At 39.0% G+C, this 142,688-nt stretch overlaps 7 protein-coding genes across 10 annotated transcripts; 3 read left to right on the forward strand and 4 right to left on the reverse strand.

Annotated features, from left to right (window-relative positions):
• Window positions 1-349: 349 nt before the first annotated feature.
• SLC25A24 (solute carrier family 25 member 24) lies at window positions 350-22,672 on the reverse strand. 4 transcript variants are annotated; one of them, XR_012831073.1, is made up of 13 exons: window positions 22,479-22,672; window positions 15,632-15,844; window positions 11,733-11,859; window positions 11,136-11,223; window positions 10,548-10,659; window positions 7,711-7,869; window positions 7,221-7,373; window positions 5,974-6,081; window positions 4,109-4,276; window positions 2,443-2,593; window positions 1,693-1,885; window positions 1,021-1,080; window positions 350-596 (listed from the first exon to the last, which is right to left on the reverse strand). XR_012831073.1 is itself a non-coding variant. In XM_075711138.1 (12 exons), exons 1-11 carry the CDS (start codon window positions 22,662-22,664, stop codon window positions 1,707-1,709), a joined length of 1,644 nt encoding a protein of 547 aa, XP_075567253.1. In that variant the 5' UTR covers window positions 22,665-22,672; the 3' UTR covers window positions 350-1,080; window positions 1,693-1,706. The 4 variants fall into 4 exon arrangements, 3 of the variants coding, with proteins under 3 accessions (XP_075567253.1, XP_075567254.1, XP_075567256.1); XM_075711138.1 differs by having other exon boundaries at window positions 350-1,080; XM_075711139.1 differs by lacking the exon at window positions 15,632-15,844 and having other exon boundaries at window positions 350-1,080.
• Window positions 22,673-31,473: 8,801 nt separating this feature from the next.
• Window positions 31,474-61,975, forward strand: EEIG2 (EEIG family member 2). Its single transcript, XM_075710181.1, has 11 exons — window positions 31,474-31,641; window positions 47,408-47,528; window positions 48,155-48,184; window positions 48,698-48,814; window positions 50,047-50,093; window positions 54,684-54,790; window positions 55,727-55,822; window positions 56,391-56,577; window positions 57,238-57,365; window positions 57,745-57,814; window positions 59,437-61,975. The coding sequence occupies exons 1-11, from the start codon at window positions 31,493-31,495 to the stop codon at window positions 59,477-59,479; spliced, it is 1,095 nt and encodes a 364-aa protein (XP_075566296.1). The 5' UTR covers window positions 31,474-31,492; the 3' UTR covers window positions 59,480-61,975.
• A 2,435-nt stretch (window positions 61,976-64,410) lies between these two features.
• On the reverse strand, window positions 64,411-71,593 carry HENMT1 (HEN methyltransferase 1). Its single transcript, XM_009487223.2, has 6 exons — window positions 71,480-71,593; window positions 69,784-69,896; window positions 68,552-68,686; window positions 67,962-68,144; window positions 66,883-67,060; window positions 64,411-64,821 (listed from the first exon to the last, which is right to left on the reverse strand). Exons 1-6 carry the CDS (start codon window positions 71,591-71,593, stop codon window positions 64,411-64,413), a joined length of 1,134 nt encoding a protein of 377 aa, XP_009485498.1.
• A 6,744-nt stretch (window positions 71,594-78,337) lies between these two features.
• PRPF38B (pre-mRNA processing factor 38B) lies at window positions 78,338-87,820 on the forward strand. The gene is made up of 6 exons (XM_009477715.2): window positions 78,338-78,622; window positions 82,086-82,154; window positions 82,451-82,602; window positions 82,686-82,746; window positions 85,253-85,476; window positions 85,743-87,820. Exons 1-6 carry the CDS (start codon window positions 78,338-78,340, stop codon window positions 86,593-86,595), a joined length of 1,644 nt encoding a protein of 547 aa, XP_009475990.2. The 3' UTR covers window positions 86,596-87,820.
• Window positions 87,821-93,261: 5,441 nt separating this feature from the next.
• Window positions 93,262-101,804, reverse strand: FNDC7 (fibronectin type III domain containing 7). The gene is given in 13 exon segments (XM_009477716.2): window positions 93,262-93,302; window positions 93,847-93,876; window positions 94,482-94,707; window positions 94,709-94,740; window positions 95,314-95,568; window positions 96,492-96,698; window positions 96,701-96,751; window positions 97,164-97,378; window positions 98,513-98,579; window positions 99,118-99,211; window positions 99,213-99,376; window positions 101,265-101,283; window positions 101,742-101,804. Coding segments are annotated over 13 exon segments (1,464 nt in total).
• A 1,100-nt stretch (window positions 101,805-102,904) lies between these two features.
• Window positions 102,905-128,148, forward strand: STXBP3 (syntaxin binding protein 3). Its single transcript, XM_075710355.1, has 19 exons — window positions 102,905-102,947; window positions 106,678-106,727; window positions 107,477-107,558; window positions 111,664-111,740; window positions 112,386-112,464; window positions 113,841-113,941; window positions 115,942-116,096; window positions 116,946-117,036; window positions 118,016-118,140; window positions 119,618-119,722; window positions 120,275-120,332; window positions 120,546-120,611; window positions 121,027-121,107; window positions 121,740-121,878; window positions 122,466-122,572; window positions 123,009-123,107; window positions 123,998-124,083; window positions 125,694-125,842; window positions 128,057-128,148. The coding sequence occupies exons 1-19, from the start codon at window positions 102,905-102,907 to the stop codon at window positions 128,146-128,148; spliced, it is 1,785 nt and encodes a 594-aa protein (XP_075566470.1).
• A 2,817-nt stretch (window positions 128,149-130,965) lies between these two features.
• Window positions 130,966-142,561, reverse strand: AKNAD1 (AKNA domain containing 1). The gene is made up of 13 exons (XM_075711522.1): window positions 141,479-142,561; window positions 140,297-140,426; window positions 140,047-140,198; window positions 139,877-139,936; window positions 139,261-139,394; window positions 138,778-138,913; window positions 137,954-138,117; window positions 135,170-135,255; window positions 133,512-133,634; window positions 133,321-133,431; window positions 132,363-132,444; window positions 131,744-131,888; window positions 130,966-131,107 (listed from the first exon to the last, which is right to left on the reverse strand). Exons 1-13 carry the CDS (start codon window positions 142,559-142,561, stop codon window positions 130,988-130,990), a joined length of 2,526 nt encoding a protein of 841 aa, XP_075567637.1. The 3' UTR covers window positions 130,966-130,987.
• Window positions 142,562-142,688: the final 127 nt, after the last annotated feature.

Below are 142,688 nucleotides of genomic sequence, written 5' to 3' on the forward strand. Positions count from 1 at the left end.
CTTCGATATGCAGAACAAGGGAGGTTCAGGCAGTTATTCATGTTTGCTTGCTTATTGGAGGGGGCGGAGGAGAAGAGAGAGAAAGGGGAAAGAGACACCCTTAATGACTTTACAGGAACACAGTTCTTCCTTCAGTAATCCAATTTCAGGAAGTGGTCTAAGAGCAGTTCCTTTTAGAAGGTCAAGATAAGTATAAAGATAATCCCGAATTTACAAAGATTAAGACACCACACATTGCAGAGAGCAGAAACAGAGTAACAAATGAGTTTGGCAGTAATTGTTACTCTATTTCAGTGTTCAGGCCTGAAGGCAGCTGAAATGGAGCACCATCACCATGCCCCCCCCCAAAAGGAAGTCAGTTTGGAAGTACTTGTACATGGAAATACCTACTTTCTACATTGAGGAAGTGCTACTTTGTTTTTTGAGGAGAAGCTGTTTCTCAAGCACTAACAAGTTCTTGTGTGCATGCTTTGCTTGCTTCATTAACATCAATCTGATGGGCACCTGAGATCAGCAGTCCCATTTGGTCATGTGGACAAAATGCTGCAGGATTTTACCGTCTGAATTTCACACATGCAGCCAGCATGCACAGAAGACTGTGAGGGAGAGAGGATTTATCTCGCATGACAAGCCTGTAAAATCTTTACATAATAATGCAATTCTCTATTGGCTAAAAGCACATAGTGGACTGTAGCCCTCTGAGTAAAGGGAAAGAATGGAGAGTCCAAAATGAGAAGCATTTCTCTCCCCGAGGCAGCTATGATGAGCTCTGCTATTGGCTGTATTACAGCTATCAGCTTAATACTGGATCCTCCACCCCATTTTTAAGCAGTAACTTGCACTTGTATGGAACGGATCGAGTAACCAAGCTTTTTCTGTTCCTGTATATTATCATTCTATAAACCGTGCAGCTGTAACCCAAAGCTTGTCATGGTTAATGGTGCTAGCATTTACAAGTGCAATGAAAAGCAGGTCCAGTGAAACAAATTATGAAAATCACCAATTGTATTACAAAAATACCGTGTAAATCCATTTGAGGTATTCTGATACCATGGAACAGCAGTTTCTCAGGCTCTTATTCTTCAAGTTAAAAAAAAAAAAAAAAAAAAAAAGGTTAGCCTGAAGATAAAGGTGATGGGCTACATTTTAATGTGTTACTCCATCCTTGTGTGTACTTAAGATCCTATTTTTTTATTAACTTAGCATTAAGTCTTCAAAAATAACAATAGTAAGTGCTTACTTCTAGGTGTGCAAAATGTTGCCTGTGAATTGCTTGAGTATAGGCAGCGTGACAAAACAAAAAGTCACTTTCATATATTCAGTATCAAGGCAGTATAAACTTCTCCTACCTTTGGTTTGATCTAAGCCAAATACATTTTTAGAGAAGACAAATTAAAAATAAAAAAGCCAATGACTAAAATATGCACGATTTCCTGAAAATATAAACATATTGTTGATTTAAAGATAGTTTCTTGATTTTTATTTTTTTTTTAAACTCAGTGACATTTTAAAGTGCAATATAGGTATCTGTTTAGAAATGGTGAACTAGAATTTAAGAAAGTTTCTTCCCACTTCAGGGCAAAAGTAAAGTTGACGCATCTCTCCACAAAGATCTGTCTCTAATTGTGAGAGCAGATTACTTGAGAAATCATTTTTGTTCTGGTGTTTCCAACAACATTAGAAGCATCTCACCTTTTTCCTTCATTTCATGCTATTCCCAAATTCTGCTTCATTTTTTCATATACAACATAGCTGATGCTGACAGCTGGAAGCACTTTCATAAAATTAGGGGCTATGCCCCTATAAAGTCCTCTGATTCCCTCTGTAGCAATAATTCTTTGAAACAGACCGACCATGTTTAGCTGTGGAGCTCCTTCCACTGAGGCTAAAACAAAAAGATAATGTGTTATACAACATTTCTAGCAATGTTAAAATTCTTAAGCAAGTACTAAACACCTGGGTGGTGAGCCTACTAGCACCTCTAGGGCCACTGATTAAAACTTGAGTCCTCACAGAGAGGAGATTTCTCTAATCCCAGACATTTGAGAGATATCCATGTGTCTAAGTCCCACTGAAAAGCATTATCCACCTACACTCCTTTGGAAACCTAGGCTCTTATCCTTAGTCTGTGCACAAACCTATCAGGCAAGAAAAGTGCTCCCAGACTATGACAGGAGCTGTATGTCTGGTAGTCTTGTACGGAACATGGCTCTCAGAGCGCAGAGAGCACGGGTGTCTGAAATGCTACATTTGAATTAAGTATGATGAAGAACAATGTTGGGGGTAATAGGGAGAAGGGATCAACATTCAGAAAAACTTTCCAGATAAGTCCTTCGTTTTCCAAGTTGGGCTTTTTTATTCCCATGTCTCTGCTACAGCTATCCCAAACAATATGATTTTGATGTGACCACACAGAAACATTTTCAGTACAACAGGACTCACCTTGAGCCTGCATGCGTGTTCTGATAAGAGCAAGAGGGTAACTGGCTAACTGCCCACACGTGCTGGAAATGGTACCACATCCCAATAATACAAAAACACCTGGGTTAGCAGAGCTTGAGGCATAGTGTTCTAGCCACGTACTCTTTAAGAGCTGCCAAGATATAAAATTAAATAATAAGACAGGAGATCTCCATTCAAGAAAGTAAACAAATACATCTTTATTCATAAGAAATCTTATGGGCTCAATCCTGAAAAGCACCAATCTCACTACACCAGTCCTACATGCTTACTTTTAAAGTGCACAGGTAAACACCTTAGCACATGGGTAAGGACTTTAACCAGACTACAGTAGTTAGTGCCTAGAAGAGAAATCCTTAAAAGATCCAGCAGCAGCAACAGTGCCCATGTTCTAGACCTGTTAATACTTTGGGGGAGGAGGAGGGGAACACAACTCATCATTCTATAGCGTGCAACAAAATCTCGCACAGCTCTGCACGTCACCCCATGCAGAAGCAAGGGGGCAAACTGTGGAAAAGAACTTCCATACTGCTTTAGAATCATAGAATCGTTTAGGTTGGAAAAGACTTTTAAGATCATCCAGTCCAACCATTAACCTACACTACCAAGTCTGCTCTAAACCAATCAAGGGTAGACCAGACTGAACCATGTCCCGAAGTGCCACATCTACCCGTTTTTTGAACACTTCCAGGGATGGCGACTCCACCACCTCTCTGGGCAGCCTGTTCCAATTCTTGACCACCCTTTCCGTAAAGAAATTTTTCCTAATTTCCAACCTAAACCTCCCCTGGCGCAGCTTAAGCCCATTTCCTCTCGTGCTAAAAACGTTTGAAAACGTTTGCTCAAGCAATTCTGCTGAATACTACTGCAGTGTCACAAAAAGATTTGTCTAGACTAGAAAAAAGACTAGTCTGTGCGCCTGAGTTAAGTAACACACTTTGAAGCAACATCTAGCATCTGAAGTAGATAAAACATTGTAATTGTTACTGATGGGTATAAGAGGTGCCAGTTCCTCTTGAAAGGAAAGAGTGTTTCAAACTCCTCACAGCAACTGTATGCCAGCCACAAAGAAGTCCAGTGACAGGCACAAACACATAAGAAATTCAGATTACTAAAATCCAATTATAAATCAGAGAAAATGGCAAAAAAACGTATTAAGTATCATAAATGCAGGATAGGTAACATAATATGAATATTATGTCAGGTTTTTAAGGCCCATATTTGCTATAGAACAGGTACGTTCCAGTCCAACAAGGTTATTTAAGTACGCAAGCATGTCGCAGGTTTTTAAGGCTCATATTTGCTATAGAACAGGTACGTTCCAGTCCAACAAGGTTATTTAAGTACACAAGCATGTTGTATTGCCAAGGTCTGTGTAATCCTGCCTTATGAGTAGATTTCTTGTTCAGTACTGTTGCATGTAGGGGCCCATTGGCACAGGCACTCCTCCAGGAGGAATGAACAAAGAAAAACATTAAAGTCTAGCAAGATTAGTGGAAATTCTCATTTATCCATTTTAAATTGAAGGCAACTGTAATACTACAAGCATATTACAAATCTAACTAATGATACAGGTATGCTAAAGAATAATTACCCTTTTTGTAAATTAATTCATGAAAGCTATATGCATTCAGTGATCTAAACTCACCTCATAAACAGCAAGGTCAATGCCAGCATAAGGAATTATACCCAGAATATTAGGAATATAGCCTTTGTAGAAGGCCTTTACACCTTCTCTTTTTAAGATCTTCTTAGCACAGTCAAACATCCCAGAATATTGTCCTGTTTTACCCACAGCCAATCTGGTCTTTAAAACCTAAAGCGGAAAAAATAGTAGCCTTAATTACATACCTATTTATTAATGTATTTTATAAACACAGGAAAACACAGTATCCCTTCTGCTTATTCAATTCTGTGGAACTGCTTTGCATTTTAGTACTTCAAATCTCCTTTGTGATGACTACTGTTAAGGCTTTGTTAGCAGTAGGCTTCTTTAGGCTTTATCATTAGTGCAGACAGGCGTGCATACTACCATACACTAGCTTACAAATTATTAGGCTTTTTAAATTGCATTTTAGCTTTCTTTTCTTGATTAAAACAGGCAGATTTTTGATCAACTTCAAGGCAACAGTGTGGGCAATATTTAATAGAAGCATTAGCTAAAGAACAAGCGAGAGCATTAACATACTAGCAGATCAAACTTCTGATCTGGGAACAGCAAAGCACATTAAGAAAATAATCTTTCAAAAAGCACAACCCTTTGAGAGGTAGCTAAGGGATATAGAGATTGTGTCTCACTACTGAAACCCAGCATCTGATTAATAATGCAAATAAGTCTATACAGCATCTTAGGACAAAGAAATTAATAACAGTACCCAAAGGAAACCACAGAGGTAATTTCCTGAGCAAGAATTTGGCCTACTTTAAAGCCTCATAAGACTGCAGATTCCTCAGGAGTTTCCTGACACTTTGCTTTTCTCTTTTACTTAGAAACACCCTAAAAAACACTTCTAGGGCAGTATTATATCTTTGTTAGGAAGATCAGAGCATCTTATGTAGAATAGCTCACCTGTCTCCATTGATCAGTATAATCCAGACGATCTACATAACATTTCAGTTATTCTATAATTTAACCCATCTCTGTACTCAGACTAGTTCTGACTCAGCAGCCCTAACAACAAGGATGCTTTTTAAAAAGAGACCATTACCACTGTCAGCAATGAAAACAGCTAAGTTCTATTCCTATTGACACCCCTCCTTATGAACAAGGTATTTAGGTTACATTTTTCATTACTTCCAAATCTTGATGTTGGTATTGGTTTAATCCCAGACCCAACATATATTCCATTTTTTTGCACAACAAGATAAACTTTCCGGGGAACCAGCAGTAAAGGAAGTACATCCCACTTCTATTTAACAAAAAAAGCAGGATGTGAAATAGCCACCCTAGAGCAGTTAATATATTAATACTAGTTAAATTGCAACATATGTAGTACCACATACAAATACGTCCTACAGCGGAAAGAGTAGTTAATCCACCCAGTCTCAACGGTAGCTGTTATATTCTCCCTTCACACTCATCTCCTAATCAGATCCAGCTCCAATCATAATGCAACAGAATTTCATCAGTTCTGCTACAGGCAAGACCATTCCTTGCTTACGTATAGTAGGAAAAAGATTTATGCCCAATTTAGAAAATAGCTTGAATATGTACTTAATTTTAAATGTGTTATTGGATTTTTTTTTCCCCCTGAACTAGGTTTTATTTAAACATTGCTTTAGACAATACTATACAGCCATATATATAGAAAAATGACAAGTATCAATTAGAACATAGTATATTCTAAAATGCCTAGTACTGAAATTCTGAAAGAAAGTCCAAAGTAAAAATAAATTATGACACAGGAACACAGAGGAATTCCCATAATACTTTCACGAGCAAAATGGGGCTTACTTTGGAAATTAATTAGACATTTGGTAGAGCCTCCAATGGAAGCAGATGCTGTTACTTACCTCCATGGGATAAATAGAAGTTTGTGCTGTTGCCCCAGCCAAAGAACCGGATACAAATCTTTCCACGGTGCCTAACTTTCCGTCATCCTTAGTGAGTATCTTCTTATACTGTATAGTTAACACACATAAAATAAACATCACATGCTTTTTAGGACTGGCAAGAGTTACTATGAGGGGACTACAGTACAAAACGTCTTTTCAAGCTGTACTTACTTTTTCCATGTAGTTACAGTTACATCTACTAACCCAACAAATTTAGCACGATACTCACTGCAAAGATTCTCAAGAATACAATAAATATTCCAGCCTGCAAGAATCCTTTACATTAAATATCTCAGCTACCCACAGTACTGTCAGATATTCTACAAAAAGCCAACACAAAGGTACCTACACTATGGCCCCTAGATAACAAAGAGCAACCCAACTCCCTTGCAGATCCAGTCTCCAATTAAAGAATGAAAGATCAACTAGCCCATTCACAGAGACACTTAGAGAGCTGTTCATACTGTTTCATTCCAGACAGAGACACCATCATGCAAGAATGCACCAGAGCTCCCGAAAGGCAGAGCAAGAGTAAGGAACAATGTGCTCAAAGTTACTCTACGGCATCAAAACCTGTCATTCAGTCTTGCAATATCCCAAAGTTTACTTGACTTTTTGTTGCTTTTATTTCATAGTTGTACAGAGATGTACAATATGTTCATTTAGTCTTACTTGAGGCACTAGCAAGATCATTTAACTACACCAGAACGGCAGTTCATTTTCCAGAGGAGGATTAGGCCTTAACATGATGCTTAAAGCTGATTCAGAGGTAAATATAACTCTAAAATCCAGGCTGAGGGCATCTTGCATAGCACCGTGATACTTGACTTAAAAAGAATCCTGTATAAGTTCAGCTGGCATAAAGCACTAAGTTTTTGGTTGTTGTCACTTCAAAGCAACGAACTATATATAAATGCAGTACTCCATACTTCATATGTATGCGGACTGGAGGACAGTTTAAAGCGTATGACAGATTTAGTTTATTTACCCTGCTTATAATACAGTAGCAAAATCTGCCTAATACCAAGTATTCTATTAACAAAATAAATAGACTATTTTAAATCTGAAAGTCACTCTAAATTACTATGACAAAATCCCCAACCATGACAAGAACTCCTCCATAATACAACAGTGCAAATAATGAACAGTGAGAGTGATACAGTATTTTGTTTACCATTATTTTCATTCCTGATTTATCATTTTACCTGTTCATAAGCCCAGAACTTAATAGCTGTTTCAGGAGCTATTTTCACAACATTTACACCGTTTCCCCTCCAGAGGGATCGGACACCACCTTCTTTCAACATTTGCTTAAAACCACCGGCTATATTCATTTTGTTTGATTTTGAACCATGAACCTAAAAAAACAAAGTCACAGTAAAGAACACTGCTCTGATTAGAGTGCAAAACTCATCACCCAAGTATTGCTTAAATATATCAACTAGCAAAAACACATGCACTATTGAAAAGAATCTTATTTTAGTGGCACAAGTACTATAATATTTTGTTTACATTTTTGCCAATATGATTATGGAAAGGACGATTTTTATGAATGCAAAATATGGGATTTGTCAAAACATAAGTGGACCTGCAGAATTTAGATATTGTATTTTGGCCATCAGTTTTCCATAACAGCTCTCTAAAAACCTGAGGTGATACACTGGAAACTAAAATGTTCTTGAACATTGCACCTACCTGCATCATCACTTTAAGGCGATCTAACGGTGCTGTACCTGTTCGAGAGACAGCACCAGCCACTCCTCCTGCCAACAGCTGTTTCCACCACTGTCCCGTCTTTTTCTCTTCCTCCGTGAACTCATCTGGAACAGTCAAACTATCTCCTATATCCAACACCTATTAGAATCCAAAGCAAAGATGTGCAAATAACTATCTCGTTCCATCATCTCCATTTTATCAACAGTTCGAATTCCAAATTAACCTACCACCTGAGACTATGTAAGTAAAATGCTAGCTAAAAATAAAAAATATCTCTAATTTACATGCTATAAATTAACTTGCTATGGATTGCTATTGCTATTCAATAAATAGCAATTTTTAATGACTTCTACATAGATACTGAGTAATAACACCACAGACCCACCATTTCAAAGACTGCACCATCATCATTAAAAATTATGACAAATTTCCGCCTTGAGTATGGCCCAAACAAAGACATTCTGTCATGATCAGTAGACCTTCACAGACAGCACTAAAGCTCAAATGCTTGTATGTTGCAGCTAACCTTTCACCAGACAGCCTTCTGGGATTAGTTTGGTAATCTCCTAAAGATGCTAACAAGAGATTTTTCTCTCATGGTAATTTATTCACACATATGTGGGATTTCCCCTTCCCCCCACATCCCCTAACATTTTAAAGTAGAATTTTTATAGCTGATATATCAGAATATTCTGTTTCTGGTAACTGCTGTGTATTATCTTACAACATGACAAGTTTGCCTAATGCTTTATAAATTTTCTTATCATCAGTTACACTGAAATGACACATTCATGACTTTTTTCAGCTATAAAAGTTTGAAATTTCATTAAGAGGTGCATGTTTGTATTACCACTCAATTTGATCAAAGAACAACATCACTATAGGCTTTAGCGATAAAACTGTCCAAGACATAAGACTATGGAATCTCACGTATCACTTAAACATGGTCTCTGCTCTTCATGTAATTTATAACCATGATATATGAGAAAAAATACATGTAGATAATGCAAAGACAATATTATGCATAAATTAAACCTATAAAGAAGCAAGAATGTTTTAATAACTGATAAGTACTGACCAGAAAGCATGTTAACTGATAAACTCTTTTTTTAACTACTGTTGATTTTAATTGTAGACACTACATCCCTGATTTATGCTGCATTCCCTATCTGTTAAGTAGACAGAATACTGTCTTGGTCATTTGGAACACAAGAACTGCAGGATGCAGATTATAGATATAGCTACTGGGCAAACAGGACAAGCATTTTGTCCTGTTGAATCGATACTGAACATAGAACAGATTAATTGAAAAATCCTTTCATCTTTCTGACATTCGTGGTTTCCAAGTAAGGTGTCATCAGTTGCTCAACTACATGGAGTCATCAAAAGATCAATCAGAACTCTCAAAACATAAATTCAATGTTCTTAGAGATATTATGCATATCTACCAGGGTTTAAACCTTGTGTCTACCGAGCCCTAAACACAACTAAGAAAAAAAGCTAAATTTGAGGGCGCTTAACAGAAAAGCCACAGCTACCAACTCATAGTAATTCTATGCCAAAGCAGCTATCTGCTTGGAAGAGTCTGACGGCAATTAAAATTTTACAACAAAAACAGAATTGGAAGAGTTGTCAATGCCAGCCAGGCGTGTGAGGTCTCACGTCTAATCTTATCTGAAACACCAGCTGTGTTGCCATATAGCTGGATTTTGCTTGCTGTGATAACTGGGTCATCAGCTGACTGCAACACTGGAAGATCGCAAGAGACTTCTAAAATTGTTTCTTAGGGGTAACTAACGACATTCCATAATGAAAAAAAAAAATAGATCTTATGTTTAATAATAGTAATACAAAGCATTTTATTAAAGCAAAGGGGTTTTTTCCACTAAGTAAGCTGGGACCAGGACTATCTGACCTCATAGCAGTGCCTCAAGTGTTTTCTTCAGCAAACAGGGACCTAACTCCCTTTTTGGCAAGCATTTCTGAATTGAGATTGTACAGTGTGAACACTCAAAGCTTTCAGATCTCATAAACTGTTTTTTTTATTACGGAAATGCTGACTAATCCCTGAAGATATAAATAGTCTTACTATATTCAAAGAAATCTGTCTTTACCTAACTTTATGGATTACTCCAATAATCTACAGGAAGGACATTTAGCAAACAGGATTACTATTGGTTTACTTACCTTATTATTTGTTCTTAAAAATCAGTCACTGAGGTGGCAAGACCTCCATTCAATAGTAACTTAAAAAATTATCTGCACAGTGGATAGCTTATTGCTGTATATTCTGTCATTCTTAAATTAAATTCTATAGCACAAAAGAATGTGAAAACATATGCACAGAAAATCATCACTAATGACACTGGTAATTTTATGATAATGATATTACTATATAAATGCAAATACTGGACTAATTTCAACATACAAAATAGTTAAAATGTTTCTATAGTTTGTTTCAACACATCAAAAGCAGTGAACATAGGAATGTACTGTAACGTGAAAAGAAAGACATTTAATATTGTAGTTGTTATCTTTCTGTGGAATATCTCCAAAGGAAGAAAAGGATTCCTTCCTAAGAATTACTGATAATTATTGGCAAAGTTTAGATTAAATTCTTTGTTCAGAAGAAACTCACATCACACTATCCTGCTTGTAAATGGGAGAGCACAAAGTGAAAAGGAAAACCGAACAATCTTAAATACAGGTATGCTTGAAGCATAACAACTGTGAAGCTGTTATACTCAATATTGCAAATTAACCCAGCAGAGATGAACTTAAAAGCTGCACCAAGTTAAAAGAAAAGTTGAACTTACCGTGGAATGTTTCCAATATCGAATTATTTCCTCAATGTCTGTAGCCGGGTTAAACATGAAATGATCTCGCCACTCATTCCAGTCTACTGTCATTGTCCCATCAGCATCAATACTGAAAAGAAATTGAACAAAACTAGATAAGGAAATAGTAGCAGGGATTTTTTTTGTTTGTTCTGTTTTGTTGCCTTTTTTTTTTTTTTTTAAATATTGGCCATCACATCAGTGACAACCAACTGTAAATTCCATATGGAGACTTCCAGGCTGAATCTGCCATGGCCTTTCAATACTATGGTTTTCTTATCCAAGTGCATCTGACATATTCCATTTAAAAATGCTTCATTCTATCAACAACATTTACAGGGAAATGAGATAACATTCTCCTCCCAGAACTAGATGCTCAAATAGTAATTAGATTTACTATCACCCAAGAACAGATGGAATATGTGAGAATTCCTATAGCGGCACCACTGAAGGTACCAACACCTTTCAAAGTTATAATCCCAATTATCCTGTTCTCTGAATTATAAAAATATAATAATTAACAATACAAAGAAGCTTAAAATACTTTAAGAAATAATAATTCCTGACCTTTGCAGGATCTTTTCTGCCTGTTTTTCTGAAATGCTTATACCCAGTATCTTGAGGGACTGGACAACTTCTGATGCTTCAATTTTTCCTTGAAACATTAAAAGAAAGATGATACGTATTTAAAACATGGAGCTTAATACACTTAGCACTTCGGAGCTCACTAAGTTCCATTATAACACCTACATAAGAGCAAAGATAATTTAAAATCAATTTAAACACAGATGATGTATTTTACTGCAAGGACTGAGCGAAGTACATTAAAATCATGCAACCAAATGCAATGCAAACATTCAATGAGTTAAAAACTATTTTATCTTTAAGAGATACTTAGAAACTTCCCTACAGTTTCTCCATGTGGGGAACAAAGAGCCCCAGATCAATGGACCCGGAAAATAATAAAAAGACAAAAAGACTATAACAATTTATTATTTCAATCTATAGTAAACTATAATTATGATCCTATCAAGGAAAAGAAGTAGGGGCTCCATATTCACAACTTTTTGTCTCCAGTTTAGACAAAGAATATAAATGAAGATAACTTTTAATGCATAGTTTCTTCAAACAACGTTTGAACAAATACAATAAATGAAGGCATACCGTCATTGTTTTTGTCCAGGCTCTTAAATGCCAGTTTCATCTTTTTCTCATGATCTTTAAGATACTGCATAAATTCTTCAAAATCCAGCTGTCCATCCTGGTTAGTATCTCCAGCTTTAAAAATTTTCTGTTAAGAGAAAATTCAACATTTGACTTTTCCAAATTATAGCAGGTCACAAAGCAAGAGCAGCATGGCAGCCCTGGCTTTAAGAAAAGCATCACATTGGTCACTTAGGGAGTAAAATCAGGAAAACACCTAAGCATACACTTCAGAGCTACATTTTGTTTTCAGAATTTAACAGACACTCAGTATTTTCATAAACAGAGAAAACACTCAGCAGCAAAGATAGATTTAAAAAAGCATTATTTATTATTTACATAACTTTACTATTCAAAGATTGTAAGTTTTCTCACCAGCACTGGCAAGTTACACCTACAGGTATCCAATAATTTGTGGAGGAGAAGGTGGGAGACAGGACAGAATCATGAAAGAGAACAACTTTGAGCCTGTGAGTTTCCTGGTTATACATTAAATTTGTCAATATGTCAGTAAAATGAAACAAACACAGTCTTAACTATCCTCTTTAATCCAGTGGTCTAGTAATTATAAAGATAAGAATACAAACAGCGATTAACTGTTTAACTGCTGACAAAAAAAAATACAAAGGTCTTGCCTGACTAGCACTTCCACCCCCTCAGGTTTGAGAAGACAGGGCTTTCTGCTTCAAACTGAAGCCCTGACAAAAAATTAAACCAAACAAACAACAGACTTGTAACAAATAGAAGCACAGTTATCTTCCATTTTTGCATGTGTTTCTAGTAACTGTCCTGCAGATAAGAAACATCTACATGTAAAATTAACTACGAGCTGAATGCATGGTATACAATTGCCAGCACTGCAGAACACAAGCCTGAAATACAGCCTAGGCATACACTTCTCCATCAGCAAAGGGCCAGAATACTCTACCATTTTTGAGTGTGAAGACATACTTTTTAAAAAAGGGAAATTACAGCAGCCCCCCCAAGCATCAGCTGTAACTGCTGAGACACGTCTTCAAAGGCAAAGCCCCACGAAGGGCGAAGCCTAAGCTAAGGAGCTCTGCAGGATTTATTAGCGTGGGCTTTACGCCACAGCAAGGGCCGCCCCGCACACAGCGGGCTGCAGAGCGAGCAGCGGGGCCGAGGAGAGGCAAGGCCCGCTGCACACCACCGCGTTCCATCCACTCTCGCACTTCCACAGTGCTGCTGGCAATTCCGGCAGCACACACAGGAAGCGGGCAGAGAAATCCACCCCAAAACCCTGCTCCAGAACACAAGATTTAAGGGGAAATTATGCCTCATCTCTTCCTTTGGCATCAGTCCCTGTGGTCTCCTTCAATGTGTGAAATCCTACAGGAGCAGCACTCCGTACAAGGCGGACAGGAGACCAACCTGACAGCACAACCTCTTGGTTAATGTGCAGTAAGTTTCAGAGCACTTCAGGGTACACATAAAGCGTATGCCAAAAATTCTTCCAAATATCTTCCATTTCGCAGACTACCTTGCGCAACTGTAGTTTCTGAATAAAGTAACTCTCAACAAGATTTGCATGGCTGTTCTAATCTGCAAAATCTCTTTTTAATCATTTTGTTTACTCCACTATAATTAGTAGAAGTCCTCAAAAGACCAAAGTCCAACAAGTTCTAGCCTACAGAAACTAAACATAAAGGAAGTTGAAAACTCTGGTGGTATTTGTTGCAGGTGTCTGAAAAAAATTGAAGACATCCAAATACATTTATGTTGCCTCCTTTATCTCTCCTATCCCTCTACTAAAAGAAATGTACTTTAATACTTAATTTCAAAAAAACAAAATTCATAATATTATCATAGATTTCTCAATGGAAGGGAGGAAGACAATGTGGTACTCCACAGTGAAATAAGAAGCAAATTATTTACCTCCCGTAATACAGCAAGTTATGCACCATAAAATCAACTCAAGTTACTGCATACTCAGATAAAGGTGTTTGGTATCAGCTTAGAAAAATAGTGGGTTTGGTATACTCATAAGTCCAGCTTGATTGTCATTTCTGTTAATAACCTATCAACAAAAATATACTCATCAATTCAGTTTCATGCCCTTGCCAATATGGTTAGGGCTGTTCAGAATTTCCCATTACGAAAAAAATAGTTCACATTTATTGAAGTTTATGGATGCATTCCTGACCATGACCTTCTAACAAGACCATTCAAATAAACCCAATCATACATATAAAAAAACCCAAACCAAAACCCACCATTAAAAATTACTCTAGCCAGAAGAGAGTCTCCCCCTCAAAGACACCGCAATCTCAACCCGTCCTGTACTCCACGCACGGCACCTCATACCGCAGGATCAGGGTGCCCTGCTAGACTCCCACAAGCTACTGGGGAGACGTAATCTATGTGGCATATACACACTTTGAGCGAATTCTAATCAATGCAAATTGTTACTATTCCCTACTGCTATCTGAACTACACAAAGAAAAACGTAGAACAAGGAGAAAGTGTTGTTCGGGCTCACAGATATGACAAAACTTTAACTGCATTCCAAGTACAAAACCTCCACTGCTGAGGATGACGTGAGCCAAAGAAAACGGAAATTCCTAGGAGGTTTAGAGAGCTGGCAATTAGCCAGTGTGAAGGGGGCACCTTTCATTTCATCTGCCTAATGAGCGGATTTTATATTGGAACAACTAGAAAAGGATAAGCACAAACATACTCTCCATTCCCTACTTTTGTTTTTACAGTTATTTTCCAGACTTCAAGCCAGTCCCAGCCTCTCTCAGTGCAGCAGAACAGAAGCGACAGGAAACAAAAACGTATGCTTTCCCTCAGCAGGCACATGCATTTTTCTCACATTACAGATCTAAAAGTTCATACAAACAAAAGCCTCTTGCTGTCTCTGAAATGTACTAATTATGTGGGTGTTAAAGTTTCAGATGAAAACCAGTAATTTGCAAGTTTGTGGAACAAACAGGAACACTAAAGGAGCTTGCCTTCCACTTGGAGGGCAGAAACTCCCTCGTGGGGGGTTATATACTCCGTGGACATAGCCAGCAGGAAGACGCTTACTTGATTTTGTGGCACACTAACTCCCAGGTACAAACTGCCCATTCACAGCATTAAATAATAATTCAGGTTGAAAGGGACTTCTGGAGGCCATCGAGCACAACCCCGGCTCAAAGCACATCTAATTAGATATAATTAGATCAGGTTGCGCAGGACCACATCCAGTTGAGTCTTGGACATCGCCAAGGATGGAGATTCCACAGCCTCCCCAGGCAAGCAGCTCCAACGTTCAGTCACCCGCACTTCAGTTCAACACTGAATCCCACTCTGCTGTTCTGCATTTAATATACTCCCAGATTTTGCATAGTTACAACCACTTGTCACTGTGCCACTTCCTGGTTCACCAACTGCTCTGATGGAGGAGAACTGGATGCATTTTAAAATAGGCAGGCTTACAACAATAGAACAGGAACCAAACTATATGCCAGTCCTCGCTTGGAAGTCCTGGGAAACAATGCTCAGTGTGCTTGCCACGTAAAACCTGCCATTTCTTGTCACAGACTTACTGTGGGATCACCTCACCTTTAGGTAGGCCCAGCCCCAAGAGGAAAATGTTTATTTTTTCAAGGTGTGCCATTCCTTTTCTCATTGTCTAAAAACTTTGACCCCAAGCAATAAAGATAATTCACTAGATAAAATGAAACGGTGACCACACAAAGAATTGCTAAGTACCGATAGATACAGGAAGACAGTTTAGATGATCTTTCCTTTCAATGCTACGGGCCTTCACCATACTGACTACAATGTTCCTGTGCTGACCTATTTGGTCATGACACTGCTTCCTTTTTCTTTTTTTTTTTTAATTCTGCTACCTTTTTTCTTTTTCTGCTGTGTATTTTGTTAATACAGCTGCTTTCAAAAATCCTGCACAGTGAGGCAACACCAGTGTGAAAGGCCACAAGTACAATGAAACACTGAAGAATTTTATTTTTAAACTTCTGAATCATATAAAGCATGTCGCAGTGTTGAATTCCTACTCCTCCAGAAGACCTCTGTATTTGGTGTGGAAACATAAGCCAGCAGGTCTGTTGAAAAAAAAAAATCAGAAAAGTTACAGACATGTTTTATATATACCTAAAAATCCTGACACTCTATAAGTGGCCTGATGAATCATTAGATTACTCTGTGCCGAAGTTATGAACTTTAACACAGTCACGGCTACAATGTAAAGACAGAGAATGCAAGACACTAGAAATCTTAATGCTTTTATGTAGACTTTTCTTTTAAATTCAGAGTTCAATTTTTATATTACTTAGTATTATTATTTGTGTATTGTGCGTAAGCCTTCACATTCTGATTACAAAACTGAATTGTGCCTGAAAGGTGGGGCTGCTCAGTACAAATGATTACCAATCATCTCTTCATTAGCTTGTTATTTCAGCTAATTAATATAACATAAAGAATATTTAAAAGGAAGTGACCCATCAAGAAGTTACTGGGTGTTTCTAGCTTCCTATCCTGCTAAGTAAAAAACCAACACTTAAAGATATGTAATTGATGCAATTCATTGTTCTGCAACCTCTGCCTAGAGTTCCAAAGGGCACAGGTACAAATACTGCATAGAAAAGCCACCAGCACAACAGTACAAACAGCATCATGACTTTGGACATTCTCAAATTTCACATTTTCTTTTAAAACCAGAGGTAATATATGTAAGACCAATCATGATATTCCCTTCTCCTCCTCTTCCCTTTTTCTATACTTTCCCCCCTCACCTCCAAAATAATTAGTGCCAGTCATTCACATAGCTCTGCATTCTACAGTTTTAAGTTATTAGACTGTCACAGCTCAAGTATATGCAACTCTCCTCTCTTTACTGGATATGTACCCTACAATACTAATGTTGTCCTTTTCCTATCTATTCCACCAAGACTACACAAATTCATGACACACAATGATAACCCAAAAATCAATAGTAAAGATTATTAAAGTCAGTCTAGTCAAACTGCATCAGTTGGGAGATAAATCCAGCACAAAGGGAAAGAGCCTGCGGATGCGTCCGCACAGCATTATACCCCAACCAGTGAGTTCACATCACACACTAACGAACCAGACTGCCACTTAACCTCCAGAAATCAACACAACACTGCATTTTGAGCAAAACAGTCATTCGTACTGCCTCCAAAGACTTGTTCAAATGCTACATTCATATTTATTTGCTTCCCTCCCAAAGGATACTACCAACATGTAAACAGTACCCAAGCAGGCTCTTTAGACCTGTCAGAGACAGACTTTAACAGCCTCCCACTCCAGTACAGCAGACTTCCACCCTTGGCAGTAGCAGAGGTGTTGCTATCAGCTGCAGAGCTTCCCCTTCCTGTTCTTTGTCCTGAGCACCACTCTTCCCTGAAACAGGAAAGCACTAGCAGCAGTCTTCTCCATGGTCCATTTCAGGTAACAGAATCTCTATAAAATGAGCCTAAAAAGGAAGAGATGCAAGTCATGAGTATGCTCTCCAATATGCCCTGCAGAAGCTGCTCCCTCAGGACCTGGATAAACTCTCTCAACTCATAGCTGTGAATTAGATTCCAAGAATCTGAAACAGCATAAACGGGAGACACAAACTATCTCTTGTACCTTCATTCATCATTCCTTGCAAGTTACACTGGTATTTTTGACTTTGAACATACTTGGTAGACTGACTTTTTCCATTAAATAAGACTACTCTGCTACAGAGGCATCTCCACCTTACAGTCATGTTAAAAGATTTACCAGTTTACCTTGTTTGTTTACCTGGGACACACTGCTGTCTCAAGACAGGAATTTAGCAAAGCATTTCAGCGTGTGATTAAGAGATCTTCAAGAGGTGGGGGTTCTCATATTTGGTGCCTGGCATTCTTGCACTTTGCAGCAAGTGGAAGAACTAAGCATTCATTGTACCCTGTCACTGTTCAGGAAAAAACCTATCAAGTTAGTATTTAAAAAATTCATTATATCTCCTTGGATATTTAAAGTGTTATGAAAACAAACTTATATTCTTGGTCTTTCGTATGGAGACTTGGAGACCACAGCACGTATCAGTTAAAAGCTTCTGAAGCTGTGCACGTTGAAATGAAATAATGACTTACATGATTGCTTACAACTGAAGTCAGATGTAGTACTGAAGATGGTTGTGGTATTTCACAGTTAAGTCCCCATAATCAGACATAATCGTAACACCTGTTATGACCTGAAAAGCAACTAAGTCGTTCCAGTTTTCTACCATCACATCACATGACATTTCTTCTGGTATAAAGTTGAAGATGCCTGCCTACTCTAAATCTGCAGTACCAGTTTTGGCATACTGGTGAGAGAAAGGTTCATTTGACATAAAGAATGACACACAGACATGAAAGTGCTGAAGCTTGTAAGACTGCAAATTTGCATATCATGTATAATAATAATTTCTAAGAGTAGATATTGTGTGATCGAAAATGCCCATGTTTCTTCTAAGAAGTTGCCAAAGTAACTAGTGCTTTTTGTATGTTTCTAGCCAAGCTACAACATAATGAAGAAGCTTCAGTTAACTGGGTCTACTAGCCTTCTAATTTTGCCACGTAAGGGAAGTTACCAAAACTAAGAAAAGCGCAAAATCTTAATAAAACAGTGGAGAAACATCCAAGGACATATTTAGCTCAGTCACTAAACAAGTATGTGCTTTCTGGACTAAGAACAGCTATGTAAGTCCAAGCTGTGAAGCACTATCTAGCTGCAGTGTTCCAAGGCCGGAGAAAAGCACAGAAGGAAGCCACACACACCTGGCCCTGCTCTCACCTGTCCTCTCACACTGAGACACAGCACAGCGGCCTGCCTCACCTGACAGGATTCTGTATTTTCTTTGGTTTAAATGCAGCAACACACTTCAAGTGTTCTGTGTATTTTTAGACTTTGTTGGACTAAAATTTTCATAAACACAGTCAATTACTCTAAACAGACCATATTCTGATTGCTGAGAATGTAGTCTCATTTGTTTCCACCACACAGAGGTGTCTCATCACGCTGTTTCTTCATCTAAAGGAGCCTTAACGCAGGCAAAGACTTATGTCAAAACCTGACAGAAAGATGGTCCAAATAAGATCATTATACTGTTTCCAGAATGTAGTTACTCATTTCAGTAACATCTTTCTACTCCTAGCTCCAGGACTAGATGTATAAATAGTACCTGCATTTGTATGCTTGGCTGTTCCTACCCCAAACTGAAGCTTGAAATATGGAGTTCGCCTCCTACAGGTTTACTGTAAGGATTGATTGCAACAGAAGGAAAGGGTGAACAAAAATAGTACTTCATATAACCACTCACACCATTTATGGCACTCCTGCCTAAAAGACTCATCGCATTCTGAAGACACAGGATGAGATCATTTGAGATCTGATCCCAGTGTCTATTTTATGTCTTTACTGGACAGCTCCGCTAACCAAAGTGACCGTACAATAGCTGTTAATGTTGCTTGTAGAGCACCATTTGATACTGTCACCACACTGAATTCCTTCTCTGTATGTGTTGACGTATCATGTCAGGAATCTTTGGTAAAGCTTTGCAAAGTTACCCACTCCTGGCAGGTAATATTACTACAACATAAAACAGGAGTCATCCTGGCAGCCTCTAAGCAGCACACATTTCGGATTTTCCAGTGGTTTACTTTTGTCTGTCAGATACCAACAGGAGGCAGGTCAAGTAGAACACAAAGTCAGGAGCTTCTGTCATGTAGGGCTAATGATGTCTTGCTATGGGAAAAAATGATTCTTCCTTAGAGGGACATACAACGTATCTCCAAAGCTTACCACATGGTTTCACATCAATCCTCGTATCTACAATGTTACTTCACCTAAAAGAGTGTCTCATCATATAGTAAACATTAATAAAACTGCTAAGACAACTGATGAAAGGTGAAATAAACAGAGCATACCAGTAGTCTATTACTCAAATGGACAGCAGCTTTGTATCTTTTAAAGACATGCATATTCCTTCTAGAGAGGAATTACATTTCAAGAGAAGAGAGGAAAGTAATACTAGTAGCTCAAACACTAATTTATACGTGAAGACGACGACTTAAGATGAACCAACTGACTTTGCAGTGACACACAGTAACACTCACGTGGTCCCCTACCAGGAGTTATCTATGAAGCTGCTGTGCCCCCCAGAAGTATGGTGACCAACACTCCCGTGTACATAGATTTTGTCCCATACAAGAGAAGCCAGCCCTGCAAGAGCGTTTTTGGAAGCCTAACCCAGACCTGCATCTAGAACACAACAATAGTGCAAGGCCTGAGACCCCGACCCAGCCATGAGGGACCAAAGCCTACTCTGCTTTAGGATATCCCAAGGTCTCCCCACCCCACAGTGCCACTACCATTGGCAGGGCTGAGCAGTTCAGCAGCTAACACTTTGCAACACTGTGTAATATTTCTACATCTCATTTCCTTACTCATTAGTTATTAGTAATTATAAGACTACTTCTGCCTCTCCAAACATAAATATCATTCAATATCTGACTTCATTAATAAAATACCTTTTTACCAAGTAATAAAAAGACATTTTACAGAGTCCAACATCGCTTCAGAGCTTGAAGTTAATTAAGTGGAGAAGGCAGCTTCAAGCTGCAGGAAAGTACAGGAAGTAGATTAGCTACATAAAGACAAGAAAGAAGCTGGAGGCAAGTCTTACTGAGGCTCTCTTACAACAATTCTAGTTATTAATAGTTATATATAACCAGTCTAGTTTCTAGTTCAAACCGTGCCCACCATTAAGGTTAAAATAGTGAGCATATAGAAGTTTCAGCACACTCCAACAACTCTTCCACCCCTTTCAAACGTGCAATATGACTCATGGCTTATTTTGTTTACTCTCTGTTTCTTAAGCAACTAAAGGCAGCCAGTTCCTGCTCTCCATTACATCCAGGTAAGTCTAGCTTATCTCTGTTGATTTCATGGGTTTCACTTCCAGTTTATTCTGTAGCAACTGAGAAGAATTTGACAGATACTCAGATGTGCACTATTAATGAAAGGCATCACACTGATCTTGAGAAAGAACTTGGAACTTCAATTCTAAGTTGTTCCAAACGTAAGGAACATGCCGCTTGTGTCTCAGGGCTTTCAGTGAATTATGTGGGAAGACCACCCTTGTTAAATGCCAGAAAATTAACTGGTCACCTGTTCCCCTGTTGTTCAATGTAAGTAAAAACCCCAAATTGTTACAGTCAAACTGGTACAACAGGTTTTCAACAATGTGTATATAACGTGTGATTGAAGTTTGCAACTAGCATACTCTTAATACTGACAACTCTTATGGATAAGCAAACAGGACAAACTGTCCCTTCCTTTATACACCAAAAACCGAGAACGCACAATGTACTTACTGTAAAGATGATTTTGACCAGAAGCAATACCGAAGTGAAAGCATGCTTTCACTTATACTCTCACACAAGCATCATTCAACTCAAGAGGCCTGCTGGATACTTTTCCCTTAAGTATATGAGACAGAGAATTAAATACACCAAAAAGAGGTAAAATAGAGACCAAATAATGAGACCATGGAAAAGAATTGGCAGTGTCCCACAACTAGTATAAGGTCACTGAAAATGAATTATTGACCCAATATATCTCTTAACACCGCAGTCAAAATTTAAGTTCACTTTCCTGAACCTCTTTCAGAAAGTATGCAATGGTTAATGCAGGCACAGCAGTGGAATGCCATCCAACCATTCTTTATACTCAAACAAAGAACAGGACTGTTACAGTAATAGCTGCAGCACAGATCTCAGCTGTACCTGTTCAGGCTAACTGAACCTACGCGTACCTTTTCAGTGCAAACTCATCTTACAGAATTGTGTATTAAATGATTTTATATTCTGATCCCTGGGGATTACCGAAAACAACCAGGAAAGAGGAGTTTCTCTTCCAGGTACAGATCAGATTTGCTAGTGTAACTCCATGTTGCACTGGAATGCTCTATGACTCAAGTTTTACTGACTTGTGAGGTCACAACATTGATAAGAGGGGACAAAGGAATTTAATAGTCCAACCCAATCACTGCAGAATCCATAGCCCAAAGACTGTGTGCCGTCTGTTTTGTGGTTTCGTGGTCCCTGTTACAAGTGTGCATTCTTAAATAGAAGGGCCTTGGCATCAGACACAGCCCATGCCAAGAAGAATGGTGTCCATGTATTCATGGAGACCTAGCTTCAACAACTAGATCAGATACCACAACTACGGTTACACAAATTTACTTACCAGCTGCCCAAAGCGAGCCTTAATTTACTCTGACCTACATCGCGCAACAAGCGTAGTGACAGACAAGAGCTGTAAATTACCATCCTTTACCGTGCTGGAGGAGGAATATGCTATCAAATACCACGCAACAAAGAGTTAAAGGAAGCGAAGAGCCGACACACGATGAGTAAACCCGGCCGTGCCATAGCAGAGCGACAGCCGCGCTAACAGCCCCTGCGCTCGGGACCCCCCCTTGCCAACGCCGAGGCGCGCCCGCACCACGCAGCCCCCGAGCAGGCTGGGCGCCGCCGGTCAGGAAGAAGGCAGGCCCCAGGCCGGCTTCGCCCCGCAGCGCTCCGAAGCCCCCGCGTCCGGCTCCCGGGTCTGGAGCAGCCCCCGCCGCGCCGCCTCGGCTCCGCGGCCATCGCGGCGCGCCCCAGCCGGCCAGCGCCCCACCGCCGCCGCTCGCACCTCCTCCGCCTCTTTTCCCAGCGGGATGCCCATGGCCCGGAGGCCCGTCTGGAGCTCGGCGATATCCACCCTCCCGTCTTCGTTGAGGTCCAGCTTCCTGAAAAGGTTGGCGTACCGGGAGTCGCCATCCCTGCTCCCGTCGCAGGCGGCCGCCGGCAACACGAAGCGCCGCAGGAGCGGGAACATGGCGGGGCCCTGCGCTGCGGGCTGCGGGCAGCGGGACGCTCGCCCCTCGGCTCCCGCGGGCTGGGCGCGGACGGGAGGCACCGCCTGCGCTGCCGCCAGCGCCGGCCCCGCCTCAGGGCGAGGGGGAGGACGGAGGGCGGGGGCCCCCGCCCTCTGTCCTCCGTCCTCCCCCTCGCCCTGAGGCGGGAGGCGGGAAAGGAGCGGAGGCGGGAAAGGAGCCGCTGAGGGGAGAGCGCGGGCGGCAGCCCCAGCCCCAGCCCCTCGGGCTCCCCTCAGCTCGCCCTCCGCCTTTACACGGTTGTATCCGGCCAAAGGTTTCCAGCACAAGCAGCGAAACACCAACGACGCTGCAAAAGGCCTCCTTTGGATACTTGGGCCCATTCCAGTCGCCAGCGGCTGAGGCCTGGGTTGAAGCTGTGTGAGGAGCCCTCAGCCTAGAGACCCGACGGGCGCTCTTTAGAACAGCGTGGCTTCTTTAGCCTTGCTTAGCCTAACAGAACAAAAACTAGAATAGGTTTTTTTGCTTCATAAACGTGGAGTAAATGCAAAAGGAACTACTACAGTGATACAAGTGGTGTAAGAACAAATGGATACAAAATGTCGGCAAGCAGGCTCTCCATGAGAGCTGCAGTGAAAACGAGCCGCTGACTTGAGTCCTGCTCTCTTGGTGCATAGTCAATACGCAACCATGGAAAGTGCTTTTCAGCCTTACAGCAGAAACTTAGCAGCCTTGCTCAGAGAGTAGTTAATAAAGCTAATGTGCTACACTGTCTGACCGTAGACTAACAGGTGTTTGAAAAAGGGATAGACGCTACTATGACTTCCATATGTAAATACTATCTGGTTGCTGCATTATAGGTTCATAGAATCACAGAGCAAGTGGGGTGGGAAGAGACCTCAGGGACTCTGTAGCCCAACCTCCTCCTCAAAGCAAGCTCAGCCATGAACTCAGACCAGGTTGCTCAGGTCTTTATTCAGTCTTGAAGACCTCCAAGGACAGAGACTGGACGACATCCTCAGGCAGCCTGCTCTACAGCCTGACTGTCCTCACAGGGAGGAAGCTTTTCCCTTTTGATCCACTCCGAGCCATTCTCATTTCAATTTGTGCCTGGTGTCTCTTATCCTCCCACCGTGCCCCATTACAAGAAGCCTGTACCCTATTTTCTTTGTAAACTCTCTGTAGGCACCAGGAAGGTGGAGGCCTCCTTTTAGGTCCCCATAAAGCCTTCTGTTCTCCCAGTTGAGCAAGCTCTGTTTCCTCAGCCTCTCCTCACAGAGCCAGTGCTCCTGCCCCCAGACACCTTGGTGGCCCTCTGCTGAACTCTCCGGTTTATCCATGTCTTGGGGAGCCCAGAACTGGACTAGAGTGTCTAAATACAGTCTAGCTTGTGCAGAGTAGAAGGGGATAACCACTTCTCTCCATCTGCTGGCCATGCTCCTGTTAAGACGCCCAGGATGCTGCTGGCCTTGTTCACTACTAGGACACACTGCTGGCCCGTGCTCGGCTTGCTCTCTGCCAAGATCCCCAGGTCCTGCTCAGCAGAGCTGCTCTCTGGCCTGTATCATTGCAAGGGACTATTCCGTCCTACAAGCAGTGCTTCACGTTCGTCCTTGTTGAATTTCATAAGGTGCCTGTCACCCCATTCCTCCAGCCCTCTGAATGGCAGCCCTGCACGCGAGCACACCAGGTAGTCCCCCGCAGTTTGGGGTCATCTGGAAACTTAATGAAAGCATACTCTGCTGCCTCCGCCTGACTGATAAATATCTTAAACAAGACAGGTCCGAACATAAACATGTTACTTTGGTAGTACAGCTAACTTTGTATATGGGAATAGGCAGAGTCTGAACACACTTTACTCCTTTCTGGAATAAGGAAAGTGAATGTTGCTGAGGTCACTGCATCCCAGCAATGGAATATGCTAATTAGTATGGCCTTTGATTCTGTTTTTCTACTCATACCATCATCCTTACATCTTTATGTAATAAAGCAACATTCTCTTTTATCACTAATCAGAACAGACAAGTAGTAACTATCTGTACTAGTTACTGAATGTAATACATAGAAATATAACATAAGTGGGAATGAAACAGTGCTACCTTAAGCTCCCATTGCATATCACTCGGTTTCTAATATCCAGCATTGTCATTGTCTGAGGTCTTGATGAAGTACAGTTATTTCCTTGTTATGATGAATATCATACTAAATATTGTACTTGTATATTAACACCATGTATGAGCTAGAACCACTCAAAAAATTAACACCAAATACCTGAAGCATACACTTAAGTTGACCTCAGGCAGTTTTACCCTATATTGTGTATCATTAGATGTTCAACATCAGCTAATCATTTCCACACAATCAATAAAGCTATATGCAAGCACTCACAGGAACCTGCGGGCATTGAGTGTTAATATTTTCCTAGCAGCATAATGACAGACATTTTGGTAATCACTTCAGAGTGAATATGAATATATTATACATACACACACACACTCTTAAAATAGTTATTTACCAATTAAATGTAACTATTACTTTAGTGGCAATACATACAAGTTTGTGGACTGATTATCTGCCATAATTTACCTGCAGTGTGGGTTGAAAGTAGCGTCTGATGGGAGACGACTGACTAAAGTAAGAAGTGGCATAAATAAAAGATCAAGACAAGAAGAGAACCTCAACAGAATATTGACTTTTTTTCTAAAAACTTTTTAATTGTCATTAACACTTGAGAAATGTTAGCATCACTAGTCCAAAATTCAAGGCAAATGTGGAAAAGATGCACTTGTTCTTCCTGAAGCAAGAAGGAAAAGCTAGTTTTGGCAGGTTCGGCTTTCATAAGTGCATCATGCAGTTATCATTTCTATAGTGTGTGTCAGTGTTAGGAGTTGTGTAGGAAAAGTAGGCCACAGAAAACAGACAGGCAGAGCTTGATGGCTCGACAATTCATATTTGCAAACAGATTCTGCTTTGATTTGCCCGCATGGCAGAAGGTTGGAAGTACAGATTGTATTTCACTGGTCCAACTGTTTATCCAAGATGGAAAGCAACAGTGAAACTCATTTTTCATCGAGTGATTCCAGATTTGCCCTAGTCTCCCTGAAAATGGAGTAAGTAGCATAGGGCTGTGCAGAAGGTTTAAATGCTTTGACTTTAGTATGACTGGCTGATACCAGTAAGAAAAGTAGGTAGGAGTCTCAGACATTGTGCATATGTTGATAGATAAACTGTTAGATACAGATCTGTGAGGTAGCCATTGCCCTTGTTGAAAGACATAGATGCTAGTGAGGCCTAAGTGACCTACTGCCGTGACATCTGAGACAGTGACCACAAATGCAATTCCAGAGCTCTGCCTCATTTATCTTTCTAACAAGAAAATAAGTCTTTCCTATTATTTGGAAGCTAGCACTACCAAAACTAAAATTTCTTCTACAAATGGTCTTATATGACAGGTTTTGGGGATGTATCGTTTATAGAGTCCTTGTTTGTTAAAAAGGAGTTTTGAATAGTCCATCATCTTGCACTCCAATTTTTACCTTGCTTGAAGGAACCACATAGCCACAAAGGACATGCAAGTCAAGAAGTATCTTTGCCCAAGATCTGAGTCTAAAATAAGATTTTTTTTTTTTTTAAATTCTGTAACATTTATATTATTTGTATTGAGTATAAGGCTTTGGTATCAACACTGATTAGTATTAGTAGCCACTTCAAAAATGTATCAGAAAAATAAATGCATTTAACTTACTAAAACTACAGCTTTTCATTTGTGTATGTATCAATACATGTACAATAAATGTTTAAATTACATCAATACTATCCACTTAGAGGAAGAGCTATTAATATCACAAAACCTTAGAGGCTAGAAGAAGACTTGACATATTTTATTAATAGACTAAAAGATAACTCAGCTGAATCGCATGATTCAGGGTGTGCTCTGGATGCTGTAGCTCTTTTTCTGTGAGCAAGGAAACACTTCATAATGACCTTAAAATTATGAAAATAGTCTACCGCATGAGCCAAAAGTAATTTCTGGCTTAACTCCAGGGACTGCAGTGAAATTGAGTAGTTTTTAAATTAGGAGATCAAATCCAGTTCTGCTACACAGTTAAAAAATTGTCTGTTAAGTATGTCCAGAAATTTTATGTCACCTGAAGGAGTAATCTTCAGGATGCACACAGGAGGATATAATTAAACAACACAAAGGCAATAAATATTTAGTAGGCAACAAACAAAGTTCAGTGTTTTTTTTTTTGTTTTGTTTTGTTTTAGTGTAAAATGAATACTTGCTCCATTATATAGATGTAATTAGCTCAGTTTTAAACTATCATTATAAAATAATTCTTCAAAACAAACATATTTTGGAATCTTACTATCATGTAACAACAAGCTACAGTAAATTCAGATTATTTTTATTTTTCACATTTTTCTTTACTGGTACTTGTCTTTTCTAGCACATGTCATTGGGCTGGTTTAATGTGAAAAAGGTATTATGTCTTAATTCAAAGAGATTGGTGCTGTAATACAGATATGTTGTTTACAAATTAAGAGATCGTGATTTAACATTGTCAGTGGAGGTTAAGCTGGGTATGCTTCAGCTGCGTTCTGTCTTTTCCTGTGACACATCACCATTTCGGAATGCACAGAACACCTCATAGGATTGGGGCTGTTACCTGAGCTTTATTTACAGCACCGCTTTAAATAGCCATGCCACATGAAGACAGCGATCATGCAGAGGGTAATCAGAGAGACTGCTCTTGTGGGTTTGTAGTAAACATGTACAGACATATTTGGAGGACTGAGACTTTACCATGTATTTCTTAAAGCAGCACGAGAAGTGTCGTGATTATAGAGTTTACTTACCCCCACTGCATTTAGCTCCCACAGAGCTCACCTTTCAGTTTAATTTAGTTTCAGACATCCAAATTAATCTCTCTCATGACCAAGATAGAGTGCTTACAATTGACTGTTGCTGGAAGTGCTGATCTGGGTACAGGTTGTAGCCCAGACCTTATGTCAGATCAAGAGCAGTGACGCATCTAAAGCCAAACCCAGGAAACGTTTCAAAGTGTTTCTGATGCCACAACTCTCAGGAAAGAGAGCTACAGCAGGGAAATGATGCAGCAGAAAACAAATAGATTGGGTGGATGAACACAGGTCACATCAGTACTGTCTCCAACAATGATACATACACCAGCGCCCTGGAGGAGTTAAAAATCCCAGAGACCTGGGCTTCATCTGTCCATAAAGGAAGTTCCCTATTAACTCCTGCAATTTTGTGACTGAAATCTTATATTCTTCAGGAGAGCAAATGGCTTTTGAATTATTTGTTTCATCCTGGTGTAACTGTGGTATTTTGAAAAACACTGATTTTTTTTCTTGAATCTTTCAGTCCTTGTACCTGCTTGAGTAACAACCAACTTCTTTAAAGATTCATTAATTTCTCCTAAAATAAAACTCCAGTGCTTTAAACTTGGAGAAGCTTTACATCAATGACAACACAGGATTGTTACATTACCCACAGTGTTTATCCTTTTTCAAAAAGCTCCTCTGTTATTTTGAGCATCTTTTGATTAAAGATTCTAAATATATTTTAAAATCTATACTTCTGACACCTTTGACTTTGTCTCTCATCCAGAAGGTTACACTCAATATAGAAGACTTTTTCAAGTCACCAGGTTCAGAATGTAAACATAGCCCCTGAATAGAGTTGGGCTTTTTTTGGACAAGAATTGCATTTGAATCAAACCTCCTAAAGTCACCAGGTAACCACGCCTTTCTTTGGTTTAGCAGCTCTCATCTTAGGATGGCAGGGCACAGCAAGGGCCATCTCCCTCCTCGAGAGCAGGAAGGCAAGCACGGTAACACAGAGAGCGGGGCAGGGGTCCCACCGGCCAGGGCCCATCCTACGGTACCTGGGCAAGGAGAGCAGGCACCCACTGCAGCAAGGCAGGTCTGGGTCCTGCCAGGAATGCAACTCGGGCTCCAGTCAGGCAGCAGCAACCAGACACATCTGCAACAAAAAGACAGGCCTGAGACCTGCAGGTCAGGGCCCACAACAAGGCACAGGCAGGACTACAACGCAACAACCACCCAACAAACAGGCAGAGTTGCAACAGGGCTCAAACAAGGGCTGCAGGCTCAGAGCTGAGCTGAAATGGGTCCCCTGGGCAGGGTGCAGGTGAGGACCCAGGTGAGGCTGGTCAGGGCCAGTACAGCACGTTGGTGCACTCAGCACATGAACTCCTGCAACTTCTGAGAAGCTGCTGGATGGAGGAACCGGCTTGTGCTGGAGGCTGCCCAAAGGACATGTCCTAATCTATAGGCTTTAATAATGTATGGAGGTTGTTAGTATACTTTTCCTCTGACTGTGAGTGAGTAAGTAAGTAAGTTTAGATTTTCTTAGAAGTAGCGTGTAATAGCTGGACCAATTGTATTTACAAAACTTCTAACAGATAATTCATTGTGTATGCAACCCTATTTTTCTTCCCAGATCTTAATACATAGGACTTTCCAGATAATTATGGTAATTTCTTCCATCAGCCTGAGACATCTGTTTTTAACAAAACTCTGGAATTGGTTCTTTAGCCTTGAAAGAAAGAAGCGTTATACCTTGATATAACTTGTTACCAATCAAATATTAACTTGCACCCTTTAGGTGCTGAAAACCTTTCACCTTTCATTTCTTTTAACAAAGAGAGCGCTAATGAATATAGTACCCAGAGAATTGCCTTTTATGATATTTTGTAGGCTGTTGCAGTCCATTAAAGAGAGAAGACTGTCAGAATTATTTTAGAGCATGCTGAAAAAGTGTTCTCAAGGGGGAAATGCCTAGGCCTCCTCCCAAAGATGTCTTCATATTAGTTTTACTCTGATTAAACAGCTTCTTTTAGAGCCAGTGATTACTTGACACCTGGGAGTTTTGGGGGGAAGTTTTTGTTAGGAATGTGAGACTTGTAACAGAGTCAGAACTACCCTTGTAGTTCTTCTTACTGGAAAGCTCTGCATATAAATACTTTTTATGCCCTGGGTGTTATAAGACAGAAAAAGTAAGAGCATTTCTCTTCTAAGCACTCCATTTTTATGCTTTCTACTCTTCACTACTTTTTTTTCTAGGATTGCGCTCCAGGACAGTTGTTGACATTTTGGTATACTCAGCCATGCACATCACTTCTGATGTCTGTATTTGTCAGGCATGTATTCCATGAAAAACTTTTTTTTTAACATATTTATCCTGAATGAGGGGCAGCAGTACTTTCACAAGCTGCAACAAGGTTTCAGGAGTTTAGCATCATGCTACGTGCGTTATCATACAATTCTTTTCCTCATCACATGAATAAATGCTTGGTTGCAGGAAGACACGCTGCGTGTTGAGGTTTTCTTATGCAACACTGTGAAGAGGAAACTGTTCTGCTGATGGAGGTTGCTTGGAGCTTGCTTATGTTTTGGTCTCCTGGGGAGGGTTTTTGAGACAATGCCGAGCCCTAGAGAGCAGCGCTGGTGTTGAACTGTACGCTGTACGGAAGCGTTGCTTGTGTGCTGCTGTGATCATCTGTGCCACAGGGCTGTTCTTAAATGTAAACACAGGTGTGTGCATTCCTCTACAAGGCTATGAGCATCTGTTGCTCGTGTCAGAAGCGGAGCTAGGAGTAAATGACGAGCTGAACTGCTGTAAAAGCCCGTCGTGGTTCAGCCCCAGGCAGCAGCTCAGCACCACGCAGCCGCTCCCTCACTGCCCTACCCCGGTGGGATGGAGGAGAGAATTGGAGGAGTGAGAGTGAGAAACACTCCTGGGCTGAGAGAAGAACAGTTTAATAATTGAAATAAAGTAAAATAGTAATGATAATAATAACAATATAATAATGATAATAATATACAAAGCAAGTGATGCCCAATGCAATTGCTCACCACCTGCCGACTGATGCCCAGCCAGTTCCCAAGCAGCAATCGCTGCTCCCCGGCCAACCCCCCCAGTTTCCATACTGCCCATGACGCCGGATGGTATGGAATGGCCCTTGGGGCAGTTGGGATCAACTGTTCTGGCTGTGCCCCCTCCCAGCTTCTTGTGCCCCTGGCAGAGCATGGGAAGCTGAAAAGTCCTTGACTGGCATGAGCAGTACTGAGCAACAACTGAAAACATCAGCATGTTATCAGCATTCTTCTCCTACTAAATCCAAACCATCAGCCTGTTATCAGCGTTCTTCTCATCCTAAATCCAAAACACAGCGCTATGCCTGCTACTAGGAAGAAAACTAATGCTATCCCAGCCGACACCAGGACAAAGAGCCTGATAAGGTTGGAATTACAGTAGGAGGAAGCTAAGTTCAGAGTGGCATTTCGACGTCTGACCCGTGTTTTGTTAACGTTCCGTAGACCAGCCGGTTTAACCGAGGTAACGTTAGCCGAACAGCCGGCTGCCACTGCCGGGTCCCCGTGGGGCGGGGGAGCTGCCGGGGGCGGGCGGCCCAAGCTGTCCCCCCCCGGGGCAGCGGCAGGCCGAGCTCCCGCGGCTGACCGGCCCCGACCCCCGACCCCCGCCCCAGCCCCGGCCCCGATCCCCAGCCCCTGCTCCGCGGCCGAAGGGCCCTGGCGCGGCCGGGCCGGGCGCTCCGCCTCCAGCCGTGGGCGGGGGCGGGCGGGTTTGAAAGGGAGGCGCCGGCTGCCATGTCAGCGCTGCCCGGGAGGCGCTGGCGGCTGGGCGGGGGGCGGCCGGCGCTGCGCTCCGGGCCGTCCCGGCGCTGCCGCCCTCAGCCCGGGCATGGGCGCGGAGCGGGGCGGCCGGGAGCTGCCGCGCGGCGCTGAGCGGGGGCGGCCCCCGGGGGGCCCCCGGCCCATGGCCTTCATCATGATGAAGAGGAAGAAGTTCAAGTTCCGCGTGGAGCTGGAGCTGGACGAGCTCTCCTCCGTGCCCTTCGTCAACGGCATCCTCTTCTGCAAGGTGCGGCTGCTGGACGGCGGCAGCTTCAGCGCAGAGTCCTCCCGGTAGGTGCCTCCCGGCCGCCGCTTTCCGACGGGCTCCCCTCGGCGCCTCCGCAGAGCCGCGTCCCCGCGCCGAGGGCCAGGGCGGGCGGCCGCCCCTGCACCCCCCGGCCGCTGCCCGGGCCCCTCGGCGCGCCCCGCCCGGGGTGCGGGGCTCGGCCGGCTCCCGCCGTGCGGCGGGCGGGGGTCCCGGTCGGGCTGCTCGCCCCCCCCTCGGCAGGGGAGGCGGGCGCGGCGTTCCGAGCCGCCGTGCTCGGCGTGCCGGCGGGCGGGCTGCCGGCTCCTCGTCCCGCCGCGTTACCGGAGCGCTTGCGGGCTCCTGCTCTGCGCGGCTGCTGGAAGTCGTGGCACTTCAGAATAAATACTGAGGCTCTCGAACGCTGACAGGGGAAATGAATCCACGAGTGGGTGGGGGTTGTCCTAGAGAAACCGGTCGCTTGTGCCGTAGCACCCCGAGCTGTGAAGCCCGCTGACTGCATGGGTAACGGGAGGGGAAGAGATTTCCTGCCACCCAGTCTGAAGTCAGAGCTGTCCCCTGTGAACGTGGCTTGTGCGACCTGAATGCTTTATTCTGTTGGGCACTGGCTCACTGTGTTTAGTTCTGTGGATATTTACGTGGAGAGTTAACACACAGTTTCATGGAAAAGCACGCTCTCGTCTCCTGTACGTATTCGGGCCATACGCGTTACTGACTTTGTTCGTGCTTAATTCTGCAGTGCAAGTGCAGTAGTAGACAGCTGTCTCTTTTCTTTTCCTTTTTTTTTCTTCTTCTGTGCCTCAGCAATAGAGCCATCATCTGCCGTGACAGTGGCTTCCCGATCTGCTGGTGGCCATGGGTAAACAGAGTGCAAGCGGGTTAATTTTTTCCAGGTACCAGGCAGAGGCAGAACCTTGTCAATAGGAAGGGTGTGCTGTGGCTTCAGGTTGGGGAGGAGGACACTACCTTCCCATTACACTTGTTCATGTTGTGTGGGTTACTATACTACTTTAATGTTATTATGGAAAGGATTTACTGAAAAATATCTCAGAAGTCTGGGACCTGACAGAAATCAGTAACAAATCTATGAATATTCAGTTATTTTCTTATTAAAATACTGCTGTTACAGAGCTTGCTGAATTATCTGCTTTTGATTCTGTAAACAGAATCAATCAAGGAGAATAAAGAGCGTAAAAATGAAACTTTGGCCTAAAACTTCCTTATTTAACTATTCCATTATACTAGCATGTATAATTGAAGACTAATGTTTCTTCTGTACGGTTGGAGGGTCTTCAGCTCATCAGTGTTCTGTTCTCATTGCATGTCTCTCTTTTTCTTCAACGTTTTTCTTGCAAGCGACTTCTTCATGAGTAATAGATGATGATGATAATCATGATTTCAGGCACTAATGTGCCACTGCTGTCTTAATGCAGCCCTTACTGCCTTGAAGTCACTTTCCCAGGCTGACATACATCTTCTGGACAGTATCTCTATTTTAAAGGAGTTGGTTTTAGCTGAGCTGATGTTTTTGATACATTATTGTGATCTTAGCCTTTTTTGCCTTGTCTGTTTATGATGCTAAAATTAAAAGCTTGAAAGCATACATGTATATCTTTATGAATGTGGACAGTGTATTAGAGTAAAATATGCACGACAGGAGGTAGCATGTGTACGTAGGAAGTGTCAGTGGAAGTGTGACGATGTAAAAAATTGTGTTGAAGTATTGTGTTGGAGTCAAAGAAGCTTTGAAATTCTTCCATTTTCTTTTTTGGGGGCATGGCTTAAAAATAAGAACAGCAGTGAAAGACACTCACAGGGACTTTGATATACCAGTGTATAACTGGCCCATTCCTGCTGGACTGAGAAGTGTTGAGGTATGCTGGTAGGAAGGTAAAGAATTCCTCTGCAGTGATCCTTCAGTGCCAATTTAGGGAGTGCCTGTGGTCTTGGCTTAAGAATTAACAGATGGATTTTCACAGTGGTGATTCAGAAAATGTCTGAATAAATAAGGAAGAAATTAAGTTAACATCACAGTGGCAGCATTTCAAAACTTGTCAGTTGCAAACTTTTTTTAATAGCCATCATTTTCTAGCTGCACACATTTATTAGTTTCAGTGTGAGCTGGCAGTTGTATCCTTAAAGTAGTGATCTTTGTAGCGTTATAAAAGAAGTTTGAAGAACTCCATTGTGTTTCAGAAAGTAATATAAAAACTCATCTGAAATATTGTATAATACATGGAAATTATTAACTGACCATGTCTTCTTAATAGCTTTTATTTTTGTTACAGACTGAGGTCTAGTAAATTATAATTTTGGGGGGAGAAGTTATCGAGAATTAAGTTTTCAAGTTGATACAAAACAATACCCTGCTGCCTCTTGCCTTAAAAAACAAAACAAAACCCCAAACACCACCCAAAAAAACCCACCACACCCAACAAAATAAGAAAAAGGCAGTCATATCAACAAGCTATAAATCAGCCTAACATTGTTAGCATTTTCTTTCCAAAGTTTACTCATTGAGAAAGAAATGTCATAAAAACACAGGCGGGCACATTGGAATAAAGGGCCATATGTAGTGAGTTGTAATGAAAACGGATTCAAGTGGTCTTCAGCCCTGTGTGGATCGTGCTGTATGAATGATCAAAGGCCTGATCCTGCAAGCAGTGTGGTACCTAGATCATCCCTCTGAATGGTGAAGTGGGACAAAAAGAAGATGGATGAAAGTTCAAGCTAATGAAAAATATTTTTTTCACTTCTCAGGTCTTCACTGAGAGATATTTAAGAAATGTATTATGAACACCTGGTCCATGTTACTGGAGACTTGTTGTCAGAGTCCAACTACTTTTCCGGCTGAGAGAGATGTGTGCCTGAAGTGTATAGAAGTTCTGTGACCAGATAAAACCAACTTGTATAGTGTAGTACATAGCAATCTGGTTTGTGTATAAATAGCAACCATATTGATTGTTCACACATCACTGTTTTTTGTGTTTGTATGTAGGTTTTTTTTCGAACTCCAATTTGAAAACTTCTATTTGGAACTTCCCTATGCATATTTGTGAATATATTTACTGTAGCAAAAGAAAATTCTGTATTATAATGCTAAATGCCTAATTAGCTGACAAAATGTTAAACTTTTTAAAGTAGTCTGGTACTGTCAATATTTTGATCAAAGGATGTTGAACAGCCAAGTAGTAGCAGTGTTTAAACCGGGGGTGGGGGGATGTCTGAGTGTGCGTGCGAGAACAGGACCCTGGAATTCTAGCAAGAATGAATGGGTTACAAGCTTTGGCTCTACCACATGGAAAACCCTGAAGGGAGCTGTGGGAGGGGGCAGGTTTTGTTGGTTGTTGTAGTAAACTGCCAGTCAGCCACACAGTGTCATTCCTGCCCTCCCCTTTTGGAAATGCTTTCTAATATGACTTAGAATCCTAGAATCGTTTAGGTTGGAAAAGCCCTTTAAGATCATCCAGTCCAACCATTAACCTACACTACCAAGTCTACTCTAAGCCAATCAAGGGTACACTAGACTGAACCATGTCCCAAAGTGCCACGTCTGCCCATTTTTTGAACGCTTCCAGGGATGGTGACTTCTGGATCTTTACAATAGTATTTTTAGATTTTTCTAACAAAGGGTGGATTTTCAGCAAATAGGCTGTGGATGTATGCAAGGTTATGCTAACAAACCTCATTTTCATTTAGAAAACTTTCTATCTTAAGCCTAGCTTCCTATGTGGAAAGGCATCTCTCTACATTTCTGTTTTTCCCTGGGCCAATGATAATAGATGTCTCTGTTTGAAACTGGATACATTAATGCAGGATACTTGTGCAGATTCCAGGATATCTATACACTGTCTGGTCATAAAATACTGTGCACATAATGTCTATTGCACCATGAAAGGACAGACGATTATTCCAGGGCAGAAATTACACCTATGAATATCTTGAACAGAAAAATACTATTTTAAGGTATAGACTTGACTAAATACTAAGCATATTTATTCAAGGCCAGTCTAAAGCAGACATAAATATGTTGAAAGTATAGGCTGTCTGCAACTGCCCTCATTTTAATAGGCTGAAGAGATAACTGATGGGCCCCTAGAGTACATAACTGCTCACAGGCTGCTCAACCAGCAGCAAAAGAACAGATGGGATCTGAGGAAATCAAAGAAGTCTTGGAACGTAAAGGATCTTATTTCTTGAGGGTGTACTTTCAACACTGCTGTATAGATTGAGGCTACAGGAGCTGTAAGCCTGGTAGTTACTTTTTAGCTCGATTTCTACCCGCACCCCGCTCAAGGAAAGGACTTCTTCATTGGTGTGTTCTTATGACTGCAATCTTCAGTTTGGTCATATTCCCCTGATTTCTGGCACTTTGGACTGCTGATGTTTCTCTCTCCCTTCTTTTACAAAACAACATTCAAAACTAAGAAGCTGATTATGGTCGGTATCTATGTGACAGAGAGAGATTAGGGGCGGCTGAGAACTATAACTTTTTCATCAAAACATTTTCTTCCCCAACAGGTTCTAGGGAAGTGGGTTGTTGTTTGTTTTCTTTTTTTTTTTTTATAAGTACAGCACACTCTTGAGTACTGAGAGGCAGTCTCAGACACCTTGCATTACTTCCATTAATATATTCTTATTCCGAATAGATACAGGCTAGAGGATGTAATAGTCTTCTGTAGAAATTGATTTCTTATCTTCTAGATAATAAGTACTTCTTACTTCTAGTGATGCGTGGCTACCTCCTTCTCAACTGCGTAAAACTGCATCTGGTTTTTGTGACTCCAGCAAGTACATTTTCTGCCTCACTGGACTCTTCAAATTGCTTTTTAACCATTGTTTTCCCTGCTGCTTCTATTGCATTTGAAAAGGGAAATTTCTCCTGATAGTAACACAGTTTAACCAGCTTTCTGTTTTTAAACAAAAGTACTTGTTAGAAAAACATACCTGTCACATGGAATTACTGTCCCTCTCGCTCTCATCTTCCTGCATGATGTATGAATCCTGTTGACAGTCTTCAGAGCTGGTAATGGATAATGCTACTTCTAATAGCTTTTCAGCTGTAACTGGATTTGCAGTTGGATAAACTGAAACAAAATAAATTTTCAAGTGCTGTGAGGCAAATTGGTGGTGGGATAAAAATCCTGGCTTGCAATTTTGTAGCTGTTCTTTTCAGATTCCCGAACGTCCACTTAGCCTTTCCTCAGTTGTGAAGAGACTGTTGGTTGAGCTGCCGGGCCCTGTCCATCTCTAGAGAGGAAGAGGTAAGAAGGGGAAGTTCTCTACAGGAATTATAATTTTTTTTTTTTTTTTAAATGTAGTTTCTTTGTACCTCTTCAGCCTTTCATTAATAGTTACAATGAAATGGGTTTAGACAACAGATTTAGAGAATATGCTTGAGGAATGTGGTGTACAAGGATTGGTATGGATATTCTGGACAGGGCTGAAGGGGAAGAAATGAAGGCTAAAATATTAACAGGAGAGTTCATGTATAAAGGTGGAAGAGTAACAGTGTGGAAATAAGAGTGACGAAGAAATCAAATCTCTGAAATAGATTGGAGGGAAATCAAAGAATTAATTGACGGACTAAAGAAAATAAAATCAGATCTGAAGAGTCATCTTTGGGCTACAGTATGAGATTAAGAAAATGTTTCTCCAGATGGCATTTTGCATGGGATGTAACTGCTTATTGCAATTATGAAAAGGGTTCATTCTTGTGAGACTTGTCTTACTCTAAGTACTGGTAAGAGGTAGAGCAACAGCTAGCTTTTCAGGAAAAAGTTCCTGAAAAGAGATAGATGATGTGCATCTCTTAAAGAGGAGGTTATGCTTACTATGTCTGCCTTGTGCAGGAGAATAGGCACTTTGGTTTAAAAGAGCCGGTGATGTTGTTGTGGTGTTGTTTTGGGTTTGTGGGTCGTCCATCCGTTCCCCCCAACCCCAGCACAGTACGTGGAGCACAGTATTTTGCTGTCATAAACTTGCCATTTGCAAGCACCTGATTGCCTTCATATTTTAAGGACTATCTGTATTCATGGAGTAATTTAGGGTGGAGGGGATTGCTAGAGATCATGTAGTCCAACTTCCTGCTCAAAGCAAGACTAACTTCAATTACATCAGGAAGCTCAGAGCTTTGTCCTGTCAGCTTTAGAAAATCTGTAAGAATGGGGATTCCAGCCTTTGTAGACAACCTGTCCCTCTGCTTCACCACTCTTATTGTGAAAGCTTTTGCCCTTATTTTGTTGGAATTTCTCTTGTTATTGCTTTTCCTTCCTCTGCTCCCCACTAAGAAACCTCTGGCTCTATCTTCTCTAACTCAATAGAGATGGCTGAAGACAGCAATTAGATCTTCCTTCACCTCTTCTTCAGATTGTAAAAACCCCATGTTCCCAACTTCTGCATCAGGTGCTTCATCTTCCTCATCCCCGACTCCAGACCTTCATCTCACACCCCCTGGACTTGCTTCAGTTTATTATTGTCTTCTACTGAGCAGGCCCCAAAAACAGACGCAGTGCCGCAGATGCAGCCTCTCAAATGTTCAACAGAGGGGAGCAATCACTTCCTCAAGCTGCTGGCTACAGTCTTGCTACTGCAGTTTGCCCTTCACAGTGCTAATTCCCTTTTAGGTCCCTGCATTTGCCTGTAACCAGCAGTTTTTCGTAAGTAAAAGTATTCCAAAGCAGCTTTATTTCTATGTGATGATCAGTTTATACATATAAGAAATACATGACATAAAATGTTGCTAGTTAAAGATTTAACCTGTTTATTGTAAGTAAAAACACATGGAATAGAAAATTATTGCTCTGTTAAAGTTTTGTATGTACTAACAGCAAATTAACTGGGGAATTGTGCACTGTAAACAAGTGGAGCTCTTCCTGCAGAGCCAGCTGTTTGCTGGTTTGCTTAGTGCCGAAATCTGTGAAACATTGAAGCTCTGTTTATAAATGACTAGTTTTGTCCAGTTTATTTGCAATGCTTAGGAAAGAAATGTTTTTGTTGGAGAGAATGTGTCGTCTTATATGACTCAGGCATGGAGGAAACACAGAATATTAAAGGAAAAGTAAACTGTATTTCTTCCTGAGTATAAGAAATAAATTGAAGCTTTGCATAAGTTTATTACTACAGTGTATACTTTGGACATCATGCTCTGAGCTCTAACTTTGAGATGCATCTTTCTATATGAAGGCTAAATTCAGCATTTTGGTTATCAAATAACAATTTCAAGTAGAGCTTCATATTTGAAAAGTTATATTGAATATTTTTTTGCTCCTTTGTAGCTCAACATTCTTTAAAGATGGTGAGGTTGGAATTGGTACATGCATGGGCAGCATGTGTGTTACGTGTATTAGGTTATGTGTATTAGATGCATAGAATACATTTGAACAAAATTGGTACTGGTGTTGGTGCTAGATGTCTTTATTTGCTTTGAAATACCTGTGTTAATTTCATATTTGTCTATTTGTGTTTGTTTCTACTCCCATTATCAACTTAGCAGTAAGGTTTTCAGTTTAATTTGAAAGTGAAGGATCTCTTTGGGTGATCTTGTTTATATTTTTGCTTGTGACAATGAGTAAACCATATTGTTTGACACTTCAGCTCTGTGGATTTAAACCAAACAAGACGACTGCATTTCTGTGTAGTAAGAGTAATTTTCTTCTGAGGATTTTAGCTTTACAAATACCAAGCTACTTGACAGATCTCAGGAGCCTGAACAGTAGCGCACAATGCTTTAAGACAGTGGCTCAGTTGCTCTGGGAGCCTGCTGCGCAGGTACCTGTATCTTTCCCTCAACTGTGAGACTGCACAAGTTTGAGATGGAAGTAGATTTTGGGTAAGAGGGGTGCAAGAGGGTATTCTTCTCTTGCATGCCAAACCAGTATGTGTTCCCTAGTATAAATGAGAACTCTATATCCAACAATACCTTCCTAATGCTAAAGATAGCCTAGCAAAGGTCAAATCTTACTGTAAAGTACCTGAACTGCTGAGAGCACTGAAAGTGTGGTTGATAAACTGCTAGATTATAGGCTAATGTCTTAATTCCTGTCTCTGTAGCGTGGGATCATGACATTGGCGTTCTTCGTTAGGTGCTCTGGCATTTTGCAGAAGAAAGATGTTTGGTTTTATATGTATGTACAAAAAAGTGTGTGTGTATATATATTATATATATGAATGGGATATTGTTCCCTTTTTAAAAGACTTTCCTAAACTAAAAATAACTCTGTGTTACTCCAATCTGCTGAACACTGTGTTTGTATCAGAAGGACAGAGCTAACTGTATTAAGTTTATTCAGCCAAGGGTTGATCAAAGGAAGCTGTTAGGTTAGGTCATGAAAGTTCATATGCACACCCACAAATGAGTGTGGGAAACAAAGGCAGGGGAGGGTGGGGAGCTAAAATATACCCTGCCCCAGCTCCTCCCAGGCCTGTCGCAGGAGCCATCAGCCCATCCAAGGCCCATCTACGCAAGACCAGGGACACGGAGGCAGGTGGGGAACTGAAATTGCGGACTCGGACAAGGGGAGACCCTGCCTGGGCCCCTCAGCCCCATCGTCCAGGCAGGAAGCCCATCGTGTTGAGCTAACACTAAAGCACCTTTTGGGCTGAGGGGGGTCGCTGCACAGTGCTATGAGACGCATTACGGGATGCAGGGCAAGAGGCTTATTATGGGATGTTTAGGGGAGGAACTCAAGTGGGGGAAAGGATTAATTTAGGTGATTTGGGGAGGAACAATAGAGAGGTAAGGAAACAAAAAGGCCCGTTAGGTGTAAATAGTTTGCTGGTTGGTACATTTGTCTGGCCATGCCCTGTTTCTAATCAGTGCAGTCTATGGTACCTTCGTATTAAACCACTTCCTAACTCTTTCCTGTGCAAAGGGCCCTCTGTTTGCGGGTGGGGGGCTGAGTGCCAGCAGCTGGAGTCAAGACTGTGCATCAGAGGGCCTGGGTGTCCGCGGTGCCAGCAGTGGGAGAGACCTGAGTGAGTGGACTTGTGCCAACCGTGGGAGTGGGACTGTGGGTCATAGGGGCCTGTGTGTCCCTTGTGCCAGCAGCTGGAGTGAGAGAGTGTGTTGGTGCCAGCAACCGGCCCGGAATCATGTGCCAGAGCACCCATGTGCCTGCCTGCCAGCAACTGGAGAGACCAGAGGAGCAGAACCAAGCAGCAGGCACCCGGCTGGGACCAGGAGTCAGAGACCTGTGTGCCAGTGGTGCCAGCACCTGGAGCGAGTGCAGGTGTGCAAGTGTGTAAATGCTGTCAGGGATCAAGCTGGACTGGCTGTCAAGCAGGTGGTGTAGCCTGGGAGCCATATGTATATATGGTCTTGCTAGCAGATCTCTGTCCTGTTCAGCCAGAGAGGGTGTGAGGTGAGGCTGTTGGTGCAGGCTGTCTCTGCCAGTGCTGCATGTCTGCCGTCTGTGTGGCCAGCTCTGTGTGTGCTGAGGATGCTTACTGGGAATACACCTTCAGCCTTGCTACTGCTTGGATCTGGGGAGTGGAGCTGCAGTATCCTCGCTTCTCTCACACCTTCTCATGAACATGATGTACCGTCCCCTAAAAGAAGCAAGCAAAACTTAGGCAACGGTGCAAAAGTTGCACTCGCTTAAAGATAACTCTTCTAAAGACATTTTATTCACTGTACTTTGGACCCTAAGAACCTGACCTCAACAATTCTTAGAAGTTCAGAGCAACCCTCCCATCAAATTACCAGTTTTAAAAAATAACAATGATAACAATATTCCCATTTATCTCATGGAGTGAAAAAGCTACTCTTTCAAGGTATTTACAGTGAGTAGGTAACTCATGTTCTGTACAAAAGCTGTAAGATGTCTAAGAAAACACCCCTTAGCATCAAGGAGCGTACTGACCCAATTGATTCCAGAGGCGTTTCTAGAAGTAGCTGCATGTGAAAGTAGTCTGATATAAAGACTGAATGGCATCTTAAAACAGCAAACAAATGCTCACAATTTTTTGTCTCTTCGCTTCACTTACTTCACTCTTTGCAAAGTAATTGCACTAGAAAAACAATCCGTTTAACATAATCATGCTCATATGGCTAAATGTCATAATTGGCTGTCCAGAATAATTCAGATGAAAACTTGACTAAACAATTTTCTAATTAATGGAACTCAATATTTTCGTAAATGCCCATAAGGAGTTTTGGCTTCTTTATTTCTAAGCCTCTCCTGCTAAAGCTTTTCCATTTGGCAAGAAGAGATTTTTTTTTTTCCCATGATGCTTAAGGTCCTTAAAAGTGATTTATTTTTGCAGTTGTGGCTATTTGCTGAAACAAGCCATTATTCATATCCTTTATCTATGTGGAAATTAACAAAAAATCTGCTGGTCATAAACACACACAAAAAAAGAGCCCATCGCTTATTAACAAATTAGGATCAGGAGTTGACTGGATCAGGATTTGTTCTTTCTTTTGTGTTGGTGTTCCTGTTGATTTTCTCTTTTGTGGATCAGAAGGGAAAAAACAAGACTTCTATTCATCATTCTAAATAGCAATTGTGTACACTACATAAAATACATACAGAAAAAGACTTGTCTAGAGCTGAAATCTTGCATTTGAAATTTAGTCAATGTGAAAATTGTCCCTTTAAAGAAAAAACACTTAATTTGTTAAACTGGTTGTAACTTAAACAATACTTTGGAATCAATTTATGTTAAAATATCTGTCTATTTAATTTATTCTTGGTTAGGTCATACTGACAGCTTTCGTTAAGTTCCACCAAAGCATGCCAACCTAGTACATATCTGAACGCATCTTAGTAACTAGGATATATTTTGATTCATAAAACAACTGGTTTTGCTTTGCATGTGGTAAAGTGACTGTGAGGCTCATAGGAAACTGACTCATAACGGAAAGCTTTCTCCAGTGTGCCCGGTAGCATAGCACCATTGCCAAGAAGTTATCTGGGTTCATTTCCATAGTAACCAATCAATATAACTGTTTATTTTCCAAAGGCCTTGCCCTTGAACTAAGAATCTCAGAAACTTAGATATTACTCTTAAAAGTTAAAGTTGCTCTTAAAAGTTAAATGTTGCTCTTAAGAGTCAAAGGTGCTTTTCTTCACACAAAAATTACCTTTGTAAAAATACGTTAAATTTTTCTTTGTATAATGGAATTAGAAGAACTATTTGCGGGGGGGTGTTGCACATTGTGTACAAATGTTTCAAATATCTTGGTTTTTACAACAATGTGCCAGTGAAAGAAACTAATGATATGTTTTTGAGGTCCTTATGAGGAGGAAGGGGTATTCCTGGTTTTACCTGGTTTTATTTTTACAAGAATTAGAGCATAAATATCTATAATTGAGGCATTTTTACTATAACTTTTAATTTCTTGTTTGTAAGATAACTTAAAAGCCTGATTGTCCTATTTAATGTTTATTAAACTATTTGTCTGAATAAATACTGGCCTGTGACATGAGTGGATTGAGTCTTCCAAAAGTGTAGTGGTTTTGTGCTATCTTTCTTACTTGAAGAATGAGGTACATGTAGTAGTATTGGTATGTTTAACTAAATTCCAGATCCCTAAAGGTTTTAAGGACACCTACGTTTATCAAGCAGCTGTTACTTACATCTATCTTGTACTTACAAGCAAAAATACTACATTTAATGTTCACTAAATTATCTTTTACTATAATGTTAGTGATATCTGGAATACTATATAACTGTACAGTGTAAAGCTGCTTTGCCGGTAGCTTGCTGTAGAGGTGGAAAGCTGTTCTGAAAAGGAGAAACACAACCTGAGCCATAATACTGAGTTGTACAAAGATTTTAGTACATTATTTTTACCTTATGAGTTTACAGAAACAACCAGAAAATCAAAGGCATTATTTGTAGAAAAAAGTATTATTAATAACTGGAAATGTTACAGATGTAAAAACACTACAAGAACTTAGTGAAGTGATGGATAGAAGTGATTCTGTCACCGGTAGTCCCAGTGGTATCCTGGGTGGTGAGGGTGGTAGCAACTGTCCCGCCTGTATGGTGAGCAGAGGCTGTGAGAAGGGATTTTCTGACCTTTATGGATGGCAAGTGAGCACTTGCGGTCTTGTAGCGTTGTTTTATAGCATTATAATGAACAGCAGAAAATCTGCATTGCTCCTAGTTTCCAAAAGGACGCTCGAGACTGGATTGTTTTGCAGATATTATTGGATGCGTAGTAATGTGCAAATGCAGGCTCCCTGTGGATTCATGGCCATAGCTGATATGCCTTGATCTGAGACTAGAGATAGAGCTTAAGTCAAAAGATTGTTAAGAGTTCTTGCTTTCTGAAACTTAATAAAGATTTGTATAACTGCATGCATTTTAGTATTGATTAGGTATTTCTGGTAAGATTTAATTTCAGTGGCTCTTTAAAGTCCAGTAAAACAGACAGCCGGCTACAACACTCACTTCGCTTAGGCAACAGCATTTTCAATTATCCTCTTAATGTAGAGGTTTTTTAATTATAGTGGTGTGTTAAAACTGAGATCCTTATGCTGTGCTGAAACTATATATATATAAAACCTGATTCTGAGATCTTTTGTGTGTATGCGTTTGGATTTTTTTGGGGAGGAATACTACCAGTCTGCCAAAATGTGATGTTTTTAGTGAAAGAAAATCTTGGCCAACCATACCAGTTAATTAATCTACATTCAAGTTCACCTTCCCGCCCGGTCTTTTTAGTCTGACAAGCTCCTGAAAGTTACGGTAACTGCCAGCAGGGTTGAGGGCGTGAGCGAGTCTGTTGTCTTTCCATATCAATGCAGACCTGTTGCTGCTGGTGCTCACAGAGGACATTTTTATTGTTTCATAAGAGCTTCTAGCATTCTCAGTCGATCCTGATAGAACTGTTGACAGAAGGATCAGGGTACTACAGTGAATTTAATGACTTAAGATAGTGACATAAATATCCCTTCTCTATTGGAAGCAAAAATTTGTAGCTAGACAGCTCATGAAAAAGGTAAAACTGATTTTGATGTGGTGGTGGTTTTTTGAGAGAAGAGGTCTTAGAATCACAGAATGCTTTGGGTTGGAAGGGACCTTCAGAGCCCCCCCAGCCCAGCCCCTGCAGTGCCAGGGACAGCTTTAACCAGCCCAGGGTGCTCAGAGCCCCGTCCAGCCTGGCCTGGGATGGTTCTGGGGATGGGGCCTCCACCGCCTCTCTGGGCAACCTGGGCCACTGCCTCCCCACCCTCACTGAAAAAAACTTCTTTCTAATGTCTAGTCTAAATCTATTCTTCTTTAGTTTAAATCCATTATTCCTTGTCCTGTCACAACAGGCCTTGCTAAAAAGATTCTCCCCACCCTTCCCCTAGGCCCCCTCTCAGCACTGCCAGGCCGCACTCAGGCCTCTCCGCAGCCCCCTCCTCTCCAGGCTGAGCACCCCCAGCCCCCCCAGCCTGGCCCCGCAGCAGAGGGGCTCCGGCCCTCGGGGCATTTCTGTGGCCTCCCCTGGCCCCGCTCCAGCAGCTCCGTGTCCTGTGCTGAGGGCCCCGAGCTGGGCGCAGGGCTGCAGGGGGGTCTGCCCAGAGCGGGGCAGAGGGGCAGAATCCCCTCCCTCGCCCCGCTGCCCACGCTGTGGGGATGCAGCCCAGGATGGGGTTGGCTTTCTGGGCTGCCAGCGCACATTGCCGGCTCGTGTCCAGCTTTTCACCCCCAGCACCCCCAAGCCCTTCTCCGCAGGGCTGCTCTCTCTCTTCTATTTTTTTGGTTTTAGAATAAGCTCAAAATGTTACTTCGAAATAAAAGAACTTTAAAAAAAGTAAACTCTGGAGATTTCATTTCTAAGCTATTGGACCACTGTGATCTGCAGAGAAAGAGCATTCTCAGAAGTTGCGTTATGTTTAAACGCAGGGTATGAAACCTGCAAATATGCAGACCCCAGATACCATGCCCTTGGTAGCTGTGCTCTGCTTGCCAACAGACATCTCCTTGACTACTTTCTTTACCTGAGAGTTGAGCAACGATCACATAAGTGCTACAAGTTATCTCTAGTCCTTTTAAGTGTAACAAATGTTAGCAGTTACCAAATATCCCTTTAAGATTGTACTTTACCTGATGACTTCTTGATTGAGCCTGTTTCCAGTAGAGGATGGAACTATTAGTAATTTGCCTGTTTTGAATTCAGGTTCTATTGTGGATTTAAATAACTCATATACCGGCAGCTTGGGATTTTTTTTTTTTTTCTAAAGCACAGGGAAGTTTACAATATAAAACATAAGGGATAAAAGGCAGGTAGTTTGTGGTGTACAGAGCCTGTTCCTCTTAGGTCACATTCTTGAATATGACTCAGTGCCGTATCATCAGAATTCATCAGTCTATTGTGGTCGTTGAACTGACTCATTTTAGGCAGGCTAGTTTATTCCTACCTTAGGAAGTCACAGTGCCAGTGAGCACTGTAGCTGGCAGTCTCACAAGCAGAGCAAATCGGAGGTTTTGTGTGAGCCTTGCGATTTGTCATTTCTCTACAGGTGATAAACTCTGACTCCAGCTTATGGGGATCCATAGAATTCTACCTCTGTTAAAGATCTTCAATAATAAGCTGCTGAAAGAAGCTAATATAAATCATAGGATTGTATGTATTAGAAAAATGGAAGAGAAAGAAAAGGACAAATATTGCTTTAATATGTGAAGACTGTACTTGAATGATTAGAGTGGTAGAAGAAACTAGTACAGTTTCTCCACAGTTCCAGTTCTGAGTTTAGAAACATGGGACTAGAAAAGAGCTTTTGATCATTGAGGCAGGTCCTTCAGACTCACCAGTCCTTATGTCCCCCGTTATTGACAAACTAGCCAACCTTGTCTTTAAATACAGTAAGTTGTTTTTTTTTTTTTTTTCTCCTAATTCTCTTATGTGAAGGCTGTTCTAGAAACTTGCTCTGTGGTTTGGGACCTTATACTTTTCAGTTTTAAAGGGGTGTTTGATTATGCCTTATTTTGGTCCTAACCACTTTTCATTTCACTTGAAGTTATTTGGTCTCTAAAGTGTTTGAATTACGTAGTGTATTTTTATTATATGTATTTTTTTTCTTATAAGATGAAGGAGTTTTCTAGTTGTCCTCCCTGTACCTGTTCATTTTGGAGTCTGTTCTTGCTTAACCAGAGTTACGCAAACAGAATAATGTGTTCCGTTTGAGCCTTATATAATAACATTAATAAAGCTGAAAGCATCCTACGTTTTGCCTTTTTTTAAGCTTCATCATATGTCAGGTTGTAATCCTCCTGCAATGAACGAATCCATTCAGATATTAGTTGTCTTACTTTGCTCTCAAATGGCAAGCTCCCAGAGTGTAGCTGAAATTCTTGTTTGCCCCAAGTGCATTACTTTGTATCTGGTTATTGTACGTCATCTCATTTGTACTTTTCCAGGCCTCAAATTTATCTAGTTCTGCTTGTATGATGCTCCCTTTCTCTGTATTGAAAAGCCACTTATCAAAGATGGTACCTTGAGCACATTGCGAAGCTCAGCAGCTTGAAGACAGTGCCTGGGACCTAGCGTTCAGGAAGACTTTACTCTCCTGAGGCAAACTGGAGAAATCACGGTCACACTCATTTGCAAAAACACATGGCTGTTGAATTTTTCTGTAGGTCTAACACTGCGTTCAAGGCTTAAAACAGTTATTAGTCTTGCTACACAAAGAGAAGAATGAAGGATGATTATTCAGGCCTTGGATCAGATTTTGCATGAAGCGACCACTCTACAAACGGTGGAACCAGTGTTTGTTCTTGAGCTGTCCTATTGCATTTTATGGCCCTGAATGTATATGCAACTGATACTAAGCATACGTTCTCTCTTTGCAGGGAGGTGGTACAGGCAAACTGTGTCCGCTGGAAGAAAAAGTTCTTATTTATGTGTAAAATCAGTGCCAGTGCCACAACAGGGATTCTGGATACTTGCATTTGTAGGGTGTCTGTACGGAAGGCAAGTAGCATTCTTTCCCTCCTCTCCTCTTTCCCTGCTCTTTTTTCACTTGTTTTGGTTTAATTTTTAAATGTCTGATAAACTTCATAAAGTAAATTTTAGCTGCAACTGTGTCAGGTATTATTCTAGTCAGAATTTCGTAGTAATCTTATTAATTACCTTAGTTTGACTAATCCATGGGTTCTTATGTTCTTATTGAAAAGAACACTTATTCCAGCAGGACAGCAAAGGAGTCGCTCGTCAGTCTTTAGGAAGTTAGCCCTTGATAGATACTTCTAGCAAGCAGTGGTAAACTTAGAAGCCTTGAACTGTGCTAAGTACCAGAATTTTGTATGCAGCACTTCCTACCTTTGGGGCTAGACCTTGCCAAGAGCCAAATGCTGGTTGGCATCAGGCACCCACCCTTCCCCGCCCCTGCAAGGTGACAGTGTCCTGCTGGCTGGCACCAAGGACATTATTAATACGAAGTTCTAAATGACAACAGTGCAGCCTAGCAAATGTGTGTTGAGCTCTTTTAAAATGAAGATTAGTATTTGCCTTTCTAAAAAGCCAAACCAAAACAAACAAAAAACCCCAGTCAGTATCTTTAATAGCTTAATGGCATGTCTTTTTTTCTTTTTTTCTAGGAGTTAAAAGGAGGAAAGGCGTATGCAAAGGTGAATTGACATGTATCTAATTTTGCCTATAAATTAGCTTTCCTTTCTTGTCATTTTATGCCCTTTTAAAGTAATTCCAGAATAGTACCCTAATACCCATGATTTCATTATGTGCATGATAGTGACACAGTGGTGTTGGAACTCTTGATCAGTGTGTTTAGTAAGTATATAATAATATTATACCAGCAGAATGTTTTTTTTATTTCATCTTAGTATGTTGAAAGGGTTGATAAAAGTAAACCCTTCTACATGTGTTTACTTTTAAAAATAAAGAAAACTCTGCTTGTTCTTTTTCCTCTTGAGACTTTAATTTTTAACTGAAAATAGAGCTTTGCAGAATTTGACACTCGAAATTTGTTTCTGCTTTTTGCCTTGGGCCGCTCCCTTTAATGGGCATCCTCTTATTGATATCTGAGAGAAACTGCTGTTGAGTGGCACTCAGTACTGTGCCTGTAGCAAGATCCTTCATTTAGTAATATGCTTACTACTAACTTTGTCATTTTCTCTTAACAGCTGGGATTTGCAGATCTAAATCTAGCAGAGTTTGCTGGATCGGGAAATACTGTTCGTCGCTGTTTACTGGAAGGTTACGATACCAAAAATGCAAGACAGGACAACTCCATTCTCAAAGTAATTTGTTTCCTTTATCACACTTAAACTAATAAAGCAAAAAACAAGTGGTATTATTAAGCACTTAATGAAATTTAAAACATATTTGCTGAACCTCTTTCTAGAAGGAAAACTATTTAAAGTAAAAACATCAGCGTTGTTTAGAGACAATCATTAAAATCCATGCAGTCAAAACTAGAATTTGTCCTACTTTTTGAAATGGAGCTGGATAGCTGAAGAAAAGAAAAGCTTTCAGAAGGTATTCCTATTCCAACAGGAGTTGAAAAATGGAATAGGAAAGCATGATGAAAAAGCTAATGCATTCATATATTTATCATATTTTATCTTTAAGACTGGGCAACTTCCTGTGCAGCTTTTCTAAGAGTGAATCTCTTAACTGGCTTGTTCATGTATAGCCAGCTTCGACACCTTCATGACTCCTGGAACTTTCCCTTTTCTAGCTGATAGTAATCCATGTAACAATTGGTGAGCGTTGTTGGAAGAAACCCACCTTGCCATTCTCTCCCATTAGCCCAGGGAGTTTAAAAACTTGAATAAGCTGCATCAACCTGAAAATATTTACATACAGAATGTTACGAGTAAATTTTTTAAGGATGTCTTTTCCTACCAAGACGCTAGGATTAATTTCCCATACTATTGAGTACACCATTTAAGCATGCACTTTCTGATTTCTTTAAGACAGTCATAGACTTTTTCCAGAAAACTTTTAATTGATGGCATTGACCCGGCTAACAAGCCTTCTCGATGCATTGTTGTCCTATGGCGTTATTTACCTTTTGTGGTTTTACTTCATCTCTGATGTTAGCACAACCAGTTTTCATATCCTAGCAGTTTGCTAAACATTCTCAGCAAAGAACATACTTCAGCACCCACTGTTTTAAACAATATTCTGTTTGCTCATTAATCGTTCAGATTTCCCATCTCTCTCTTTTTCCCTTGAAGCCACCTTAACTATTAATGATTCTAAGATTCTTCTTGATCTACGTATCTTTTGCAGAATCCTGTATGTGCAGCCATGTTACTTTAAATGTTATTTTGTGTTGCTTGCAAGTGTACTAAGAAAAAAGATGTAGTTTTTTTCATAAGTGTATTTATTTGCATATGCGATGATGTCGTTTTATTTTACTCAAATGTAAGGTTTGTGGCAAGCATAACTTAGTGACATGACCATGTATTGCAGACCAATTCCTTTTTTTTTTTCTTACAGTGGGTTTTGTTTTCTTAATGTGTAGGTTTTGATCAACATGCAGCTAATGTCTGGAGACCCGTGCTTTAAAATGTAAGTTTATAAAAAAAAAATCTGTGTGGGATAGTGTTTTGGTCATACATTCCATGTTCAGAATTACACTTGTAATTTGTGTTTATGAATCTCTCCAATCTGGCAACAATGTTTAAAAAACAAGAAAAAAGGACACAAATAAATGGGATGGTAGCTGAATAATGGCTAACATGGTAAAAAAAACAGTAGAAGTATCATAGTTCTCCTTGCTGTTAAATAGTTAGTGTATTTTCAAGCGAAGAATACTAGCCTGTATCTGTAACTAAAAAAAACCAAAACACAAACAAACCCCCCACCACCACTTAAGGGAAACCGTTCCTGCAGCAAGCTTATATAAATATACTTGGTATGGGGTGATCTGACTAATATGTGTGTTTGCAAAATGTGCTGTTACACCTTTTATTCACTAGTCTCAGATGATTTTAAAAGATTTATTTAAAAAAACCCAGAAGTGTGATATGACTTAGTACAGGAGAAAGCGCTTATGGATACTGAGTTAGCAAAGACATTATGCAGCTTAGTAGAAGATGCAAGAAGTAACGTCGGAGCAGGGAGGTAGCTAGAAAAATACGCTGCTATATGTTCAGGATCCTTTGGCCTCATTGTCCTTAATCTGTAGTTAAGGAAATATGACAGTTTTGCTAGAGCACGTTAGCTTCCATAACTAACCACAGGACAGAAAAATCACGCATGCTAGGGAAAAACCTAGTCATGAGTGAGATGAAATTGTTGCCTTCTTTCTAGACTAATAAGCCATTTTGTTATGAAGCAGCCAAGCTTAGTGGGTAACTAAACTGAAAGAGTGCAATTGGCAAGCTTCCTGATCCAGAGAACACTACTAACTTGCTAACCATGACTTAAGTATCCTGATCAGTAGGAAGTGAAGGACTCTTACGTGTCATTTGTATTATAAGAGATATTTTATAACCTAAATGCTATTCATTTTAAGGATAGGCTTAGAGATATGTATAGAATCTGCTTCCATGAGTGCAGTGTGGAAAATCTCTCAATACTTGCCAAGACTCTTAATGCCACTGCTTTTCTGTAATTTAGAATGTTGGTAAACTGGGTTGTTCAAAGTGTATGTGCTTTTCAGTTTAATGTCAATCTTTTCTAATTCTACGTGACAGTAGATAGCAATTTTGTCTGGATCAGGTTTAAACCAACTTAGTTGTATTTTACTTGTCACAAAGTGTTTGGAGGAGGGGTTGATGAAATAATTCCTTCAAAATAAATTTGATCCCTTAAGTTCTAGTTTAACTCAAATTTTTCTTCAGTTCACTTCATTGACCACATTGTTACACTGAAACTAGTAGGAGATGGAATCAAAATGAGAGGGCGTATTTTCTTCCCACAACATGCAGTTAAGCTGTGGAACTCCTGGCTACTACATGTTGTCTTCTTTCTTTCTTGAGCTTTTAGTATTCACAAATTCCTGAATAAAAAAACTATTGAGGGCTATTAAGTACAAAACATCTTATGAGCCTCAAGAAATACCTAAGCTACAGATGAGATGCTGGAAGAATATTCAGGTGATACATTACTATGTGTGCCATATTCTCTTAGCTTCTGTTGGTTGCTGCTGCCAGAAACAGGATGCAAGGCTAGAGAGCTTTGGTCTGAGACAACATCCTTGTTCTGATGTTAGCCTTTTCAAAAACCATCTAAGGCAGCGTTCCAAGTATTACATATAACCTGAAAAGAAAAAAATGAGCTTAAGGAAAACAAACTGGAAAAAAATGCTAGCTTCACCTTTGTTAGGTCAATCTCAACTTTTTGTGTAGGTTCTCAAATTTCATTTATACTTTCAGACCTTACGTTGTATCAAAGATACCTTCCATTATAAAGATACAGTGCTTACAAACTGTACACTAAAACACTTTGACTTCAATATGGATTTTTTACTCAAAATACTCTCATAAACTGAATTTAAACTCACCTTTTATCAGATTAATGTATGCAATCAATGTCCCTCTGAATATTCCAATGAAGAGGGATAACAATCTCATACAGGCTTAATCTGTAGCAGTAAACATATACTGAAGTCTCCCTTAAGTAAAAAAAAAAAAAATTATGTTTAAAGTGAAATGAGGCTGCAGCTCCAAGAAAAGCAGCATGATCTCTTAACTCAGTCTGAGGTGTGAGTATGAAGTAACTCATGGTTTGTAGGTTTTATGAGGACAGTTGAGAACTGCTTTCTGTAGCAACTAGAGACTGTGCGTTACTGCTGTGGCTGTATCCTTACCGTTGTTTCTGAGGAGATGCGAGAATGTTGCCTGCACCAGTCTAGCTCAGACGATTCACTGCAGGAACTCTTCAAAGTCCCCTTGCACCACTAAAGGCCCTTTGTTCTCTCTTCTTCTAACCTTCAATGAGAAGAACAGAACACTGAAATCTCATCTTGTGCTTACTGAATAAATGGTAGGAGGGTATTATCTGAATTTGATTAGGCAAAGCTTTTCTGTATCCCTAGTTCTTTAGCACCTCTTGATTTACTTGGAGTCAGACCTATTAACAAATACATCACCGATACTGATAAACAATTTCTCAAAGGCAGCTAACCAATCATTAGTCTTGTATACTAATAAAACAATGTAATTCTGTTCTTTACTGGCTGGTACTGAAGTAGTTGAAATTAGTACCTAAATGTAAACTATTTAGTTTTTTGGCTCCCTAGTTAAAAATCTCTAACTGACATTACTCAGACTTGGCATGTTCTTCCAAAATGATGATATAACCATTTCCTGGAACGTAAACTTACAACACAAACAGAACAAAAAATTTATCTAATCCAGATGTTCTTCATAGAAGGAAGAATAAACCTTAAAACAGTTTCACAATTGGGAATCATAGTCTGGAATCAGCTACATGTTTTATGAAGAAGCCTAGAAGGCTTAATGTTTGATTTGGGGTGACATCCCTGAAAGCATTCAGTTCTTGCTTTCTGTCGTGGCTCAGCCCCAGGCAGCAGCTCAGCACCACGCAGCTGCTCGCTCACTCCCCCTACCCCAATGGGATGGGGGAGAGAATCGGAGGAGTAAGAGTGAGAAACACTCCTGGGGTGAGATAAGAACAGTTTAGTAATTGAAACAAAGTAAAATAGTAATGATAATAATAACAATATAATAATGATAATAATGTACAAAGCAAGTGATGCCCAATGCAATTGCTCACCACCCGCCGACCGATGCCCAGCCAGTTCCCAGCAGCGATCGCTGCTCCCCGGCCAACCCCCCCAGTTTCCATACTGCCCGTGACGCCGTATGGTATGGAGTGGCCCTTGGGGCAGTTGGGATCAACTCTCCTGGCTGTGCCCCCTCCCAGCTCCTTGTGCCCCTGGCAGAGCAGGGGAAGCTGAAAAGCCCTTGACTGGCATGAGCAGCGCTGAGCAACAACTAAACCATCAGTGTGTTATCAGCGTTATTCTCCTGCTAAATCCAAACCACAGCACTGTGCCTGCTACTGGGAAGAAAATTAACTCTATCCCAGCCGAAACCAGGACACTTTCAAAAGTATGTTAGCCAGTTAAGTCACACAAGCGTTATATTTCCAGAAGTGCTCTTGCTCTTCCTCTACTTTCAAATGTTACACAAGAGGGGATGTGTTACTGTACATAAAGACAGTGACTAGTTTATTATGTCAAATCTAAAAATGTCAACAAATATCCATTTGTATGCAGACCAACAGCCTGTTCCCAAAGTCACAAATAACAAAGCATTAAAAAAAACTGTAGGTAACATCTTGAAATGTATTTTAGTTGTATTTGCTTGCAAGAGCAGATTATTTTCACTTTGTCATTTTCTAATTAGTTTCTTTTGCACTAAGAAAACACAAGCTTAGAGGTTTATTCATTTTAATAAAATATCCCTTTGGGTCTTGGTGTAAATTGAAACAAGCATTTAAGCTTTATTAGAAGCTTTTTTAATATTGAACCAAACTTAAATTATATCGTACATGATGCTTTTTTTCATTTGCAGGAGGTAGAACTCTAGAGGGGAATATATGGCGATGGTAACGTAGGCCCTTCGTTAGGAGTGGGGGGTCATCAGCCCAGAATCTCCTCATGTACTGTAACAGGGATGAAACAAAGACAGGAGTACATTGCAGTGTACAGGCCAAGTAGGCCAACTGGTGTTGTGCGGGTTTGGGGGGGTTGTTTTGTTTTTTTTAACTTACCATCTTGTCACGTATTCCATGAAGTACTGAATTATATATATTCTTAGCACATAAATTATCCGGTGATTCATACACTTAAAAAAAAAATTAAGAACTTCAAAATAAACACATATCACTCCACCAATCATCAAGAAAGGAAAAGTCTTTCAAAGATCCCCAGAAGCCTGAAGGACTGAGGGCTGAGCAGATGGATTCTGTAAAATGTCCTGAAGCTCAATAGCAAAAGCTTTTTTTTTTTCCTTTTTAACAGGGGCTAGGCAGCATGTTTTCACGAAAAAAAAAAAAGTTACAAGCCTATTAACTTGAAGCATGGTATGAATTATGCCAATTTACTTGAAAAGAAAAATCTGTGCTGATCAATTTGGAGGGACTACAGCAAAAGGACAGCAAATCTTAACGACCTTTTTCTTACAGGCCTCCTTCCACAGCCATGTCTATAGCAATTGCTGGAGAATCAGAATCTTTGCATGAAGACAGGAAAGGCAGAGAAAACTTAAAAGTAGTACATCTGGGCATAGCAGGTATAAAATAATGCTTTTAATTTCTCAATTCTTTTATAACTGGCTTCATAGCATCAGGGAGATGTACAAAATACTTCAAATCTTAAAGGGACCTTCTTTGGTTATTTGTTGAGACACACTCTCCTGGATAACATCAGTGGAATCTCCTTTTTACTTTTGTAACAGTTTATTTAATGGAAAGAAAGAAAAGAAATCGGATTGATAGCCTGACTTCTTTTTAACATTTAAAATCTTTCATTTCCTGTGTGACACATTTCTTGATTTGCTTTGGATTTGTATTTTTAGCATTTACTTTGGCCCTTGATTTTCAATTTATGAATCATAGGGATATGAGTAACTGAGTAAATTTTGAGTGGTAAAAGTTCTAAGTATTGTTTAAAATTGAAGTAGTTACTCTGAAATTTAGACTCTTAGAAAAAAATAGAATTAAACCACTTTATTGCTGGTTGAAATCTGGGGGAATTTTGGTGGGGTTTGGGTTTTTTTTGTTTTTTTTACAAGCTTCAGGCTCTTCCATAGCTTATTAATTTCCACCCTAAAGACAGCTTAAGTTGTCTTAACCACAGTTACTTTTTCAGCCAGAAAAATCCAGCACACCATTCTACTATGGTACTATGGAAAGCATGGTGATCTCTTTAATGTCTACAGTGCAGACAGATCTAAAACTACATTTCATACAAATCTTTCTAACCTGATGGTACTCTCTGTTTTACTCAGACAGAAATGTATTATGTTTTTTTTTTTTTTTTAAGGAATGCATATTCGTTAACATACACGGTATTTTTGCAGCACTTGAATCTTCAAAGGGTTTGTACAAAACCAGTGTCAAGTCCCTAATCCTTCCGGGAAATCTGACATTTGAGTCTAATCAAGATTACAGGAAAAGTAGTAACAAAGCTGGCTTTAGCAACAGTATCTGACTTGCACATGTTGCAGATCTCTCATCAAAGAGTGCCTCAGTCCCAGATGAACTTGGTGCATGTGGACATTCCAGAACATCAAGCTATGCAAGTCAGCAGTCAAAACTGTCAGGTAGCTGTTAACAGCTTTGTTACAAATTGTTGGGGTTTATTTACTTTCACAATTTTAGACTGTAGAAAATAAGTATACTTTATATGTTTAAAACAATCATTTGAAATGGAAAGCTTTTGCCTAGGAGTTTCACATGTGGGGAGGGAGGGTAACATTTTTTTTCCTCTTAAAGCACAATGAATTATCTGTTCAGACGTGAGGCAGCTTTTCCCCTTAGGTCCCTCCAATTAACATGTCTGAATGACATTTTTACCTCTTCCATGTGTAAAAACAAATAACTTACAAATGGACACTTAGTTCTCAGAGCTGAAGGGGAAGTAATGACACCAAGTCATCCTATTTGTTAGGAAGCAAGAGTTATTTAGAACAAAAAAACCCGAGCATGTGCTAGAATACAAAACCCAAAGTAAACTGCCTAGTTGGTGTATGCACATACACTCTTAAGGCTTTTGAAGTCTCTTTATAAGAAGACAAAAGACAAATTCTGCTTTTAGCATGGTAAAATACAAGTAATGTCCTTGGCTGTCAACAACATGCCTAACCTAGCTCTTCTGTACTTTCCCACCAGGCTATAGCACATGTCACTCCAGATCATCCAGTCTGTCCGACCTCTGCCACAGGAGGAACACCTCGGTGGGCAGTACCTCAACAGGAATCGGAAGTATTCTAGAGCCATGTGATGAGACTGAGCCAAAAGTAACTGAAGCTAATATTGATACGTCTGTTAAAGATACACCATCAGAAAAACTCTGCAGGTACACTCAACTTTGAAAGCCTGTCACGGTTTAGCCCCAGGCAGCAGCTCAGCACCACGCAGCCGCTCCCTCACTTCCCCTACCCCGGTGGGATGGGGGAGAGAATCGGAGGAGTAAGAGTGAGAAACACTCCTGCGTTTAGATAAGAACAGTTTAATAATTGAAATAAAGTAAAACAGTAGTAGTAGTAATAATAACAATATAATAATAATAGTAATAATAATGTACAAAGCAAGTGATGCCCAATGCAATTGCTCACCACCCGCCGACCGATGCCCAGCCAGTCCCCGAGCAGCGATCGCTGCTCCCCGGCCAACCCCCCCAGTTTCCATACTGCCCATGACGTCATATGGTATGGAACAGCCCTTTGGGCAGTTTGGATCAACTATTTTGGTTGTGCCCCCTCCCAGCTTCTTGTGCCCCTGGCAGAGCATGGGAAGCTGAAAAGTCCTTGACTAGCATAAGCAGTACTTAGCAACAACTACACCATCAGTGTGTTATCAACATTCTTCTCATCCTAAATCCAAAACACGACACTATGCCAGCTGCTAGGAAGAAAATTAACTCTATCCCAGCCGAAACCAGGACACTTATCTAGCAGAAGTAAAACATAATTTACTATATCACTTCTAAGAGCTCCAAATATATTTATTTTTGCAGACATCCTGTAAAGCAAGACTCCGTGGAGTCACAGCTGAAGAGGGTCGATGCTACCAGAGTTGATGCTGATGATATAGTTGAAAAAATACTCCAGAGTCAAGACTTCAGTTTGGACTCAAGTGCAGAAGGTATGGAGATAAATAAGGAAGCTTAGGGAAAATGGATGCACATTACAGGCCTTAGGAAAATCCACTCTCTTCGTAGTCCCCATTGCTTGTAATCATAAGGACTGTGCATATGGATCACTACATTTTCTGCTTCATCCTGTCTCCCAGAAGTTGAAAAGACCCTTGCATCACTTGGGTAACTTTCCCAGAGAATTCCTTTAAGCCTGAAAATGAAAGAGCAGGGGCAAATCTACGAGGAAGGTATTTCCTCCAACCTATACCACGTGAAGTTTTGTTCTTCATTACTTAAAACGTATGCATCTGAAAGTATCAGTTACGGAAGTGGTAGATTTAAAATTACTTAAAGAAGCTAACATACATTAATTCCCTTGCTTTTTAGAAGAAGGTTTAAGATTATTTGTGGGCCCTGGTGGAAGCACTTCTTTTGGAAGCCATCATCTACCTAACAGGTACGTAGCCTGAACAACTAATGCATAGGTAATGCTAAACAAAAATGCATCTTATACAGCAATTATTCTGTATAGACGTTCTCGATCTTTGTATCTTTCTATTCTGTATCATTTAAAGGCACCAAAAGAACTAGATTGTCAAGTTTTAAAACACAGAGGTTAGTTCCAAGATAAAACTGATGTGTCAGCCATAAGAATTATAACTTTTGGAGGTTTTGAAGAGTCTCAGTTCCGAAGTTTTCAGATATGAGCAATGTTTCAGTACGGACACAGGAAACAGGCACCAGTTTGACATCTTAGCTCTACAGACTTGTCTTTGGAGCTGAAAGAAAGTCTTAAGTGCTTTACACATCCACCTTTACAGTATCAAACTTTTCTGTCTTCCTGATAACAAGCCTAATTTTCTTCACTTCAGTTTTGCTCACAACTCCTGTTTCCAACCACTATGCTATTCCTGTTTCAAAGGCTTGTTCGTCTTTCAACTATTTGCAGCCCTAAACTATCCCCTTTGATAATCTGCTTCAGATTATCTTCTTGTAGTTGTTTTAGAACCAGGGAGATTTTTTTCTTCTCTAAACCCTCTTCAAATACTCTGATATATGACTTGACCTGGATGTATTAGAGTCTTCTCAGATGAGAAAACATTAAAAACAGGTAAAAATATGCATGATTCTACATTCCAGGGTAACTCTTAAGATTTTTCTTTATCTCACAAAATTAGCACAGCATCAGTATTTCAGCAATTTCAGCAAGTACTGCTGGAATTAGGTATAAAGGCAGCTGATAATGTGCTGAAAGTTATAAAACAAATACATTTTACACAAGCAAGCAATACTGATGGTTAAAAGATAATTCACTGGCTTATTTGCAAACTGGGCACACTAATTTCTGTCTAGGATAATGTGTATGCTTACAGAGCATGCTACAGTAGTATACAGAGATCTGTACTAATTCAGTTGCCAGAACAGTCCAGGCAGAGCATACTAAGGCAGAGCTTTGCCCTGTTAATTTTTGACATAGTACTGCAATTTGCCATGTAAAACAACCCACTATGCTGTGTCATGTGGGGCAGTGAGACAGTTTTGTCACTCTGCATTTACAATTCAGCATGAACAAAAGACTGTAAGATGTTTTTCTTGTATCTTAACATAAGAAGACTCGAACTTACTGTTTTTCTAGAGACATTTCTCTACGTATGTATAAATGTATGTAAGAAGTATTAGCTGCATATGATGTAGCTGGGGTGGGAGAGGCACCCAAAAGGTAATGTTTAAGGAACCATAGAGAAGTCCAACAGTAACCTTTTTCAGTAACATTATCATTCTTCATTTTGACTGTAGTATAACACAAAACACTTGAATGCATTAAACCGTAGGTTACTGAGTGGCATGGTAATTGCGTGTTTTCTACCCTTCACATTTAGCTGTTCTGGTACTAGCTGTTTGGCTGGAGGAGTTTTCTTGGGGTGGCTTGGGGTTTGGGTTTTTTTTTGGGGGGGGGGGGAGGAGTTGGTTTGTTGATTAGGGTTTTTTTTAAACAGCAAACTTCCTGATTTGTGATACTTGCTGTTTAGCTTCCATTTAAATTGGAATTGAACTAACTTCTTTCAAACATTCTTTCAGAGGAAGATCTGGAGCATATGAGCAGGTGGTGATAAAACGCTAGACTAGAATGACAAACAAGAGGAAAACTTGGAACTCTGGCGTTGATACTTCTGTTTTTGTTTGCTCTGTTGCAAGAGTTGTGAAAGCCAAAATGAACTCAATGTGTCTTTTTTTGAAAAGTAATGGAATGCCTCTTGCTCATAGAGCTTCACCTTCTGTGGTATGAAGGTAATATTTAGCTATGTATAGCTATGTATACCTTGTGCGAGCACTTGGATGGTTTTTGTAAGCTCTACCTGATGTTAGTGGAATTACTTGCTTTTTAAGTTGCGTGAAACACTTTTGGAAGCATGATTAAGTGAGTCCCATTTCAGTATTTTATACAGGAGATCACTTGTGGTGATGTAGTTTGTAACTTCTTTTCTAAAGAAGCTTCTAAAAGTTGGTCTTGAATGAACCTGAAGAAATTAATTACTCTATTTGAATCTACCTGCCATTTTAGTCTTACAGAAGATAATTACTTCTATCAAGTCAAAATTAATAGTAATTCAAAATTAAGGCCTCCACAAAACAGCCCAGCTATGTTTTAACATAACCAAAGCCTTCTCTTAAGAGTACTGAGCATAACTTCATTGAACGGCAGAGGTGAACTTCACATGCATTTAAAAAAAAAATACTAAATAGATCTAAAGCAGCCAATAATCAGTTGTGTTAACTGTAAATGAAGTCTAGAGGCTTAAATGCATCAACTGTGACATCTGTTTTCATGAAAGTGACAAAAGAAGTGGGATTCCACGTCAAGTTACTAAGGCACAGTAGTGTATTATCAAGCAAGCTGGCTTGATTGTTAAAATCTGGAGTTCAAAAGCTGCTTCTACAGAAACTCATTTCAATAATGCATGAACCTTGACATTCGGTGGGATGGTACTGTTTACAGACCTGGGCAGTAGTTTACTACCACTTAGAACTTTTTATCATAGCATAATCCTTCACAGTTAGTTAGTGCTTTGCTTGTGTTTTGAATGTGCCTTCTGGGATCGGGGAGGTATGGGGAGATGAAACTATTTACTAAGCAACTTAAGCTTTAAAACTAGGTAAACATCTATAATATTATCAATAATAACTAAGAGAAGCACTTTATTGTAGATGTACTCTGCACACTGAAAAAGTCTTACTGGGCAGCAGATTTGTTGAACACTTCTTCCTATACTATCTATCCACTGTTACATTAAGGTCAATGTACTGTATTTAAATTTGCACAAGTGGTGATTTGCCTGACAGCCAAGAAAGATGAAAGATCTCAAAATTTTTGTTGATAATTATGAAAAAATCCATTTTGAAAGGGATGTGTTAGGTGAGACAGTTCTAATTCAGGCTCGGCTCTGCTGTATTTAACTGTAAACTGCAAATTACCTTAATTTTGTTATGGTTAGTTGTATTGTTTATCAGTAAGGCTTGGATTAAATAAAAATACAAATTTTTGAAAGCTCTGAACGCTTCAAATTCTGCTCAGTGATGTTTACATCCTTTTATTGAAGTATAAGTAGTAGGCCACATTTAATAGGTTAAATTAGGAAAAGCAGGCTTTGTTTTCCATAAATCCATAGTAGAGTTATTAAACTAATTTTTATTTGTGTGTTTTAAGGAAACTTCAGATTTTAAAGCTTGAGTACTGTTATTGAATATGATTAATATTAGCTATTTCTCAGTTATGGTACTTAAATACTTTTATGTCCTACTGTTAATTATAATCTCTTTGAAGTGTTTTAATGGGTAAAAGAATTAATACAAAGATTATATTTTAGCTGCTGTTAATAGAAGTGTGGTATTATCCATTTCTGTCCTCCACAGGAATTTTAAACAGAAACTACATAACTGCTAGTATACAGCTATCTCTCAGAGCATGATAGTTTCCTTTCCTGTTAAATAACCAATTTGTACCAAAAAACTCCTACTGCAAGCCAAAAGATACGTGAAATTTGAATAAATTAAGTTGCTTTCAGTACTCTTTAACACTGCTACACTTGTTGACAAATCTGTTAAAACCAGTAGTAGTTAGATGGTAGTTTACTAGGAAAAGTAGACATAGTTTGAGGAAAGCAGACTTTTAAAAAACATTGTACAGCGACTTATGTAATTCTTAAAGGAGTTTCCATAGCCCAGATGCGTATTCCATGTTAAGACACAGCTAACTGCCATAGATTAGATATTTTGTTTACTAGAAACCAATTATTTTCTTGCCTGAGCAGATCTTTTAAATCGGAGGGAAGTTTACATGTAAATCAAGCTTTTAACAAGACTGTATTCTAGTAATTTATTGTTCTTGCTGTAAGTTACAACTCTTTTTGAAGTGATTCTCTGTGCATATTTTAAGTGGAACATAATACTGCATCTAAGTGTGAAGGTTTTCTTTTTTGTAAACTATGTTATAGGAATACTGGAGGCTCTCATATAGTAAACTGGGATGTGTTGGTGGTTGGTTTGGGGTTTTTTTTTTTCACTGTATTTAAATGCAAATGTCTCAGATATTCAATAAACTCATGTCTTCAGCTTGGAATACGTTTCTAAACAATTCTTTTTTTTTAATGCAAAAATTACAAACTTAAATGGACACAAACTTCCACTTCAGTTTCTCTACTGCTTTTCAAACTTTACCTCTGCAGCTTATTAAACATCTCCAGTCCACACAGTATTTAATGGCACCATTACTAGTACATAGTTATTTATCTGTCTCCTAGAGAGAAAAAGTAGTATGTCAGTCTTATGCAAATGAAAATTAATTTTGAAGTGTGAGGCATACTGGTAGGTTAATTATTAAGCAGACTCCACAACTAGCAGTGTTTGGGGAAAGTGAGGGCACTGTGTATAGTCCCTCCTCACCCTGCAAATGACAGAATTAATCCTCCTCAGGTGAGTGTGAAGACTTCCTACTCATGTTGATAAATGAGGTTTGGCTCATTCAGTTACAGCTGGGTTATGTGTAATTCATAATGGTTAGGTGTTGGGACTTTTTTGGTTTTCCATTTAAACTGAGCGGAAGAAACATAGGGGCTTCTGAAATGACAGAAAAATTGATCCTGCTATAAAGTACCAAAGTTACAATGTTTCAAAAAGAAACAACACAGGAAGAAGTTCCATGGTCCAAAAATCTTCTAACTATAGTAAACCATATAGTGAACTGCAGAGATATTTTCTAATAACAAACCAACGCTATGCTTATTAGCGTCCGAAGAATATTCACCAATTTTTAATTTTACATTTATTTTAACATACCAACTATGGCAAGTTCATATCACAATGTCAAAAAAAGTGAAACCATTCTAAATGTCATATTAAAGATCAAATTTAATTAAATTAATTATTAAAATTAATTATGCATATTGTGATAAATTAAATTTTAATAATCCATGTTTATTTGTTGTAGGAGGAAAAAAATCTCCCACAAAACTTAAGTAAGCATTTTTTAAATCATTCAGTATGACAGAGCACTGCACATCATTCTTCTTTCCCTGAAACTCAACCTGTTATAGATTCTGTACCATTTCTCAATTCAGAGAATTGCAGCTGTCTTTTCTCTTTATGTCTGAGCTCTCACCTTAATCATTTAAAGTGAATTCCAAAAACTTAGAAGGTAGAATGAATGCAGCCATCTTCTTTAAGAAAAAGTCAACCCTTACACAGAATTTATTATTTTTGGAAAGCTGTGAAACTTTCATAAACATGAGGTTAGTTCTGATAATACTAGCTCATTCAAAGCTGCCAATGACATTGTGAAACACACACAGAAAATGAGGCCTTTTAATTAACCACCTCTTCACTCATAAGAAATACTCGATGAGATACTAAAAAAAAAAAATTGGGTATGAGAAGAAATTTAAAAAAAAACTGCAGTGTGTTGCTTCATTAGTCCTGTATGAACAAGCCAATCCTGTGCATCCTTCAAAATTTCTGTCTTCCCAAGTCTATCATCTAACATTTCCTTACTGTGCATTTACACATACAATTCAGCTCTACTTAAAAAAAAAAAGTCATCCTGGCCAAATCAATAAGATCTACTATCTACAATACCTCTGCTTTTTATTTCTGCTGAATGTGTCATCAGGACTTTTTGGACAAGTGCTGCACTGAAAAACACAGAATATTTTTTTTTTTTTTCCAGGTACACCAAGGCCAGTTTAGCATTCACAATGACAGATTTCAGTTTTTGAAAAAAAACCAGAATAGTCAAAGGTATCAGCTTCAAATTAATTAAATTCAGCTTCTAGAAAGTTACAGGATGCAAGCTATTTCCCAAGCAGCAGTTATCAAGAAACTGGATAAAACAATAGGGCTAAATCTACCTTCCCCCCACCCCTTACATCCAACATCATGGCACTCTTCCCCAGTATTGAATATACTGAGCTATAAATGTCTGAGGCATATTCCAATTTATCTGGAAATATCTTGTTTTTTCTTGTTTTTATCTTGTTTTTTCACAGAAGCTAAGTATGTGCTTATCTTGAAAAAGGCATCTATAAATTTTATTCTGTTAAGAAAAAGGTTGCCCTAAACCTATGTCTGACTCTTACTATTCAGCACAACATAGTTCTGTGGTCTTAACTATCCTTGAAGCTAACAAAAGATTACCAAAAATAATCTAGTCATTATAGCTACAGTATGGTAAGGGCTGGGGGGGGAACAACTAACACACACCACAAACAAACCAAACCAGAAATACTTAACGTTTTCCTTCATGGCAATTAAGTCTTTCCTTTTAGCCCCTGATACTCTACTTCAAAACTCTACCCGTTACTGCAATCTTTGTCAGAAGCACTCACCTTTGCTAAATGAGAGAGATGCTGATGGATAAATAGTGGAAGGTTTAGAAAAAAAAAGATTTTTGTGGTTCTAGTTAGCATACCGAACGACCATTTGACAGGTACTAAAAAAAAAAAAAACCCCAAAACATTACTTTCATTACTTTAACTGAACTTTGTGTGAGAAATCTGTGATCTAATTCTCTTCATTGTCATGTTCAGTACTGAACACCACAGCAGAACCATCACTGCTCAGTGTGACGTTGCCAGCAATAAGCTTGCATAACTTCTCAAAGGTACCACAAAGTCGATTGACTTTGGGAAAAGAAAAGATTGTTTTAAGAGGTATATAAACCACATTTCCATTGACAAATGGTTCCATGCTTTTTTCAACAACCAGTTTTCCAAGCTCTTCTGAAAAGCAGTTCATTGAAGGTTGGAATTTGGATTTTCTCTCAGTAGGATCATTGTTATACTCCTCATGTTCTGACATTAAATGGTCCAGCAGACTTCGCTTAATGATTTGTGCTGTGAAAATAACTTCACTGACCACTGCATTCTGCAGGTACTTCTCATCTTTAAGACTTGGATACACCGCTTTGAAGACCTTTACAACATGTAAGAACACATAGAATGTTTTATCATTATCATGGGCTCAGATTTTAACATTTGCTTGTCAAAAAGAGCTTCTAAAATGTGAACGTAATTTTATATTCAATCCTGTTTTGCCTATTACTTCAAACATTTTCAGATAACAGAAAAACTAGACAATATGACTTGATTTTATATATTACAACTACAATGGCAATTAAATAAGTTAACAGAACTTCAAAAAAAAAATCAGGCTTATATCTGCAAGCTATACTTGTAGATCAGGCAAGGTGAAGCCCTGCAATTCTTTAATTCTTTTTAATCATCCTCTTACTTTCCACATTACTCATCATGAAGCTCTGGTGACAGTTCCACAGCTACGTAGATTCTAAACTACTTCTGAACTGTCATCTGGAAACCAGGACTGCAGCTATGTCTTTCATTCCATTTTCAGAGTAAAAACATTAAATATGCTCTCACAGGTGCAGAGAATGCTAAAAAATAAATTGTGACATCAAAATCTGTGACTTTGTAGTGTGTTTCTACACTGAGCTACACTCCAAGTCAATTAAGGACACTAGGCAGGCCATCTCATTCCCACTAGTTTACTAGGAAGCGCTTTATACCAACCCACAACCACTGAAGTTCCACAGTCTATAACTACTTCTCACTTTCTGATTATATCTTGGAATGTTGATTTATTCCCATAAATTAGTTACATAATAAAATAAAAATTAATTTGATAGTCCAGGTTTGATAAGAAACACATAAGATATAACACTCTGGTTTAAACTGAAAGGATACTGATGTCAAAACTCCCTCCATAATGACCCTGTAACAGAAGATAATGAAGCAATTTCTAGTACATCAGTCACCTAGACGTATTTCCAAGTTTGCTCTGCATTACAGAGCACTTCACAATTCTATGGGGCAGTAGATAACATGTGAAATTTCAAATGTATAGAATGTCTTTATAGCTTGGAAACTACAAAAGACATTCCCGTAATGTCACTTTACATTTCACTTTAGGTCACAAGTCACTTGAAGACGCATATATACCTTTAAACAAAGAAGTGAAATACTAGAATATGTTCACTGAAACAAATAATTTATGGCTTCATAAAATTGAAAAAACCCCACCACCAATATATTTCTTTTTTTTGCATTATTACTTCACGTTACGTCCTTTGATTTATACCACATGGTACTTAGGTGCTTTAGGCTTTGTTGGTGTGACACACTGCAACACACAGTGGAGTAATTTACAAAAATATTATCTGATGTTATCTAAAGTTAACGCCATTTAGTGCTAAAAACCAAAAAGGTTTGATGTGCGCCACCAGAACCGGGTACTCGGCAAGATCCCATACCTCTGCAAAAAACAGAACTGGCTACCTGAAAATACCGAGATTAGGGTGGAACATCAAATCATAGAATGCTTTGGGTTGGAAGGGACCTTGAGAGATCATCGAGCCCAACCCCCCCCGCAGTAAGCAGGGATTGAACCTGTGAACTTGGTGTTATTAGCACCATGCTCTAACCAACTGAGCTAACCCTGCTGGTCATGCTACTGAATAAGGCAAACCATGCAAAACAGGTCCTGTCAATCCAATTTCTAGGAAATGCCTGCCTTCTGATAAAATATCTGACAAGACTACACAGTTCTTCAAAGCATACACTCTGTTAGAAATTCTTTTTTATGCTTTTTGGTTTTTATGTATCTGAAAAATCTCTGTCAGTGTCAACATCCACATGATGAAAAAATGAATGATAACAGGAAAAAATATAAAAGTAGTGTCACAGTATACCTGGCGGAAAGGAGCATTTTCATTCTAAGGATATGTTAAAATAAGAATTATTATCCATATTGCTATTTAGCAAATAACCTAAAAGTTAAAGGCCTTTATACAATTAGAAACACAAATCATGGACATGGACTCTTTTGATCTGATGGTGTGTGTTAATCAGAGCTAAGACTGGATAGCAATAATAGACCACAGTAAGAACACCTTCACAGGCAGGTCACAGAAAATTTTACTCTTTATTCATCCTCCTAAAGGAAGAAAATAATACTTACTGTTTTGTAAACTGCTTCAGTGGCTTTCTCAGACTGAGCAGATTCACTGGTTTGAGGATATTTTCTAACAAACACACCTATTTGGGTACAAAACCCAACATTCTCCATTCCTGCTGGTGGGTGCCCTACACCAGTAAATTCCACTGAGTAATCATAGCGTCTAGCAGTCTCTAGAGCCCTAAGAAAGACAAATTATTCTGATCACACTAAATATTCATCTTTTAATGTGATAAAGATGCATTCTCTAACAGAAGCAAAACCCTGAGCCTGTGAATGCTTGAGCATAATTTCTCTAATAATACTCACACGCCTGAAGATAAGCACTGTCAAAACTTGCTGAATCAGAGCTGTAATCATATGCCTACTATAGTCTGAATTATTTAGTATCAGTAATTTAGGCAACCAAACATTACTGTTATTTCTAAAATATCTGCACAGAATATGCATGTTCACAGTTGCTTACTCACTGTCTTAAATGCATTGAAAGTGAGCTAAAAACTACCAATTTTAGAGAACAAAATTATTTGAGAAGAACCCATAAAAAGCATACACACCCTAAAACCACAAGAGGCTAGTTAATAGAAAAAAAAAAAAAAAAAAGTGAGGTTTGGTGTAAATGTATAAAGAGTAAAGTCTACCTAATCAAGGTTACATGTACACGACATCTAAATGTCTAAACCAATCTTGTAGTACTGTACATCAGCCAGTGTGAAAAAAGTGATGGGGCAGGGAACTAACTATAGCAGGGTATTATTATGTGAAAAGGTTAATCAATACCTTACAGTTCAAATGCATTAATTGTAACAAAGATATATAAAAAGGAAAGTAAAAGTTTTAAATATTTTTTGCAGAGCAGTTACAGTAAAAGCAAGCCAACTTAACAACCATCATAAAAGGCAAAACCCTCAGAGCATGTTTAACTATTTGTAACAGCAAAGAAACGATTCAACAGATCAGTAGGTATGAAACTCCACTGACACCAAACCACATACACAAACCATTCTGAAAATTTATAGTTATTCCTTTCTCACATCACTGAACACTCAAAGTTTTCTGCATGCGATGTTCAGTAAACTTACCAGCTTTGAAATTGTGCTTGGTTCCATTCAAATTTGTGGTCTGGATGCCTGAATAATGTCACTCCTGGAAGCAAAGGGTTAAATTCAGAATTTGGCGTACTGATCACAACGATGCTTGGAGCCATGAAGCCAAACACCACTTCAGGAAACTTCTTTAGTTCTGCTTGTTCCAGGTGCTCTATTCTGTAAAGGATTAAGTTTATGTATGTCTTTAAAAACACCCTACTACATTTCAATCTTCTTAACAACCAGACAAAAAAACCAACCCAAACCCCTATCTGTACCTTGTAATTTTAAGCCTAGCTCTGCAATATTAGCACTGGCACTGCAGCTGAGTGGCAGCTTAGAGGTTTTGGTCTGAGAAAATTTCCTCTTGCATTTTGTATTTTTTCATCAATATCCTTTTCCACCATAAGTTAGCACCACTTGAATTTCTTAGTATGGTTAATTTAAGCAAAAGTTAGAAGATGCCACATTCTGCTACTCTTCTGCTTGAAAGGTTTGATCAAGTCTGTTTTAGAGTATGGACAAAATTCCAAACTGAACCCTAATAAACTTAGAAAAATGTAGTATGTTGGCCTAATACTCACAGTTCAATACAAGTTACCAAGTCAAAACCAAGCATGCAAGGATCTTTATGGGCAACTGAACCATGATGCAAGGTAACAGTTAGGGATCTTTCAGCCGGTTGCAAATAATCACCAGGAAGAGGAGACAACCTATGCCTACAGAAGTATTAAAAACACGATGTCACAGAAAGGACCTTAGGACAAGGTAAACTGTGCATCTAACTGAACTACCTAACACCCTACATAGATACCTTGTAAATCTCAAAAAGGTTACCTATTTTACAGGGATAAAATAAAAGATTTTCTAATACAAACACTTCTTATGACTACATACAATAGGACAGAAAGAGCAGAGGAGTTAATCCAGCAGCTGTCCTTCACGTTCAGAATTTCCACTATACTCTCAAGTCACTTGCAAAGCCGCTTGTGAATTCTGATAGCAGCTCAACTCTAGACACATAGTAAGTCTGGCTTAGCCACGCTTTACAGGATTCTTGGGGAATATTAGGCAAGCATATTAACCTTTTTTTTTTCCCCAAATAAAATAGACTGGGAACTAAAATGTATGTGCAAATTTCGTTCTGAAATACCGCATCAGACAAAACACACAATAAACATTAAATATAATAAAAGGCTACTTTTATTCATTCTTGAGAAAGAGCAAGTGATCATGTCAGCATCTAGATCCTACATATTAATTGAAATTATACTAATCAGCTTCTAAGAGAGAAACTTTGGTGTTCCTCACCAGTCTGACCCATGCTTCAAAGATCACATAAACTTCACATTTTAAAGCCTTCTAAGCCAGACAGAAAACATTGCGCTAACCTTCTCATTTCAAAAAGATGAACAATGAAGTCCCCACAACAGTGACTAGAAGAGAGTTACATGCACATTTCAAAAAGATCAGATTTGGATACCACAGTAAGTGTCATGTATGAGCATAAACAGATACTACTAATACAATGGTTTAGTACCTTTACAAACAGTGTATTTCTCAGATGTACACACCGTCAGGGCCATTCCATGACTTGGACCTTTGCTACATTAGGTGATGTTACAGACATCTACAGCCCAGTAGTCCCCAGACACAGGTACAATGTAACTAAATAACAACAACAGACAGCTCTTCATTTGCCAAACTGGTATTTCCGCATTTACCTTCATTTTGAAATTCTTTACAAGAAATGATGTAACATGCCACTAGGTCAAGCAAAATACAAACCTTAAATTAACACAATGAAAGAGCTTACATTTTCTCTTTCATTACACTTGCACAGATATCTAGCCCAGCTAACACTTCAATGCAACTGCAGAATTTCAGCATCCAAAGAAGCGTACAGTCAGCGCATCCTAAATCTGCCACCTGTAAATCAGATATTAAACAATGTTTAAATGCTGCATATTTCCAAGTAATTTCAGAGACTTTCATAAAATAAAAATTCAGTATCTATGTCAAAATAACATTTTAACGATAAAACATTTCACAATCATCACTAAAATTACATAACTAAAATTGCAAGCAAGATAGACATGGATTTGAAAATTCTTTTAAAAAATGTATATGAAGATCCTACAAGATGTTTTAAATGGATTAACCTTTTATTCTTACAGCTATGAACAAGTACATGTAGAACATCCCACTGACTGTGGAGAATGTCTTCCACATGAAGGCATATTCCCTCAAATAACTGTAAGGTATGACTTAAGTATTAAAGCTGTAGCAATTTTCACATTCACCACTGCTTTTCACTGGCCTGCTCTCCATCCAAAACACTAAGAGCCTCACCAGCAGCCAGGTTAGCAGCAAAGGATCTGCATAAAACAAGTTTACAGGCTCAGTCTAATGTTTAAGTGGGGAAGGCTGGGAATATTGACCACAAAGTCACACATATAATAGATATTCCTTCCTGTAAACTTAAGGGGTAGTCGAGTACACAAACCAAACCCCACTGCTCTTTCTCAGGCTAAGTCAAGGTTGAAGCACACTGCCCAGTACTCAGTGTAAAAATCCTGAATTGTTTCTATTCAGCTTACCTCTACCTTGTGGGTAAACAGAAGTTTACACACACCCCCATTTCCTCTCCTAAATCAGAAAATTCAAGCTTTTAAATACAGATGCAACACTCCTGAATACATTCTATTTAAAAGAAGATTGTAGCGCCATGGCCTCATAGACTGGATTAGATTTTTATTAGCTACTAGAAGTATGATTATGTGAGCACACTGCACATGCATTTCTCATCAATTTCTTGCACGCTCCCTAAGATATTAATATCAGGTTCAGAGTTAAACACTGAAGACAGAGGTATTTCTCAACTTTTTACATTCTGGAAAGAGGTGCTGGGAGGGAGAATATATTAGAAAAGAGCAAACACTACACAACATCACTTAAATAATTTAACGTTTCAAGATGACTATCGAAACAAGAGCCTTGGTAGGCTGGTGGGGGGGAGGGCTGTGTGCAGAAACAGGAGGGGGTGACAAGACTTTAAGAAAGTGGAGGAGAGTTAGCCTCGCATAATCCCACACTCTTAATATCACTTCTGATCAGAGAACATCCATGTGAATGATGAGGTAAACTTGCTAACAGTATATGGAACTAACAGCTCTAGAAAGCAAACCGAAACTATGATGGAAGCAGCTTGAACCAAAATCCTCAGCATTAAATTAAAACCAGAATGCCACCCCCTCCAAAACAGGCTAAGGCATTTTTCTTGTTTAGATTTTCCCCTCTTCCCATCAATTAGCATTAATTATATGCACCCCTGAAAAACAAAACATGATCATCAAGTGTCTGCTAAGGCAATTCAGTTTTAACAATAGCTCCTCCACTACTGTTGTTCGGTAATTAGGTCAGCAGGTTATCTAGGCATTTCCTGTCTCCCTGAGATACCTAATGTTAACTTTTTTTCAAATTCATAACATAAAAAGACAAAACATACCAACCTTCTTAGGTTTGTATTTCCCCACCAAATCTTTAATGAACTGGTAGCGTTGTTTGTACAAAGGAGGTGTAAATTTAATAATTCCTGTAAACTGTTCTTGAAAGTTCTCATCCATAATATTTTGCTAATGCTAAAACAGTTGACTCTTATTTTCTGAAGTACTTTCCAACGTATCAAATTACAGAGTTTGCTGTTTTCAGTGGTGTTCAATTCACAATTAAGCAGGGGTAGACCTGATCCTAGATCTATTCAGAGAATGACAAAAACATAGGAATTAACGAAATTAGGCACTAGCTGCTCCCTCTGCATATAACAATGTAAATAACCTTTTAATAAACAATTATAAATCATATACAATCATAAAAAAGCAAGTTTCATAATTTGTCACTCTCCATCTGGCAAACCTGCATAGCGTTTACACAACCACATTTAACCTTCCTTAGCTTTTCTGGCGAGGGCAGAAAAATAAATAATTTCTCACTCAGGTGCCTACTTTGTCTTTCATCTATCATTTGTTTTGTCTTACAATTCAGATGATTTTATACACAAATCTGGATATGTATGGCTCTATACAATTTCTACAATTAACGACTAGCAGGAAATACCTGAATAATTACTATCTTCTGCAAGAGGAAAGGTTCTGCTAGGCCTTAGCTTTAGATTTACTATGAGCTAAACCTTGTAATTAGTGCCTGCATTTTACAAGTAATCTAACATAATTCAACGTGGCACTAGGGTCATAAACATTAGTGCATTTCTAACTCTCCCACCTTTTCCTAAAAAAAAATACGTATTAGCACACATAAATACTTAAGAAGAAATATACCCACTAAACCTAAAAATAAGGCCCTGATGAATGATGAACGAACTCCACAGCAACCACGCAAGCAAAGGGCCGCGGCCCTGGGCGCGCAGGGCTTTCTAGAGCCTTCCTCCCGGGCTCGCCATCAGGGCTACCGGGCCCAGCACCACCAGGCAGCCGGCCCGAGCCTGCTGGCAACCCGGCCGCCCCCTAAAGCCTTTTACACACCAGTACAAATATACATCTGTATGCATAGGTATGTCCAAACTCCGGACACGGACTCGCTGCTCGGGCCGGCCATTTGCCCCCCCGGGGCACAGTGACCCTGCCGCACTCCCCTCCCCAGAGCCCCGCCCCCGCGCACACCTGCTCCTCGCACACGCTGCGGGCCCGCAGGCTACGCCCGGCCCTGCCCAGGCCCCGTAGCGGGCAGCCCGCGGCCGCCTCAGGCCTCGCCGCCCGGCCAGAGCCGCCTCAGCCCCGCCGCACCAGGCTGCCCCCAGGGGCTGCTCCCCGCTGCGCCCGCGGTGGGTACGGCCGCCCCCCGCCCCTCGACCGCCATTTCCTCACGCCGCGGCCGGTCGCCCGCCCCAGCCAAGCCCCTGCCCTTTCCCCCGCCCTCCCTCCATCGCCTCAACGCTGCCCTCCCGCCTCCCGCGGCGGGCGGGAGCTGTGAGCGGCCGGCCCGGCCCCGCGTCCTTCGGCGGGGAGCCGCGCAGCGAGGGCAGGCCTTCTCCGGGGCGCCTGGGGAGAAGGAGCCGCCTTTCGCCCTCCTCCCCGCCCGGCCCGTACGGATTTCCGAGTCGAAGCTGCCCCTGCGAGCGGCGAGCCTCGACGCTTCGGCGGCGTCGGGAGCGCCGGGAAGCTGCCAGGGAGCAGCCGCAGCGGCAGGATCCCCCCGCTCCGGGCTGCAGCCCCCCCGCTGCAAAACATTTATTTACATCTCTTAATGTGGGGGCATGTCCTCTAATTCACTCTAGTGCAAAACGATAGATGAGCATCCACAGGTCTGCCTGTTGCGTTGATCTCTGCCTGGGCCGGCCTCCCTCTGTGTCATTAAAAGGTGATTGGCAGGGGGGTGTCCCTAATTTTTACACTAAAAACCAAAAATCCCACTGCTCGTGCTACTTCTTTTAGGTTCTGCGTGACTCGGTACAGTTCCTGTGTCTGCGGACGCTTTTGTATTCTCCGTAGGGGAAAGTTAAGCTACTGCACTGCTTAGGACATGCAGTGGAAGAGCTCTGCCAGGGTGAGGGGGGGTAGCGACTACAAAAAAAGAAAATCGATGTCTTTTGTGGGATTTCATTAAGTATTTTCCACATTACGGCAAAATTTGTCTCTCAAAGAGCAGGCAGCTGTTTGGATGCACAGTGAAAACAGAAAGGAAAACATGGCTCCAAATTTCCTGTTGCTGTTTCTGTTCACAAGTATGGAAAGCGTTTTGCTAACACAGGGTGGGGCTGCTATATAAAAAGGGTAGTGTAGATTGTATGCCTGGGACCTAAAAGAAAGAAGGAGGATTCTGGTGGCAGTGAGGGTTGAGAAAATTTGTTAACTAAATTAGACCATAAGTCAATATGTTTTGGTTTAGTTTTCAGAAAATAGTAGAAATTTGTATGCTGATATCTGCCTGTGATGGCTTAAACTTGAGTCTTGGCCAACATTTTCAGTTTTGCAGGATGTGGCCTAGATAGAGCATACATAGTTAACAGCACGTTAGCTGTGTTGTTAATAGCTAGGAAATGTATGTAAGTGTGCTTGCAAACTGGCAATCCAGACACGTTTTCAGAAATTTTAAGTTATTAAAATGGTTCCATTCTGTTCTGTGTGAACTTCTTTGTATTTCAGGTTTTGAAATACAATAGCAATTAGCTTTTGTTTATATTAATTTTGGTTTATGAGTAGTAGAAGTAGGGAGCAAATTTACAATTAAACGGTTTTAAACAATTAAACAATTTTACAATTTTTTTTTCTACCATTATAATGGTGAGGTGCTAACAACAGTATATGCAAATAAGGCAGCCGGAGAGTTGCTATTTCAGTCAGCGTTTAGACTGCAAGCAGGTTTTAAATAAGTGTTGTAATATTACCAATCTTTGCTTATATAGGAAATTTATTTTAAAGTATATATAACACCTGGTCAATTATTTTTGTAGGATTTTTTCCCCAACAAGATTTAAAGACCTGCATAACCCAATTTGACCATGCACAGAAACTGTGTTTATACAGGGAATAATCCCCATTAAATCCATCTGACTAGTCTAGTAAATTGATTTTTACTTTTTAGTTAGTTTTTTGCTTTTTAGAAAAGAAAATACACTGTAATTGAAATAAGGGTATGAATACTTTGTGCAAGAACAAAAGATTGCTGGGAGGCTCTTGAGTCATTATTTAACCTTGAACTACCATTTAGTACTTATGTCTCAGACAATCTGTAAACTGTGCATAATATTTGTTTACCTCAGAAAGATACTGTAAAGTTTATTAATAGAAGTCTTTCACTTCCTGGCTTTAAATGCTATAGATTCTGGTATCCTGTAAAATTGTACTCATAATTCAGTATGACATACTTAACAACAAAAAAGTATAGGGAAGAACAGTAGTAAAGTTAGAGTATACAGTAAAAGTAAATTCAGAACACCTTGTGAATTCACACAATTTCCTAATAGTTTGTGAGACTTCATCCCAAAATGTACCACTGTAAGTGAAACCTTCAGAATTATCAGGTGTTTAATTGTCCATTATCAAACAACATAATCACAGAAATATCTCTTTTTTTTTAATTGTTCCATATTAGGTGGTAAAATTGGATTGGAGATCCAATCTTTTGAAGATTGGCAGCATGAAAGCACTATTAGCAGTTTTAAGCTGGACAATCTGCTTTGACTCCAGGGTCTGATCTTTTTCTTGCTAGAAGAAAGTTTGGAAGAAGTCTTCTGATTATTCCCCTTTTTTTTTTTTTTTTTTGTATTATTCTCTCTCTGAAAAAGAAAAAAATCCTTTGATTTAGTCTGTCTAAAGCTTTGGGTTTTTTTTTTTCTTATGCAGTTGATGAGGTTCCTCAGAAACTTCAGTTCAAAGGTATTTTTCACATTACAGTCTGTAATTTCAAACTGCATATTCAAGTTCTATTCGGCTCAATATGCCCATGAATTAAGCAGGTTATTTTAGAGAAGCATGTACCATACAGAGAGCAACAAATTATATGACTATACTGAAATAAAAGCATCTCACAGTAGAAAGTCATGAATCAAGAAATCCTAAACTGCTGAAACTTTTTACCCTTTAGTAATTGGAATGAGAAAGACAACTGTATGCAATTCCTGTACTTTCCCTTTCAAGTTGCAGTGCATATAATGAAATGTGATAGCAAAAGAAATCTAATGCAGTACTATCCCAGAAGACACTAGTCCACACTGATATTTGACAGGAAAATACATGCAGCAATGCTGCTTAATCTATAATTCAAGAGTTAACAACCGTTCCTTTCAAAACAGATTTAGAGGATGTTTAATGACTAAGTACTAGTATCTTTCTCCTCAGCTTCAACTAACAGATTAGGCCTGTTTGAGAAAATTCAGAATTAATCTGTGTGAATGAGAAATGAGGCTAGGCTCTTACATACAGATTACCATACTCTTACTTTTTTATAATTATATATAGTTCCTTGCAGTTTGCAAGTGAAAATCACCTCCTGGATGTTTTTTTGGTTTGGTGGGTTTTTTTTTTTTTTTTGGCTCTATTCTGTATAAAGACCGGCTGGGATGCCCAAGGGAAGAAAATCAAAGTTGGAGCAAATTAATTTATAGGTTGTAGCTATATCAAAGGTTTCAGCATCGCCACCAAAGAAGGACTGCATAAGAAGTACAAAAATGTTATTGTACATAGAAGAAAATCACTGAGGTTTTAGAAGATATTGACTAAATATTCCAACAGGAAAAGATAAATGCAGGAAAACACAATTTGGGTGATATAAATTGTAACAGAAATACAGGCTGTCTTGAAGTGATTATACAAGACAAATTAAGGAGGTGCCCAAAGAGTCAGGGGTACCCTAAAAAACAACAACAGAAAAAACACTCAGCTTCAAAGAAAAGTTATTACGCCAGCTAACTGTCTCCAGAACAGGATTGCTTCACTGCTATAAGGACACTTTCTTAGAAATAATTTTTTGATTAGTTCTTTAATTTCATATGAGATTGTTAAATGGATATTCACTGCATCAAGACAGTAGAGTCCTGTAATGAGTAATGAAGGTTTTGTGAACATCTTTGCAATCAGCTGAGATGGGAAGAGGAGGCCAAAAGGAGGCTGGAGAAGTTATTCCTAGAAAAGGGGAGTGAAGAGCCTAGATAGCACAACAGGCGGCTTAGAGAAACTGTTAACTGTCACAGCCCTGATAAGAACACTTTTTTGCTATGGTACGAGCTCCAAGGTATGCTAAAGGGCCAGAGTAACAAAGATGAATTACTGTGTCTCAGGTTTTCAGTGTGTAATGAAGAGTGAAGATATTCTAATGTTACTTCTGTATTTATCTCCTTGTTTTTAAATTCAAAATGTAGTTTTAACTAGCACACATGTAGAGAAGCTATTTCCATGGATGCTTCCATACCAACTTCTCCCTGCACCTGTTTCCTGACACGCTGAGCAACGTGGAGATCTTCTCTGTGCGTACTACTGAACATATTTTGTTCCACTGTGCCCAGTTTGCAGTCATTTTGGTGGACTTTCAGTTAGTTTTCCGTAGTCCTCTGATGTTTAGAATCTCTTGGCAATTATTCTAAACCCTGCATTCAGTCTCCCTTTTGTACTGCAGGTTAAAGCTTGACACCGAAGGACGTAACTAGGGTTTTTTGCTTTTGCAAAAAAAGCATGTAATTCAAAACCTGTTGGAAGCCTTTGAACAATGAGTTAAACGTAACCTGAAAATTCAAGTTCAATTCATCTATCAGATGTATTTCAAGCACAAGTGGAGGATTTTGTCTTTTCTCCGTTTCCCGTTATCATTTAAATGTAGAGTTACTTTCTTAAATCCAGCTGCTTGTTTTCAAATGCATTAACCTAATGTTGATTGTTCCGAGTCTGTATCTAGCGTTACTAATTTCAGAAAGAGGTGTTCAGCTTGCATTTAGCAGCAGGGAACAGTTATTGTTTTCTTGGTGTATGGCAATATTCTCAGAAGCTGCTCAGCCATTGCCAGGTCCCGGCCGGAGGAGCGGGCCTCATAACCAGCATTAAAGTGAACAGGCTTTGACCGTGCGGCCATCAATACACGCTTCTTCACCCAAGACTCCTGCACACATTCCGTATGGCCCTCAATACACGCTTCTTCGCCCAAGACTCCTGCACATATTCTGTGCGGCCATCAATACACGCTTCTTCGCCCAAGACTCCTGCACACAACTCTGTCATTATTTCTTAGCCTCTCCGTTACTGTGGAGGCAGAAGCAGGCGGACGGTGCTCGCTCCCCTGCTCCTGCTGTGCCCTGGCCTCATTACCAATGACAAGGGTGGCCGACGGGACCGATTTCCAAGTTTGCTAAGTCGCTGGCTTAGTATCTCGCGTTACGGTGCCAGCAGCTGTCCCCCGGCACGCCGCACGGTCCCCTCGCCTTCCCCGGCCGGGATCTCCCCGCCTGGAGGGCCCGGCTCGGGGCAGCCCCGCGGCTGAGGCGAGCCTCGGAAGCGAGAGGGGCGAGCCGGCGGCGGGGCGGCTCTGGCCTGCCCGGCTCTGCGAGGCGGCCGGCTGAGAGGAGAAGGAGGAGCGGGAGGAGGAACCACGCGGCCGGGCGCGGGAAGGGGCCGAGCCCCGCGGGCAGCGGGCACCCCAGCCTCTTCCCCTTCTCTCCCGCCCCCGCCGTGCGCCGCCGCGCGCCCCCGCGGGGATTGGTCGGCTCGGCCCCGGAAGGCGAAGCCGTCACTTCCGCAGAGTCCGCCATCTTGTCGGCGGTTGGCGGAGGCAGCGCCCGGCCCGGCAGCCCGCGCTTTGGTGTGGCGCGGCCGCTCGTCCGCCTCGCAGGCCGCGTGCCGCCGCCCCGCTCCGGGCCCCGAGCCGCCATGGCCAACAACAGCCCCGCTGTCGGCGCCGGGAACTGCCAGGGGCAGCAGGCGGCCCAGCACCAGCCCGGCGCCGTCCCGCCGGCCCAGCAGCAGCTGCAGAGCGGAGCCCCCAAGCCGGCGGCCTCAGGCAAGCAGGGCAACGTGCTGCCGCTGTGGGGGAACGAGAAGACCATGAACCTGAACCCCATGATCCTCACCAACATCCTCTCGTCGCCGTACTTCAAGGTGCAGCTCTATGAGCTCAAGACTTACCATGAAGTGGTGGACGAGATTTACTTCAAGGTGAGCCTGCAGGCCGCGCCCTGGGCGCCGTGGACTCCTCGGGGCTGTGCTGGCGCCTGGCCCGAGCCTCCCTGTGGCTGGGGTTTTTGAAGGGGGAAGGCTTTGATTGCGGCCTGCGGATTCTCTCTCTTGCCTTCCTGTCCCTTATCTTGCGGTGAGGGATGGGAGCAAATCTCTTAATGCTTAATTGGGGGAATCCAAGGTGCTGCCTTCTCACAAAAGAAGTGTGTTTCGCGTCGGATTTGGAATTACGGAGTTGTAAGTTAGTTTTGAAGTGGGCAGCGTCAGCCAGGGCAGTGGGGACGAAATGGCCGTCTAAGGACTGTGCTCTCAGTCGCAGAGAGTGGGGAGGGGTCCAGATCTGCATGCCACTTCTAGAGACAAGCACTCCCTGCAGCCTAGGAGTTGCCGACACGCCATATAACTGCACAGAAGGTATGGTGGTGACCGTGGGTGGTTTCAACAGGAGTTTGCATGTGGCCTTCTTCCTCAGTTAGAGGTCAGGATCGCCCCCCCTCCACACCCAGTCAAAACCGAGTTCATTTTAGTGCTTCTCCTGGTGTTTGGTAGGATGTGCTGGGGACGTAACTGAACTGTGTCAGTACACCCATGTCTCAGTTCTTGTTTTGTTAGCAGGATTGAATCAGTTTTGCAGCGGGGCTTCCATCAAGCCAGTCTCCCAGGTAGAGGTATGCATAATTAATGCTCATCTACACAGCCACATTCTTTGTTCTGATAATGAGAGCAAAACTTAGATAATTCAGGCTGCTGTCTTCAGTCAGCTGTATTTTTGTGGTTATTGAGATATTTTTCTCAGGTAAATTGATTCTGCTTGATAATGTTACTGTGTCCGTTAGCGGGTTTCAATACACTTTGAAATAATAATTAAAAAAAAAAGTAGCCTTTTTGTCTCATTTAAGCAGGGCAAGTCAAGTTACCATGGGCACTATAATTTTGAAAAATAACTCCACACAAGTATTTTCAGATTTTTGGCATTGTTTGCACTTACTTATGAAGACAGTGCTACTCTTTGTCCTCTTAATGACAGCACTTCTCTACTTGCGCTCTGTCATTTGGAGTGGACTACTTAATTCTCCTAATACTTGGAGTAACACAGATTGTCGACAAAGCTTCTCTTCAGTTAATTTACCACTTGCTGTATATGAGATAGAAATAATTCAGTCTGACTATTAGAATGCAAAGCAGCAAAGTTTATTTTTGCAAGTGATGGCAAGAGCTGAAGAATTTATAAAAGAAACGTTTTCAGAAAATTTGAGACCTTACTGTATTTTACATGGACCCTTTCAGATGTGGTAAAAAATGTTTTATGTGATTTGTCGTCTTAGTATTGGTAGAGCTCAACTGCAGTAGGTCAAATAGTTCATTTGCTTGGCTCAGTGTTTCATTTCATAAGTGGCTGAATCTTAGATTGGGGAACAATTTTGACATACCATTAAATATCCACTTACTAATTCGATGTAAATAAAGTTTGTTTACTGAACTTGGCAGTTATTCTGACTCAGAACTGCATGCTAAATAAAGAGAAAACTCAGCCCCTTACTTGCTCATGAGTAATAGATGTAAGGGAGAAGATAACCTGATGATTAAGGCACTTCATTGATATTCAGAAGATTTTAATTCTGTTCGTGTTCTAAGATTCCGGAAAAATTGCTGGCTTTTTTTTTTTTTTTTAAATGATCACAATATCCACCGTGGCAGGTGTATTTTTGTGTGTGTTTGTCTTTGGGAACCAAAATAAGTGGCTCATTTAAAAAATTAAAGAATGCTGGGTGCTGAATTCTCAGGAAGGATGATCTTAAGTCACACAGGCAGCTAGTGATAGGGACCATCTTTGAAGATATAGACTCTGTCTAGATATTTTAATTAACTCATTTTCTAGTTCTGGTCTCCTGTTTCAATTCTATATCTGCAAAGTGGATTACTTCCTCTTTCTTTATCCCTCATTTTAGCACCATGTGCATGTCCTCAACTTCACTTAATGTGTATGCTTCCAACAAGTTAAGCATATGTAGCATTTGTAGGGTCAAAACTTTAAATACTCTTTTCTGAAATGAGTATTGTTTTCAGGGCTTTGGGTTTTTTTATTGATATCTGTCAAAACCGGCATGTTTATATTGATTGTGGCCAATGAATGTAATTAAAAAAATTTAAGACTACCATTGTGACAGTGTCATACCTGATCCTTTGACTTAAAAAATACTTTTCATTTCCTGTGAGAGGAAAAAACATAAATAATCAGAAGGATGTGCAGTATTATTTATGTAGTATTTGTGAACTTCTCATATGATGCTAATAATGCAGGAAGTCATAGTGGATTTTGAATTCTACAGTCTTGGCACCTCTCATCTTTCCTATTTGGATAAGACAGTAACTGGAAAAAAAAAAAAAATGTTCAGCAACTGCAGCCATTAGTATATCTCTGATTTCATGTGATTGTGTGCATAACTAGTTTTGTTTTATGTATTGTTAAAGAATTTTAGTCTGTGAACTGCAATACAACTTGGCCACAAACTCTTATCCCCAATCCAGTGTGACACCATTGTATCTTTTTTTGTCTTGCTTTTTTTTTTTTTTTTTAAGTTTATGTGTTTAGGAAATATACGTGTTTATTGAGCCAGACATTACTTCTCTGAATTTCACAGTTTGGAGTGTAGCTTAGGCAGTTTTATGGTTCTTAACTTGTTTATGATTCTTGCTGTCAAATTTAAGGAATGGTGTTGGTTAACTGTGTTTGTGCACTCGTCTCTAAATGCATCTCAAAAGATTTGAATTGGGCAAGCTTTACTCGTTTGTACTTAGGAACCATTTTACCTAAACATCACTGCAGTCTGCAAGAAAAAACACTGGCTTTCTAGATTAAAGTACTACACTTTATAGACATCTTTCTTTTGTCCTAATTCTAGGTGATACTTAAAAGAAATCTCTAGCTAAGCTCACTGCATAAATGAGATTTATGAATATGAGACTGTACATTTTGATTTCTGTAGCTGTCATCAGCAGGTATCACTAAACTTGTTAACAGACAACTTAAAGGTAATTGTTCAGTCACCATGGAAAATAGTGCTGATGGGGTTTAGTCATAGAGTGTTTGAAAGTACATGGAGTATAGAATAAACATGGATCCTTGCTTTGTTTTTTTCTTTTTTTTTTTTTTTTTAAACTTGATCCATGACTTTGGCTATGATTTCTTAATGTGGTAATTAAAAAAGCCAAATGCTTTGCTTTAATGACAAAGCAGGCTTGATCTTGGACTTGGTAGGAGAAGACAGGCTATTTAAGATTGGTTTAGGATATCCATTGTTTAAATTAAGTTTGTATAGGCAGCTAAAAATTATGGCGGTTGTAATTGTAATTTTCTTTTTTTCTTTTTTTCTTTCTTTCTTTCTTTCTTTCTTTCTTTCTTTCTTTCTTTCTTCTCCCCCCCCCCCCCCCCCCCTTTCAGGTTACACATGTTGAACCATGGGAAAAGGGGAGCAGAAAAACAGCAGGCCAGACAGGGATGTGTGGAGGGGTAAGTAGAAGTACGTGCCTTCTTAAATTTTTCTGTCTGGTAAATAAATTTCGCAAGCATAGCTAAAACTTGCTTGTATGTTGGCTCAGTCCCTAGATGTAAAAGTATTTATTACAAAGAGTTGATATATTCCTCTTGCTTCCAGAGCTGTGGATGCAAGTAGTGTTACTTTTTCTACATAGCTCTGTTTGTAGCTTTAGATTTTATCCTGTGTTAGTTCTCATATTCTTTTGTAGATTTGGGATAATGTCTTTGTGACTTCCTGCGTTGTCACCTAACTTTTTTTCTTTTGAAAGGTGCGGGGTGTTGGAACTGGAGGAATTGTGTCTACTGCCTTTTGTCTGCTCTACAAGTTATTTACACTGAAACTCACTCGTAAGCAAGTGATGGGCCTTATAACTCATACAGACTCTCCATATATTAGAGCTCTTGGATTTATGTATATTAGGTAAGTATCAATATAATCAACTAATGGCTAATTTAATGTACAGAAAGCTGTATTAAAATTTTACATTCTTTTTGTACTTAAAGGTACACACAACCACCTACAGATCTATGGGACTGGTTTGAATCCTTTCTTGATGATGAAGAGGTATGTCGGCGAGGGTAATAATTTGTTTTGTTTCTTTTCATGTTACCACTTTAGGTTTAAATGCTCTTTGATAAGGCCCAGGTCATTTTTCTTAGATTTCAAAGATTTAACAGAATTTTCCATTGGTTAGGATGTTACTGTGGCAAATATTACAAAGCCATGTGAAACAGGTTTATTAAATCGGAATGCAGACAGCAGGCTATGCGAATGTGGCTTCTGTGCGGTTTCTAGAAAAAGAATTATTTTTAAGCAAGGTATAGTAGGTCCTGAGAGCGCTAAATTTGTATTTTGCATTTATTACTGGGACAGGGGGAGTTGGTGCTCACATAGAAGAGTGGGAAGTATACAGTAGACATGAACATTCACCTTCAAAAATATTACCAAAAATATTACCAAAAATTTCTGTGGTTATTATTCATGTCCTGGAATAATTAAACCCAGGATTTCTTCAGAGGAGAAACAAATACCCTAATTACTGCATAAGGTGCCATTGTTTCTAGTGAGCTTAATGTCTGTGCGAACGGGGCAAAAAAAAGAAACATGAGTTGCTAACTGAAGGAGTTCAGTAAAGAACTGCATAATAATGCAGCCAGATAGGAGAATACCTCTGGCACCGTAGTCCTGATTTACTGTCCGGAGGAACAGAGTAGGAGCTAGTGGGTGAGGTTTCTCAGTCCATGGAGTTGAATATGCAGTCTGCTACATACTGTTGCCATTTGTATTTATTGAGCAGGTTTTAAGTTACATCCTAGATTTAAGAATGGAACAGGAAGGATCGCCTGCCCTCTTCAGTGTGACAGTAGACATCTACTTCAAGAAATTTCAAATGTTGCAGTTGTAAATGATGTCCGAATACTTGTATTAAAAATAGTGTTAATTATACCTGTATCTGACTGCAATGCAGTGTATTTATTTTAAACAGCTTCTTTCATGCTAAGTATCAAAAACACTGTGCAAAGGAAACGGCTGTTATTTCAGGTAAACCTGTGTTATTGCACGTTTGTAACAAAAATTAAAAAAACCCATTTAAGTCTTGATTGCATTGCTGTGATATCCTCCTTCTCCCCCAGGCGGTGCTGGTTAATATGAACTCTTCTCTGCAGTGTGGCATTGTAATTTATGAGGAGGATTGGGGTGGCTTCATTTTCAGGGTCCCACAAACAACCTGATTCCCAGGACAATAAAGTGATCGCAAGTGCAATTGTGCAGGTCTTAATCGGTTCGTTATTCAAAGCACCTTTTTTAGTTTATACTTTTCACTTCTTGCAGATATTGCTTATCAGCATATATTTGTTTATTGTTGTTTAAAATTTCCCAATATATTTTTGGAATTAGTGTTTCTTTCCCAGCTGCTTTCAGTAGCTTTGTGTTACGTAGGAACAAGTTCTTGGGGCTGCTTGTCTTAAGTTTCTTACCAGTCCTGGTCAAGCTCAATAGGGTGAAGCAAATTTATATATATGGAATTATTTAAACCTACAGGATTTTTTTTTTTTCTCCAGTTCTTAAATATGGGGAAGCAGTTCATCTTTTCCCATGCTGCTGTGAAAAACTTCCCAGGATACAGAGTTACTTTTCAAAATGCTTCTTATGTTTATTTTGTTTAACTGTACGTACTCTCCAGGTGCTACGTTTAACTCCTTTTTTTCTTCTTTAGATCTCTGCAGCGATTATATTTGGAAAAACTGTATATCTGAACACTTAAATGTGTGTGAGTGCAAGCAGTTTTACATTTAGATTTTCTCTTCCTGTTTAGGTAACAAATCTCACTTTCCTTGTGTGCTTGCACTATAGGTTTGGGACTGACAATAGCTGACTAACATGTCCTGAGCTGTGAGAGGGCATAGCAAGAAGGCCTTCATGCGGTAATGACCCTTTTCAGAGACAATGGTCATCATGGATTATGCGTTTCCAATTATTTGTTCATTTATTTATTTTTTTACATATTTCTAAATTAGAAACCTCACTGCTTCATGGCAGTTGGTTTGCTATTGCTTCCAATTCTGTTAGGATGCCATTTTGTACTAGAGGTTTTTCTATGATCATTTTTAGATAGGCGATGATGTAGTTCTTAAATGATTTAGGCCACAGGGTTGGGTATGATGGTATGCAGTTGTACATCCACAAAATGGAGTATTAAATGTAGTTTGAGAGGACTTCTCAACTTTGTGGCGTTTAAATAACATACAAGATCGTACCATATAGCCAGACTGTGTAAGGGGATTTCGCGTTAATCTCTTCATTGACAGTCCCTTACCATCCAGATGGCTGCAGGATTAGTATGTGCCTGCATGCATATGTATTAAGTCCCATTCCCTATCTGTAACATACTGCTAAATCCAAAGGGTGCAGAGTTTGAATTTTTCTAAGGAAATGTCTTAGAATATGAGACAAGTAAACTTTCATAATCATGAGACTTCAAGAGGGCAGTAATGTAGCAGCATTTTTTTAAAAAAATCAGTAAAGAATATTTTTGACCATCAGGATATTTTTTGCTTGTATTTTGTAGGACCTGGATGTGAAGGCAGGTGGGGGTTGTGTTATGACCATCGGGGAGATGCTTCGTTCCTTCCTCACTAAGCTTGAATGGTTTTCCACGTTGTTTCCAAGGATTCCTGTGCCAGTTCAGAAAACCATTGACCAGCAAATTAAAAGCAGACCTAGAAAAATCAAGAAAGATGGCAAGGAGGGAATGGAAGAAATAGACCGGCATGCAGAACGTAGACGTTCAAGGTCATATGTGCTTTATTTTGAAAATGAATGTTAAAAGTTCTATATTGAACTGCTTATTACCAGAAACGTGTCGTCTTTTCACTGAGATAGGTTTTAAGGCGACAGGCAAAACAGTTTATGGATGCTAATGGATTAAAATAATCAGATGATATTTGGTATTTAAGTTTAAATATAGACTGTGTACGTAAAGTATAAATTGGAAAGTAAAGAGGGTCCCTTAACTTTAAAAGGTTGTGTTTCATATTGAATATCTTTTATTTTAAAAGGTCTCCAAGACGATCCATCAGTCCCAGGAGGTCTCCCAGAAGGTCCAGAAGCAGAAGTCATCATCGGGAAGGCCATGGATCATCTAGTTTTGATAGAGAACTAGAAAGAGAGAGAGAACGGCAGAGATTAGAACGTGAAGCTAAGGAGAGAGAAAAAGAAAGGCGGAGATCTCGAAGTACTGATCGCACACTAGAACGGAGGCGAAGCAGAAGCAGGGACAGATACAGAAGCCGTAGTCGAAGTCGTGACAGGAAAGGAGATAGAAGAGACAGGGATAGGGAGCGAGAGAAAGAAAATGAACGGAGCCGGAAAAAAGAGAGAGATTATGATAAGGAAAGAGGTAGTGAGAGGGAGAAAGATCGATCTAGAGAAAGATCAAAAGAAAGGAAAAGTAAGGGTGATACAGAAGAGAGAAGACACAAGGATGACAAGGATGACAAGAAGCACAGGGATGACAAGAGGGATTCCAAAAAAGAGAGAAAACATAGTCGAAGTCGAAGCCGGGAAAGAAAGCATAGGAGTAGGAGCCGAAGTAAGAATACAGGGAAGCGCAGCAGAAGCAGGAGCAAAGAGAAATCGAGTAAACATAAAAATGAAAGTAAGGAGAAGTCAAATAAACGAAGTAGAAGCAGAAGCAGAGGAAGAACAGATAGTGTTGAGAAGTCCAGAAAACGAGACCAGAGTCCCGGCAAAGAAAAATCTAGAAAGCGTAGCAGAAGCAAAGAACGTTCCCACAAACATGATCACAGTGATAGCAAGGACCATTCAGACAAACATGATCGTCGAAGGAGCCAAAGTATGGAACGAGAGAGCCAAGAAAAGCAACATAAAAACAAAGATGAGACTGTGTGAACTCTTTCAGAAGTGGATCACATTGAATCCTATAAATGTTTGATTAAATCCTGCTTATTTTTTCTTAAAGTTGAGATTGTGCAGTAGTTGATGAGCACTCTTCTCCAACCTCCCTCTAGGCTGCAGATTGTCATTTCCTATTTTGGGTAGGGAAGTGCCTTTGTAAACCCATTCAATGCATTGACGGTTTCAAACCATTTGTTTAGTTTAATTCGTAATGCAGAGCTTGTTCTTGCATTTTTATTGTTCAGATGTTTCTGAAATGTACAGTCTGTACATATGTCCTGATAATGTTTTAATTCCTTTGGCATGGTTGCCATGTTGGTTAAATTTGTATGAGGCAATAAACTGCCACTAATTCTACTTTCATTTTGCAGATGTGGAATTATGGTTTGTATCCTGAAGTTAGCATGGCTGTGCTTTACATAATAGTACGCCTTTTAGGGATGGATCTTCAATGTGTATTATAGCCGAGATATTTATGTGCATACAATGTACACTGAGGGCTGCAGATTTAGAACTAACATTTATGTCCACTGTACCTGCTGTTTTTTCAAAAGCTTTTAAAATGTATTATGTTGTTGATCACCACTGGTGTTAAATTGAGAGTGGACTTTCAAGGAGATAGTGGTTTTGATGCAAAGATTTAGATTATGTTGGGGCTCGTTTAGTAATTCTTTAGAAAGGCTACCTCAAGCGGACACTGTAAGGTTGATGGATGAGTACTGTAGCCATCTATGCATTCTGTTTGTTTGAAAAAAATCCACATAAGCTTCCTTTTTTTTTTTTTTTTAAACACAGTTTATCCATTTGTGGTCTTTTAATGATTTTAATCAGCAGCTGCACTCTGTTGTTGATGGTAATCTTGGGCTAATAAAGGCATTTAAGATGGGAAGAGGGAGGTAGGAAGAAGAAAATTATTACAAAGGGTTTCAGTTTCAAGCTTCCAAAGCATTTTTATAAGTGTAAACGTTTAAAATAAGAATTACCTGATAGTGTCCTTTTTTAAGTCATATTTTCTACAAATAGTAAGGATTGCAGTTTGTGCGGAACATGTCATCTGGCAGATTTTTTTTTAAACAGGTTGTTAGAAGCAAAAACCAAAATGCATTATAGAAAAAAATCATATCATTAAAGTCCGAGTCTATTTGATAGATTATTCTGATGACTTGTATACTGAGTGAAGAGAACCATCTGGAATAAACTCTCAATTAATTCCTTTGTATTGGGTGTCAGCTTTTCCCTGCATGTTCATTGCCAGTTGAGTGTTCGGGTTCCTCCACGTTTCATTTTCAGACTAAGCGATGCTTTGCATGAATAAGGGATTTTATGTCATAAGTATCTTATAAGGAAGATGTAGCTAACAAAGCAGTGCAGCAGCCTGAAAATAGGAAGAACGTTAAGTGTGACTCATGACTGTGAAGTGACCTGGAGGTAGAAATAAATTGATGTTTGTGCCTTTTTTGCTTCTGTGTGGTGCAGGTCATCTAGGTATGATACTTAAATATTAGGATTTTTTTTTTTAAACCTCCAGGAGGAAAACGGTGCTTGAATTTCTAACAATACACTAAATTCCCTAATATTCAAAGAAGCAGAAATAACAAACTCAATTTTTTCTTCCTCCCTTCTCTTATTTATTGTTTTCTGAATTGTTAGTCTTTCCCTTGTCACCGTGATCCTTAGTATTAGAAATCTTTTAATACTGAAGTCGTTCAGGTATTGTCTGCTTATATTTTTGTTACCTGATTTTAAATCTGAGCTTGAAACAAAGCTTAGGCTTGAAGTTCTTTCCGTTGCAGTGTAAAACTAAGATACTGAGCTCTCATCTAATACGGGAGGAGAAAAACTGCATTTGCCATTTAAGAAATACCCTAGCTAGCAGACTATTAGAACTGCCTTTGCAGTCTGCCAGGAGATTGCATGGATTCTGTCAAAACAATGAGGACAACTTTAATTTACCTTATTTGCCACTAGAAGGGTTCTTTTGGTCTCATTAGTTTTTAAACCTTCAGCCTATGAGTTTCTGAAATAAGTACATTCTTGGGCAGAGAGGCTGTAAGGCCAGTGTTGTGTCAGGGAAAATGGATTACTGATTCCCAGTTGTTCCTTCAGTGCTGCTCCTCTGCTGCCATTGTTGGGAAAGAGAGTAAAAGAATGGTTTATTGGCAGGCAAAATCCAGATATTTGAGAAACAATCTTTGACCTTAAAGCGGAGAGAGCTGCCTGATCACAGTTAAGATAGTGAACATTTTGATACAGTTTGTGGAAACACCGGCTTGTGCCAGTATCTCTTACAAGTGCAGTAATTTGAGGCCTTTGCTTTTATTTTTCAATAAATAGTCCTTTTTAACTTTTGGATTTCATTTGATCCGTGTTATGTATTTGAGCTAGCAGTGTTAATGGATAGCACAATATTCACAACTGACCAAAAGCCAAGAACACTATTTAAGCCAAGACATGCGTCTTAAGTCATCGTTGGGATTTACAATCTTGCAGCTCTTGGGTTTGGATCCAGGGACTCTTTAATTCCTTTTTGTCTTTCTGATGACATTTTATTTCATATGACCTTCCTTGAAACCAGAAGGAACGGATCCACAGAACTTACAAAGCAGCTCTGATCAGAAACTGGAAGATAGTGGAGTCTCCAGTGCTGACTGGTTGATGCAGTTGCCAGCAGTAGAGCTGCAATGGGCTCTTGGCTCGGGGTCATTAGAAGAAAATTTCTGCCAATTTTAATTGGAAGTATTGTGAGAGTTTTCCCAGGAGGTATGGTTGCAGAACTTCTGTCCGACAAGAGCCTGTGCAGTTACTCTTCAGTTCTCAGGGTAAAAGCGCAACAAACCAAGTTTTCCACAGTATGCCACATGTCTGTAGTTCCTAGCTGGGACAGTCATTCCTCTTGAAGCCTCATCTGTGTTTCAAATTTCCTGTGGCTCCAAAGATGAGTACTTATCTGGACTAATAATGCTAATTTGAGAAACAGACCTCTGTTTTGGTTTTACTTCTTTCTTTTGAAGATACTGCTCAATTAGTTGAACAATGTTTCAGATCTTAAGTTGCGGCAAACTGGTATTCTTTCATTTTGAGGCAGAGTCAAGGCTTTGGTCCCAGAGATTCCCACCTACCTAACTGCCACATACCTATGCAGGTAATTAGTGTCGGTACAAAAGGACTTGTATGTAGCTGACTTCTAAACATAACAGGAGTTGTATTTTGATTGTCTATCTGTATTGAGAAAGGTAACTTGAACAGCAGGGCAATTTATCCGATCACATTGGGGGGTACTTAGTACACCATACATACCCATAGTTTTTTATACTTTCATTTATATGTCGATGAAGAAACATGAATGAGCTCATACTCTTAGTATTTACAGCTGAAGCACTGTACCGACTCAAAGACAGTATGCAAACAGCCAGGATCTCTTCAGGGGGAACCTGAAAGAATTAGGTGACTTCTACTGGCACTGGTAGATGTTTGAGCCCTGTCTGCACTGCTCTGAAGTGCACAGAACTTTACATACAGAAGATGTCCACCATCTATTAAGCAGGGTAAGCCAGCATTTAAATGCCACTCTTGAGGTTTTGCAATGTAGTTGTCATATCTCTTTTTTTTCTTTTTCCTTTTTTATTCTTTTTTCCTTTTTTTCTTCCCCCAACTTTCTTCTCCCCTTCTCCCCCCCATTTTTAATCTTCCCCCCCCCCCCCCTTCCCCAACAATAGTTGGATGTGGCAGAACACTTCTGAAATCTCAGCAATTTTGGGTCAAATCTGAAACCAACTGGAGGATACATTTTTGCCAGCTTCTTTACTGGACTGAAAACAGCCTATCTAAGTTTTGAGCTATTACTTCAGTGTCAAATACAATTACAAATACTTTGTATTTGGAAGAATATGTACAATTTTTTTTGCAAGAGTTCATCTTTGTGTAATTGCAACTAATACATCTTTAAAATTATTCATTTAATTGAATTTTTTTATTAAGTGAGCATTAATGAAGGCATCTATCATGAAATAACCCAGGTGGTTTTAATCACCTAATTTGTTAGTATAGGTGATTTCACAGATACTGTTCTGAAAGCATTCATTTTACTTAGCATACCAAGATGCTGCCTACCTCTGGGTCTTCAACAGGAATTTTCTTGATTCTCAAGTTTTTCTTCTTCTAAGAGGTTTTTGGGGCTGGGTTGCTGGGGGGGGGGGGCTGTGTTATTTTGGGGCTTATTTAGGGTTTTTTGGTTGCTTGCTTTTTTTGCTTCATGAAGACCAGAGCTTCATACTAGTAATTATCAGAGAAACTAGATCTATGAAAACACTATGTCTAATTGTCCTTTCCTGTGATCTTAAGTCAGCATGATCCATAAAAAAAGCATTTGCCTCAGTCTGGAGAGAACCTGAAACTAATCCTGACTAAAGTTTTTTAATCATCTCAGTGAGTGCCAGTGATGTTTCACATATAAGCAGTGTTAATTACTATAACAATGTCTAATGCCTGAGTAACAACGCCTGCAACATATACACAGCCACAGTAGGAGGTGTGGATCTGGCTCGGTTTGGTTGTGTTGCTTTTCCTCCCTGTTTTGGTAAATTGTCTAGATCTTCTAACCACTTTTTTTTTGAGCTGAATCAATGTGTTTTTTCTTGGAATCTTGACGATTCTTCAGCTTTTTTTTTTTTTTAACAGATATGCAAATAATATGTTCTGTTACAATTAGTTCTCATTTTCAATCATGAAAATGAGAGGAGCTCATGAAAATAGTACTACAGCAGTCATTGTTAAGATTGTAGTGTGTACTTTTGAGATGCCAATGTTTGTATGCCAGGGAGAATGAAGAAAAAATACACCAACAGTTTATAATTGCTTATAATACATTAGAGTTACTGTTAGAGCATGGAAATATCAGAATTCTTTATATGAAAAGCAGAAAGCTGTGGCTTGAATTTGATTCCAAAAGAAACCAATTGCTTCAGACCTCTGAAAATCCAGTTAATAGCCACCTGGTTAAACACTTAGGCTTTGGTGACAGTGTTTGACAATGATGACTGCAAAGAAAAAACATTTAAGTAAAACCCTCAAAGAAGAAAGTTGTGAACAATACTTATTTTTACTTTTGTTTTAATTAAATGAGAAATAAAACCAACTTTTTATTAAGTAATGCAGGGCAGTTTTAATGTTTCCTAAAGAAAGACTTGTTTGACAGTGAATAAATGCTGATCATGTTCTAAGAAGCAACATGTAATTCTTGGGCCATCTACAAATGTATTGAAGAGCGAGATTCCCATGAGATCATTTTGTGCAAGTGATCAGGAGCAGTGACTGAGACACCCAGTCAACCGTGTTCTGTGAAGAAAGGAAACTTTCAGAATGCATGATGTCTATTTTTACAAGCTGAAAATAGTGTTAAAAACCCTGTTGCCTTTGGTAACCTTTATACATGAACTTCTGAAGACTGTTTTTGTAAGATATCTTTGAGTAATTGTTTTACTTTTTATGTGTATGTAGAACCCTTGAAGTTGAACTTTGCTTTCTATGTTGGCTGAAAAAGGAACCACTGTGGAGTATGGGAAAAGGTTCTGTCTTTTATGAAAAAATGGAAATTAAAATATTAGTAATAACTGTCAATTCTTCATTAGCCACAAAGCAAAACCAGTCAGTTGATGTGAAGAGGACATTATGTTTACCCTCATGAGTCACCTCTCAAAATTGTAAAGGAAGAAACTTCTTTTGAAATTTAAATTGAAATGAAATAGCCTTAGAATACTTGATTAAGCTTCAAGCTACTTTTAATTGAGTGCACCTAAACTGCTGCTTTTTTCTTTTTAAGGAGTAATTTCACTCTTCTAATCTGTATTTCAACCTTTACTATTTCATTGACACATTAGGTCTAGAACACACCTGCTGATTAATAACTGTCTTGCAAGAGCTTTTAAAGCAGATTGCTTTACAGGGAAAATTACAGGTCAAGATTATGGAGATCTCTGTCAGTGTTCATCTGCATTTTAAAAACTATCTCATCAGCTGGAGCTCAAATTTGATGTCCTGGATTAGATCTCGGATATGGCTAGGTGTTCAGCTTTCTTCGTCCCGGTCCTCAAGCAGCTGTGACTGTTGCAGTTAAGCACAGATGTCGTCTTTCCAGTTTCAGGGAAGGAAAGACTGAGAACATTTAGGGAGAATGGAGTTATCAAGAACCTTAACATCCAGGATAGCTGTAGAACAGCAGCAATGATCAACCTTGGGGGAGAAAAAAGTCAGCAGTGACTTCTGGCCATCCTTTTGAGACAAGGGCAGTAAATAGTCCAGAACACCAGTACTTTTGTTGGAGAATGAGCATTTTAGCTAGCAGAGGAGAGAAAGTAAACGAGTTCTGAAGAGTATCTTGATCTGTTTGGATTTTGAGGGCTTTTCTGGGGAACTATAGGATAGTATTAGAAAAGGCTTAATGAAGTGAAAGAGGGGTTTATTGTAAATGGAGGGGAGGACATGAAGTTTCTGAGATAAAAATTATGGATTTTAACAAACCAGTTCTATTTAGGATATACAGGATTGGTGAAGCTTATCCCTCCAATCCCAAAGATTTATGCAGCAGGAAAAGTTTGATTAATACATTCTAATCTGAATTACGACTCTTATAACTTACCTCCTTATCTGAACCAGAATTTCCATCTAGGTATGTTGTTCTGCATTGCTCTTTCCTCTATAAATCACTATAACAGGATTCAGAAATTAAGACAATTTAGTTATGAGAAGCAACTGTCTTCAGAAATGTTTGTTTCAGTGGCTGCTTTTGAAGTTTTCTAGCAGTTTACATAGGCAAATAAAGCAAAAGACTACCCTGTTGAAACCCCAGAAAAAATAAGGTAAAATAGGTTGAGGTAAGTCACACTTTTTAATTTTTTTTTTTTAAATAAAAATCAGAAGTGCGACCTTTTTTAAATTGTAATGGGATACGGTGAGGCTATAAAAGATAAGCCTCCCTTTATTATGTGCTATCAGATAAATAGTAAATGTTGTGATAGTGTAGAATGCATGATGGTATACATGCTACAATATAGGTAAGATTTTTTTTTTTTTTTAAATTATACATTGTAAGATGGGGGGTGAGACAACCCTGCATAACACTAACACAAGCCTTGACTATCAAATATATATATATATATATATAAAATTTGCATCTTATTTGGAGTTAAATGATGCTAACATGTTTTACAAACATGACGGATTTGGAATGAATGTACTGTGTGCTCTTACCTATTCCAACAGAGCTTCCAGAACAGGTTACTGAGATGACATGAAACAGTAGTATAAACATTAGGTGTCGGGTTGTAAGCTGGAAAACATTAGTAGTTTGTAGAATGTAGTCCATGCTATACAACTGTACAATCCCATCAGATAGCAGTAGTTTTGTAATGGATTCAATTTATGCCCTGGGAAAGGAATCCCAAGGAAATTACTACTACTTTAAATAATTTTTACTTAAAATATGCGCTTAGGAGTGGTTCATAGAAGTTCTTGATTTGTTTCTTTATTAAAAAGCAATAATTCTGTAAAACAAGTTAGAAAACAAAACAATTAAAAATCCTCATTTATTTGCTTCTGTATTCTGTAACCTCTCAACTGAAAATTAACTTCTCTGTATTCACCAGGTTATGGGTGATCCAGTTAAGAGGCACCTGTGTAGATAAATATGCATAGACCCAAAATGCTCCTGTGAAGTTCCTGTCACAGATATTGCAAGATGGCACCCATAAAGTTTACTCTGGAGTCAACACTAGAATAGGAAAGTTCTATTCCATGCCACCTTTACTTGCGTAACTTTGGATTACTTTTTAACCATCTAGCATGCATGGACAAAAATACATCATTCAAAGAAATTTAAGTTTTACCTGAATATGTTTTTTTAGGACAAAATGTAAGCTTCAGCCCCTTAGTAACTGGAGATACAACCACTGTGTAGACATCTCTACAAGGTGTCCCAGTGATATCACAGTGACTTAGACCTGAGCTAGGGATATAGGTGAAATTGCCTTTTGAGCCATGTAAATCAGTATTGTTGTTCATCATTTCTTCAGAAGCTTGCCGGTATACCCTGATACCGTTATTGCCAAGTCTTATATGACTTCACCCCAGAAGGAGAGCAAGCACCTAATAAAATAAGAAACATTAATAAGCAAATTTTGTGAACCCACAATACATTATAAATTCCTATAGTGCATTTTAAACCAGATTATATGATTTACTATCACACTAGGTACCAGCATTTCAAGGAGAAAGTATTATTTCACAGAAAGGCAAAATAATTCTTGAACTGAACTAGGGAAGAAAACGTTCTATCAGACTCATATTACGGAGCTAGAATTCAGTATTGGAATATTGTTGCGCTCTCCTGACTATGGACGCACTAGGGCTACCCTGGAGTGCCCAGAATCCTTTTGTGGTGTCTAAAATTTAATTATTCCATAGCATTATTTAAATTAAAAAATTAGTTCTGGAGCAATGTTGTTAAAATTTCTTTATATGGCCACCTGATGGCAGTTACAAGAACAGGGTTTAAATGATACGTGAAAATAATCCAAAGTGCATTTATTTAAGAGAGAACTGCGAGTGTATTAATTATGCATTGAATTTCAGCTGCACTATTTGTACGAGATGAACACCATACAAAGTAAGCTGTATATTGAGTCTTTTTCTTCCCAATTGCATTTACAATTTGCATACTAGAAGAATATCCTTGATATGTGCAACTGGATGTCAAGCCCATTTCACTGATTGCTTTCAGTGATACTGTATAGTTGGTGCTGCATGTCATGCATCCCAGGAGACAGTAGTTCTGAAGAGTGTGACACTTTGCCTGTCCTTTTGGAGACTCCAATGCTGTTACGTATGTCTGTGCACCCATCCCAACAGACCAGCTGATATTTGTTACAGACTGTGTCACTTCAGTTAGTATCAGGTCATTAGGGCAGCAAGGAGCTTAAAAAGGACAAAAAATAGAGAAGTCGGTTCTGTTTTTTACTTGAAAAAAGGAAGGTATTTTGAGGAGTTGCAACTAGAATAGTACATGATCAAGAGCAAAGGAATGACAATGTGCATACTTTTCAGGCAAACATTAGCATGCTGAAAAATACTTGACTATTTTGGCAAGCTTCTAATCAACAGAATGTCAATATAAGATCAATTTGTTTATAAGAGTGAGTTATAACCATGGAAATATAAGATGATGATTGTTCACTAAGATACTAAAAATTAGTAAATTTTGTCATCAGAATATCAGGGCACATCTGTAGTTTAATTAAGCAGGGTCCATCGCTACCCCTCCAGTCATATAGCTCAGTCCAGCTCTGTCTCTGTTTAAAGTCTCTTCCTCTACAACATAAAATGACTGCAGCCAAACTGCCTGTCAAAAATAGATCCTGGTGTACATTAGTCTCTGAACTGTGCCTGGGGATTGTCTGGGTAAGCGGTACAGGACAAAACTCTTCTAGCAAATTAATAGCACCACTGGTGGGTAGGATGTGCTTTAATCTGTTCTTCACACTGTTTATTTGTTGACATGGACATCACCTCATTGCTTCTCTTGGTAATATTAAAAGTCAAAATGCTGACAAGGAAGTTATGCATTACATTAGTGGATTATATTATTATATTTTAGTTAGCTGTGCCAGCTGATAATTGGTTGCACTAAGGCCTCTCAGCATAAGGCATGTGCCAAGTGATCCTTCCTTCTCACACACAGAGATACATACATGTTAAAGCAGAGCACATCTGGCATCCAGCAATCGATAGTACAATATGCACACACTGTAATTAAAAAAAAGCCAAAACCATATAGAGAGACAGAACTATTTTAATCTTATGCTGCTAAGTATTTTCCACTATATACAATTCCCACATACCTGTCTCTAGAGGGACACCGTAGCTTGGCAAGCTCTGTCCTGCTGGTGATCTTGCTATAGCACTAATGGAGAAAGCAGATCCACAGGGAAGATTAGTTAGGGTACAAGAATTTCCAGAGCTTGTGCAATGCCAAAGTCCAGCTTCTCCTCTGGCAGTGACAATATGTGTAGCTACTTCATTGTTAAACTGCCGGCGCACACCGATTAAAGAGCCTCCTTTGAGATATTTTTAATTTCAGGACTGCAGGGAGCTGAAACATTTCATACTAACAGTATTAAAACAGATTGTTTATGTATACGATATAAGCTACACAAGAAAATTAACTAGCAGTTAGAACTGACAAACAACTTTGGAAAAGTATATGATCCTTAAATGGTTACTCCTGGTGAGAATTTAGAACTCAAGACAGAACTGGCAACATAAGGATTTTGCTACAAAACCAGAGGTGAACGGTAAATCTGATTTTCAAAACTTGGAGCATTCAGAAGCTTTCAATCCAAATCTGGTTTGAGGTCCCTGCTTACGGTATATTTTTAAAGACTTCCAGTACGTGTTTCTTTTAAATTTTTATCAGTTACACTAACTTAGCACTCCGGTAATGCTTTTAATCCATGAATCACTGCAGTGTCCAATTATTTCTTCTGCTAAAGGAAAGTAAGAATGATCCTCATACCTGTTAGATGCACACGACATGTTGCTGCCCCTGGCCTCACTGAAAGAATAAACCGTGATATTATTCGGGGTGTTGCCCTGCAGAGCTGCCGAGGCGCAGGCCGTGGCGGTGCTGTTGCAGAGCACCGCGCTGCTCCGGTCCCCAGCTTTCACTTCGTACACTTCAGCGCGCTGGGGCAACAAGGTGCTAGGAACAGCCACGGCAGAGGGAAACCTGAACGTGAACAGAAAACTGGCATGAAGCCAAAGAGCCTTGTTTCGTTTATCTATATGCTGCATGTCTTAAATCTCCAAGGGCAACCGACATTGTGCAGTCTCACTAATCCCAGACTTCTTGAACTAATTCAGTACCCCTCCTTGCAAATCAATAGAGGGCATTCTAATTGTCCTGGTTTCGGCTGGAATAGAGTTAATTTTCTTCCTAGCAGCTGGCATAGTGCTGTGGTTTGGATTTAGGATGAGAATAACGCTGATAACAGGCTGATGGTTTAGTTGTTGCTCAGTACTGCTTATGCCAGTCAAGGACTTTTCAGCTTCCCATGCTCTGCCAGGGGCACAAGGAGCTGGGAGGGGGCAGAGCCAGGAGAGCTGACCCCAGCTGCCCAAAGGGCTATTCCATACCATCCGGCATCATGGGCAGTATGGAAACTGGGGGGGTTGGCCGGGGAGCAGCGATCGCTGCTCGGGGACTGGCTGGGCATCAGTCGGTGGGTGGTGAGCAATTTGCATTTTGCATCACTTGCTGTGTATATTATTATTATCATTATTATATTGTTACTATTATCATTACTATTTTACTTTATTTCAATTATTAAACTGTTCTTATCTCAACCCAGGAGTGTTTCTCACTCTTACTCCTCCGATTCTCTCCCCCATCCCATCGGGGTAGGGGGAGTGAGCGAGCGAACGGCTGCGTGGTGCTGAGCTGCTGGCTGGGGCTAAACCATGACAGACTTAATGACCAGGACAAAAGTCTGAATTAATGGTTTACTTTATGACAGTACTGTAAGTTAAATGTTTAATAGGAAGTTTTACTAGAATTTTGTATGCATATATGTATTTTATTTTAACAAAATCAAATTTTATTTTTACAAAAGACATAACCTGAGGGAATGGAAGAAATGAAGAAATAACTAAAAGTGTAAAATAATAAGACAATGTGAAACTTAGAGGACAGGAAATGCAGCATCTTCTTGGTGATTTTCATTCTACACACTCAACCTTTCATACTTTTGTGTGCGAGTTACATTCATTTTACAAAACCTGTAATATCATAATGGATGCATCGTATTTATTCTGTCAGTCTTGCATTAATTTATTTTTCCATTTTTGTTGTCACTGAATTTGCCTCTCACAGTTCAGTGAATGTTGTTTCTGCGTGTTCATTTCAAATTTGGCCCTTTCAAACAGTATTACTGAAAAACCAAAAAGCTTAATTGGCGTTCTTTCTCAATAGTCTTGGCTGCTCCAGTCCTCTCTGTTAGGTCTCCAAGTTGTGACTCCATTGCAGTGAGCTGGAAAGCTGTGTATATGGCAGCTGGATTTTCTGTGTCCCTCATGAGATCAGATGTTTTGGGCAGAATGCTGAAGGAGAACACCATCAATACCCCCTGATATTTACCCATCTAGACCCAGGAACTCTCTATACTATCAGCATCGGTACTGAAAAATGTATATAGCTTCACATCTGCATTTGTAATGAAAGGGTAGGTGATTTGGAAAGCTGCAGTCTGAGCAAGCTGTGCGTGGCAGGTCAGGGAAACATATATATTAAAAAAAAGCAGAGGGGAAAAGGAGCTAATTGTGCTAATATTGAAGTCAGTAGGAGAACCAGCAAAAGGCTTAAACAAGAATAGCAGCTATTCCCTACCAGTACCATGAAACGTCAAGGATAAAATCCCAGTCCTACAGAAGTCAATGGAAATTATACTTCACAAAGTTTCTCTTGCTAACCTGTTGACTGCATAATCTGTGTTTCTGCAAGAATAATTCCATTCCTGTCAATGGCTTCTGCTTGTATAGCATAAATAGTATTGGGAATTAATGAAGGTAAGAGTTCCTTTATGTGTAACATCACTAAAATGAGCCAGTAACGAATGGCCTACAGTATTCACTCCTGTACCTGTGGCTCTGCAAGAAGAGGCTCCTGAAAACTTGGGCCATCTGAGATAAACGCTTTGTAATGTCACACTGTATATAGACATAGAGAAACCTGAAAAACAAAAAATCATTTCAGTCATTCCTGAATTTAGTCAAGTCTTTACAAGAAGATTGTTCAGTGCCTTATCAAGCATCTATGTGACCTAATTTTCAGATGATAGGCATTCCACAGAATTTGGAGTGCTATTTCACTTATTGTGCTTGTTCACTTTTGTAATCCATTAATTACTATAATAGCTGCTGCTTGCTCTCATAATACAGGTTGTGATGATGGCTATTTTTCTTAAAAACCCCATGTGCTGTAGTCTAATTATATTTAAAAAATACTGGGTATAATCCATATGTGAATATACAAACAATGTCAACAGTATTCCATACATGAATAGGATGAAATACTTACTTTGCAAATCATGAAAAGAATATGCTACAGTAAGTATCCAGCTACTGCAACAACATGTCTGCAACGATTAAGCATTTAAGACTCTTGACAGTGCAGTCTATGCAGGAACGTGTACTATCACCAGAGAATTAATGAAGTCTGAGAGCATTTCTTGTAATCTTGTGTCACGAATATGATTTTTTTTTACATGGCTTTGGTTTAGCAGCAATTTAAGATTTATTAACGTTTTTGAGATAGATCACAGAATTAGGTTGTATAATTCTTAATAGCACTTAAGCATCAGCCAATTTAACAGAGCAATTCGATGGAATTTCTAACAATCAAAGTAGCAACTTAAAGATTCAAGAATGGCAAGGGTCACCTGAAACTTACAGCAGGGTTGCACACACAGACAGACCGACAACAGCTCTAAATCAAATTTGCGCACGCACACACACAGACAAACAGTTCTGAATCAAATTGCGCACGCATGCACGCACACACACACACGGGTTAATCTGTGATTAAAACTTCCCCTTTTCTGAGTTTCATTAATTACTCACTTTTATGTGCCGGCATCCATCAATGGACGGTTCCTGAACCTCACGAAATCAGGCCTTTGAGTCCTTGCGAAATCGTCGACAGACAATCCTTCAATCCTCATGAAATCTACCCTGAGAGGCGTCCCAGCTCAGGGCGAGATACTGGGTCACACAGCCCACTGCGGTCCTGGAGAGCTCCAAATCTCTCCCTTTTGGATCGCTATCTATAGGATCTCGAGATGATTGGCGTTGGTCAGTATCTTACATTCTGGCCACAATTCGTGCCGAGTCATTCTGGTGTACAATTCAGGCAGCAGATGGCCCAGGTGTGTGGACAGGGAGCGTCTGATGCCCAAGTCGCTGCATTTGTGACCACGAACACAGCACAATAGGGCTTGGCTTATCCTGGGATCTTGGAGTAGCCCGGGGGACTGTGCCACCATATCTTGCATTCCTCATATTTTAAACTGGTCAGTATTCTCATTTAAGGCAATAGGAGCTGTAGGCACAAAATACAAGATTGAAGAAAGTATAAAATGTTGTAAAACATTGGAAATATTTGTGCTTAGCAGATCATGCCTCTTTTGGTGTGTTTTTGGGAGATTTTGGGTTTTTTTGTTTCTGGGTTTGTTTTTTTTTTAATTAAAAGATACAACAATTAATTGGTGCAAATACGGGACAGTTTGAACCCTATGTGTAGCAGAGTTATGTAGGTAATGAACAGCACAATTTGTCCAGTTGAGTGTTCTCCCTGGTTCACCCTAGTGTCAAGGCATTAAGTGGTCTGTCAGAATCTCTGTGCGAGTGTCTGACAGAATTGGGACTCTTAAAATGAGGTTTAAAATTTATAAAGATATCAACATAGACTTTTTTAAAGCTGAATCAAACTTGAAAACAATTATTGTCTACAAAGCTGCCAGAACTTGCAGAATGTTTTATGAGAAATCACACGCGTGTGTTCTCTTCAGACCCATGCAAAAATAAGCAGGCAAAACCAAAATACCATTCTCAAGATTTACCTGTGTTAGCTGAAAAGATCTGAAAAGGAAGATGTAAAAAAGTTAGAAATACAAAGTGAAGTATTTTATTTGGAAAATTAAAAACCTAATAATATTAGTAACAACAACAACTTAAAATACTACATTTTTTTAACACGTTATTGATATGATGTTTTTGCTCAGATTCTTTAAGCATGGAAACTTTATGCAATCAATGAGATTTGGTACAGATATCCAGAACATATTACTTCTTCATTTTCCTCTCTGAATCTGGCTATTGATCCAGTTTTTAGTCGTTGACAGACTTCAAAAGACCTTGCAGCCTAATATATTACTTTATTTTTTAGTCACTTGTAAGCAGTGCAGAAGTGTAATAGTAACAAAATACGAATGTAGAAGTGGGTGCCAGATAGTCTCTACCCTAACTTCTAGTTTACTTTTACAAAGAGTACAATATCACTCTCGAAAATAGTTTTAAAGCAAATGAGTTGCACTCACCATTTCTAGGCAGTTGAGAAGCAGTCCAATAAAAATTAATGATTCACTTTTTGCACCGCACATCTTGTCAGAACTTTGTTCCAGCCTTCACATGGGGATGAGCTCAGCTGGGACCAGTAATACTTGGCAGCAGTGCTGTCACCGTAGGTTTACTCCCTGGCACAGGAGGAGGTTGTGTTAGGTTAGGCTCGCCTCCCTGCTGGACTACAGCAAGCCAGTGGTTACCAAAGCCGTGGTGACTTGAGCCTGACAGAGCATTGAACTTTTAGGCAGGTGGCTGGTGATTTGTTTCCCCTCCTGCTACAGGATGCAGTTTCTGTATTGGTTATACAAGTTTCATAAAATAATTAAGCCCAATGTAAATTCGAAATTTGCTATTCAGCTTATTATCTATTGCCATTTTTGTCCACTTCCAAGGATCTTTCATTTTGTCAGGAATGATGCCCTCGTTGTACTCCCCTTTGAATGGAACACCGCCATACCGACTGGGAACCATTCTTCCTCATGCTTCGCGCTGTGGAAAGATAAATTTTCTTCTCATTTCTTCGTATTCGTACAAGCTGCTGGTTCCCCTTTATGTCTTCAACCTATAACTTCTGACAGACGATTTTAGGCGTCAAGAAAGAGTACCTTTCTATGAAACGACAGTATTTTCTTTGGTGGCTTACACGAACGTGACAGGGAACGCGGGGACAGTTTTTATGAGGCAGCCACGGTGGCGAGGGGAGTTTTATACCCCGAGGGGACCCGGGACCACGGCAGGTTTCGCGGAAGCCCCCCCGGCCAGGGGGTCTCCTTGCCCCCCCGCCTGCTCCCCACACCGCACAAGGAGCCTGCCCCGGGGCTCGGGAGGCGGCTCCCGGCGTCCCGGGCTCACCTTCTGACGAGCAACAGGACGCTCCTTCCTCAGAGGACGAGCCCTGGTCACCGGGCGCTTCCCCAGCGGGAATTTCGGATCCCGTCATCGCGGAGAAAGGGGCCCCTGCCGCCGGGACGGCTCCTGAGGGGCCGGCCAGGCTGGCTGGAAGCCCCCGCCGCCGGCCCGGCCCCGCCGCCGGCCCGGCCCCGCCCTCCGCCCCTGAAGAGGGCGCGGCGGGGCCGGGCGGAGGAGCGGCAGGGAGCGGCGCGGCGGCGGGAGGTGGGGCGTCGGGCTTGCGAGCAAGATGGCGCCGGCGGTGCGGGGTCTGAAGAGCTTGGTGTGGCAGAGTGAGTGCGGGGTTCCGTTCCGCGCCCCCTTCCCCCTGGCCCCCGGGGCTGGGAGCGGCCTGGGGCCGGCCGGTGGAAACGTTTTTGCCTTATTCCGAGATAAGGGTGAACTATACAGGATATAGCCAGCCATGCAAGCTCTTGAAGAGGTTAAAATGAAGTCAGCTCTTTAAGGACTTCTCTGTTGCTTCCGAAATGGCAGTTTCGGAGGGTGCTCCCGGCTTCTGAAGGGGCTCTCTAGTTTTTTGTAACGAAGTGGCACAGCCCGCTTTATGTTGGGCTTCACGGTTTTCAGAAGAAAAAGCTGAAGGTGTCCCCAGGTACTTTCCTAAATGAACTGCAGTTTTTTATTGCCATGTTCGGGAACAGGCTCTGCCGGTGTTTGGTGCAGAAAATGAAGTCGTAACTACTCCATGTTTTAGTGGAGTAGAAGGACTGATAGTATTTCAGGTACTGTGAGACTTCTGGGGAAAGGCATTAGTAGCCACCTCACGCCGGACATGATTGTACTGCGGCTGTGACTCCACGAGCCGCTCAGCCGGTTAGGTGGCTGTCACCGAAACGGGAAGGTGCTGCTGCCTTTTTGCCTGCGTCCTCCCTCCGCTCCCACCTGCGAGCTCCAGTCTGCTTGCTTGTGTTACGGGAAGGGAGAATAGAACAAGGGGAGAAAGAGGAAAGCAGGCTGTTCTGTGGCGACGTCTGTACCCTGCTTGCATGGGTTAGATACCTTTGTTTAAAACTTCACCTTTAGAAATCCCTACTTTTGCTGCTTTGCTCGTCCTTTCTTGCTCTGTTAAGCCACTTGTGCCTTTGACTGTAAAGCGATTGATGTGTCCCGGAGGTGTTTTGTAGAAGACTTGGACGTTAAAAGGAGGTAACCTGATCAAAGTGCCAGTGTGTCATCAGGGCATGTAAGACTTTTGTAAACAGCGCTGCTAGTGTGGACGAGACTGTGAGGAAGAAAGATTGGAGTGATGGAATAATAAAACATTTATATTGCAAACTTTGTAAAAAGGAAGTTGCTTCTGAAGAGAATGCTTTGTTAGATAAGTAGTTACTCTTCGTTTTCCAAGAGTACAACAACAATGAAAATTGATGAACTACATTTTAGACATTGGTACTTTCTTTGTGGGTAATTCAAGGCCACGAACTGCCACTTTCTAATGTTTCAGCAAATGTGTTGTGTTTTTTTAAGGCTGGATTGTCTGAAAATAATGTGCCAGTGATGTTGGTGCTTCATGTAGCAGCTTGTTGGTGTGTCTCTTACTCCTCTTCTGCGAATAGGCAAAGAAGTTGTGCTTCTGCTGTGTGCGCAGACTGCTGCACCTGTGCTCTGGTATGGCGCTTCTTTCCACTGCGGTAGCCCTTTCTGTAAGGTGCAATTTTGGGCTGAATCTAAGCAGAAGTGTGTGAAAAGGTTACTTCACCAAAGTTTGTTGTCAGTTAAGTTCACACTTACGGGGGCAGGGGCAGCTACCTGTGTGTAGGAGGCAGTAGTTCCTGTGGATAAAATTATAAAATTAACTATGTGCTGCATTTCTCTGTGTGTATCTGTAAATCAGGTTATTTCCACAAGGAATTCTGTCTTTAGGGTTTTTTTTTTATGACTATAAAATGTGTTCTAGACTTGTATAATAAGATTCTAGCGTAGCCATAGATATCTATATTAATTTTTTAAAATGATTTGGCATTTCTACAACTTTATTTTCCAGAACACTTGCTTTCACTGTAAGCTGTTTGAGTCCTTTCTTCAGGAAGTGTGTTATAAATGCGTCATTAACTTTGCCAAGGTGTGGTTGGCTTTTTTTCACACAAGGATTTAGCAGTCTGCTGTTCTGGCAGGGTTGTGTATAGTTCTTATCTGGATCAGGAAATAAAAAATAGAACAAAAATGTCTTAAACTAATCGAATGTATCAAGAGAAGACTAAATTAGAGAAGATACTTAGGATGCCTGGTTGGTATGAAGTTTGTGAGAAGGAAATGAAAGCTTAGGCAAAAATGGAGTACTAATCATACCTGGGTTTAGGCAAAAATGGAGTACTAATCATACCTGGGTTTAGGCAAAAATGGAGTACTAATCATACCTGGGTTTATGATTGGTTTTGGTGCATTCACAACGCTTACTGGAGACAAATGAGGTGATTTTGAGAGCCTGTAAACCAGCGTAGGTCAGTTATTTGGGTAAAGCAGCTGCAGGTTGAGGACAAAACAAGTAGCTGTTGGAATGTTGCAGGCGCAAGTACACTGTGTCTGGTACAGTGATAGCTTGGAATAAACTTTCATGAGGGGAGAAAGCTGACTTCTATTTTTAATTACAGAAATTAAGTTCAAGACAACTGGAATATGCATTTGTATGTTCTAGTTTATTTTATAGGCAAGTAAGTTAAAGTATTGTAGAAAAAATATATTTGAGATTTTAGACAAGGCTCTCGGGTGCTCAATTTATTAAAAAGAACTCTGTGTAACGATAAGGACTAATTTCTTGGTAAGGCTGTTCTCAGAAAATATGAAGGCTAATGAAATTTTCATGAGGCTAAAGATTTGTTCTTACACCTTGTGTACAGACCTAGAAAAATGTAAGTAACAAATACACAGTATCAAAGTGACAGGAAAAAATGTGCCTGTATTACCAACAAATAGATCTTGCTAGCAGCTATGGAGTGATGAGTGTTCTGCAATTTTATAGAGAGTATATCTAAAGAAGTCACAGGAGTCTCTGCATCAGGCCAAGCAGGCCTAGAACTTGTTGAAAACTGTGGATTGTGTTTAATAAGAAGGATATTGAATCGGAAGCAACCCGGAGGGCAAGTTTGAGGTATACTGATGGATTTTGGGAATTGTATAAGCAGAAAAGGGTTCAGGAGAACTGCACTTGATTTCTATTGTTTAGCAGCATAAACAAAATACACTAATTGCATCCCTCTTGAAAAATGTGCTTTTTGCTTAAATAACTTTTAGACCAGTGTTTTTGTCATTTTATTAGATGGAGTTTGTAAGATTTTTTTTTTTTTAAAGTTGCTATGAAGAATGTCGATGCTGCAAAAAGTAACTTGAGCGTATTAAAGCTAAAGCGTAAAGTACTCATTTTTCAAAAGAAACGTGTGTTAGTGTGAAAGAGTCTGTATAGGACACCTTTGTAAAATATAACCATGAAAAGCAGGAAGTAATGACATCTTGGGAGCATTGTGTGCTGTGCAGTGATTCCTGTACAAGCTTTTTAATTGACATTTCTCCCCAAGTTGTTGCAGCAGGAAAAGGTAATGGATACCTGAAAAAAGTGGTATTTTCCTAGGCTTATTCTGGAATACTAGAGAAAAACCAAGGACATCTGAAGTTAGCATGAATTTTAAATTACGTCTGTTTGTGAACGTGTTGGTCCAGCTGCCTTATCTTAAAGAGTAGCTTACATTTTTTGCATGTGCACAATCCATGTAGTGGAAGAGTTCACTAGAAAAATAGAAGCAAAATTAAATACTTAGAGGCCTGTGATCATTCAGACTGATTTTTATGGAGCTGTTTAATATTAGCAAAAATGAAAAATTTAGCTACATCTTTCTGAAACAGGCAGGGACAGTTTGTGGTCAAGAATTCTGCAGAGGTATTTATCAGTGATTTGGATTTTCTTTGTTCCTCCTTTTTTAGGTCTCATATGAGTCTAAATGGGTGAATTATTTTTTTTAGTAACAATTTGATTCCTCTAACTGGTAAACTGTCTATCTCTTTTTACAGAGCTAAAGTCATCAGTATTTGATGACTGCAGGAAAGAGGAAGAATGGAAGGTATACTTTTGTTATAATTTTTGTAAGAATGTTAGACTCACTTGAATAAGTAATCTATATCACTGAGTACACAACAAATAAGTACCATTTGATGGTTGTCACTTTCACTTAAAATTGTTTTCTATCCAAGTAATGGATTTTAGTTCTGTTAACTCGGATCTCTGTATAATGTGTAATTTAAAATCTAAGGGCTAGCATAGTAAGAGCAAATTGTTAGTTGTCTCAAATCTTTAAGTTTTGAAAAAAATTAGAACCTTTTTCTGTTTATCTTCACTTTACTTTTAAGACTTGTACTTTATTAATTCCAAAAAGTTATACTGCTGTGCAATACATGTGGAGCAGGAATCAGTGGTACGATACGTGTTAGAGCTGCTTAAGCTGTAAAACAGTTTTAGAATAAGTACAAATACATTTAAGCAGGCCATGGTGTAAATTAAGCAGGAATTCAAAAGACTTGTGTCAAAGTGAAAGTTTTAAAATACTTTCTAGTAGGAGTAGTGGGGACAAGCTACTTATTTAAGATGGAGCTCATCTTTTGAAATCCTGCATGTAGGGAGCTGCCTTCTGACACTATTTGTGATTAATTTCCCACTGCAAAGTTGCCATATGCAGGTGATGAAAACATGTAGAGTAATAAAATAGATTTCAGCTCCCAAATTTCCTGGCAAGCTGTTAAGTAAATAACATGGGTTTACTCTAGCTGATTAATTTATCTAAATACCTGTGGGGTTTTTTTTTTATATATTTAGGTAATTCTTTTAGATGATTACACTACTAAATTACTGTCACTGTGCTGCAAAATGACTGATCTACTGGCAGAGGGTATCACAGGTAAGCATAATGCGTTTTAATATACAGATGGTAATATCCTGATAAGAAAAAGGGAAAGAATAAAATTGATGGTAGCCTTGCAAAAAATTGTATGTGTAAATTTGGTTGATGAAGATAGTAGCTATGGGATATTAGACTAGCAGACTCCCTGGCTTGTACAGTAATTACCCAATTGGGATTTTTGTTTTTTAATGAAAAATGAAGTGTTTCTCTGCCTAGAAGCAAAAACCCTTTTTGTTTTAAACTTTTTGCTGAAGATCACTGTAAGTGTGGGTTTGGTCTTTTTGGTGTTTGTTAGTGGTTTTGTGTTTGGTGGCTTTTATTTTTGTTTGTTTTGGTTTTTGTTTGTTTGGTTTTGGGGGGTGGATGTTTGTTTGCTAATGTCCAGGATGGGGTAAATGAGAAAATTACCTGTCACAGAGTGATTTTAAGGATATTATCTGTTAGTTGAAGTTAAGGGAAAATAAGCTCATAAAGAATTAAACAAATGTTGGTTAAACATACAATAATAGGCAAATTGCTCTCTGCATTTTTTCCTAATGTTCTGTAAATCAGTAATATCTACTGCTTTGAATTCATTTATGCTCATGAACGGCAGAGTTAGGATACCAGGGCAGACAAACTTAAGTATTGAAGACAAAATGAGAACAGGAGACAATAATAGACAAACTGGATGAGAGGCCTTTGCAAGCAAGTAGATGTGATAGAGGCAAGAATTTAAATTTGAGTTCTATGTTGTGCAGATACATTTTAGCCTCTTCTCAAAAGAAGAGAGCTTTCAGTAATTTAAAAAACCCAAAACACAACAAAAGCTTGAAACTAAATTGTATCAATTATTAATTTAACTAGAATAAAACCATAAGCAACATTAACAGTAATTAGATTGTCACTTTTCCAAACAATTTGGGAGTAGTTTGTAGTGGAGTGGAGTTTCTCATCTGCTGGAATGTGTCTTTCATTCCTTGATGTTGGCCACTGTCAAAAGTGAATACTAGATGGATTGTGATAGATCTCAGGTATGCAGTATGCCTGTTTTAAATAAGACTTTGTTTTTCTACATGTATTTTAAAAAAGTATCTTCTGTCTAGTAAATTTTATGGGCATTTCTTCCCTACACCTTAAAAAAAAAAAAAAAGGATGTTTTTCCTATCGTAAAACACTTTTCAAAGTTGCTTTTTATGGTTAACCTGTCTGTAATGTTTATTAGTGTATCATCCTGCCAAACTTTTTTTCCTGCCTGTTTTTGAAATTGAAATACACAAAATGTAAATGATCTAGTTTTTAATTAGCTTTAGGTTTAGATTTTTAGAACACTTTTGTAAGAGAGCAGTATTTAGACTTAGTTATTTTTCCACAAGTAGCAAGATTTTTCTTATTCCAACTATTCAGTATAACATGATTCTTCTGGAAGTATAATAGCAAAGCTGTATGCATTTCACTTTTTGGAGTGTATTTTTAATCATAATAAGTACTACTTTTCCTTTGTGAGAAACTTTCAGTGAGTATGTATCCTGTTCATCAATAAAAAACCTTTTAGTTTTAGTGAGTACGCTACTGAAAAGAATCATAGAATCATAGAGTTGTTTAGGTTGGAAAAGACCATTAAGATCATCCAGTCCAACCATTAACCTACACCACCAAGTCTACTCTAAACCAATCAAGGGTAGACTAGACTAAACCATGTCCCCAAGTGCCACCTCTGCCCGTTTTTTGAACACTTCCAGGGGTGGGGACTCCCCCACCTCTCTGGGCAGCCTGTTCCAATTCTTGACCACCTTTTCCGTAAAGAAATTTTTCCTAATTTCCAACCTAAACCTCCCCTGGCGCAGCTTAAGCCCATTTCCTCTCATCCTATCGCTAACTACATGGGAGAAGAGACCAACACCCACCTCACTGCACCCTCCCTTCAGGTAGTTGTAGAGAGCGATCAGGTTTCCCCTCAGCCTCCTCTTCTCTAAGCTAAACAGTCCCAGTTCCCTCAGCCGCTCCTCATAAGGCCTGTGCTCTAGACCCTTCACCAGCCTTGTTGCCCTTCTCTGGACACGCTCCAGCACCTCAATGTCTTTCTTGTATTGAGGGGCCCAAAACTGGACACAGTATTCCAGGTGCAGCCTCAACAGCGCCGAGTACAGCGGAACAATCACCTCCCTGCTCCTGCTGGCCACGCTATTCCTGACACAAGCCAGGATGCTGTTGGCCTTCTTGGCCACCTGGGCACACTGCTGGCTCATGCTCAGCCGGCTGTCGACCAACACCCCCAGGTCCTTTTCGGCCAGGCAGCTTCCCAGCCACTCTTCCCCAAGCCTGCAGCGCTGCATGGGGTTGTTGTGCCCCAAGTGCAGGACCCGGCACTTGGCCTTGTTGAACCTCAGACAGTTGGCCTCGGCCCATCGGTCCAGCCTGTCCAGGTCCCTCTGCAGGGCCATCCTACCCTCCAGCAGATCGACACTCCCACCCAGTTTGGTGTCGTCTGCAAACTTACTGAGGGTGCACTCAATCCCCTCATCCAGATCATCGATAAAGATATTAAACAAGGCTGGCCCCAAAACAGAGCCCTGGGGAACACCACTCGTGACCGGCTGCCAACTGCACTTAATTCCATTCACCACTACTCTCTGGGCTCGGCCACCCAACCAGTTTTGTACCCAGCGAAGACTACGCCCATCCAAGCCATGAGCTGCCAGCTTCCCAAGGAGAATATTGTGGGAGACGGTGTCAAAAGCTTTGCTAAAGTCCAGGTAAATGACATCCACAGCCTTTCCATCATCTACCAGGCGGGTCACCAGGTCATAAAAGGAGATCAGGTTGGTCAAGCAGGACCTGCCTTTCATGAACCCATGCTGGCTGGGCCTGATCCCCTGGTTGACCTGCACTTGCCTGTTGAGTTCACTCAATATGAACCTCTCCATAATCTTTCCCGGCACCGAGGTCAGGCTGACAGGCCTGTAGTTCCCCGGGTCCTCCTTCCGGCCCTTCTTGTAGATGGGCATCACACTGGCAAGCCTCCAGTCATCAGGGACCTCCCCTGTTAACCAGGACTGCTGATAGATGATGGAAAGTGGCTTGGCGAGCTCCTCTGCCAGCTCCCTCAGTACTCTCGGGTGGATCCCATCTGGCCCCACAGACTTGTGAGCGTCCAGGTGGCGTAGCAGGTCGTTAACTGCTTCCTCCTGGACTATGAGGGCTCCATTCTGGTCCCCGTCCCTGTCTTCTAGCTCAGGGGCCTGAATACCCTGGGGATGACCGGTCTGGCTGTTAAACACAGAGGCAAAGAAGGCGTTAAGTACCTCAGCCTTTTCCTTGTCCTCGGTGACAATGTTCCCCCCCACATCCAGCAAAGGATGGAGATCCTCCTTGGCTCTCCTTGTATTGCTAATGTACTTGTAAAAGCATTTTTTAAAGAAAGAACCTGTCTTTCCACATCCAAGTGTCTGACATTACTTATCTTCCCTGTTTCCCCCCCTCAAAATTACTGAGCAACTTGAATGTCTCTGCATTCTCAAGCTAGTGTATTGCAACGCTATATAGTAATGACTTTATTAAACAGAGAAAATCAAGAGTTGAGTGAAGGTGATTTGCTAATGTTGTCTAACTTGTGCTTGCAATTATATTGAAACAGAGTAAGTGCATAGGAAATAGGCAAACAAGGGACAGAAGAGGCTCTAGTCTAAAATGATGCCCTGCATAGTTTCATTCTCCCTGTCCTTCAGCGTGCTGGAAAAGGAACAGTCTTGCCAAGGCAGTTCTCTTGTAAGATATTTCATACGGGGCCCCATAGTTTGAGCATGCCTGTATTGCCATACCTTTCTGTGTGAAGGCAAAAGTCTGCTTGTGTAGAATAGCCAGGAAAAATTTAGTCCTACAAATTTAGTTGATAGTAGACTGAGAGTTAAAGTAGTCTTGTGGTAACTTGCTGTATTTAAAATAATAATTAAAAAAAATAAAGGCTTTCTTGGCAGAAGATGGGTCCTTGCCACTAGTTTTGTGGACAACTTGATTGGTGGTGTTTTATTTTTATCACCTCTATACTAAAATATGTACGGTGCTTTCTTTACAGATGCATAAAGCTCTTAATTCTAAAAATGTAATATTTCTTATTTTATAGTGGTGGAGAACGTATATAAAACCCGTGAGCCTGTCCCGCACATGAAAGCAATATATTTAATAACTCCCACTAAAAAGGTTAGTACTTTAATGAGAGTGTAGCAAGATGTCAGGCAGAAAAAGCAGTTTTATTTTAAAATATTTATTTACCGTGTACAACTATGCAGTACTTAAGTTTTGCATTTTGTGTGATGCTCCTCTGTGTGTGGCTTAGTTTTCCGTAAAGAAAAGACAGTACAGTGTCACCATAGAGTATGTTGCAAATGCGTACCTTTTGATCAATGGAGGCACTGTTTCCTTGCTTAGATATTAGTAACCTCGCTGAAAGAGATGTTGTATCAAATAATGATGCAATACATTGAACAATAGAATTCAAAATAATGGCTCTAACGACACTACTGTTACTTCCTAAAAATTCTTGAGAGAATAAATCTCAACACTGTTACAGATGGAAAATGATGCAGTATCCTGCTTTGTTTGCTTCCTAAAATAATCTTGGTGCATGACTGACCTTCTGTAATTGTTTAGCCTTCTTGGTCTGGAATCAAAAATCTTTTACCTAAGTGTTTTCTTTTCTCATATGTTGATTTGCAATATTCCTAAGTGGGACTGGGTAACTAACAGGGCAGGAGGAGAGGAGGGAGCAGCTTTGTCTGGTAGGTGAGGAAAGGCAAAACACTGTAATGAATTTTTTTTTTTTTTTCCTCCCCCTACCCCCATAAGTCTGTAGATGGGCTTATTGATGACTTCATCACTAGATCATCCAGCAGATATAAAGCAGCATATGTGTATTTCACTGACTGTAAGTAAGCTTTTATGTTTTCATTTACTAGCCTGTAGAAAAGATAAATTTTGGATCCTGTTTCTTGAGAGAAGATTTGAGACTCAAGTCATTAAATGTCTTTGGGTTGCCAGAATGTGGTCACTGTGCCGTGTGCCAATAGTAATTTCTTTCACAATTGCCAAACAATGTTGATTGTTCCCCACCTCAGCTTTTAATTTAGGTAGTCTGGTTTTATTTTTAAAGTATTTGAGTCTTCTCCTACATTGGAGAGTGCGGAGGAAGACAATTCAAGTAAAACTATGTATCTCATAGAAACAAAATAGTGCTCAAAAATATAAATACATGAGAATTTGCTGTAATAACAATGTTTTGCAATTGGTTTTTTTAGGTAGTTCCTTCAGACTTGAGCCAGCTTTTGTTCCCATCACCTGAAAGAAGGTGCCTGCTTAGCCCTTGTATGCGCGATATAAATTGCAAAGTGGAGACAATTAGTGCAGATGGGGTTAATGTGACTGCGTGTTCCTCTGCAGTCGGTCAGCGTGACTAAAATGGCCATGTAAAGAAGGGAAAACAAAAAAAGCAAGCATGCTGATGAAGGCAGAGACTGAGTTGTGGCTGTCTCTGTGCATGTCCATGGGTGGTGCATATCTGCTACTGTATATTCCCAAAGCAGTTATCAAACTACCATCAAAAACTCTTGGTTTCTTGTTTCATTTTATGCTGATGCAGCAATTCTTTTTCTGGAAAAATACTGCTATCTTGCTGTATGTTCCTTTGTTGCAAGTGTGCAAGCTTTCAGTTTGAATACTTGCCAAAGCTTTTCATGTTGAGAGGAGTTAGAGAAATAGCTCTGTCACTTGTAAGTCTGTGTAGTATTTGTGTCATCCAAATAGTCCTTAAATTCAGTTTTTAGACTGGGATGCAATGTAGCCTGTAAGTGTAGTGGAACACGTTTGAGATCTATACCTAAATTCCATATTTCTCTGAGTTTTGATGTTTGATATGTACACATTATTTCTTCCGTCAGCCTTTTTGTAGCTTGGGAAATGTTTTCTTTCTCCTATATGAGAAGAAACAGCAGAAACTTTTGCTTTGTGGAAATCAATATCCTTCACTGCTGCAGACTGCTAATGAGTGTTCTACAACTTTGTTTGCCAAAACCTAGTAAAAATGATCAGTGATACTTCTTGAAAAAGATCTCAAACACAAAATATTGTTTATATGTTCTCTTTCACTTTAGGCAGATTTGGTGACTTTTTTTATATGTTACTGTTAATTGGTTCTTAATTTGGAATTCTCTCTCTGTTCTGAATACTGTAAGCTTGTAAGTGAGTTAACAGCTGGAACACACACAAATGATTTATACTTTAGAATATCTTTTTTTTTTTTCCTAGTTTGTCCTGACAACCTCTTCAATAAAATTAAGTCTTCCTGTGCAAAATCAATACGGAGATGCAAGGAGATCAACATTTCCTTCTTCCCATATGAGTCTCGGGTAAGTTTTATTCTTTATCTCAACAGCAGAAAATAGTCTGGAGGACTGTTTCCAGTGTTGTTGGCCTGGTAGAAAACAATTAAATAGAATGTGGCCTTTTTTTTTTTTTAACTGACAAACTGCATGTGAGACATATTGCCATTCTGGCATGTTTCCAGCACTTGCCTGTATTTTTCAGGTTAAAACAAATGCTCTTGTACTCAAAGGTTTACTGTCTGTGCTTGACCTCTCTGCAAGACTTGGAGTCGGTTGCAGTAGAGAGGTTAGAGAAGGAATCTATTCCTTAAGAGAAGGAAAGTGTTCCGGCTTGCCTTTAGTAAGCTATAAAGTTTGTTACTGCTTATACTGAGGTGTTATTTTGACAGACTAGGTAGGTTGGTGTGTAGGAATAAGTAGAACTAACTGCTTGGTGAAAATTGGAAAAGGAGAGCAAATGGATGAAGAGAACTGAAGGGGAGGGGAACAAAACCAAAGCCTCACAAAAGAGAAACAAAAACCGTAACAACTTGGGAAACTTCTTATTGAGAAGAAGACATGGAAACCCACATTTTCTCAATTAAAAAATTGAGAGCACCAATGGAAACCAATGAGTAGTTTCTATGTGAAACCACACAGTGGGTATTGTGTTGAGAAATAATTTGTGCCTCATGCACTTCATTAGATACAGAAGGCTGTATCAGAAGGCATTCTGATACTCACTAATACAGTAAAGCCCCCAAACCCTGTCTGCTACTGGGAGTTGTAGCATTAACTGTGAATGTTTCCCACAAGTCTTTACTGTATTCTTCAAACCTCGTGAACACACCAAGGGTCAGAACTCCTATGTATACCAAGTGGCGGATGAATATAGGAGAAGTTGCTGCTATCCATGTTTTACTGTGATGCAGTTTCCTCGTTTGAAGACACCTTTTTATAATACAGGTGTGTTATTATTTAGATTGGGAAGCCATCAGAGAATCATTAGTGTGGTGGTTGGTTGGTTTGTTTTCCAGTGGTGTTGATGTTTCCAAACTTTGTTTCAAACCGTTTTGGGGAGTTCTGCTAAAGCTGCTCTTAAGAAAAAGTTTGTAGCTTCCTCTACCAAATAAGGCATATGAAAATTTTGTTGTCCTGGTTCTCTGGAGGACTTACCATGAAAGCAGAAATTGGGACTACTTTTCTAAAGTTGGAAAAAAAGCACCACTTAGTTTCTTCTTGTTTTTAGTTTAGTTGTGTGTTCTTGGTATGTTGAGTTATGAGACCATTTTGGAATCCTTAGCAAAGGAACAGAGAAGGTTAACTGGTTTTCCTAACTTAAAATCCCTGGGCCTGCTTTCTGAGGTGATAAGAATAAATAATCAGCCTGAGCTCTGGGCAAAATCCAAGTGATTATCTACTCAAATGAAACAAATGTTTATCTGGATGGACATTCTTCTTTGGCTCTGTAGTTACAAAGTCTATCTGAAGCTGGAGAAAATCCATTTACTGATAATGGAATTGTTTCCATGTTTGCATTCTACTTACTAAACTGTTGAAAAAGTTTTTCTTTTGTGTAGCACTAAACATCTTTTATCAAGGTTTAATGCATTTAAAGAATTTCAATTCTTGGAGGTAAAGTCTTGATGTAATAGATAGAATAAGTAAAATTCTATTTTAAACAAATTCAACTTGATAACTTCTGTGATCATTCTGGTATTGCATTGTATGGCTCTGTACGAGATGCTGGAGGGTATTTAGTTCTGCCTCAGGTCCCTCTGTATGTACAGACAGTAAGCGATTTGAAAAATGCAGTAATTACATATGGGAGGAGAGTAATAGAGGAAAAGAGAGTGAGAACAAGAAGCAGATGAGCTCAACAGGACAGAGAAAGAGGACTGAAGTGTGGTTTTGGGTTTCTTTTAAGTGTATTATGTATGACTTTTTATTACAGAATGTAGTTTTAAAGTATTAGCAGTTCTTTTGCCAGATATTTTAGAAATACACAATTTAAGCAATTTTTTTCTTGGTTGTGCTTTACACAGGTATTTACTCTCAATGTCCCAGATGCATTCTACCGCTGTTACAGTCCAACTCTGGAAAAGACAAAGGACAAAGATGCTGTAATGCAAGTAATGGCTGAACAAATTGTTACCTTATGTGCCACACTAGATGAGAATCCAGGAGTACGATACAAAAGGTGGGGCAAAAATAGTGTTGTATACTGTAGTTGCTTTCACTTCTAGGGCATCGCATTGGTAATAGCTTGAGGCTGCACTATAGTTTCTTTTATTGTGAATTAACTGGTTTTAATCCACAACTCTGAAATATGGAATGATAGGAATTTATGAAGTGCAGAGCAGTGAATTGTTTCTCTGTGTGTATTTGTGTAACAGTACTTACTGTACCCTGTTTTGTTATGAACTGCTTGTTTCATGTTTGGTCAGTAGGATGACACTCTAATATGCTGCATTCTAATACACCACTTGCATAAGCCTGTAACAGAACTGCTGCTGTTGGTAGTTTTGCAGCTCTGCTTGGCATAAAGGAATTCATGAATTGCTGAGGCAGATGGGATCAGGATTTCTTTGTAGTAGAAATATTAAGGAGAATACATCTTTTGAGCTTTGATAGGCATCTGAAATTATGATCAAGAATTGCATTTTGTGGTGTAATGTGAAGTGGTGCCTTATTCTCTGCAAAGGTAACAAAGAAATAATTGCTTGACTGTTTCTTCTTTTCTCTTTCTCTCTTTTCCTTTTTTCTTGTTTTCCATCTCTGAGTGAGACTTCCAGGTGCTGGGCCATATGCCAGCTAATGTCAGTCTTTTGGCTGAAGCTGTTTCTACTGTGTGAAATACCTGAAGCATTCAAAGAATGGAATTGTAATCTTAAGAATGAAAATATATTGGAAATAGCTAGAATGGAGTTCAGAAACTGCTTGTGAAACCAGAGGATCCATCTAGGGAGTTCTTCCTGTTTTAAATGTAGCTTTTTAGTGTTTTGATGAAGAAATTAAAGTTATTTTTGCATGTTTCCTTTTTTCCCAGCGGACCATCTGATAAAGCCAGCAAACTTGCACAGCTTGTTGAAAAAAATCTTGAAAACTACTACAAAACTGATGAGAAAAGCCAAATAAAGGTAGAAAGTGAATTAAAATGTTTGCTTTTTTTTTTGTAAGTTGGGGTGGGGGGGAAATCTTCGGAATATGTTTTGACAATAGGTTCTACAAAACCAGATTTTTTTTTTTTATTAATAAAGTAGTTGCTATTTCATTGTTTTTGTCTATGAAAGCAGCTTAGAGGTAGTAACTGATGCAGTAAATATGTATGTAAGCAAATATAATTCATGTGATCAAACTAATTGTACTTGAAAAATTTGCCCTATGATAATGTAGGGGATGATACAAACCTGAAGAAAAGTGGCTAACTTCTGTTTTAACATCACCTTCCATAGGGCTATGTGTAGAAGGGACTTCACTGCAGAATTAAAATGTCTCCCATTAAGGGATTTATTGTCCACAAAGATACAGCATTTAACAAATAACATTTTTGATCTGTCACTACAGATCAGGGCTGATTAGGGCAGCTGCCTAAACACACATGTATGGGGTAAACCATTCGCGCTTAGCGACGTTCCATTCTGCTACAGAAATAAATGTACCTGATGCTACTGCCACTCTGCTAAACCCCAAAGTGAAACTTTGAATTGAATGTTTGAAGATTATTTTTTCTGTATTGTGGCACAGTATGGATAACCTACTCTGAAATACAAACAATACATGTATTTGTGAAAAGTCAGTGGGAGGCCTTTTGTTGTGTGGGTTGTTTCTTTCTTTACACTTTTTGTTTATTAGGTGAGGTTACTGAATGCATCGCCATAGGCTAAGAGCATTGCCTTAGAATTAGTATTTAAAACCGCTGTGTTCTGGTTATCATTTAAATGTTTGTTTGTTTATTTATGTTGATAAACACTTGGACCATACTTTTTAGGTGGTTTCAGTTATTTTTCAAAAAATGTCTGCAGTGCTGTAACTTAACTGTAAATAGATTTAACATGCAATAACTTTGTAGTGTATGCCTTAACTTCATTTTTTTTTTTTTTTTTGATGGCTTTCTAGGCTAAAACCCACTCCCAGCTGATAATAATTGATCGTGGCTTTGACCCAGTATCAACTGTACTTCATGAACTCACCTTCCAGGCAATGGCATATGATCTGCTACCAATTGAAAATGATACTTACAAGCAAGTACTTTTTAAAAAAAAAAAAAAAATCTAAACGCTTCGTTCTTGATTGTAGAATCTATCCAGTTGTTTAGCTGAATTGCACCATAGCAATATTAGCTGCTTATATTACATAAGGGTTGCTTTGCTTATTAGTCTTCCCTCTTACTTTTGCAGCTTCCTCTTTTTGTTAACTTCCTTATTTAGTTGAGATTAAGTAGGATGTAATTAACATTGTTGCTAAGTTTTGAGTCTAACAAATTGCATTTTTTTAAAAAGAAAGAACTTTGTGCTAGACTTGAGGCAAAACCTTCGTAGTGCACGTTCAGGTTGCCTACCTTTTCTTTCATATTCTCGACCTTCTTGGCATAACAAGGCAAATGAGACCAGTAGTAGAATGCTGAGAAAGAGCTTAGCTATTTCTCAGGAACGCTCACTTTTATAGCTCCAGTCATTTAATTTGTGTAGTTAAAATTTACATGTTTCTATCCTAAACGCACAGTTAGGAAAGCTGTCTTCAGTTTATAAACATTATTTTATCACTGTTTGGAATAGTGTGACATTGTTTTGCAGAAGGTATGTACTTTGCTGTCGGATTGTTCTGACACCAAAGATTTTAGTAAGATTTTGCTTTCTGATGACCCACTACAGCAAATGAGACCTAATTGCCTCATTAGTTAAGTAAATAGGAATGTGTATCTTCTCTGTCAGAAATGCTGAGTGAATGTTTTCATAGAAAATGTAGAATTCTATGAATCTGAAACTTGCTGGGTATTAAAATGTAGCAGAGTATGTTTTTTAGGTAGTCATGAGCTGACTTTCACAATTCATCTTGTAATTTTTTTTGTATTTTTCTGCTTTCTGGCTGTATACACTGTGTGAGTTTATGTAAATGTGAAAATGTTATGTAGTATTGCTGTCTTGCTTTATAGGTTGATTTCTGTTTGCAGAAAAGTAATAGCTGGTCTGTAATGCTGTGAAGCATGTTTCTTGTATATGTGAAGTAATTTGTCCTACTTAATCTATGTTGTGGGTGAATGTGATTTCATTTTCCTTCAGTTACAAAATGTCTTATAGTAGGTATAGAAAGCTGCACTTTGCAATCTCAATGTGTATTACTTTCTGCACAATTTGCATTTGAAGCCAAAGGGAAGTTGATGCTGCAAGCTGAAGAGAAATTGAGGTGCATGTAAATATGTCATTGAAACTCTAGTTACTGTTGGTTTAAAAGAACATCCAGAAGCTATTGCCCCAAAGAATCGTTCTAAAATTAATCTGCTGCTTCTATTTTCAAAGATGTAATCTGTAAAATCCTTACGTAAGTTATATTGTGTTGGGCAATAGCTTGGCTTATAGGTGAAAACCTGTGTACGTTACTGCTATTACCGTGTATGTTGGTTAAACCATAACAATTAATACTCTAACGCATTATTAGAATGGGAGACACACACACCCCCCCACACCCCCCAAACCAACCGTCTGAATTTTCTCTTGGAAGATACAAAACAGAAGGACCTGCTGGGAAGGAACAGGAGGCAATTCTGGAGGAAGATGATGAGCTCTGGGTGAAGATTCGGCACAAGCACATTGCAGATGTGATAGAGTATGTGAATAAATAACAAAAACTAGCTAAAAATGCACGTTAAAAAAATTTCTTTGAGAGGGAATGTATTTGAGCTGTTAAGAAAGTAGGAATATAGGCAGTAGTGAAGATGGCTTGCAATATAGACTGCATCCTGTTAAATAATCAATGCCAGGAAGAAAACATACTTTCAAAAATACAGTATGTGCAGAGGTGTGCAATTTTACTAATGTTAATTACAGTTCTTGAGGAAAATGGAAATAAAATTATTTCCTGGGAAGTACCTTCAAATCTTTTAAATCTGAAGGGATTATTTTGCATAAAGTACTAGCAAGTTATTGCATCAAATGACATTATGCAGATATCGTAAACAGAATGTTTAACTTCAGTTTCCTTTGTCAAAAAACACTCCCTTCTCTGAAGGAGACCTGTATTTGAAGCTTTTGCTTTTATTCAGAAGTTCTTGGTGCACAGTTCTTCTAAGGTGTTTGGGTTTTTTTTTAAGTAAAGATCGTAAGATTTAAGAACTGTAGTGCTGTTGCATTTGATAACTGTCCTTTGGTTTTTTTGCAGGGAAATACCAAAGCTTTTGAAAGAAGTTTCATCACAAAGAAAAGCAACAGAAGGAAAAGTAAGCTGTTTAACATAGTTGTTTTTCCTGGTAATTTAATTATTTTTGGCTGATCAGATCTATGTAATTCATGGACCTGTTACAGAAATTGAGGCTTATCTCATTGGCAATTTTGCAGGAAAGAAAACAAAAAGCAAGGCTGCAACAGGAAGGGAAATAAGGATGTCAAATATTGGGGGGAAAGAATTTTCAACTTGTATCATTTCTTCACAGTTATCGATATCTGCTCTGGCCCAGTTAATGAAAAAGATGCCGCACTATCGTAAAGAGATTAGTAGGGTAAGGGGTCTTTTGTAACTACAAGTTCACAATAAATCATTCTATACTCCATAATTTTCTGTTGTTTTATTATGTAATTTTCCTGTTAAGTGTGCTATATAACTTTTCTCCAAATTAATATGTTCACCTACTGTAAAATTTTGAGAAGAAAACTTGTTTCCAGGTGTTTCATTTCAGTATGTAAAAAACAGTTAAAGGATTTGTGTGCTTTTGAGGATTGAAGAGAGCATAGTAGTTTAATGTTTTAAAAGGTATTATGGGGGTCAGTCTCAGGGTGAAACACAGAAAAGGACATGATGGTGCTGAAGGATAGTTGAAGGATTGACTCTTGTAACCAGTAAAAATGATTGTTTGATGTGGTTTAAAAAAAAAAAAAAGTTATGGCAGCTTGTGATTTTTATTTTTTATCTTCTAGCAAGTTGTCCATCTTAACTTAGCAGAAGATTGCATGAGCAAGTTCAAATCTAACATAGAAAGGCTCTGTAAAACTGAACAGGTATGTTTTAAAAAAAAAAAAAAAAATCCACAAACCAAACAACAACTTGCTGCAAATGCGGCTTTTTTGTTTGCAGGTGTAGGTGCTTGTTTTAAACTGACAAAAGTCGTGTCTCTCTTGGCTTTTTTTTGTGATGAATTTTTGAGGTAGCCGTATTAAAGCTAAGTGAGATATACGAGGCTTTTACTCTGCCAATAAAGGAGGTGCTTTTAGAGTTTTGTTTTTTGTCTTTGAATCTGGCTGATTTGTATAAGGATCATCTTTGTTTTCTTCGTTCAAAACTACTATGAAGTTGCCTTACTATGTTCTGCAGAAGGAAGCCCTTTTTAAATGTCTGGGAAAAGCACCTGTTAGAGCGAGGCGTTACACTGTACTACTAATCTTAAGTTAAAACCTATAAGTTTATATAAATTCTAGATATCAAACAGTTTTAAATGTTTAAGACTGTTATGTAGTGTTGTTATAATTCTGTAACTATTGAAATAATTGTCAGAGACTTTTCATAGTGAGTTTAAATTGATGCAGCTTGATTGTTTCCTGAAGCCTACGGTTTCATAAAAACACATTTCAGAACACACAAAACAATGGTGGTTTTAATGATTACTCACTAAACCCACTTTTTTTTAATTTAGGACTTGGCTCTTGGAACTGATGCGGAAGGTCAAAAAGTGAAAGACTCAATGAGAGTCCTCCTACCAGTTCTGCTCAACAAAAGTCATGAGAGCTATGACAAAATTAGAGCTATTCTCCTGTATATATTTAGCACAAATGGTATGATAAGCTGCCCTGGTTGGTTCCCCTCCGCTCCCCCCAGTGCTATGAACTTCAACTCAAGTTTTGGGATAGTCCAGTATTTTTAGTTAACTTAAGCATCTGTATTGGAATTGATGGCCAAGTTCGAAAGAAATACTGTCCATTATTAGTAGCGAAGATATATTGATAAGGAGTTAAGAGATTCAGTACAAGTGTGGATCCATACAGTGTTTTAGCATCGTTCCTGTGCTTGGATGTGTGCAACAGTTTAAATTTTCTCCTTTTCACATAGTGTTGAAGCTGTTAAAGGGGGAGTTCCATCTTCATTGCAACCTGAAAATGAAATCAGTGGGGAAGAATTTGTAGTAGAGGAGGAGAAAATTGGCAGAGTGTGGGTCTCAGGAATCTGTAACAATATTGAGTTTTGGTCTCAAAAATGGACCATTAAACAATTTTATCTGAAATATAGTAGTATGTTAAACTTAGAGTAGGCCGGTGAAACAAAACAAAAAAATCCTGGACTAAATAACTGCCCAGCATGTGAGAGAGAAAATTGGTCTTACAGTTACATGTTAATTAAGTTGTATGTTTTCCTTATATTGAAGGAACTACCCAGGAGAACTTGGACAAGCTGATCCAGAATGTACAAATAGAAAGTGATAGTGATATGATAAGAAATTGGAAATACCTTGATGTTCCTGTTATCTCTTCAGTAAGAATGTATTTATTTATTTTGTAATTTCCTACCACCCCAGCACTTGTCTACAGCTCTTTCAGCAACTCTTAGCAGTATTATCCAGGTCTTTTTTTGGAATCGGGCAATTGCTAGGAGTTCTTGTTTCTATGATGTGTAAATCCTTTACACAGTTAACAATAATTTTCAAGGAAAGTTACCTATAATGTTGCCTCTAAAATCATCAGATGGTGACTTGAACTAGTTGGGTTTAGAAAGCGCCAACTTACTCAGTTCCTTGTCTCTGAAATAAGTATTTCTAGTGTATCCTGAATGCTACAGGTATTAATTGTTGTTCTTTGTTATTATTTCTTTAAAATTTCCTACTGACCCCCCCACCTGCTACTAACTGAGAATAAGTTTCAAAAAACCAAATACACTGTATAATACAACCATGTTTTGAAAACCTTTTCAGTCTGCTGCTCAGCAACATAAACACCCAAGAAGGGACCGTTCTGCAGAAGAAACTTTTCAACTTTCTAGGTGGACACCTGTTATCAAAGACGTTATGGAGGTAAATTTGACCAACTAGTTAATTCATGGGGGTGCTGTGGAAATTTACTCAAGTGAGCAGTTATAGCCAATCTTTTGAAGTTCCATAGTATCTTGAGTTACTTTTGTTAAATAAGTCTGAGCAAAGTGATCGCTTCTAGTCTGTCTGCAATATAGAATATTAGACTGATGTGCATTAGTGGTGCTCCTTATTGGAGGTCATTTTAAAGGTGAAGCAAAAGAAAGTGAAAGCAAAAAGTCTTTTTGAACAGCTTGTCCTGTGATTGGCAATGTTTAGTTTGATTTAAAGATCTGGTGGGTTTTTTTTTTCCTTCAGTGGGTCTTTAAACTGTAATTCAAATCTAAACTGTAGATTGGAAAATGTTATTTGTGAGAAGTGTAGTTGCTTTGCTCTTAAAGCTCTTCCTAAGCATCAGTTAGTGACTGATGTCAGACAGAATAGTGAGTTCACTGGACCGCTAGTCTGACCCAGTGCTGTCATTCATAGATTCTTGATGACTTTCACATGTTCACTTGTGTCTTCAGGGGACCCTAACTTCTCTCATATACTGCTATAGAGAAATTAAATATGTTAGGGTTGTTACAGATGAAAAGCTGCTAGTGAAATCTGAACAGTTAAATCAATATTATGTTTATAAAGAAAGTATACGTACTCCCAGTTCCTTGTGATAATTGTGACTCCCAAAGCCTTGTAGTGATTTTTAGCATTATGTGGTCTGGCATTTTGTTACATAGGAGTGGTGTTTGTGAGATGCTGCTTGTGATCGGTTGTTCTAACAAATTGCGTGTGCTGGCATTAAATTCCAGTTAGACATCATTACTGGAAGTTGAAACTTGGTGGGGTTTAGGTCTACATGATTATTTAAAGTGGGTCTTTGTTTTGCCCTTCAGGATGCTATAGAAAACAAACTAGATTCAAAAGACTGGCCTTATTGTTCTCAGTGTCCTCCTACCTGGAATGGTTCAGGAGCAGTAAGGTAAATTGTTTAATTTCCTGAAATATAATTTACCCGTTTCCCAGTATTTTTGTCATGTACATTCTAAAGTGTTATAAAAGTGCACTTACTTAAGTGGTGAAATAATGTGTGTAAGGTAATGTTAATGTGTAAAACTAAAACCTGTATTTTTATTTCATCTGAAACATACTGAACTTGGTGGTTAGTTTGATAACTCTTCTTAGCTGTATATAGCTTTTTATTCGGAGTATCTCCCTTTTGCTTCAAAGTTAGAAATAACATTTCCATATTCCCAGAATGAGAAATTTAAACCATTGAGCTCTTTAGTGTGAAGTAGTTTCAGGAATGGGTTATCAGTGTACTGTGACTTAGGCAAAAAGAATGTTTTAATTTCTTCTGAAAGTTATTTCTGCTGTGGTAGTGGTGTTGTCATTCTTGAAGTTAATTACTTCAGTAAATTAAATTGAACTTCTGTAGGCTCTCTCATTAGGGATTATGGGCCTGCTAGACATTTGACTCCTGTTGTCGGGATGGTTTAGAGAAGTCCAGAAAAGTTGGAGGTCTTGAAATTAATCCTCTGCTGATAAATGTGAGATGGTGTGTTCCGTGTACTTGCATGTATTTACTAAGTAGCACTGAGAGGTGACTTTGGAATTTTTTTTTTTTTAGCTTGGTAACTCGCACTGTCCCTTCTTTCCCTTTTAATCCCACTAGCTCTTGAACTTCATGACCAATACCTGCAAATTTGACAGCTTTATCGCTTTTGGTAGTGTTGTTTAAATGGTGAGACAGCTGAATAGAGATGAGCGTTTCTATTGCAGGAACACTCATCACGCTGATCGGATGCTGGAATTCATAGGGAGGGAAACGTTATACGCATCCTAAACGTAGAAGATGCACTTGAATTGGAATTTGTACCTTACTAAATAAAAGACAAAAAGTACAGATACACAACCTTAGGAAAATTGTTACTTCCACTGCTAACCAAACTGTTGGGGTGTCCTTATGTTCCTGGATATGCACTGTGATGATCAGTTGGGGCAAGTCCCTGTACGTTGTAACTGGATCTCTGTCTTACAGGCTGGTGAAATCTGGCAATCTTTGAGGCACCCTAGCAAAGAGAGATCAGGACTCCAGATGACTTAGTCTGAATCTGCAATTACTATATGTGTGCTAAAAAGTCTATTTTAAGAGCTTTTTTGTTCCCCTAGCTATCTGAATCTTATTTGATAACAGCCAAATAATTTTTTTTAGAGATTCTGTTCACGTTTGGAGACTAAAAAAACCTAAGACTCTAGCTTTTTCAAATGAACCTCTCATGAAAAATGCCACTGGAATTGGTAGCATGCAGAATTAAGCTGCTTGGTAGAAGTCCTTTGTGTGTGAGCTGTGTGTGCAACAAGGTTTTTTGGTTTGTTTTTATTTCCCCCCTTGTGATAACCACATAGTTTGAGTAATGTGCTAACTTTCATTAAAATTCTTTTAATTACCAATTTGTCTAAATTCTTTTGCTGAAACTATAATCAAACCATAAACTGCATGACAGAAATTGTTACTGCTTAAGTGTATAGTTTTTTACCAAAATCAGTTAGTAAAGCTATACAAACGTCATGTTACGAAATCTTTTACAGTGCACGCCAGAAACCTAAAGCTAGTTATCAAAATGAGCGAAAGAGTAGTGCAAGACTGATTATATTTGTGATTGGAGGAATTACATATTCTGAGATGCGCAGTGCTTATGAAGTTTCTCAAGCCTACAAGTCCTGTGAAGTTTTTATTGGTAAGCTTGTCTTGGGAGAAGGGTGGCATGCAGGGGTTTAATACATGTGTTTCTGGAAAATGTAAGGATCTTTTTTCTTGTGTTCCCGAAGTTGGTTCAGTAAACTAATACTATAGCCAGCATATTTCTTAAAACTATGTACTTAGAACTATCTCTTCAGTTTATCTAGATTGCTTGATGTTTGGTGGTTTTTTGTTTTTTTTTTTTTTGCCACAAGATATTAAGGACAATAAATAGTTATGCTTTACAGAAGAATCATCATGAATTATATCGGAGAAATAATACTATTAAAGTAGCCTGATGTATAGCAAAAAGGATTTAAACAGACCTATATTTCCTTGCATTACACTTTGCTCACAGACTTTTGCATCTGCTTGTGCTTTACCTTCAGCTACACTTACTACTCTCATTGCTTTTGGAAGTAGTAGGAAAGCTGGCAGACTAGTGCAAAATTACTCACTTTGGGAGGAAGGGAAAATAAGTATTCTGAAAAAAACCAGCCAAACAAAAAAAACCCCAAAGACCCCTCCCCCCCCCCCCCCCCCCCCCAACCTCCAAACAAAACAAACCAACCCAAAAAAACTTTTTCAGTATAGCTCAGGTGACTTTGCAGCATCTTCTAGTTCTTGTCATGGTTTCCTCAGAGACTTTACACAAACAACACCATGACTTACAGCTTTTCCCCTGATAACTGAAGTTATCTCCCTGATCTGTTTCAGATTGAGCAGTAAATGCATGAATTACCAGCTGAGGCAGTAATCTCTCATTTAATACTTCAGAGGCAGCAAATGCTTGTTCCATCAGCTGCTGTGCTTCAAATAATCATTTCCTGTAATGCTGTCTAAATTTAGGTGCTAAAAGATTTGCATATAGGATATATCAAAACAGAGCTTCTAGATATAGAACCTTACCAGAGACCTGTATCCATCTGTAGTGGCAGCTGGTGTCTGGGTGCAGGGTCATCCAAAGCATTCTAAATTGCTTGAGATGCCTATGTCTAGCAATTAAATTTAGTCTTTAGTTTCAAAAAGGATTAAATCTATCTACCATAATTTCAAATAAATAAATAATCTTCCCTAAAGCAATGACAGCATTGATTCTAAGATCTAGAGTCTGTTACCTCAGAATAGTGGGGTATGTTGTAGGTGCGTTTGTGGCTAATTTTTTTTTGTTTGTTTTTTGTTTGCTGGTTTCATTGGTGGTGGTTGAGGTATGTTTAATGCTAGTCCTAGTTTTGAGTTGCAATGGAAAGACCAGGACAACAGGAATGTAGTTTAACAAGACTGTTTCTTCATCTGAGACTTGTTTACAAACCCATGTGTAGTGTAGGTCACTCTTTCACTGTAATATCTGGCACTAACCACAGCACCATCTTCCTTTTTGTTTAGAGATGATTCTTGTAGTTTTGTTTGTAATCCTGATTTCTGAGGGAAGGTGATAACTGCCAAATTTCCATGCGGCTTGCTGCAAGATGAAAATCTTCCTGTATTCCTGATTCAGAACTCAAGGGATATTAGCTGATTCAGACTGACACTACTAAAACTAAAGGTTCAGGGCAGCCCTAATCTTAAACAGTTAAGAGTTCCCTTTATAGGGAATTATATAGTTATAATTGCTCTCTATGAGAACAAGGGAGGTAGTTGTGCACTCCTGAAGAATAAGGAGGATTTTCTTTGCTGCTCCAGACTTGGAATTGGTTGCAAATTTTTCAAGGAAATGTTAGTCAGTAAAAGCCAATTTTCTGTAACTGATATGTCTGTGAAAAACTGCTGTTTATGATAATCTTTAATCCAGATGGCTTCTTGGTTCTAGGATAGAGCCTGTCATTAATTCGCCCTTTCACAGAATAGGCAGATTTCTTGCAGGCTGGGACAGCTGCGTACAGCAAAAGTGGCCCAGGTTCAAGCCTAGGTTTCAAACCCGGCAGAGCAGGGACTTGAAACTCGTATCTAAAGTAAGAGCCCTAATCTGGATGTCTGGGGTCTCGGTGTGTGGAAGAGGGACACTGCCTGCCTACTGGTGACACATATTTATATGATGACACTTTATATGATAACACATGAAAACACTTTCAATTGTTGTACTTTTCAGTTTTCCGGGTATGGTAAAAAACACTGGCATGTAACTGATTTTTTTTTTTTTTTTTTTAAAGAGAGGATGTCTGCAAGTCAGAATTTCAGACTGACACAGATAATACTTACGTTCTTTTGTCAGGTTCTACTCATATTTTGACACCTAGAAGACTACTGGATGAAGTGAAGAGCCTTAGTAAACCGAAAGATACAGTCTGCATTAAGGATGAATAGAAATGGTGATGTTTGTGATGCATTAGGAAAAGGCAAAGAGTATGTACATATTCTTATGGAAGTGACTTTTCTAAATTCTGTACCAGGACACTACGTAGTTCTGATTAATGGAATGTAATTTTATGACTTAAATTTGCTGCTTTTTGAGGGGAGTAGAAGGCAGAGAGAAGAAAAAAATCAACATGTGTTTCTTAGGTTGTATTTAGTATAGACAGTGTTATGCTGTAAGTGCTTTTCCAAAAGGGCGTGTTCATTCCTAACAAATTGTGCTAAAAGTTATTGTGATTATATATAAACTGGAATTGTCTTTGAGAACTGTGAAAACTTTCTGTAATAGAGTTTATTTCTAAAAATGACTGAAATAAAAAGGGCCCAGGTTCTTAGGTAGAGGCTTCAGAAGAAAATTTGTAAATAGGAGTTTATAGTAAAAATACTTCACACAACTGCAGTATCTTAAACTGCAATATTTTCTGTAAAATAACTCACTGAAAATTCTTTAAATATGTGTAGTTTTGAAAAATCAAAAGTCTTTTTTTGATGGTGGTGGGTAAGGTAGAAAGTTAATCACAGAAGTACTAAGCACTTCTAATTTCAATAAATAACTTTGGAGAAATGCTGTCAACTGTGCACTGAAGTACACTTTATATTTATAGGTATTATTACTAAATATTTATATACAGGGATTATTACTAAAGCTTTTTAAAAAAAACCTCAGTGTCTTACAAACTTCCTTATGATTGTGTCTACATAGTCCATTTGTTTTAGAAGTTGAATTGCCTGTGATATAGAAGTTCCAAAATTTTAAGCATAAATTCTCTTTTTGAGGGTGTCGGAGCAGGGGAAAAGGAGGAGAAAAGAAGGGAAGCAGTCGAAACTTTCAAATAGCTTGGTAACTTACAAAAGAAAAGCAAAAACCAAACCAAGCCCCAAAACCTGATGCATTCAAGAGAATTTACTGTTTTCTTCTGCTTTGTGACATACTAAAAAGAAATAAATAAATTTGTGTTGAAGGGGATCAAATAAATTCTAAATTGTATTAATTCTGTAATATTGGTAATGTTTAGATTTGTCTTGGAAAATTACTTGAATAATCACAATTACTAACCTTCTAAAGGGATGTTGTATTTGTGTGCCTTGAAATGTTAGTTAGTTGTACGTAGAATCTAAGAGAAGTGACGTAATGGAAAAAAAGAATAGATTACTCTTGGCTTCTTATTTACGTTTTTCCCAACTGTAAGGGTATTAATTTTCTGTTTTGCAGAAAGGTGGATTATTTCTTTTCCCTTAATTTTGCACTCGGGTTAACTGGTAGGTTAGGAGAACATTTTTGCTACGTAAGTTCATTTAAAGTTAATTAGAGGGTGGAAAAAGGTCAGTTTTCCCTCCTACATCAGAGAGGAATGAAATGAGAGAACATCATACAATGATTCTAAAATGTTGCAGGACATGGGGCATGACACGGGGCATGATGAGGATAAGTGGCTGTAGCTTTCAAATGCACCTACATGGGTTAGGCATCTAACTTTTTTATTGGATCTAGGAAGCCTACAGCAATTACGTCAACTATTAAGTTCACTTGCAAGGTAATAACAGGGACATTCCAAACACTAATTAGCACAGGGGAGTGAGCCTTTCACTATCCTGTGCTGTTGTTTTTTGTTTGATTTAGCTTAAGACGTGGATAATAAGCAGAGGCAAATTGAGTTATAAGGATATAATATTATAAGAGCCTAAGGGACAAAAGAAGGGCTAATAGTATTGTTGGCTGTGAAGTGTGGGAGAAATACTGAAAAAGCCATTGACTTAGGCTAGTAAATCAGTGATACGCAGCAGCGAGTTTAGCTATCACTGCTTGCATGAACAGAGTCTGAATTATTTCTGTATCCATCAACTGATGAAACCACTCAGGTTTGCCTGAAAATGACTGTCCTTTTTAAGCAATGCACTGTCACTTCTAACTTGATTTCTGTCAGTCCCTATATACTTTGGAATTTGCTTCAGTGAATAGCATCCCTTGATAATACAAGGCTGTTAACTGTCTGCTTGCTTTTATCACTGCAGTTAAATGGATTTCAGAAGGAAAATAATAAATGACTTTTCTTGGCCTACTGTATTTCTGCAGTATTTTAAAATTTTCCAATCTACTTACCATCAGCTAAAATCTCAAAGCCAGATATATCTGACAAAGTAAGGACACCACATTGAGGAAACAGACAATTTAATTGTTAGGAATACATAGACACCAAATGGTATTACTCAGTTACTGAGACACACAAGGAAGTATCTTAAAAACAAACAACTCTCAATGTAGGGCACTCTAAAAACAAAATAATTATATATGTTAACTGTGACTTGGTGTGTTAGCACAGTGCTTATAGCTGTCTCGGGTGCAGAGGCTGTTTCCCTTTGTGCTTAAGCAGCTGCTGTTAAGGTGTGGGAAGAAAATATCCATAGTAATGACTGAGATTTATTGTCCTATTTGGGGGGTGGTGGGGGGAAATCAAAAGTGAAAAAGTTAACTTTGCTTATTTAAGCCAGTTTTTATTAAGCTGTCTTAAGTGAATGCTTAGAGAAGGTAGCTGTACGCAGTAACAGGGGTTAGCCAACATACTAAAGACTTTCAGCAGAATTAGTAATTTGTTTTCCATTTCTGAGACAGGGTGTAAACATGTGGACTACCAGTATGCTCTGGTTTGCTTTAGTACTGATGATAATTACAGAACAGCTGGCAAAGTCATCTAGCTGACTTTCTGATCCTTGTGTTACCACTTTATATTTGCAGAGATACTGCCATTTCGGTATTAACTGGCAAAACAATATGGCATTTGAAACTGGGTAATTAAAGCTGTTTTCTTTTAACTTTAGCTAGATCTTCTGAAACTGCTCGTACCATTTGTTCTGTAGCTTTCTTCAAACTGTTTGCTGTCTGTATGGCATGATCCAGAGTACAACTTAAAATCTGTTGGGAATAATAAAATATAGCCTTGTTAATACTGAAGGCAAATGTTTACCTAGGTATAGAATAGAAAGTGATGTTTAATTAAGGCTCTATGTAGCAGTTTCACTCTGTATACATGCCGAGAAGTAAAAATTCTGAGTCATGTGACAGACTGCTCCAGGATTCAAGTTGAAAGTATCTGTTATTTATTTCTCTCTTTGATTGTGTAATCCTTGGAACTGAGGGATATTTACATCTTTTTAAAGTAGTGGCCCCAGTGCGGTGCATGTTTGTGGTATTGAGAAGGTCTGGTTTTGATAGTGGTTTGTATGGCTAGGGTGACATTCTGTGTTTCAGTATATGAAACATAATTCCAGACCTAAGATCCAGTGCTCCTCTTATGTCCCCCTCACCATTTATACAGGGACTAAGTTGCATAAAAAGTCTGTAACATACTCATATAAAGTAATATACTAATACATAAGCTAAAATACTTGGTTTTTTAACTCCCTCCTGTCTTATCCTCAAATAGACTAGACACGCTTAGATTGTAGTAATCAACTTGCTAAGAATGGGATGTTCAACAGTACCATGACATGGGGATGTACTCTTCCTGAGATAGTTGTGTGGCTTTTAATTTTCGCTGTAAAATCTTACGTGTGCATTGGAATCATTGGCATTTCCATTTCTGATGCTGACGGCAGATTTGCTTTGGGCAGACTTCTTGCTGGGTAAGTATTGATGCGAAAGGATTTTATCATATGTGCTTGAATAGCAGGTTTTGGCAGCCTCGAAGCTTTGCCTAAAGATAAGATATATAGAAAAAAACCAAACCATTTTAGTAAGCAAAAGAATTTCTAACCTATGAATTAAACATACACACCTTGATAGCGTACTCAGTTGCAGTGTAATTTTACAGTGAGTAGAATTTTTCGTTTAATTGCAAAACACAGTCCATCATAATTTGTGTTACATCTGTATTGCAGTAAGACAGAAAACATTCCAGGATGCAGAGTCAGAAAATCTCTCACCGTAGCATCACATTCTTGGTGCTGTAATTTTCTCTTGCAGAAAGACTGAAGAACTACTCTAGGAATTATTTACACTTGCTTTCAGGGTAAATATGTTACTTTCATTAATGAGTAAAATTCTCATGTACAGCGTGCACTGCAGAAGATAAAACATTCCTCCTGCTTATGATACTGGTGAGTTTCATGCTGAATCTTCAACAATGGCATTTTCTGTTGTACTAAATATAGTTATTGCTACAGCTTACCTTTCAGAAAGTCTGTTTACAAGTACATGTGGCTGTTTATTTTTTTGAGCCTTTTGAGTGGAGATTCTCTTCTGTGAATAAGCTGGAGTCATTGAGGCCATGTTTAAAACAAAAGCAACAAAAAAAGTAATTTTCTATGTAACATCTTTATTTCACATAAATAAAATCAAGTAACACTGCTGAATAAAACTTGAATATGTTTGAGATTTTTTGTAAATGAGGACAGATTAACCTTTTTGGATTTGCTGTGGAATTTAGTTCTCTGGCAAATGGTATGCAGATTTATATTCTATTTCATACAGTGAAAGACTGCAGGGGGAAAGTGTGAAATAATCACTCTCATAATCCTAATAGTACTACTTTGATTTACAGTTTTACAGTATTTATATAGAGAAGTAGCTAATATATACTTTCTTCCCACTGTTGAAAATATGTATTTTCTGCATGCAATTTCTTCCTGCGGTAGAGAGAGAGAGGAGTCTGAGGTAAGTGATTTTAAAAGCTAGGTGTTCAACACTTTTTTTTTTAATTAGGCTTTCCTTGACTGCCTGTCACACAATTTGAGTCTAGAGCCGGAATTTTCTTTAGTACTTTTTTACACTACATTAGGTAGCAGCTAGCACTGAAAAAGTTTGCACAGGAACGCCCAATTTTAATAGTCTTCTATGTAGCACTGCAAAATGAGATATTCCTGTCACAAATGAAATAGGGAAGGGACTCCTCTCATAAAGAACTAGAGGTTAAAGCTGTTGTGCATGGGGATTAAACTTGGGACAGGTGTATAAAATTTGGATTTGCTGCTCTTGCTCTACAAGATCGGTATGCATCCACTGTTTAGCTACAGTGCTACTGATTGCTTATACTAAATTAAATTTGGCCTGATATATGCAGTGTGGCTTTCTGCCCCTTAAAATCTAGCCTGTGGTTGGTAATTATTTCAGTAACACATTACACTTACAGGATGAACCAGAACTTTTATTTCTACATAGGGCACAAGACTGAACAGACTCTTTGTAATTCCTGAGTTTAAATTGATCTCTGCTTCCTCTAGGGCATCTGCATCTAAGTCCTGAAAACAAAGACATGTTGTTTAGAAAAACAAAAACTATAAATAATATGTTAATTTTAATATTTTTGCAATCATTATACCTTTTCTCTCTCCACATGATCTTGTATTGAATGTTTTGCAACTTTCAGTCTCACAGTTCACAAGTTCCTTGCTTTGTGAACCATTATTAGAATCATAGGCTGAGATGTCTTCTGAATCGCTGCCTGAAATCCCAAAAATACATTAAAAAGGTCTGAAATATTAGAAATTTTGGCCTGTGTACCTAGTTAATTATTTGGCTTTCAGCACCATAATTTCTGAGCCCCTTGCTGCCATTAACACTACTGTAATTTGAAGAAGTACTTTTTCCTCCATTTTGCAGGTGGGGATTGAACTTTAAAGATTGGCTTTCAGCCCTGAATGTAAGCCTCAAATGTAGATTTTTTTTTTTTTTTTTTTTTGGGGGGGTGGTGGTTGTTTCCAGTCCCAGAACTGTTTTAAAAAAAAATTAAGCTCTCCATCTCCCTGTCCTTCGGTTCTTCTTTTGAAGGTTAAAATTCCTACAAGTTGAAGTGTGACTAAAACAATACAGCCTAAGAGGAATGTGACTGGAGAGTTTGGGAGGATCTAGTATGGCACTGATTTAGTTATTGCACAAACCAGTACTAACAATAATAGTCCCAGTGTATTATATTAAAGTGAAAGGATATCACAGAGAAGCCCAGGATAAAAGGTAGACCAAAGGTAAGAATAACCTACATATTCAGACTTGAAACTGAATCTAGGACAGCTCATGCTATTCTTTTTTAGCTGTTGGGTACTAACAGCTTCAGCGTATTATGCAGTGGAAAGATAAAATTGAGATGCCCTAAAGAAACGAATGGTGAGAGATTCTTAGTGAACCTCGAAGAGCTGGAGTCCTGGATAACTTGGCAGCTGATTTAACTTGCTCACAGTAGCCTGTGTGGGCTCTAGTTTGGATTTGGTGATATTATATTATTAGGAGCTAGACTGAGGAAGGAGAATATTTCCAGTCTGTGTCAACCCTGAATGGATCAAAGATTTAGGAAAACTTCTTCCTTCGTTTGCATGCAGAATAAAAAGGTGAATCCAAAAACTAAGCGGAACTACTGATATGAAATGTTTCAGTCACCAAGTTTGGAATCTCCTTCTAGGACATAAAATAAATGCACATGATAAGGAGAAAAAGCAAAATCAAAGCATTGTGTGTACACCACTGTTAAGCTTTTGAAAAACGTTAGTAGTAGTAATATTTGGAAACTTATCTAAAAAGGTGAATTAGAATTACAGAGTAATTCAGGTTGGATAGGATTTCTGGAGATCTGGCCCAACCCCCTCTCAAAGCAGGACCAACTTAGATGAAGTTGCTTAGGACCCTGTCCAGGTGAGTTTTGAATATCTCTGAAGATGGAGATGCCACAGCCTCTCTAGGGTAAACAACTTCAGCATTTGACTAGACCCAGTTAAAACTCTTTTGCCCGTATCTAACTAGAAATTCTGTTGCAGCTTGTCTGTTGCCTCTTGGTCTGTCACTGAGACTTCAGCAATGAATTTGACTTGGTGTCCTCTTTAGTCTCCTTTTTAATCTTAGTGTCTTGTGCTGTGCTAAGCGGTAACATCTGTTTAAAACTACAAAACAATTTTCATGCTGCTGAGACGTGACAGGAATGTATTTCTTAACAGGATTCAATAGCAGGTATAAGCACAGTTCTGACCTTTGTATGCCATCACTACTTACTCAGGTTGCTATCTGATAAATCAGTTGGTTTTCTGTGAATGAAGAGCAAACATGTTTCAGTTTTCCTTTCCTGGATGTTTGTATTTCTTTGAGCATGAAAACAGAATGATACTTTAATTGTATCTTAATACCTTTATGATAAGCCGTATGACCATACTATATTAATGTTTGATGACTTAGTTGAGGAGAAATCAGATTTACTCATATAAAGAACTCTACTTACCAATTATCTGAAAAGGCGGCAAGTAGAAGCTTAAATTAAAAATTAACCAATTGCAAAATAATGACCCCTTTAACTAAAGGACACATTCTGACAAAAGGACCGTGACTTAGCAGAGCTGTTAAAAATGCTTAAAAGTAGGGGTCTTGATAATCACATCTTTTAATAGCAAAGTAGTATGAAATCCTATGTGTTTATATATATGTTCACATATGTTGCATCAAAATATTATCAATGGTAAGGATGATATGGTTTCTTAGTAACTTTGAGCTACTAAGGTTTTAATTTTACTGCCTTTAGAGAATTAGAAGAATATTTGAGATGCACCTTCTGGCAGAACAAGAACAAAGTTTCTTATATGTGTTATTTGACATGTATTTTCAACTTAGGGCATAAAGTATCATCAAACTTATTTGGAAAATTTTCCATTCACGAAAATAATGAACAGAAGATTGAGCTAACTTTCTTTAAAACACAGAAAAAAGTGGAAGCTAGGCAAGTTTTACCAGATAAATATTAACATCTACTCTGTAAAATAATCCGAGAGCGTATTTAGATTAATATTATTGTGTTCTACACTGCATGTATTACAAGATCTAGCTTTGGATAGAGATTTAATTTGTCAAAATTTAAAACTCCAAAATAACCCGTGTAGAATTATTTTTATCACGCTGACATTTCTGTAAATGAAACTTTACAGATTGACCCTTACACTTGAAATAATATGCAAATGTATCAATATGCTCTCCTTTGAGGCCTGCCAGATTAGTTCATGACAATGATAATTTCAAATCTTTTTCATTGCTGAACACTTTGCAATCATCTCAATTTGGGATGCTGACGTGCATTGCTGAATAGAGAACAAAGACAAAGCCTGTTCTCTCAATGCACTATTAAAACTACTATTAAAATAACTCTGCCATTTAAGCACCATAAACCTTACACTGGTCCACTGAGATGGGCTACTTTCTAATTGGAGTATAATCCTCTCTTTAATAAAATGGATGGGAGTTTTGCCATTGCTCCGGTCATCTGGTATATCACATACCTATGTGATTAACTGGTGATAAACTTGAAAACAGATCATCCTCTCATTTACATGTATTAAAGACATTATTCGGTGTTTGACACAGAGTCTAGTATAGAGACATACCAGTGTACATGCATGTTCACTTAGGTGTAGAAAACCACATCTATGACTAGCCAAAATACGTAATACACTTACCCTTTTGTAACTTCTTCATCAGCTTTAAATTTTTGACTTAATGTAGCCTGACTATGGGATGCAAGACATTCAGCAGCGTATTTTTCCTCACGTGAAAGGAATCTCTGTTGCACCCAAAAGGCAAAACAAATTTATATATGATTATTTGTATTACTGTGTATGTGTAACTGTTGCATATCAAACAGGATAAACAGTGGTATCATTTGCATATCACTTCTATATTGCTTTTAGTTGCCATCAGCCATACAATCTGATTTATCTAAATACAGTTCTAACTGTAGAGCAGACTGGACAAAATAGCACTTTTTCATCTGTGAAGTTGGAATTCAAGGGAGGTTTTCATGTTGCTTTGAGCAAGATTAGTATATATTAATTAATTTCTCTCAATACCTTAAAATTAAATATTTTTATAGGCAAGCAGTTGCTCTCTGAACAAATAATAAAGGCAGGCTAGTAAACCCAATTAAGTCTTTCCTGAGAGAAGCAAACTTTATCACAGATTTCAAAAATGTTTGAGAGTCCTTAAATTTCTGCTTTGGAAACCAATTCAGCCATGTTACGATATGCTGTAATATCTCAGAAGCTGAGCCATCATGCTGTGCAAAAACTGAAGAGAAAAATGTTTTGTGATCTCAAAGCTGAGTAAGATAATCTAAGTTCTTTTTTTAAAAAAAAACAAACAAGCTATGGAAACAGATCTCATACCATTATGTTGGAAGAATGCTTGTTTGCTAGCAGATCTCCTTTTTCCAGAGGCTCTGTTTGTCTTCTGGAAGTAGATTCAGCTCTCTTTTGTAACCTTTATTGGTTAAGGGGAAACGATTTATTTTATTTTTCTAATCTCATTGAGATGATTAACACCTATGAAATACTCCCCATGAGGGCAGAGATGGTATCTAGAATTGTTTCACAAAGTTTTGATGGCTAATTATGTAAATATCTGCATCCCTCCCTTTTCTTGTTTAATTAGAAATACCACACAAATATTGGCAAATAATTTTTTCTTTTTAACTGGCACTGTACTTTTAGTCATTCACATCCTGAATTTGTGTGGCTGCAATGAATTGTATACAGAGGTATGATTTAACTCCTAGTGAAACTGACGGTAGTGTTTTGGCTTCAGGAAATACTTTTGAGGTCCGTAAGACCCAGAAAGGTAGCAGTGTCAGGCTGGGAGGAATTCTTGGGTATGTAGTTATAGAATTCTGTAAAAGTTTTATTCTGGAAATATTCCTATTGCTTTCAGATTCCAGATAGCCCAATTTTCTATAGTCAGCAAATAATTTTAGGTAAACTTTTATATAACAACTTCAGTACCTGTTTCAAAGCTTTCACTTACGTGGGAAGACAAAGATTGTACTTGTCGCCTTCTAAAGAAAATGGATTTGTCTGTGGGATTACATCAGTTGTCTGACTTTTTTCTCCCTCATTGTTCTTGTGAAGAAATGCAGTTTCAATACCTCTTCTTTCTGGAGGATCAGCAATACTTGAAACTGCTGAGCTCTGTACAAATAACCATAGCATAGATGCATGTAGTATGTGGTCATAGTATTGCAAGTACATGACTTCTACTAGCCAGCATTTTCCAAGTGTCTCTAACTTGGGATTCAGAGAAGAATGTGTTCTAAAACACTGGCTGTGAAAGCATTTGGTGATACTTACTTGTAGAAGGCCGTAAGATTTTTTTTTTGGTGCATTTATTATCCAGGACAAAATATTACCATACTTAGCGGTAAACTCAATTTTCTAAAGCACAATAATGTTTTGTCTTCTAGTAATTCTGCAGTTTGAGAATCTTGCACAAACCAAGTAATATTTCTTCCAACTAAATGATAGTGATGAATTCCCCAAAACAAAGACAGCTGTGTAAAAGTTAAAGTAGCTGCTGATATTTTCTTATTCTGAAATAAATGTGTTTGAATCTGGGATTAAGAATAATCATTGTAGCTGTGTTTTTATACTTAGGTTTCTGTTATAATTAATGAAATATTAGGAAGTTAATGTTTCATGAAACTCACATTTTCTTTGAAGTAACATGCTATCTAAAAGTGTCACGCTCTTTCGAGAAAACAGACAATAGTACAACCACACTAAGGTTCTTGAGACTTGCATCAGTAAAACAGAATAATTGTAGTCTTTAAATAATAAAGCTTGCCGAGTTACCTCGCAAAGAGAATATGATGAATGGGCAGATTCATAGGAAGTAGGCAAAGAAGACAAGTTGCATTTGCTGTCATCAGTTTGTTCTTGGATATCTTCAAGCAGCATGCCAAGTCTAAATATTTCCCCTTCCACCTTTCTAAACCCAATTGCAATACACAGTTAGTAAAACCTGTATAAACTGATACTTTATTTCTTATTATGATAACCGTATTGGGCATTGCAGTACATTTCCTATAGGGGGAAAAAAAAAATTAATGGAGCTCACCGAGTCCCTGTTTAAGTACTTTAATTGATCAATGAGATATCCTAATTACAACTAGGATATGTAAAGCCCAAGACAAATTTTGGCCAAATCACTTCTAGCTTACTACATATAACATTGAGATGTTTTGCACTAGAATTTTTCTGAATTGAAAAAGGAAATAATGGTTGTAAGACACTCAAAATACGGAAAATATGCTGATGCAGTACTTATCTTCTAACCTTTCAGGATCAAACTCTCCAACGTTGATAGACTTGTCCTTGTAGTTCTGCAGCTGTAAACTACGGTGCTCTTTTCTAGCTGTTAAGTAATTCCTTTCCAAGGCATCAAGGTATCTCTTCAATTGATTTAATGCCTTCACCAATAAGAAATAATTCAATAGCAAATGTCATTATGATTTAGCAAGCCATAGTGATAGCTACTTACGCTAGGTAGGCCAGATGCTATTTGCAGTGATGTTGGTAAGAAACTTGGTACTGCTCTGAACTGGAACAGGATTGCACTTGTATGTCCACCTAGTACTCTGTGCTGCTCTTACGTACAAGTAAAATATTAAACCTGACTTCTGAACTGATAACCTACATGTCAAAATTTGTAACTTATATGGCAACTTAAGGCCTTTCACTAATAGTTTTGAGTTGTAATCTTTAGAACAGATTTAAAAATTCAGCCATCTACTGAACACCTTCATTTTTGCCTCTTAAACTCATAATTTCAGTCTGAGATTGAGAGAGAGTATTTTTGAATGTCTGTTTAAGGAAAACGTGGAGTGTGCCAGAAAATTGTGAGTCTACAGCCATTTAAAGTGCATTTCAGATAATACATAAATTAATTTACCAGATAGTTGTCTTGTAAAAGGAATGTCTCTTGGGTCATATGCTTAGAGAAGTCTTCCACCTTCAAGACAAAATATTAGACTTTTACTTGGGATTTTAAAAACAAATAGGCCAAATGAATGTAGATTTTGAGCATCAGTGCAAAGTAGATGTTGAAACAGAGCTCTTTACTTTTTTTAGCAGTTGATCTGTCTGATCCTTTAGTATTTGAGACATCTTTTCTCCTAGTGTTAGTTCTGGCAGTAAATTAGAAGGGTTTAGACAGTGTGCTTCTACTGTACCAGCTGCTGGTAATGCTGATGCTGTTGTCCCACACTGTAAGCCTACACAATACAAGATAAGATCAATCAATTGGAATTTCTGCTCAAAAGTGCTATCAAATTACATAAGTCATTTGCATAGTTACTGTGATTTTATTTACTTGCTTTAGACAAACCATGTGTAGATTGTATAGGGATAGGAGCACGTAATGTAAAGACGTCAGAGGATGTCCCAGTGTCTTCTGAGTAGATGGCAATGCTGGCATTTGGGAAATCTGACTGAGGAATTATCTGTCAAAATGAGAACTTTGGTGATAGAAACAATGTATAGAACACTTGTGGACATAAATTTAGAAATAACGCAAAATACATAGGACAAAATCTATTGAGATTTATTACAACAATACCATATAATTTTCTGTGTTTATAGTTTTATATATGTGTAGTGTCTCATTGTATAAATACTTAAATACTTCAGCTCTATGTTGTGGAAGTCTAAAGAGGATTTGTATAAATGGGAAGTACAACATGAAGGTGACAAAATAGTTTTTGGGAATACTCATAGTCCTGGAGATAAAGGAAAATTAATTAAAAAAATCTATTTTGAGAGATTTACCTTAGGATTCAGTCTCAGATGGTCAATATGATTCTGAGTGTCAGCATGCTGCGTCAGCATCTTGTTTGCAGCCAGGAAATAATAGGGAAAACGATTAAAACTTGTTACATCTCAAATGATTTACTAAGCTTATAAATCTAGGAATGGACTTAAGCATCTGTATAGCTCTGTGAGTGAACTCCGTGGCAGGGCATGAAATTGAGAAGTGATTATCAAATTACTAATGAACTTTAAATTTACTATAGTAAGAGAAATATTGTTGTCAAACAAATTCTTTAAATTGTCAATAAATACCAGTATAAATAGTTGAAGAGTGTGAAGATGCGAAAGAAGGCAAAGATGTCTTTAATGTGAACACAGGCACAGTATAAAAATATATTCTTAAGAAAAACTTTAAATTGAAAGTACTCTTAGTGAATTTTAACATTTACATGTAATACTAGAAATAACAATTGATAGTGAATTTCTTAATGATTTGATAGGATGCTTTATAATTGCAAATAATACTCCAGAGCATCACTAAATATTTGGTAATGAAAGTTCCATATAAACTCAGTCCCACAAAATTTTATTTGTGAAAGCAATTGTTGACTAAAGTGATACTCACTGATACTGACAGACTGCCTGCATGAAATACTCTTGTTAGATTTTACTGGACACAGAATATCTTCTTATGGTAAACCACTGTTTACCAAGCATTAAGAATTTCTTAAAGCATCTTAATTACCTCTAGCTGTTGCAACAGTTCTGGAATGCTCATTTCTTCTCGATTCTCTACTTCAGCAGAATTTAAATAGTTCTTATTATTTAGAATATTGTTCAAAATTACTGATCGACTTAGCAAAATAGGGAAGGGTTTTGCTCTTTCACTTGTAGGAGCTGAGTTAATATTGTCACTCCTTTTTGGTACTTCTGAAGCAACTTCGGAGAAGTCAGGAAGGCAATAGTGAGCTTGACCTTGGCCATATTTGACCTTGTGAAGTGAAACTGTTTTCTTAAACAGGGCATTCTCTTCTTGCATGTTTTGAAAGACGTGTGTATCTTCATTCTCCTTAATCAATTGTGAATTTTCTTGTTTGCACCCACACTTATCAGTAGAAGAAATAAGTTTCTTTGGAATGCATCTATTTTCATTTAGCAAATTTTGATTTTTATCACCAGTGTTTACTTCCTCGTGCTTTTCTAAGTGATGTTCTTCAAAGTTAGCTGCCCATTGTTCATGTGCTAAAGGGCCTTTGACATGTTCTGAAGGCTCAGGTTTCTTCACAGTGTCATCGATACTTTCTGTAAAGGATGTCTCTGGTATTGTCTCGCATTCAATTAACTGGCACGTGCTTATTAACTCTCCCTTAGAAAAATGTCGCAAAAGGATATTGGACATCTTTGAGTGAGTTAGATGTTCTTTGCTATCGGGTTTACTAAAACCACCAACAGGTAATTCCTTCTTAAAGGAAGCTTCACTTCCAGGCATATCAACTGAAATTCCCATTGTTCCTATGGCATCTTTATGGTGACTGGAGAATTCTTCAGGCTGTGGATGAGTTTCATAATTTGTTGTTTCTTTTATGGTTTTGTTATCTTCAGAACAGGCTAACTTTGAAATACCAGAAATATCTTTTGTACAAGTACAGTCATTCAAATTATCTGAATTATTATTGTATTTACACGTTATTCCTACATCTCCATCATAAGGTAAGTCATCTTGGTCCTCATCAGTTGCATCTGTGATACAGCCCAATTCATCTGAAAATGGACTATTCATTTGGGTTTTCATCCAGTCTGATGGTTTGCACTTTTTCATAGTCTCCATATCCAGTGTACATAGAATATGAATGCCATTGCTTCTCCTATTTTGAGTAGAGCTTTTATTATTTATTAATCCTGTAACGTAGGAGTAATAATTATTTCATACTTAAATACTACTGAGAATAAGGTCT

Source organism: Pelecanus crispus, chromosome 5 (genome assembly GCF_030463565.1).
Source record: "Pelecanus crispus isolate bPelCri1 chromosome 5, bPelCri1.pri, whole genome shotgun sequence".
NCBI lineage: Eukaryota > Metazoa > Chordata > Aves > Pelecaniformes > Pelecanidae > Pelecanus > Pelecanus crispus.

What these genes read in the sequence shown, in the direction of transcription:
- SLC25A24 (XM_075711138.1), bottom strand. Translation starts at nt 22,664, where the DNA reads ATGTTCCCGCTCCTGCGGCGCTTCGTGTTGCCGGCGGCCGCCTGCGAC. An exon ending in ACAGCAGAAAAAGAAAAAAG is followed by an intron (nt 11,860 to 15,631) that starts GTAGCAGAATTA and finishes TTCTCTTAACAG; the next exon opens with AAAATTTTTAAAGCTGGAGA. An exon ending in AACACGCATGCAGGCTCAAG is followed by an intron (nt 1,886 to 2,442) that starts GTGAGTCCTGTT and finishes TTTTTGTTTTAG; the next exon opens with CCTCAGTGGAAGGAGCTCCA.
- EEIG2 (XM_075710181.1), top strand. Translation starts at nt 31,493, where the DNA reads ATGGCCTTCATCATGATGAAGAGGAAGAAGTTCAAGTTCCGCGTGGAG. An exon ending in AGGACAACTCCATTCTCAAA is followed by an intron (nt 48,815 to 50,046) that starts GTAATTTGTTTC and finishes CTTAATGTGTAG; the next exon opens with GTTTTGATCAACATGCAGCT. An exon ending in AGTACATCTGGGCATAGCAG is followed by an intron (nt 54,791 to 55,726) that starts GTATAAAATAAT and finishes CACATGTTGCAG; the next exon opens with ATCTCTCATCAAAGAGTGCC.
- HENMT1 (XM_009487223.2), bottom strand. Translation starts at nt 71,593, where the DNA reads ATGGATGAGAACTTTCAAGAACAGTTTACAGGAATTATTAAATTTACA. An exon ending in CAAGCACAATTTCAAAGCTG is followed by an intron (nt 67,061 to 67,961) that starts GTAAGTTTACTG and finishes TGTCTTTCTTAG; the next exon opens with GGCTCTAGAGACTGCTAGAC. An exon ending in CTGAAGCAGTTTACAAAACA is followed by an intron (nt 64,822 to 66,882) that starts GTAAGTATTATT and finishes CATGTTGTAAAG; the next exon opens with GTCTTCAAAGCGGTGTATCC.
- PRPF38B (XM_009477715.2), top strand. Translation starts at nt 78,338, where the DNA reads ATGGCCAACAACAGCCCCGCTGTCGGCGCCGGGAACTGCCAGGGGCAG. An exon ending in AGACAGGGATGTGTGGAGGG is followed by an intron (nt 82,155 to 82,450) that starts GTAAGTAGAAGT and finishes TTCTTTTGAAAG; the next exon opens with GTGCGGGGTGTTGGAACTGG. An exon ending in GCAGAACGTAGACGTTCAAG is followed by an intron (nt 85,477 to 85,742) that starts GTCATATGTGCT and finishes TTATTTTAAAAG; the next exon opens with GTCTCCAAGACGATCCATCA.
- STXBP3 (XM_075710355.1), top strand. Translation starts at nt 102,905, where the DNA reads ATGGCGCCGGCGGTGCGGGGTCTGAAGAGCTTGGTGTGGCAGA. An exon ending in ATATGTGTATTTCACTGACT is followed by an intron (nt 112,465 to 113,840) that starts GTAAGTAAGCTT and finishes TTTTTTTCCTAG; the next exon opens with TTTGTCCTGACAACCTCTTC. An exon ending in GGCTCTGTAAAACTGAACAG is followed by an intron (nt 121,108 to 121,739) that starts GTATGTTTTAAA and finishes TTTTTAATTTAG; the next exon opens with GACTTGGCTCTTGGAACTGA.
- AKNAD1 (XM_075711522.1), bottom strand. Translation starts at nt 142,561, where the DNA reads ATGGAGACTATGAAAAAGTGCAAACCATCAGACTGGATGAAAACCCAA. An exon ending in TTTATCAGATAGCAACCTGA is followed by an intron (nt 133,635 to 135,169) that starts GTAAGTAGTGAT and finishes TTGGGATTTCAG; the next exon opens with GCAGCGATTCAGAAGACATC. An exon ending in GTAAACAGACTTTCTGAAAG is followed by an intron (nt 131,889 to 132,362) that starts GTAAGCTGTAGC and finishes TCTTATCTTTAG; the next exon opens with GCAAAGCTTCGAGGCTGCCA.